The sequence below is a fragment of the Adiantum capillus-veneris genome, chromosome 19 (genome assembly GCF_014529385.1).
Source record: "Adiantum capillus-veneris isolate H3 chromosome 19, ASM1452938v2, whole genome shotgun sequence".
Lineage (NCBI taxonomy): Eukaryota > Viridiplantae > Streptophyta > Polypodiopsida > Polypodiales > Pteridaceae > Adiantum > Adiantum capillus-veneris.
In genome coordinates this window covers 36,858,626-37,002,804 of record NC_140949.1, presented here as the reverse complement: position 1 = coordinate 37,002,804, position 144,179 = coordinate 36,858,626, and the positions used below count along the sequence as shown (strand labels likewise).

Genomic DNA, 144,179 nt, shown 5'->3' with positions numbered 1-144,179 from the left:
ATATATATCATTCTGATTGGAAGGCCACCACCCCTTCTGATCCAAGTAACCTAATACCATTTACAAGCCCAAAGATATTTTGTACCTATATCTCATCCATAGAACACCATAAACTTTTTGCAAGATTGTCCTGCTCTTTCTTAATGTAGCAAAAGAAATTAAACAACTCTTTTAGATCAATCAAGTGTACACGGTATCCCACTTACCGCCTCTATGCAAAAGGCCATCAGGCAAACCATAGTAGCCTAAACTTCATCATTAGACACGACCCTAAGACGAACCATATATGTCTTTTGTTTGGTTTAGGTTTCAAGCTTAGCTAAGCATATCAAGCCAAAACAAATCACCTAGACTAGATTGAATAAGAGGTATCAAAATCTCAAAACACAGAGATTGTATCAACAAGCGTATTGTCGCCAGGCCTAATTTGAAAAAAACCATAAAAACCTGTAGTATGACCGAAACCCTAGTGAGCAGTACAATAACCCAAAGGCGGCATCATCATTATGCTAGTAGCACATCCCGGTATCAGATGCAACAACAACCACCCATAGCAAGAGAATGACACATACAATACGCAAATTCCCCCACTCAAAAAACCCAAAGTACATGTGACTGACACCTTTTGGGCAGAGAGTATCCAATGATGCCTATACTAGTTTAATCTTGAAAACAGCAATGGTCTAACCCACCGACTCTTCCCTTACCAACTCAGGCAGCATGGTTTTTAAACCAAGAAAAATTCTTTGTCGTAACCAGTTACCATACTGAGCCAATATCTGTAAAAAAATGGCCTATTTCAGAGTTTTTAAGATTGTAATTTTGCAGGAGCCTCAAAAGACAACCACAAGTGTTTTAACCCTTTTACATATTCAAGCCCATTACTTGGCGTACATCACAGATTAAAAATTTGTCTAATACAGTAAAAAGCTAGGGAGAACCAAAATAACGTGAGTTGAACAGGCTGGTCTCTTGCACATGGCAAATAAAACACCATACCAAACAACCCAACCACAATCACAATTTCAAAGGTAATAGAAAGGTTCCTGCAAACCAAGGTATATTACATCCACCATATAAAACAAGACAGTGCAGCATAATTAAAAAACAGAGCCCAACTCAATGTATTCATCATATCACCGCCCAAGTGAGAGCAGGTCCTATGCTTGAAATAAAAAATGAGAAGTTTTTGGTAAGTCTGCACTCAGTAGCACTAGCAAGGAGAATCCCTTCCACGTTCAATCATCAACATGTCAAAATCCCGAGGCTTATGATACAAGTGGCATTTGCCATGGTAACCTCAGTGGGAAAGAGAAGTAGCCATATACCCAGTCAGTGCGCATGCATAGCAGAGAGAGCTTCTCGAGAGCAAGACAAGGAGTGGGACGTGAAGTGTGCACACATGCCAGTAGGTAATCATTTATGTGCCACATAAATGAGCTAGGCGCCCCATTTGGGGGAAAAAAAATTACTTGTAGACTTTACCAAACGAGGCTAAGCGCCCAGTGAAGGGACCATCATATGGGGATTTAGAGTTTAAGCTCTTCTAGTGAAGGGGTTTTATCCAACTAAGATTAAGCAGATTCCCTTTAAGGGGAAAATTATAGTTTTAGTCAGAAGGGTCCTAGATTGCTATGCATACGGAGTAATTGCCCATTCAGGGTCTTTTTTTGGTGGAAAAAATCCTTGATTTTGTCAAGCAGTGAGACTTAGTTCTAAGCTGATTGTGGTATAGTTTAAAGCTTCAATTGTATCAGTACCAAAAAATATGTGTGTGTGTGTGTGTGTGTGTGTGTGTGTGTGTGTGTGTGTGTGTGTGTGTGTGTGAGAGAGAGAGAGAGAGAGAGAGAGAGAGAGAGAGAGAGAGAGAGAGAGAGAATGGTGGTAGATCCTTATGGGCTTGAATTTTCCCATAGGGAGAGAAAGATTGATGGAAGGACACAAAGAGGGTAATTGAGGGGTTGTGCGCCCAAAGCATCTTATTGTAATGATACTGATACATCCATATGCAAGAACAAACCCCTCTAAGGTGTACCCAAAGCTCTGATGTGGGATACTTACCTTCTCAGTGGGAAAAAAACTTTTACCAAGCCAGTGAGCCAATTATCACGGATTTCAACAGAATAGCTTTAAGTCAAAGCGGTATTACTTACCAGCCAGAACATTTAAGTACAACCTTGCCAGAACGTCTTTGTTTAAGTGCATCCTTATTTAGGCGCTAACCTAGCTGAGGGGTTTAGCCAAAAAATCCTTTAGTTAGTGCCATTAATTGTTAGAGTAAAGCAACTATAAAGTGGTTTTTATTAGAGAACGCAGCAAGCCTATGCCCCCCCATATTTTAAGCAGTGTTTCCAATCATTGTCTTATAGCTGAAATCAGTAATCACCGGGTTAGACCCATCCTTTTTTATATATTTTTGCCGTACAGTCTGCATAAAAACACATGGTCCAGCCAGGTGGTAATACCCCAATAAGCAAATGACCAGTTTTCTCAGCGCAGCCAAAAAATCATTAAGTTAGGACCAAAGAGTCAATCATTAACCATATGATGCTATGCATAGCTAGTAAAAAATGAGGCTATAGCAGTTTACCAATACCCTTTAGTGGTGTTACCAATGCCATCCCACACCATGGCTTTTTACCAATCAACCAACTCATAGCCTGCTCTGCCAAGCCAAGTCAAACCACCCATATAAAGAGCAATACCAAGTATGTAGCAGTTATGTCCCCCATTTTAAGTTGTTACCAAGCAATGTCATGTGATTAAAACCAGTACTCACAGGGTTAGACCTTCCCCCTTTTAAAAAAAATTATATCGTATAGCCTACAAAAAATACATACTGCATGTTCCAGCCGGGTGGTACTACCCCACTATCAAGTAGATAAACAGTTTTCTTAGTGCGGTCAAAAAAACCAGTAAGTTAAGCTCATAAAATCAATTTATTAACTATATAATGCCAAGCATAGCCAGTACAAAGCGGGGCTATAACATTCTAGCAATACTTCTTTAGTGGTGTTACCAAAGCAATGCCATCACACACCATGGTTTCAACTCATAGCATGCTTTGTCAAGCCGAGTTAAACCATCCATACATAGACCAGTACTATAACAATTATCTCAAAAAAGTAACTGTAATGCAATCAGTGAGACCAAAATGTGGTAACCAATTTGTGTCGCAGCAGTTGCAAGCTCCATTGAAGGTGCTGTAAAAAAATTTATAACCACTCCTCACACTTTATGCAAATAGAACTCACACAAAGCTAAGTGAGGGGCAGAGTGCGCCCTCACCTCTTAAATAGAGGAAGGAGGGAAGCCGCCATCCTTGAGTAGGTGTAGCATGTAGGTGGTACTGAGTGGAGCGAGCCCCTCCTGGGGATTTGATCAAGCACGGCCGCCTGTGCCATGGTTTTGTTTATGGAAGAGACCACCATAGAGCCTTCACGATAGAGTTATAGAGAGGGTAGTAAACCACTTATTATGCAAGCTAAGGGTTTTTAAAAGAAAATCATTATACTTATAAGGACAATATCCCACGGTGGATATTGATAGGATGAACTAGGTAGCTAGTTCAATAGACTTGTTATTTGTGCTATAGAATTACAAAGGTAAGTACCACTCTGTGTGTGTGTGTGTGTGTGTGTGTGTGTGTGTGTGTGTGTGAGAGAGAGAGAGAGAGAGAGAGAGAGAGAGAGAGAGAGAGAGAGAGAGAGAGAGGGAGGGGGGGGGGGGGGGGGGGGGGGGGGGGGGAGGGAGAAGAAGAAGAGAATTTTTATTGATGAGAATAGACATTAGAGATCTACTTAACAAATCTTGATCTCAAGATCTAATATGTGTGTGTGTGTGTGTGTGTGTGTGTGTGTGTGTGTGTGTGAGAGAGAGAGAGAGAGAGAGAGAGAGAGAGAGAGAGAGAGAGAGAGAGAGAGAGAGAGAGAGAGAGAGAGAGAGAGAGAGAGAGAGAGAGAGAGAGAGAGAGAGAAACAGATTTCATCTTCTTGGAGCGATCCACTCTCTCCACTTGTGTACATACGAACACTTATCCACACCTACAAATGTGTGTGTGTGTGTGTGTGTGACCCAATGGCCATGATTTTCTTGGCCGTAGCAACATGCGCGTCAGACACTAGTACCTATAAAAATATTTATCAAGTGTCAATTTGTCAATGAGGTGATGTGATAGCATTACAACCCTGCCTCAATATTTGGCACAACTTCTACCTAGATAAGTGTTTGGGAAAAGTGTGCCTTAGCGTAGCCTTGAGCCAGTTTTAAAATCAAAACAGTGAAAAGAAGGGGAAAAATAGAAAATCAAAACAGCCGGTTGTTGAAGGGAGGGGGGGAATGAAAAAAATCAAAACAGTCAGTTGAAGGGAGGGAGAAAAGGAGAAAATCCGCTTGGAAAATTAAAAAAATTAAAGTTAAATTGTAAAAAATGCCGGTTAGATTGAAAATTTTCCTCTTTCAATCTACCATAAAGGGAATTTCGTATGTTTGTGAAATTGATTTTTCTCAAATACTTGGAGTGGGAGTCACTGAGTGAGGCTAGGTTACCCCTCATAGGAGAGGGAATAATTTGTAGGAAAAGAAAGAAACATCTTTTGACCTGAATATTCTCACATGTACACATCAAAAGAGAGGGTAATTGTTCCCTTTTGGAGTGCAATTTGTGGGTGAAGGGAGAGTTACCTCAACAATGATTACACCGCTCATGTCGACACCCCTTATGTGCTTCACATGGGAGTAAGAGCCTAGTAGCGTGATCCTTGTCACAAGCTATCTAGCCCAGTCACCCGATTGATGGGATATACCATCATTAGATTGAGATCGCACCTCAATAGCCTAAAGTAAAGGTTGAAAAGTGGAGGATGTTATGCCAACACAATGGCTGCTCTCTATAATGGAGGATCTTGTTGTTTCCAAAGCAATCATGTGATTCACAAGAGAATCGCAACCAATAAGTTCACCTTTTGAGGCGATTCAATTGACATGATGCAATGTTCTCTCTCTAGCTTTACCAGATGGTAACCAATGTAAGGTATGGGCTTTGTCCTAGAGTCACTAGAGTGTGAGTGGAATTATCCATGTGTAAAGGTGTATGTAGAGCTACTTAATGCTCCTTTCATAAGTAAATAATCATTCCAAGTTTGCATTACATGTCTCTTGTCTATGGTGAGCTTGTGATGGGTTAGGAAACTACTCAAGATAGTGTTTATGAGTCCAAGTTAATCTATCTTGGAACCTAATTTTTTTGGACACCAATCTAGCCTACACACACTCACTTATGTGTACAATGTTTGTCTATCACCCACCTTAGCTAGCACGATCCCATTTCCATCAAGTGGTATTAAAGTTAAGGTGTTCTAGCTAGGTTTGTTGTTATGTATTTGTGTGTAAGTGATTAGCATCCCCATTAGTGATAAGTACTTCTTAATCATCATTACGGTCCATTGGAATTTTCCATAACTAGTTGCATCTCTCACTAATTAAGCCATAATCTAGCTATGTGTGGGCATGTCCTTGGCACACCCAAGAGGCACCTACCCTCTACGGCTAGGTAGGCTTGATTAGGGAGAGGATTAGTATCCATTTTTGTGTTTGCATTAAGAATATTTTGTGTCAATTTTTTACTAGTTTCCCTCTTCAATTAATTTCATCAACCTCATCCCATATTTGCATCACTCATATCCTCTCGAAGTGCTCCTTGCAAGCTCTGCATAGAGCCTTCAAGCAATCCATTCCGAGCCCGGGAACCCCCTCATCTCCACCCTCAAATCTTAACTAAAATTAGATGTGTCCAAGCATTGTGTGTGTGTGTGTGTGTAGCCCTACAAAATCTGAGTTTATATTACTATTTTTAGACGGTGGCTAGCATTTGAAAATAGGTCGTTGACCTTTTGGGTGTGTGGAGGGCTCAATTCTTGTTTTTTAGAGGGTGAACAATGGGTAGACTTGAGGCAGTTGACTTTAATGGGCTTCATAAAACCTGGCGGGTCCGCTGGGGGCTCTCCATGTGCATCGCTCATTGGTGGATGCCAAGTTTGGTGGTAAACTTCATTTGCGTGTTGGGTCCAATGAGGTGTCGCAAACTGAATTGCCTTTTTTTCTTGCTTTCGATCGCCAGCCTACCGGCCGATGCCTGCTGTTGGTCGTCAGCAGCCCACCGACTGCTTTTGGTAAAAGAACTACAGGCTGATTGACCAATTAGCCTTGCAAGGGAGGCATCATGTGCCAGTCCTACTGCCCACCTTCCAAAAAATCAAGGCCCCTCCTTAGCAGGCATTCCTGCCATCTGCTGCCCTTGTCTATTCAACCCTCAAAGGGACCAGTCCCATGGGAACACACAAGTAGCAGAGCCAGTAGCCCAAAATTCTATGCTAAAGTATTCCCACCAGCGGAGAACCACAAGGGCTCTCAAGCCCTCCATACGAGGAGTGAAAGCACTTCAAACACAGATATCTTCCTCCAACTTCAATTCTCTCAAGATTCAAGAAACCTCAAAGGGGAGCTACATTGAGCACATCAAGGGCATCAAAGAAGAATTTCAAGCATTCAAAAGGCAAACTTCAAAGGTGACTTCAAACTTCAAAGGCTTCCCCAAGGAACCAAAGACTGTGAAGAGAGGCTTCACTCCGGTGAAGAGGGGCTTCACAAAAGGATCTCTCTCTCTCTCTCTCTCTCTCTCTCTCTCTCTCTCTCTCTCTCTCTCTCTCTCTCTCTCTCTCTCTCTCTCTCTCTCTCTCTCTTGCCATTAACTCTAAAATTTTGTGAAGAGGGCTTCACAAAAGGAATTCCTCTTAAGAAGAGGGGCTTCACAAAAGGATTTCTCTCTCTCTCTATCTCTCTCTCTCTCTCTCTCTCTCTCTCTTTCTCTCTCTCTCTCTCTCTCTCTCTCTCTCTCTCTCTCTCTCCAGCAATTAACTCTATTTTTTTTGCAGCCAAGCACCATTTGCAATGTATGTCATAATTTACATTTATAGAGATGATTTTCTAGTTGCGCTCATGTATGGAGTTCCAAACATTGGCCTTGGAGAGTCTCCAAGTGCAAAGATCTCTACAAGCACCATTTGCAATGTATGTCATAATCTACAGTTATAAAGATGATTTTCTAGTTGTGCTCATGTATGGAGTTCCAGACACTGGCCATGGAGAGTCTCCAAGTACAAATACTGCTCCAAGGCACCATAAAGAAATTCAAAATTTCACTTTGAGGGGTGGGAAATAGGCAGCAATAGCATTTGCATCCACGTTAGTAGTTTTTGCATCGGTGTTTTTTTTGCATTATCTTGTTTTCAGTAAAGCTCAAGACATAGCTATGGCAACACCAACATCATTGGCACCAATGAGGTGTGGCTAGAAGACTCCAAGAATGGAATGAAGAAAAGGGGGGAGGACATGCATGTTTCAAGAATCAAAGGTGAAGATTGTAGCCTCTCTACTTCAAAGGGAGGAGTTTCATTATCATCCTGTGTGGATACCTATGTCATTCTTTGTGAATATGTATTAACATCCTGTGTGGATCTATCATCCTTTCTGAAAATGTATTGACATCTTTTGTGGATACCATGTGTCATCCTTAGTGGATATATAATCTTCAGTGTATTGTCCTAGTCCAAACCCCGAGGGGAGGATTGTAAGGTATGGGCTTTGTCCTAGAGTCACTAGATTGTGAGTGAAATTATCCCACATGTAAAGGTGTGAGTTTGTAGAGATACTCAAAGCTCCTTTCAGGAATAAACAATCATTCCAAGATACATTACATGTCTCTTGTCTATGATGAGCTTGTGATGGGTTGGCAAACTACTCAAGATCTTGTTTATGAGTCCAAGTTAGTCTATCTTGGAACCTAATTCACTTGAGTAACAAACTAGCCTACACACACTCACTTGTGAGCACAATGTTTGTATATCACCCACCTTAGCTAGCACGATCCCATTCCTATCAACCAGCTCAATAGTAGGATGGCAGAGGCATGTGACTAGGCTCTAAGGCTAACACAAAGCTAGTGTGACTATTGATGGGACATGTCGCACACTTTCACATGAGAAAGTGAGGAGACCAAGGGGTAAAATATGAAAATACAAGTTCTTGGAAAGGGGGTAACTCAAAACAGCTACCCCCTACATGCAGGAGCCCCGTAAGCAGTTATTAACAAACAGCCTAGACATGTTTTAGTCATTAAATGTGAGCTTGATTGCTTCCAAGTATGTGCCATCAGTAATCAAATCTATATCAAGGGTTCTAAGAGTGATGACACTGCTATTGGTTGGGGTTGCACCACATCTTATAAGGCTATGGAGGAACACCCAACCTTGTGGATTCCCTCATCTATTCACAGACTCTCTATTAGCATCACCATAAAGCAACATCAAGAGTGCACTTAGGCAGCCCTTAAATTTTGTTAGTAATGTATATTTTGATTTCTCTATATGTTGTTTTGTAAGTGGCTGCTAGCCTTCTAGCTCTCGATGTCCTATTGTACAAAAAGATACATGTGGCTATACATGTACACCCACTAAGACACTTACGAAGGTAAGATCACACACCTAAACTACTGAGTACTACAAGCAAGAGAGTGAAGGAACCCGTTCTTGCTCGGACTCTCCATGCTACCCCCCTTCACTTGGTTGTCTCCCTAAGGAGCTTTACCACCTTTGAACCTCCTAAATGCTATGTATGGGGCACAACAATGTAACTAGTGTATATAAGAGTATACTTGATAGTGTGTATACTTTCTAAATGCATGTATGGGGTACTACAATGTAGCTAGTGTGTATATGAGTATACTTGATAGTGTTTGAGGGTGATTTTGTCCAAGGTGGACATTGAGTAGAGGTTGCATGTGCAACTTGGACACTATGCTACTTGTGTCAGCTCATGGTGCTCGGGCAATGATGGCAAGCTACTCTAGCACTATGCTACTAAAGATAGCAGTAATGATGTTGAGGGGTCTCAATGCTTGTATATGTATGATAGCCAAGTGTAGGGTTATGAAACAATCGGGATCATCAATTTTTACTTATCCTTACAACATCGAAGTGTAGCACAAGATTGGGGTTGGGTGCTATCGATACAAAAGAAATCAACTTGAGTGTTTTGTGCATGAAGAAAGAAATTGCAACAAAAAAATTGGCACTAATTGTGATTTAATCCTTTGAAGTTTAAGTGGTCACTAAGTTGTCATGTCTATCTCATGATTATCTAGTTTTAAAAGCCTTTGTTTCTCATGTCATTGGTGTGTACACACCACTGTCAGGTAGCCAAAGCCTGCCTTCTATAATATAGAGCCTAAAATGGGAGAGAAAGACCGCCTCAATAGTGGTCACAAAGAAAGGACCTGGTCGCATGGCTTTGCTATCTAGCTTGTTGCCCGATCACCAGTCACCAATCTTCTCTCTCTAAATGTCAAATTGTAGGTAATAAAGAGCTTTGAAAACTATATTTCCTTGCCTTTTTTCCTAACAACAGAGGCAAGAACCAACCCCAATAGCCGCTGACTTTTTGTGCCTGTGCCCTACGTTTGCTAGAGACTGCTTGAAATCATTAACCAAATCTTGGCATGATTAACTCGACTGCCGGTTTTCTTGATCGAGTGAGAGCGTTGGATAGCCAAAAAGCAGTCACAAGGTGACCGTGCCCAAATAATTCACCCAACATCTCTACTAATGACATCCGCCCACTTTTCTACTTTTAGATGCCCCTCCACTATGACTAATATATGTTATAGCAACGTGCCCCCCCCCGCGGCTACTATCCCACCACCACACTTTATTTTACACACTGTTTCAACTTTCTTGCAAAGGACACTGGCAGAGTTAGGAGAAACTGCCATGTGGCTGTGGAAGGGAGCCGGAATCCCTTCCCCCATTATATATAGTGTAGATAAATAAGTTTAGGAGCAGGAACTATGTGAGAGTAAATATTGTATAAGAAATGAGTTCTATTTTTCCTTCCTTGTCTAGAAATTGAAATGAAAAGAGAAAATGCAAGCTTAAATAGTGAGTGACAAAAACATCCTCATTCACGACGTTGGCAAGTGGTTGTGGATATTTAATACACCATTGGCTGCTCACTTACGAGGACTTCATCTTTGTCATTGCTGCTAAGCAACAATTTTAGAGTATGAGTCTCTTCTTTCTAGGCTTTCACAACATCCAACAAAGCATTGATAAACTATATCAACCAATTAGAGTTATCATTTGGACCAACACAACTAATTTAACTTGGAGATACTCATCAAGAGTGCTTTTACGAAAAAGAAAGCCACTCTTTTCTATGTCCATTTCAACAACCAATACAAAAGCTATAGACTTATGTCTTGTCACATTTATTGCATAGAAGTAGGATGCCAAGGATAATTATGTGGACTAATGGAAAATAACATTCCCAAATGTGTATATGTCATCAAGGCTTGTGTTACAAGAAAGAAAGAGATAAGTATTCTTTCAATCTTCTACCAGTCTAGAGGAATTCACTATTCAACACCCCCTATATAACGTCCATATATGAAGTAATTAAAAAAAACCCTTTCTTAACATGTTTGAATGAATGAAAAGACCCCTTATTTTAGTTTTTTTTTTCAAAATAGAATATAAGAACCCTTTATTTTAATATATCTCTATTAAATTTTCTTTTTTTTTTTGCATTTGAAAACCCCTCTTGCTGAACTTAGGTGGTACATTAACATGATTACATAGTGCACCCCCACCACCCCACACTCCCGATCTACCAATATGCCCATTTTCATATGGTCTCACCCTTGTGTTGTGTATAAAGATAGCCATCAAACATATCTTTGCAGAAGAAACCTCTATTCTCTCACTCCAACAAACTATGAAATTATCTACAATAGCATTGAAATGTAACCATCTTTAATACTTTAGCCTACCAAGCAAGAGCATCAAACTTGTTTTCAATATTTGTATGTAGATTGTCTTTGGTTCCCTTCATGTGAGTGCTCTTTGCTATAGCTAAATCGCATACAAGATGATTTATTATTAGCATGCATGTAACTGCAAGTGTTGACTAGTATACAAGTCACTACTAACTAGCAAATATGTGGATGCTACCTTACATACAAGAAAATGCTAATTAGCATATAAGGCCATGCTATTTATCATACATGTAAGTACTAACTAGCATAAAGTGACTTCTGACATGGAGTCGGATGATTATGAGCATACACATGAGTGTAAATTATAACTACTATACAATTGTATGTTGATTAGTATATAAGTCACTTCTAGCTAGCATAAAGTTTGCTAACTAACATGAAAATGTATGCTATTTAGCATATCTATTAATGCTAATTAACATGCATTTCAAAATTTTAGCATACAAGTTACTTTTTACATGATTATTAGCATTTATTGAATAATAGTCTATAAGAGTATGCTTATTAGTATACAAAAGTTTTTTTCCTATCGTAATAATGTACATGCATGCTAATAGCATATTGTCCATGTTGATAAAGTACATGTGATTACTAATTAGCATACAAGTGGCTATTAACATACATTACTAGCATACATGTAAGTGTCCGTGATAACTAGTATATAGTTGTATGTTAATTAGCATGCAAGTCATTGCTAAATATCATACATGTGTATCCTAACTAACATGTAATTATATGATAATTAGCATAAATGTACATGCTAATTAACATACATGTCACTTACAAGTTGCAATTACTAGCATACACGTACTTGTGCTAACTAGCATACATGGGAGCACTAACTAACATATATACACATTTGAATTATTATATAGGGTAGCATACATGCGTTGCCCTCCAATACAAAGTACATGAGAAATTCAGATCCAAAACATATGGTTCTCAACAAAAAGCAACTAGCAAGTTACAAAAACACTAGCAAGTTACAAAAACTATGGATGCTCTTGTGCACTTCATTAAACATATGCTTGTAACTTAGCTAGCCACACCAAAAATTACAGACACCCTTTTTAGATGTCGATTCATAGATAGTAACAAAAATCCTAAACAGTTTAATTGATTGTGCACTTAAGTAATCATGTAATATATAGTAAGTTTTGAGTCAAAGTTACACAGTGTTCCAAGGTGGTATCTAGAGAGGCCTTGGAACTAGACGGTCAAAATGTCACAAAAGATTATAGGAAATTTGAAGGACATCCACTTGATAGCATAGTCTAATGCCCAATAGTTGCAAAAGAAATCTCCTCCATGCTCTCTTCATCTTTGTGTACACATCAGGTTCTCCATAGAATACTGCAAACGATAATATACAACAACCCGTTCCAAATCCAATTTATGACCTTATTAGTTATGAATCCTGCAAACTCAGTCTTGGCATAGTCATAAGCTTTGTAAAAATCAAGCAACAATGGTGTGGGTTGTTATTAAAGCTTGTATAGGCAAAATCATCACCTATCTAAGTGCTCGAAGCATTATACTAACAATTGCAAGCCCAAAAATCAAAGAGTCATTGGTATAAAATTGGCCTCAAGCTACAATCCAATACTTACAAGAATAAAAGAACCCTTCATAGGTGTTCTCAAAGGCTATCACACCCTACTTCATAGGGGATTGTTGGACAAGAAAAAGGTGAATCCAGAGAATTCTAAGGTAGGCTACACCAATAGGAAACTGAGAAGTAAAGCTAATCAATGAGATGGCAAAGAAATGTAAGTTAACTTGTGACTAAATTAGGCTAACAAATGAGTGAAATTGGATACAAATGAAAGTGGTGAATGCCTAAGAGTGAGTGCACACCTAGTGCTAATAATTTAGGAGTTTGTAGGTCAGAATATGGGAGTGAGCACAATAAAGATTTTCTTATACTTGTAGTGCCCTTTCATTTCTTGGCAGAAGTTGAACCACCAAAGTACTAATGGCTATTATTCTTTGCAAGTTGGCCTCTAAGATGGACCAATGGGGAGTCATCTCATACATCATAATCATCTGGGTTATAATCTTGCCTTTTAAAGGCACCCAAGGCCTCAAATTTAACTTTGTTTGCATTAAGTAGAGGATCCTTTGGTTGTTGCTTTGCTTCTTGAATTCCTTTGTCCCCCTTTGGTTCCTCCTCTCCTTCCTCTTATACCTTTTCCTCCTCTACAACATCAATATTTAGCTCTTGCACCCTCTTCTCCAATCCATCTCTAGTCACATCCATCCTCTCTCTTGTAGGATTTAGATTTGCAATATCTATGGAAAAATCGTGGTCCTTTCCCCTATTGTCTCATGAGTCCCTCCCTAAACTCATGGACCCTTTTGCACTCCACCTTCCCACATGAAAAAATTGGCTTCTCCTTGATGAACTGCGTGTTGTATGCACCATAACAAAAGGCAAGCAAAGTGGAAAACATTAGAACATCATGCTTGCAATAAAAATGGCATGGTCTTGCTGGCTATAGGAACCATTAGGTAGCATGCATTATTAACTACTACAATGTCATGGTATTGCTGGCATATGGGCATTGTTAGGTAGCACTATTATCTTAACTAGCATATAGACATTCTTAACTAGCACAATGAAAATATTAGCTAGCATGTATTCATTGGTACCTAGTTAATGGCAATGTTAGCTAGCATGTAAGCATAATGGAAGTCTAACTAGTTAAGCTATGGTATCTAGTGTAATGGCAATGTTAGCTAGCATATTTAGCATGGTTTCTATGCTAACAAAAGCACAATGACACTGCTAACTATGATAGTGAAAGTTTTGATTTTCTTATGAGGCACTATTAAGTAGCACAATGTCACTAATTACCTAGCATAATAACAATGCTAACTAAAAATAATGGCAGTGTTAGTAGCATCATTGCAATTGTTTGAAGCATAAAGGCAGTGATATGTAGCATAGGTGCTCTAGTAACAAGAAAAGTGGCCGTGTAACCAAGATAGTGGAAGTCCAATCTAAATGAACTCTCTTTCTTTTTCCTATCCACCAAGTCCTTATCCTCTCCTCTCTCTCAGCTTCTCACTCTCCATAGCCATGTCGATTTGGGAGTCTGTGCGCTTGCGCTTCCCTGCTCTACATGAGGCTCCACATGGCTGCAAATCCATGCAATCGCGTCCACACTCCTACTTGGCCTCACTTCTCCTTTCCTTATCCATCATCGCTACATTGGCTATCACCATGGATTTTCCTCCCTTGAGTTGCGGGCACATCGGACTATCCTTTTCTTCTTGTATCAACGTAGTAGCCACTAAGGGGCCTTGACTTGTATGCACACCACTCAAGGGCCTTGACTTGCTAGCACACATTAATCATGTGAAATCTAGCATGGGCACCAAGCTGAGCATGTTGCCAAAACCATCTATCGTGACTCTAGGAAGCCCTCTTCCAAGGTGAAAGTTTGTTGCCACTAGAACTTGCTCCTCTTCTCATGGGAAGCTTCTAGTCTGATATCAATCCCGTGCACCTTAATCTCAGACCAACTTTGTTTCCTGGTACTGCAAATTGAAGATTTGGCCGCTGATCTTGCTTCAAGCTCACTATGACCATGACACAACCCTCCCTCTCTCTTTTTGTGTTAGACGCACATGCAGTCCACTACTAAGGTCAACTTCATAGTTGCACTCCCAATTATGTAGGCGAAAGGGGGAAACTTTTGTTCATGAAATGATTTGCATGACTACTAGCATGGCTAAGATTGTGGCCACTGGCTTGTTGCTATGTGTGGCTTGAAAATTGAACGTTTCTAGCCGCAAGCATAGCCACACATATAACTGTGAATCCTTCCAACCTTTTTTAATTTTCCATGTGTGGCTATATGTGCGGAAATTTACCATGCATATAGCTACAAATTGTACTCTTGGATTTTGCAGCAAGTATAACCGCACATATAATTGCTCAGTTTGCAATGCCTGTAACCACGTGGATGGTTTTCTAAAAAACTAGAGAGCTACCTCTACGAGAAGAACTCCTAAAAGCAACTCTCTGCCAAAGAAACCAATCGCTTAGGTTTTTCTTGTGTATGCATACCAACATACGTGCACATCCTTGAAACAAGCATGTCAATACAATTGGATAGATAAATTTAGGAGTTCTAATATACTTTTAAAAGAAAACACAATGTTCATATGTACATAAATATCGTAGAAAAAACATGACATAAATATCGTATTTGCGGTTGAACAAAAAAAGAGAAATGGATAAAAATATTTAGCATCCATCTCAAATCTTCCCCTTGAGTTGCAAAACATTCTGCACCCTCTTCATCCCCACTTCTTGTGTCTTCTTCACCCTCCTCTTGAACCGAAACAAGTTTTAATTAACATAAAGTCATTCAAACTCTTCTTCATCATTTTTTGTGTTATGTTCCATCGCCCTTTTCTACTCTTCTTGGCTCATATTTCCGTTTTCCAAGAAGCACTTCCAAGTCTAGAACTCGTTATGTTGATGCACACCTCTGTATGATGGATATCAATACTCCCTCCTATGAGTATGTTTAAAGCTTTTAGACCTTCCAACCAAGTATGGTTGGAGCTACACAAATTTCACAAGCCTCCTATAGTAAGTGGCCTTTATGAATTTTCATAGTAATAATTTAAAGCAATTTTGCCAGGATCCTTACTTATGAAAAAGCTATTGCCAAATGGTAATTTAATTCCCAAGTCAAGATAGCATGATAGGAAGCTTACCACATCACTTGGATTGGATTATGATTGCATTCATGCATCTATAAATGGTTGCATCCTGTTTTGTGGTGAACATGTGGATGTCTCACATTTTCCCAAGCATCGAGAATCGTGCTACAAAAAGGACGCAATTGGAAAGGAAGTACCACAAAAGGTATTGATGCATTTTTTTGTGTCGTACCATGCATACAAAACATGTTTCAAAGCAAGGAGATTTATACGCTCATGTCATGGCACCACACACACCGATCATTAGGTGGGAAGGTGAGAATTTCGACAGACTCATCTAGCATGGCAGCGCATAGAAGACATGTGGCCCGTCTTCAAGGTAGACTCCAAGAACTTACATCTCGAGCTTGGCACAGATGGTGTCCATCTCTTTGGCATGAGATCTACCTCATGGAGGAGCACATGGCTAGTGGTGTGGTCAACTAAATATCCCACCATGGATGGAAATTAAAAAGGGGTTTGTGTTGCACTTCTCTTCTAATCCTTGAACCCCACAAAGTGAAAAACGTGGATGTGAGTACCTCAAGCCTCTAATAGAGGAACTCAAAATGCCATGGCATGGGATCCAAATACATGACGTGTTTGCATCAATTGGGAGATTGGATGCACATATTTATGGGATTTTGACGTGGATTGAGCGTGAGTATCCAAGATATTCAAAATGTGTTGGTGGGTTTTCTCATTTGTATGGAACATATTTCCCTAATTTATCCCTTCAAGCTTTCATTTTTTTTGCCTATCAAATTTGTTATTTCTATCATTGTACATTGCACACTTGAAAACATCTAGTTACCATGCATGTCCAAAGTGTGGCCCCTCACTTGTGCGAAATGACATGGAGCACTTCAAGAATAGGGTGTACAAAAACCATCATTGCTTTCTACCCCCATCATTGCTTTCTACCCCCATCATACCCTCATTGCAAACCATCCTCAATTAGTGCCCCCACACTCAAGGAGGGTGGGGGATTGGGAAGCATACTAGCATGCTGTTGACACCCATCCACCCCTAGGGATGAAAAGGTACTCCATTTTTTTTGGCTCCCCTATTGGGCACACCTCAAGATTAGTTATCTTTTTAGGTCTCATGCACATCTTCAAAAATGTCACGCAAAATATTTGGGATCATTTGGTTAAGAAGAGGGATGTAAGAATGTCAAAGAGGACTTGTAGACCATTGGTAGAAACCCTTCTACAAGGCAAGGGCAGGGAAAAAGAGGCTATTTGGTATTGCTAAAAGCACCTTGAATATTGAAAGCGAAAAATGACAAATTGGTGAAGGGAGAGATTTCATCATTTCAGACCCCAACCTATTACATGCAATCTTTGAAGGGTGCTTTCAATCGAACAAAGAAGAGAGGGTTCTACAAATTGTATGGCCTTAAAATGCACGATTGGCACAAAATGATGCATTTAAAAGTGAAGCACAATTTTATGGATGTTGTGTATCATTTCACACCCCAACAGGTTACATGCGGTCTTTGAAGGGTGTTGTCACTCGAACAAAGAAGAGAGGCTCCTACCAATTGTATGGCATGATTGGCACAAAATGGTGCATGTAAATATGAAGCATGGTTTTATGGATGTTGTACATTGTCAAAGGTTGCAAAACATGGTACTCTCAGGTTGGACAAAGTGCTTTTTTGGCGCACATGTTCCAACAACCATGCATACAAGCATCACAAAAGCAAGCCAAAGGTATAGTTTTTGACCTGGTAGAATTGCAAGGGCTATAACCACATACAATGTGCATATGTCTAGAGTTTGGGATAGGCTCACAATTTTTTAACCTCCTTAAGGACCTCTCCTTCTTTCACCTCCCAAAAAATATGTGCAATGATTCTTTGTTTTGCCACCATTTGTGCCCCTCTGATAGATTATCTATGCAATAAATAACCACACTGCTGGAAACCTTTAAGATAGCACCATCCGCATTTAACTCTTTATGCATGAGTGTTCTCTTCACCACAACTCATGCCTCTTCATGTTCTTCTTTTCCATGTTACAAAATAGATAGCATGCATGCCTTTGATATAAAACTAGACCCAATGTGATTGATTGTTATGCCTTGTTCATTCAGCCATTCAAAGTGTAAAATAAAGCAATGTCGCACAACAAGTTATTACGGACTCTATCATCTGAAATGGAGAATTGGATAGCTTTGATGATGTTGCCCGTCTTCCTAATACATTGTTACAAAATAGAATGGCATGCATTCCTTCATCTATGGTTCAACAATGTCATACCATACCCAATGTGATTGATTTTTATGCCTTGTTCATTCAGCCATTCAAAGTGAAACATAAAGCAATGCCACACAACAAGTTATTATGGACTCTATCGTCTGAGTTGAAGAATTGGATAGTTTTGATGATGTTGCCCGCCTTCCTAATATAAGTTATGTGAACAAGTATGGTTACTTGTGTTGAATTCTAATGAATAAACTAGATTTCATTCTACTCTTTGAAGGAATAGTTCTCTAAGAAGTTAACCATAGAAACAACCACAACATCAAAGGAGCTCTAGTTGCATTCTTTTAATTGTTGTGATTCCCAATGGGCAACATGATTGTGAGTAATGAACATGTTGAGCTTGGATTTTAACAGGGTAAGAAACTCCCAATTTTGCATTTTCTTGTTTAGAAGATCTTGCCTCTTTCTCTTGTTTTTTTCGTCATGATAAACCCTCTCTTTCTTGTCTCTAGAGGATGCAAACGAGATTTTGGACACCACAATTTTGGCATTGCCCCATCAAGCACTTTCTATTATGGAAGGGTTCCTCCTATTTCTTTAGACAGACTCTTGACTCCCACAATTGAGAGATGCCAATGAAAGTGTGTCCTACAGATGAACATGTACTGCAGGAACTAGCTCTAGCACACATCGAACAAATGCATCAATATTCACATCCATGGAGCCCATAATTATGGGGATTTATGTGATTGAGTCCATCTTTCAAGATATACCTTTGCATATGACACTCACAACAAAATGTAAATCTATCCTTCAATTGACAAAAAAAGACATCAAATACTCATAAGCATGCAATTGAATTTTTCACTGGATAGACTTTGAATCTCCAAAAGAACTCAACCTTTAGATAATCAACTCAATGCACAACATGATCCAAGCACCGCATATGCATAAAGATATGCTTACATTTACATATACATGCTACACTGCATGGGTAATATGCTAACAACATGAAATATATGCTAGTCAGCACTTATGATTTGGCCCTTAGAGTATAGTGTATGGTTCTTAACTGGGAGAGTGTGCTTCTTAGCGTTGCCTAGATGCTAGTTAGCATGGCATAGCATGGCTCATGTCCTAGTTAACACAACCCATATATGCTAGTTATAATGGAGTAGTGTATGCTATTGAGCATGTAATAAATGTTAATAAGCATGGACCATAAGGTATTTAGCATGGAGTGTATGTTGCTAAAAAAACTAGAATAAATCCCACTAAGCATTATGGAGTGCATGCTACTAGTACCCCGAGGGATTCACTCTATATACAAAATGGGACACCACTTGACGACCGGACAACTTTGATAAACCCCCTATATATGACTCTTATTAGAGAAGATGGCCCCCCTTTCTACGCTTATACGATAATCAATGCAAAAAACTATTATACCCCTATCTTAGATTCAAAATTTAAGTTTCACATGATCTAACTGAGTAAAACTAGTGAAAGAGAAGCATAGTGATTGGCAACGTACAAAAGAACCACTTTTGTTGATAACTAGATGTACTCTCAATGTGTCTTAATTTGACTTTTAAACTATGTACCCGTTCAACGTGCACTCTAGCTACTCGTCCAATTTGGACCCATCTAAACTACTCAAAAAAACATGGTTATAAAATGGTGTAGGTTCCCCGTGTAAATTTGCATCTATACAAGCTCTTTATAGCTTTCATCCCTCAACAAATGAACTATAATTACACAAAAAAGTGATTGATACAATACAATGTTAGTTCTTGTATGTATCTTTGTAGCTATTGACTCACAAGTTTGAGGGAAGACTCTTTTCGGAAGCTATGATTTTGAAACACAAAAACTTCCTCTCATTTTCCCCTTTTCTCACTTCCCCCGAGGTGTCCACTATGGATAAGTCATACATATCACATGCGTTAGAGGCCTGTTTTATAAAACCCTATGTAACCTCCTATTGTCTCAAATGAAAAAAATTGCTTACATAGAAAAATCCTCACTATTTATGTTACCATATGCCAACTTCAAAAAAAAATCAAAATCATTCATGTTAACCATCATCAACTCTTTACTCACTTTCCAGTCCTACAAAGGATAAGTTATCCTGAAAAAGCTTGATAAGTCACAATTATTCCATCGAATATAAGTACAAGACAACATTCCAAAAAGGTACTCATGAAGAACTTTTATGCTCTCATGAAGGTACCACATATGGCACATGCGAATGCGAATCAGACATGGAAAAGTGACTATGAAAAAAGACAAGAAACCGCATGTAACTTCAAACCACATTCAATCTCTAAGTTTGAAATAGAAGAGCTTTGTAATACATAAACTAGAAATCTGTTGGAAAAATTGTAAAACTAAGATAAAATAATTCCAAGAAAACTTGGAATATCTTTGAAAGACTAGAGCATGTATATGCATAATTCATGATGATGTCCTATTCACCAAACACTTACTATAAGAGAGTCAAGAAAGTTATCACAATTATGTGCTCCTATACATAATACAATTGGGCACATCTTATCCAAGAAGCCCAAAATAATACAAATTTATGCACAAATAAGCAACCTCATATGAAGCTCTGCCAACTGTATTTCTATCCTTGCTCTGCAAAAGCAAAGTAGACTGAGCCATAATATAATGAAGCCTAGCCCTGCAATTGCGTCATAAATGTAGATTCAGCAATGATGAAGCCTAGAAATAATGAAAAGCATTACAAAAGAATTAAACCAGTAGGCCGTTATAAAAGCTTCTCCAACAAATATTGACTAGCAATCTCATCACAAATTCTGTTACCCATGTCTATGTCTTGCTAAATGCCACAACCCTTCAAGGTGCAAGCATAGGTAACCGCACTTGGATGAGAGGCCCTCACTTTGCATCTAAAAATAGCCACACCGTGTGTTGGGCATGGTCATATTTTTCAATTAGTGCACTCCAAGACACAACTTACCAGACATACTTGCATGATGCCATAGGCCTTGATTGCATTAAAAAGGCATCCAATTCACATCGACTGAGAAGAGCCCAAAGCTTCTTGGCCACAGCCATGTTGGACATATCCAGCAATCAACACGCTCCTAGAGAAAACATGAAGCTCATGTACAACTTTTTTTTGCCTTTGTGAGGGAAGCACATTTGGCATGCCTACATACCAATGAGCTCCCATATCCCTAGGGATGTGTCATTCTCAAGTGAGCCCCTATTGCACATATCAATGTGTATCCCACCAACTGACTATTCCTCTGCATAGTGGCTTTTTAGCGCATCCATAAAAGCAAATTCAACTCCTTATCATGCTCTTCTTATCCATTCACGACTTGATCTATCTTCTTTCCGTAATGTAGCAAGGGATGTGCAGCCACCCTGTGTGACGCCAAAACAAGTGAACGCTTACATCACAAAAAGAGAGAATGCAAATTGTGTGTGTGAGCATGTGGTCTCATGATTTGGTGTCGGTCAATCGCATGCAAAAGGATATGAACAAAAGACTAAGCTTATTGAGTGCATACTAGATTCACACACATTGAATGAAACTAAATGTAATAAAACTGAGCTCGCCAAAAGAGACGACCAACACTATAACTAGAAAAAGATTGATAATGGAGATGGTTAATTTGATTGACAGATGAAGCAATTAATACAGACATGAATCATGTGGTAAAATTCACCAATAAGTTTTCGACTAGTGGTGTTGTCATGCCACCGTGCATTGATGCCAAAGAGGCCCATGCAAAGAAGGAAAAAAATTTGTTGCTAAGTAGATGCACAAGATGAACTTGATGTTCCTTGCAATAATCTACCAAGCTCAAATGGCGAGAGAGCAAGAGGAGATTCAACTTCTTGCAGCAAGATTAGCTCAATTAACCATGAGTACAGAACTCTACTGCCAAATCAGACATAGGGTAAGGCATCTTTACATGCGGACTTTGTGCAGACAAGCAACATTCAATGCTCATTCTCATAGGAAAGTGCTGACACTTGGGGCTACACATACAACAAAGAGACGTCATGAGCTTTGCAAATCCACCAAGAAATAAGAAAACATAGAAAACCATCAGGCATGTAGATCTGGCTTGCTCAAGTTTTTGAGAGTAAAGATGCTCGAGGAGGAGGGAGATGATTGAGAGATGGCCAACTCGCTAAGAATGAGCCAATACCCAAGGCTGCACATACAACATAGGGCTAGCATAATCTTTGAAAATCCTCTAAGAAGAAGAAAACACAAAAAACGATTAGAAATACATACCCAACTCGCTCAACAACAATGAGTTTTTGAGATGTAAGAAGCTCGCAAGGGCAAAACCGAGAAGAACAGTAGATGGTCACAGGGGAGGGAGAGGGTTGAGAGTCATCGAAGCTTGAGGAAACCGTTTACTTAATGCAGCTTCATGAGGGAAAAGTTGGCATGCCTGTATCATTTGATTAAGCATTCATTAAGCATCATGATTAGCAAGCACACAATTCAAGCAAGTCCGAGATGCACTAGGAGACAAGCAAGGAGCTCTTGATCCTAGAAGAATCGACACTTCTATGTGGAGAATAGCTATAGAGAGGCATGGACACACATAGAAGGTGCTAAGAGAATATAGCCTGCCTCAAGGGTGTACTGACTGAGTGAAAGGGGCTATGAGCTAAACAGGTTCAAGGTGGTTGGTGAGAGGAGTGCAGGATAAACCACTACGCGTTGTAATCTATCCTCCCCTCATAGAGAGGAAGAGGGTAGTGTGCGCCCATCGCCGAATCAAACCATGTCGTCTCTCACCAGCTGACCGTGAGGGACTTGCTACTGCACTCCACTGACTACGAAGAGTGTGAATCAGATCTATCCAAGTGGAAAAGAGGATCTCCACTGCTGTGAAAGGGGTGGCGCGCAGACCATAGTAGCATCTGGTGTGCCACACATTCCGAAGTGCAATACTAACAATGGTGGAGAAAATCCCGTCTCTGGGTCCGATATCTGCATCTCGCGCCAAGGGTCGCATCATACTCATGCTACCTCTCATGTAGCCAGATGGTGTCAGCATGTAAACAGGGTCCGAGTCACAACTCAAAAAGAAATAATGAGGCCCTGGTGTTGGATGTAGCCAGGAAATTGAACCCCAGGTGAGAACCATACTGAACTCCTTCATGGCTCAAGAGAAGACTAACTGCTCTCCATATCTCCACAGAGGCAGGGCCTGACCACAAGCAGTGACTAATCCTCTCTGGCTGCTATTAACATCTCTTGCACAATGGGTCATGGCCCATACTATTGGACCACACACCTATTGCAAGCCCCGAGTGGGCTATCACCCAAAGAAAATAGCAGATCCGATAGGCGATCAAAAGCACTGCCGCAAGAATAAGTGGTCTAAACCAGCATGTATCCACATCCTCAGGCGAGTGCATTGTGCTGACTGTTTGTCTATCAGAGAAACACGGGTGCTGCGCATAGTATAAGCAAAAAAAGAAAGATCGGCTCTGCCTACATCGTGATGGGGCCAATACCACTCGCCAGAATCCCAGTAGACCTGGGCAAGTGGTCTACCCTCCCATAGCCATAATCTCCGTAGGTGAGCCTCCTCCTCCTTATGCATGTCATGGAAGGCCTTGTCTCTCTCCCCCTCCTTTTTATGCATGTCATGGAAGGCCTTGTCTCTCTCGGTCCACTCATCATAGGCCACCTCTGGTGAAATGTTGTGCATGCGAGCAAGAGAGGAGAAGAAGAAGAGAAAGGAATTTCTAACATCATGGGAAGGCAAGGGTTAAGTATGAACAACCTTAAAGGGTCTCTATGTCATCCCCCAAAGTCCCCCTGCGTGGGAATTTTTGCCGCCTAAAGTAATTTGGTATGAGCTCATCAAAGGGTGTGCATTGTGCACATGAAGCAATTGTTGTGAACAATTTTTTTGATGTGGAACGTAGGGTAAAGAAACCGGGTAGACATGCCCAATTGGGCAAGAAATTGCAAGTAATTTCTTGGTTTGTTTGGCGCTCGAAGGAATTCGGCCGAAAGCCCTGTGCAAGCTCTACTTGTAGCAAAAATGCCATCCCGAGCACCTGTCGGACGATAAAGATCGAGCAAGTTTTTGTATTTGCGTGTAAAAAAAAATGCATGCTAGTGGGAAAACTACCAAGGGGGAGTTTAGGATCAAATGCGGCAACAAGTCTTGAACAGGCAATCGAACGATGAGGATGTTATCCCTAGCTACTATAACCACGGAGTTATGCGCTCTAGGTTGTCTCACAATGGGAGCACTTTAGTTATAATTTTTGGGGGAGGGACGGGTCCTAAGAAGGGGCATGTCTTTTTATTGGTACTCTTACCCTACACACCTTCGGCAGCATCAAATGCGTAAAAGTAGGATTTAGCACATAGTTGGAGGCAAAAATAGTATCCTTTGCTAACAAGAGATTGAGTGTGCGATTTGTGAAGATCCTGTAGCATTTTGCTCTATTAATCTCACTCATCGAAGTAGCAAGCAAAGTTATCACTCTCTATTCTTTCAAACGACTGGCATCTATTTTTGCAATAAACTCCTCCAAAATTTAGTTGGTTTCCTTCAAGGCATCCCTCCAAATTGGTTGGAAATTTTGAATTTCTGTCCCTAAGTAATACATCCACATCATTGACGGTGATGTCTAGGTGATGGACCGAGATCTAATAATGATGGTGTTAGGTACATTGTTTGCATGGTGCGCTAGTGGCCACATGGTGAACATCGCTAGGAGAGAAACTCACCTCCTCTTACCACTTTGGACACGTGCTTTGAGAGCACCCTCTGAAAATCCTTTGCCTAAGGCAACCTCTTTTCCAGCCGATTCAACTTGACACATTGTTGGAGTGAATGATCTTGTAGGAAATGTTGTTCCATGACACCATCATAGCCATGCCCACCTTCACAAGCAAGAGAGCTCTGTAGTTCATTGTGCACAACATCGAAGGGCTTGCTCGCATTCAATGTAAATAAGTTGGTACCCAACCTAGGCGCGATGTCAAAGAGGTTGCCCTCATTAGGAGGGAGAATGTGGAGATGGAGGCCTGTACCTCGCTCATCGCAAACCTGAGCAATGATGCTATCTTTGGCGATGGCATGAATGTTGTGGCCATGATGGCGATGAAGAGTGAGGGCATGGTGCTCATGGCCTCCATCAAAGGAAGTGGAAGGCCACTTCATAAAGAGGGTGATGTGCAGGAGGGAGGGAGAAAGAGGCACATTTAGATGCAAAAGAGGGGAAGCTAAGATGGTTCTACAAGAAGGATAGGAGGTGTAGGTCATCATAAAAGGTAGATTAAGTAGATGCATTAGTAATGGAGGTGCAATGGTAGGGCAACAACAAAGCGTATTAACAAACTAACTCCAAAAACATCTCTTTCATGCCAAATTCTATATTTCAAGCTTTTGTATGCCATCAAATATCATATATATAGTAGGTAAAGTAATGCATCACTATTAGCTAGGTGAGCATAAACAAATGTATTCGTGCTTCTTGATGTTTTGGATTTTAAAAACCCCTTCAATAAATTTACCTCTATTGATTATTTATGCCCCTAATGCATAATAATTTATGTAAGACTTTAGCAAATTTAATATCCTATTGTTGAATGCACGTGTTATCTTACATATTCCATAGTGGACACCCGGGGTTCTCCCCCCCCCAACAATAAATATGATATCCCCCTCTCTTATTTTTAATCTATGGATATAAATTATTGGGGGCCAACCCCTAACTTATACGCTTATGTAACCTGTAAAAATACTCCACTCCCTTGGACTTACGTGGTGTGGTAAGTTTTCCATGGTGAATCCCCGGGCTAAGCACAAAAGACATTCTAATAATATCATATGCTTGATAGCTACTACCATGAATGGTATGATACCTAGAACAAATGATATGCTATTTTGTTTGGCCAGTAGGATATTTATCATGATTTCAAGCATCCATCAAATACACTATGCTTCTAAGCACTTGCCGAGCTACTTCACATGCTCATGCATATTAGTTTACCATTCAAAAATGTTATGTATGCTACTTAGAGTGATAGAGTTTCTAATGAGAATCTATGAAGTGTTATAATTTAAAGATATGTTAGATAGCAGAGATATTTGCAAGCATTAATGACAACAAGAAGTCGGCATGTATTGTACATGATCAATAGCAAGAAATTTGCTTATAGCATAAATGGTATACTTGTTGCTCGTCAGGTAGATGGATAGGTGTTTGAAGTAGCTTTTTGTGTCAAATATATTCCTATAAGTATCGTTCTTATTGAAAGAGACATATGGCTCAGATTCCCAAATGAGTAAAATCGTTCCTTCAATTTCTCCAATATAGTACTACCATGTTATTGTATCCAACATTCTACCAGTAGCAAAAGATCCTCTTCACTGCTTGCCAATGCCTAGATTATGCATAAATCTACTGACTTGTGAGATTGCAAATTGAATATCTAGGCCTTGTAATGTAGACATAAATGAGACAACCAATAGCTATCTAGTACATGATAACATCTATAGGATATCCAACATCATGTAGATGTAACTTCACTGCAATTGGCTTTTACAATCATCAAGTCCAAATTTGTTGAGCAAAATTTGTGCGTGTTTTGTCTGACATAACGCAATACCTTCATCACATTGCTTAAACTGAATGTTGAAATAATGATTCAAAATCCCCAAATTTGATGCCTAAAATGTTGCATTCAAATCAGCCTAAATTTTAGCAATATATGTCTCATTTGAACTACTGTGAGTAGTGAATCGTCCACATACACACCAACATCATTCCCATATTTTACATACATGGTGCTCCCAGTTGGACTATTTCATAATCCACGTGTAGTCAAATGATTATCCATCTTCTCATACCAAGCACGAGGAGATTTCTTTAAACCATATAATGCTTTATTACATCTATACACTTTCTTTCCTTGTCCCTTCTTAATAAAACCAAGAGGATGTATTACATATCCTTCCTCATATAAGTCACCACTCAAGAAAGCAGTCTTATCGATGATGTACATCCCATCCAAAGTAAGGTGCCAATGCACCAATGAAATAAACAGTAGTCATATGAAAAGAAGGAGCAAAATTTTATTCATAATCAATGTCACTTTTCTCACCATAACCTTTTGCAACAAGCCTTGCCTTGTAGCAATCAATACCAGGATCCGACTTACTTCTTAGCTTAAAAAATTGTACCAATGGCCTTCTTCCTAGGAGACAATTCACATCAAGACCAAGCATCGTTCTTCACAAGTGCATCATATTCATCCTGCATAGGAGCCATGAAATTTTTTGAATTTTGTGCTTCACCAAACATAAGAGGTTCCTCCTCGTCACACATACTTGAAATAGCAACAAGAACTTAGAGGCATTATGAGAACTCGAACAAGAACGACTAGACAAAGGTTCATCTATATTACTACTATCACGCAAAGTCTGCACCATCCATTTTGGCATACCTCTAGAATCCTCATTTCTAGCCCTGTTCATAATTACATTTGCGTAAAAAAACAGGCTGATTTGTGACATCACTTGAAACTTGTGTAGGCTAAAGATTTTGTTCATTTTGACTTACCTTTGTATTCCCACCATTGAAAAGAGGCAACAAGGTATCAAAAATTTCATGTGATCTTACACCTCTCTCTTTAGTACATGAAAACAAGGGCTCAAATGTATCTTCCACAATAACAGCATCTCAAGAAGTCAAGATATGTTCAAATGACATAACATATAACCCGTGTTGCTCAGCACTCTAACCAACAACGATGCATTTGATAGCCTTATCATCTAGTTTCTTGCATTGTTGTGGCACTAGAAAATAATCCAAGCAACCAAAAACACGCAAGTAACAATAGATGGATTCTGGCAATGCCATGCCTCATATGGAGTCTTAACTACAAAGCTTTAGTGGGACACCTGTTAAGTATGTAGGCAACATACAACCAAAAAGCATGTGGAAAAGCTTGGTTTTATACCATATATCATGCCATCTCCATAAGTGACCCATTTTTCCTCTCAGCAGCACGATTTTGTTGAGGTGTATAAGGAACTGTACGTTGGTGTTTTATCCCATGACCAACCAAACTACATCAAATTCTTTTGAAATATACTCCTCTGTCTCCTCCCCCCTTTCGATCAAAATGGAGGGTGCCCATAGTACAACCACATACATTTTTAGTCAACATCAAAAGTTGTTTGAAGCAAATAAGCACTTCAAGCTTAGCTTTAAGTAGATTTACCAATGCATGTCGTGAGCAATCATGAATGAAAGTACAAATGAAAACCAACAGAAGGAGTGTGCATTGGGCCACAAACATATCTATAAACAAGCTGCAACTTGCGAGTAGGCCGCACTGAACCATCTTTTCAAAACTTAAATGTTGTATTTTTCCCAAAATACATCCTTCACAAATATGCTTAGATAGTGCCTCCAAACGGACAATGAGGCAACCATATTAGATTTCTACAAATGCATCAAACCGAAAAAATCAAATGTCCAAAACATATATACCATAGTTTAGCAATTGAAAGAACTTTAAAATTTGTAACTGCATTGGCAAAGTTTTCCACACACTTGTCATAAGAGTTGAATTTGTATAGCCCACGAGACAAAATTATGTGAAGCCATACTAGTATCACTTGAATTAAGATCGCAAACAGTGCATTTGCCATCCACAAAATTTACAACAAGACCATGTCCTGCTAATGCAAAAATAGACAGCAGATTCTTCTTCATACCATGCAAAAATTTGTACACGAGAAAGTGTGAAGAAATTGTCCATTGCACAATCTTTCCCAACTCCTTGAATTTAATAAGAGACATTCTTGGCACACGTGAGAGTAGTCCCATTTAATAAGCAAGACACGATGAGATTTAATGTGTTTTATAGTACCACTATCAAAATACCACTTGTAAACATACAACCTCAATCATGCATACATCAATGAAAAAAGGATCATACTGACACTCTACACTACAAGCCCATTCTTCATCAACAATAAAATTTGTAGTTTTTACAATGGCTACATTTCAAGAAGATTGACTTTCTTTCTTAGGTGTCACTTTAGACCTTTAGCTTTTAGGACATTTCTTTATTAGATGATCAGTAGCTCCGCAATAGCTGTAATGTAACTTTTTCTTTTGTCTTCAAAAGATCTACCCGATGAATTGCTATTATGGGAAGCAGTTTTCACATATGAATTGCTACCTAAAGAAGGAACATTGAAAGTAGCAACATTGTTATTGCTTGCTCTTCTCTGTCCATCAACAAAAGCGTGATCAATAGCTCATTTCTTAGCCCTAGTTTTTCTTGACATAAACTCTTGTAACAACAAAGTGAACAACGCATTAAACCTAACAGCATTAACATTGCCCTATGCAACAAGCCCCAAAGTAGAAGTAAAAGTCTGATGTAAATCTGGTAATACAAGTTTTAAGCTTTTTAGAGCCTTCACAAGTTTACAAACTAGAGAACTATCCAAGTTAACCCCCAAGTAGTGTGGACCTTTCGATATAGTCAAGAAGCTAGGTGAAGTCACCTACAAGTTATAGTAACTTGCTAAACAACGTGTCTATCGATTGTTCGTGTGAGTTTCTTGAGTAAATGGATCCGCACAGCACACAATATTCTTGGCACAAGCATGTTGGTAAATTCTATTAAACCTATAGTTCAACCATATGTTGAAACATATTCTAGATTATTTTGAGTAGTGTGCACAACATCCCTAAACAAAACGTGTACTAACCAAACCACCAACTTGAAGGCTACACCCACAAACACATTAGTGTTCTCAGGAAGATTCTGACTTTTGATTTTAAGGATGAAAACTCTTCTACAAGAGCACGGTAGTGTCGGGAAATGGATGGGAGAGGACACCCTAAGGGAGGCCGGCAAGCAAGGGGCTCTATATATCAAGATTCTCTATGCAAGATTGTTGGTCTTTAGCCTATAGGTTTCTAGGACAATGGTTCAAGGGAGCCAAAGGTTTGGCTATGGAGCTTGTCTAGGTTGAGCATCTCATTTTTCCTACAAAGGCTTCAATGCTAACGTGTATTCTTCATAATAACATCAATAAACAAAGTTTCAAAACTTTTTGCATTTTCAAAAGACGATAGCTCTTCCTCATTCCACATACTTGAAACAAGAAAAGCATTGTAATATAAAGTATGATATGTATGAATCAAGATACTCCAATTTATCATCATATTAGCCAATTGGCATATTTACAACCTCCTTGTTTTTGTCCTCTCCTCATCAAGTAAATCAACTACACCAAGATAACAAATAATTTGAAAACCTGCATAGATTGATATTTTGGCCTCGTTATGCCCTACATATGATGGTCTATCACCAAAAAAAGAGGTAATAAATTGTTGTATATATCCCATGAGTGCACATCCATCTCATTAATTTATGAAATCGTTGGTTTCATAGCATCTCACAGCAATTACATTTAGATAGCCAAACTAATCTCCGTTTGCAGATGATACGACCTATAAGCCGTACTTTCAAACTTAGCACCAATAGAAGATACATTGGTAGGAATTTTTTGGGACATTTCTTTGTTATAATCCACATGCCCTATACAAATAAGTTTTTTTATCTGAGATAGCTTAAAAAGGTTTTACATAACTCTTGCTCAATTGTGTCCCATGCATGAACTTAGACATATGCAAGAGGTAGTAGGTTGGTTGGTCCCCTAGTGTCCGATCATGTCATGTATTGTGATTCAAAAGAAAAAGATAATTAAGCTACGTAAGTCTAGTAGCCTTGGGACTTTCAACTATTCATTTCCCCATTTTATTCCTTAACGCAAATGAGCTCAACTTTTTTCCACTTTTAAACGTCCATAGATATGCAGAATTTATGATGTTCAGAATGAGATAAGTGGTGCAATCATTCTACATAGCATTAAAGACCCAGTAGAGTAAGTTGGCACTACACCTATTTTTTGCTTCCATGTTATACAATGGTTTGAATTTTTCATCCTTTTGCAGACCTACAATTGTTTCCCTCATTTTGACAACACAACTAGAATAAGATGGCACTACATATTAAGTAGTGCTTGATATCTAGAAGAAGATTCATGTGAATTGCTTTAATTGCACAAATGCATCCTTTGTGGTATATTTTCTAATTAAATAATGTTCTTCTCTATGTGCAAATTATGTGAGAAAATAAAATGCCTTTGATAACTTGTCTTGCTCTTAGTCAATTTCCAAGTCTAGGAGATATTTCACTTTTAGGCCGTTATCGATATAGAATGCCACCTTCGTTGCTCACCTGATTTTGTGGGGCTTCACTTCTACGTATAAGTGGCGAACCTGATGGGTGAGAAAAATCATCCTTTCATGTTAGCATCTTCTACCTGTAGTTCACACTGTTTAAAACTAGGCACATAGTTGATATCTTAGTATGTAAATCAAACAAAGTTAAGAGAGCCTGCACATATCCTCTTTGACAGAAGATATTTGAATATCATACAGGTCTGGCATTTATGGCAACCGCTTCTTAATTGCGCACAATTGTCAAAAGCATCCGTCAGTCCCTATGATGCACAAGATCCCTTCCTTAGACAGGTTTTGTACTCTGCTTTGCTGATGTAGAATGTAGGGCAGCAGTCTCTCCTTCATTCGAGACACAGAGTCCAATCAAAACTCTCATGAAGGAATGAAATAGACTGTGTTCAAGTTAAAACATCAAACGCTGAAATTGGCCTTTGGCACTCAAGAAAATGTCCTGTCAAAAAGTGTGTTCAGCTGACTCAAAAATATGCTTCGCCGTCGTTAAGAAATTTTCAGTTATGATGGCTCGCCATCCTTATTAATTTCAGCCTTTTTGCTACAAATTTGGATTGCGTAGGCTTGTCTATGGCTGTTATCAAGTGCGAAGCAGCTGCGAAATTTTCGAGCGGCATTAAGGACAGCATATCAAAGTCATGTTGTAATTAGGGGAATGTGTGCAAAGATATAAATGAAAGGTGGGCAACGGGTAAGAAATTTGGGGTCAGTAGCATGCCCTTTGAAGATGGGCAAAATACTTGCTATCAGTGACACGTTCTTAGAAATTTGAATGGATGGATATAAGCCTTGTGGACATGCTCATTTTCTATGCACCTAACCAGGTGCCAGTTGCATTGCAAGCCTGATCATTTGATAAATTCATATTGGCCATTACAATCAGATTCAAATATTGATGCAGCCACTTTCTTTATAGACACTGCAGCTGCCAAAAGATCTGCTTCTGCATGGCCAACAGAAACTGCAAGCCTCAGAGCTGTAGGCAGCTTGCATTTATCCAGCACTGAACGTCGAGTCATTGATACCAGCACTGACTCCTTATTGAGTAGCTGCACAGTCAAAACTAATGTCAGGGCGGGGGCACCTTAAGAATTTGTTTACACACATGGACTGTGTTATGTATACAAATATATGCATCCATTATCCACAAGACCTTTACCTGCTCAAAGATCTTTTGCAAAACTCTGCTATCCTCCTTGAATGATCCAGTAGAAGATTTCAATTGCATAAAAATAAGAGGTGACATAGGATGGCTGTTAATTACAAGCCCAGGTATATCTGCTAAAGCTGCACGGCCACTTCACTACTTAGTAATGGTAAATGCAGTCTCCCACAAGCTACACAAATGCGACATCGCACAAGCCAACCGCAAGCGCCACATACAAACACAAATTTTCCCTGTTAAAAAAAGATTTCACCAAAATGTTATTTCTACCTTTCCTAAGAACCGTGACATTTTGCTGCAGTTTTGAAACAAGCCCTGCGTTTTCCTGCAAGATTGATATTGCAGTGATCGTAGCAGATGCAACATAAGGGGGTAGAGAAGCAGAGAAGCAGTAGCCTGCACTACTAAGACGCTGCAGAGCAACAAGCTTCTCAATAAGTACAAAACACTTTCTCTTCCTGTCTCATCAAAACATCAGCATGTTCATCTTGAATGACTCACCTGGTGATCGACAACTTTCGCACTACCAGTGCAAAAGCCACCGACTGATGCCAAGGCATGCCCCATAGCAGCTGTGATGATGTCCACTTTCTCTACCTGGAAGAAAAAAACAAATTTATGCAAAGAGAGATTAAAGTCAACTCTGACATGCTTACGCATAGGTACTTTCTAGGCCAAAACAGAACACGTACTGGAACTTTGAAATGTTCTGTGAGGCCCCGTCCCTTCTCTCCAAGGACCCCAATGGAGTTGCTCTCATCCAGTAATAGTCGAAACCGATACTTCTCCTTCAAGCGGACAAGGTCAAGCAATGGAGCCATTTGACCTGAATTCTGTCTCCACATGCAAAGCTCAGATTGGACAGAATGAAGCACACATTCCTTGAAGTAACTTCATGACGTAAGAAAGAAACCTGCTAACCTGATAAATTGCTTCAACAACAATAAAACGACGAACTAGAGCCTTCCGTTTTTGTTGATCTTCCTTGTGAACAGCTTCAAGAAGGGATTCCAATGATGACATATCATTATGTTTAAAAAGCCTTACTGTGCTCCGAGATAAAGACAACCCATTTTGAATACCCCAACTCACTCCTTCATCCCTGTAGGTGCATTCGTATGACAGGATAAGAGATAGACATACATAACAAAACAACCATTCTTCATGTTGATGGGTCACTTCACGAAGCTCACACGACAACTTCACTTTTCCAAATTTTGAAAGAGAAGCTAGAAGGTTCTTAAGATGGAACCTCCTACAAAAAAAGTTCAAAAGAGTGCAAATTTCAGAGTGCCTCAGCATATCCAAAGGCACGACCCCTCAAGGTTCTTGGCCATTGCAACTACTACTGCACTACAACCGGGAAGTGTCATACTGTTGACTAGAGAGGAAAGTCCTCCCTTAGCGCATCCGCAATCAAGCCAACACTTTATCTCAGTTCAATTTCTTTTTCAAACATATGGTTTATCAATATAAGATCTGAATCACACACGACTCATAATTGGCTTGTTACAGATGGATGGTATGGCATATCTTCACCACTGACTGGACTGCGTACAAATGCGGGCCAGATTGTGTGTGCACTCTGACTGCCAATGTGGCAAATTGTGTATGAACGCTATCTGCTAACATGGCAGATTCTGTTGGACTACTGATGACGTTGCACTGTACAAGAGTCTGCTTACAATGGCAGGTTTTACGCTGATGCTTTTACTAGCTGCATGCACAGTTTGCTATAAAAAAAAGCACGTTTTTGGAGCTTGCTTCCATGAATTCACTCAAGCCATAAAATTGGGAGCCATGTGCCTATTGTACTCAATTCTGAGAGTAATCTCTCCGAACAAAGAGAGCAAATGTGCGGACTTTGCTTGACATCATAGAAAAACATTGTGTAGTGTCTCTCGGTTTTTAATTGTCGTTCAAGTCTTTATTTACCACCTGCGTCGAAGTGCCAGTCAATTTCAAGGGTATTATAGCCAGGACCAGGAAGAGTGTAAAGAGGGGGGCGGAAGTCACTCTCGAAGAGGAAGTAAAGGAGGAAGCGGGTGCACATCACACAGGAGAGAAGCATGCTTCTACAGACTTGGATAGTCACAAAAAAAGAAAAGCAGAGGTTGACAATCTTTTGGACAACTTCTAAGAGTCCTCAAAGGGTCCCAGAATGGAAGGATCTGAAGGCACCTTTTGCTTCTCAGCTTAAAGCTACACTTGAGAGACCAGTGAAGGATTCTACAGCAAATAAAGCCGCAAGTCACCATAAAGATTCGCATCAGATCAGGATAAATCCTCATATTTCCATGGGTTCATGGGTGGTGTACCTACCTGTACAAATGGCTATGATGCTCGGGGAGTGGCTGTACTAAAGTAGCCTCCTCTAGAAACAATCCGTGTTGTTTGTTGTTTGCCTTTTGCACATGAAAAGAAAACATGATGAAGCTTGCAACAAACCTTGGGCAAGCCAATATCCATATCCTCAAAACAAGTTGAAGAAGATATATACCTAGATGAATCCAGGATAAACCCAGATTCATCTACGCTTGATGAATCCAAGATAAGACCTTAAGGGTCTTGACACTGCCTATGTTGTGTGGAAAAAGCTCAAAGCCACTTATGAAAACAAGACGTCGGGTAGATTAGGTGCACTTGATACGTAAATTGATGTGCATGCAATTGGATATTGCAAAATCTGCAGCTGAGCACATTGGTGCTTTTACAGGTATTCTTTTCCAACTGCAGGATTTTGGTTTGCCCCCTTTTGATGATAACTTAAAGGTCCTTCTCTTACTTAAGGCCTAGCCTGATTCTAGGGAAGCCTTGGTGGTCTCGTTGTCTAATAACCCAAACCTTACCTTTGATGGAGTAAGGGTTCTATCCTCAATGAGGAAATTAGAAGAAAGGCAAGTGGTGAGGCTAATGCCTCGGCTCACATGGTTAGAGGCAAGACAGATGATAGGAATGCTAATGATGGTCAAAGGACGGGAGCAAGAGCAAAGGAAAGCAATCTGATGTCACTTGTAACCAATGTGGTTGGAAAGGCCACATTGTAGGTACTGAAGTGTAACAAACTTGGACACTCCAGGTCAAGAATCTACCGCGACAGCACCAAAAAACCACTTCAACACAGTTCACATTTCACAATTTATTCGACACTGGCCCGACAGAGTTCCATGCCTAGAGATATTGGCCCCAAAGACTGGCGCCCCTTTCGGTATTTCTTTTTGTATTAATCTGAGTTCAAAGTACAAGAGTGCCGGCAGGCGCTCACACTCAGACTCTGCATCCAGATGCTCTGAGTTGTGAGTGGCCTACCCACTTATTTAAAGAGTACAAGGGATGCCAAAAGCAGAGCCCCAAAAGCTTCTTTTAAAAGCTGAAAACTTAAAAGCTTTCATAAATAAAGCAAAAGGAATCTCTCCCTCTCAAGCTCTTATGCTTTAATAAGATAAAGCTGCCTTCAAAAAGCATGAGTCTCTTTGTCTCTCTCATGCTGTTTTGCGTAGCAAAAAGCAAGGCCCAAAACTGCCCACGCAATTTCTCCTTTTCTTTTCCGCATGCTGCTGCCACGTCATCAGCCATCCGGAATCTGCGTGGCAAATCACGGAGGCGCCCGTACAGCCTGCCACGTCAGCCCTTAGGGTTTACTGCTGCCACGTCAGGCCTGCTGGATTGCCACGTCAGCATACCGGTCTGCTACCCATTGGATGGGGTGTGTCTAGGGCTTGCCACTCACTCATTTGTGACATACCCCCCTCTTGAAAGCATTGTAATCACCCTCGATTACGCCTACAAAACAGACAAGAGCGATAAACTATCTTAGCAGACACTGACTGTTAGTACCGCTGCACTAGGAACACACAACTAGCACATGTACCAATCGACAGTCACATCACAAGACATCACTAGACATCACAGGACATCACCTGACATTCAACATTCATTCGGATCTTAGACTATGATTTATCGGCAATCGAGTTAGCAATCGCATCTAGATCCACTCAAGACCTCACAAATGGCCGATTGACTAACCCCTATTGCAACCATGTCTATTCGAGATCATTCAGACCAAAATGCAACAGTCATTTCGTCTATCAATTCCTGCACTTAAAAACAAGTCAAGAACAAATCAGTTTCATATTCAGGAATTCCATTTCATAAAGTCATACAACGAGAAACTGTCACCTCTCAGTATCCCTGAAGCTCAAAGAGACATCAATGACTCTAGTATTCTAAAAAATTCGAGGCATCTGTTGACAAAGGAGTGGAGTAACTCCCCTCTTGTGCATCCCAGTGCACCAGATCTGCGGCCAAGCTAAATTCTGGGTTCCATTTGGAATAGACTATGCTAAACCAAAAGCTTTAAGGTAAAGGTTCACAATCTGAGGAGTATCTGCTAGGTCCTCCTTCTCCATCCACTTCGCATCCAATGCAGGATAGTTCTTGGACTTAACCAAGAACCGCCTTCTTACTTTACCCTTATTCTTTGTGTCCTTATGTGCCAAAATCTGTTCAGGAACAAGGATCTCCTCGTTTTCTCCACTTCGGGTTGCTTATCAGGCTCCCCATCTTCAGACACATCACCTTTGAAAGGTTTCAAGAGACTCACATGAAATGCATTGTGAATCCTCTAAGTGTCGAGCAGTTTTACTCGGAAGGAGACATCATTGATCTTTTCAGAGATCTGGAAAGGTCCGTAGTATTGCATACTAAGCTTTGGAAAAAGCCTCTTCTTTCCCTTTTTCTTTCTCAGGCATGCCTTCTCAAAACATAAGAGCACCCAATCATCCTCCTTCAATTTCAAATCGCGACGATGGCGATCCCCTGCCTTTTTCTGTCTTTCCTAAGATTTTTGCAAAGCCTCACGGACCTCAGCAAAAGCCGTGTCTAAGTCGCGCGTATACTCATCATCTTCAAAAATCTTATCCTTCCTGCTTAGGAAGGGTGGAACGTTTGCAGTACCTTCAACAATCTCAAATGGCCCCTTCCCCGTCGAAGAGTTAACGTGTTGTTGTAGGCAAATTCCACCAAAGGTAGATACTTTTCCCATTGAGTCTTCTGATCCGAGATATAAGACTTCGATAAATCTAATACCACTGAATTCGCAATCTCAGATTGCCCGTCAGTCTGCGGGTGGAAAGATGACGAGAACTGCAACGGCGTGCCAATGGTCTCCCAAATTGCCTTCCAAAACAAACTCGTAAATCTGGGGTCCCTGTCGGAGATAATCGTTTCAGGCAAGCCATGTAATCTGAAAATCTGGGCCACAAACAGTCTCGCTAAGTGATCCGGCTTGACTGTTTTCTTCACTGGAATGAAATGAACATGCTTGCTGAATCTGTAACTAACAATCAAGATACCATCGTGACCACTCTGTGTTCTTGGGAGATAAAAAATGAAATCCATTGCAATACTTTCCCAGGGGCGGGTGGGTATGGACAAAGGCTGTAACAATCCCTGTGCTTTATGCTTGTCAAACTTGACCTCTAGCACACCAAGCACCTGCGCAGAAAATCGTCCACATCCTTCTTGAGTCTCGGCCAAAAGAAATATCTCTCTACCCCTTTCATGGTGGTAGAAAAACCGCGGTGACCCGTAAAAGGCGGATAGCGGCATTTAGTCATAACCTTTTCCCTCAACGGCTGTGTAACGCACAACATGGTTTTCCTCATCAAGTAGCCATTCCGAATGGAATATCCCACTACTGTCTGCCCATCCGGTATCCGTGTGAAAACGTCTGCAAAATCTGGATTTGTGGCATACTGGTCAATCATATCCACGAAGCTCCTATGATGTATTGCGGAAATAGCAAGAACCAACGGCTCCCGAGACAAAGCATCTGCCACCAAATTCTTTTGTCCCTGAACATGGACAATTTGGAAGTGAAACTCTGACAAATCAACTCTTCAAATCAATCCTGCTAAGACACGAGGATCCCTATAATCTGTCGAGTATATCATCGATCCTAGAAATCGGAAATCTGTTCTTGATGGTGATTTTGTTGAGAGCTCTATAATCGATGCACATTCTCTAAGATCCGTCTTTCTTCAAAACCAACAACACTGGAGAGCAATACGGTACATAATCTCTTCGTTTTGGGCTCGACTCACACGGTAAGGTGGCCGGTTTGGTGGTGTGCTTCCAGGTATCAGATCAATGGTATGATCTTCAGGACGAGCGGGTGGTAACTCGCCTCGCAGGCCCTCTGAGAAGCAATCGGCATGAGAGTGGAGAAAATCTTGGCATTCTTTATCAAGTTGAGACATATTTGTCCTATGCTCATCGCTCAACTCTTCCATAAAGATCGAGTAAACAAACAGACTGGATTTCATTAACTTTGAAATGGCCGAAGCCGATACAATAGCGACAAACTCGCCCTTAAGTTTAATGTCAAGTACAATGGTTCTGCCCTTCTGTGTGGTCAATGTCGCTTTCCTCGCCCGATAGCCGACCACGGCGTTATTCTTGTAGTACCAGGGAATTCCCAAGAGAACATCACGACCTTCAAAAGGCATTATGTAAAAGTCCTCATGACCGATACCCCTGACAATGCAACCGAAGTTTGCCAATGACAGGTGGAATGGCTACGTCCTTGCCGGGTGCCGCTAGAACTGCCTCCGCAAGTGCTCCCATCCGATCGGGAGTGATCTCGAGCCGCGCCGCCAATTCCGGTGAAACGAAGTTGGCCTTGGCTCCTCCATCGAAGAAGATCACGGCTTCTTGGTCTTTCACTTTGCCCCAAGCTTGGCAAAGTTCTGTACTCTCGTCCATCGTGCTGGGATCGGTATCCACACAATATGGAACATTTCTTCCACATTCCTCAACTGCTCTCGATCTCTAAGGCCTTTCGTCGTCCTTGTCGTTCTGTTCTTTCTGTGCCTTTTTAGGGCACTTCGCGGAGATATGTCCAAACTCCCCGCATCCAAAGCACTTTCCTTCCCTGATGTAGCGAGCCCGCTACTGAGGAGTAAGCTTGGCTCGTGCGTCTCTCTTTTCTGGGTTGCTCTTTCTCTTTCTACTTTCATTTGTCGCTCTCATCTGTGCAGTAGGTCAAACTGCCAGAGTGAATGGCAAAACCCTATTTCACATGACTCATCAACTCCTGAATAGAAGTTCACTTCTATTCCAAGCAGTGATCTCGGATCTCTATGGGAAGACCCAAGGTAAACCGCTCAATCTGTTCCTTGAACGAGATCACCTTAAATGAAGAGGCGGGTAGAAAAGACCTCCCGAATCTCTCGCAATAAGCATCCACTGTGTCCTTCTTGGTCATCCGAAGATGGTCCCAAGCAGTTCGTATATCACGTTCATACTCTCAAGTCAGCCAACAAAAAATAAAAAGCCTCTTAAAGTTCAGTCATTTAACCGGCGCAGTCTTCCTTAATACAATGTGGACCACCAAGTTCGAGCATTCCCCTTAAAGTAAGAGCCAGCTCTTCGAATCTTAGAGTGCTCTGAGTAATGCCCTCCCACGAAAGCGATGTCAAACTGCTGTACAAAAGACAAAGCCTTCGAAGCATCTCTATAACCAGAAAAAGTGTCTAATTTAATTGACTGTCCACCTTCCTTAAACTCTCGCACTTTCTTGCTTTTGTCTTCCAGAAAGTCATATGATGGTCGGCTTTGCAAAAATTCTTCTTCTTTGCATAAAAGTTGCTGTCGTTAGAGTCTGAACTGTCTATAAACGAGTCCTCTGTAGAACTGTCACTCACGAAGCAAAATTTAGACTTTTTCTTACCCTTTCCGAAGCGTTGCTTTTTGCTTCTCTTTTTGCCTTTTCGGTCTTCTTCGCTCGAGTCAGATGAGCTAGAAGAATTGTCAGAAGAAGAAGAAGAAGAAGAAGTAGAAGAAATAGGTACTCCTTCAAATCGAACACGCAATCTGGAACCGGTCCTATTTTCATCTTGCCTTTTCTTCCCACGTTCTTCAGCTGTTCTCGATCTCTAAGGCCTTTCGTCGTCCTTGTTGTTCTGTTCTTTCTGTGCCTTTTTAGGGCACTTTGCAGAGATATGTCCAAACTCCCTACATCCAAAGCACTTCCCTTCCCTAACGTAGCGAGCCCGCTCCTGAGAAGTAAGCTTGGGTCGTGCGTCTTTCTTTCCCGGGTTGCTCTTTCTCTTTCTACTTTCATTTGTCGAAGTCTGTTCGGCTCTCTGCGTCATGATCTCATCTCTGCGGTAGGTCAAACTGCCAGAGTGAATGGAAAAACCCCGTTTCGCATGACTCATCAACTCCTGAATGGAAGTTGACTTCTATTCCAAGCAGTGATCTCGGGGAAGACCCAAGGTAAACCGGCTCAATCTGTTCCTTGAACGAGATCATCTTAAATGAAGAGGCGGGTAGAAAAGAGCTCCAGAATCTCTCGCAATAAGCGTCCACTGTGTCCTTGGTCATCCGAAGATGGTTCCAAGCAGTTCGTATATCACGTTCATACTCTCGAGTCAGCCAAGAAAAAATAAAAGGCCTCTTAAATTTCAGTCATTTAATCGGCCCAGTCTTGCTTAATAGAAGTGTGGACCACCAAGTTCGAGCATTCCCCTTAAAGTAAGAGGCAACTCTTCGAATCTTAGAGTGCTCCAAGTAACGCCCTCCCGCGAAAGCGATGTCAAACTGCTCTACAAAAGACAACGCCTTCGAAGCATTTCTATAACCAGAAAAAGTGTCTAATTTAATTGATTGTCCACCTTCTTTAAACTCTCGCACTTTCTTGCCTTTGTCGTCCAGAAAGTCATACTGGTTGGCTTTGTAAAAATTCTTCTTCTTTGCATAAAAGTTGTTGTTGTCAGAGTCTGAACTGTCTGTAGACGAGTCCTCTGTAGAACTGTCACTCACGAGGCAAGATTTAGACTTCTTTGCCTTTTTCTTGCCCTTTCCGAAGCGTTGCTTTTTGCTTCGCTTTTTGCCTTTTCGGTCTTCTTCGCTCGAGTCAGATGAGCTAGAAGAACTGTCAGAAGAAGAAGAAGAAGAACTGGGTACTCCTTCAAATCGAACACGCTTCTTCTGTTTCTTTGCCTCTTCAAATGTCGACTGACAACCCAAATAGCCCGGGAAGTTAGTGCCTTTCTTCTGCTTTTTACCGTGCTTTTCGGCTTTGTTTTGCACAACAAAAAGCTTAGCAATTCGTGCATCAACCACCTCTTCTAATTCCTTCTCTGTATACTTCTTGTGAGCAGGAGGTTTTTTGAAAGTGGGTTTTGGGGGTGGTGTTGTGGTTTTCTGCCACTGCGCGTGCACCTCCTCCAAAGAAGTCTGCCATTTTTGGATCCTTGGCAAAATTAAGCATCACCTTTGTTGCGTCGTCCATTAATCGTTGACGCTCCATCTCTCGACGCTTCGCCTGAGTAGGCCGAGGCGAGCCATACTCCTTGCCGAAATCTTCGTTGTGATCCCTTCCCGCATCTCCGGATGCAAAGGGAGTCGATTGATCTTTGCCTAAAGCCATAGGTGCCGCGGGGGGGAAAAAAAAAATTGGGATCGGAGTTCCAGTAGAAGAGAAATCGGCCGTGCTCTGAGACCACTATAACAGACTTGGACACTCCAAGTCAAGAATCCACCACAAGAGCACTAGATAACCACTTCGAAACAATTCACAGTTCACAATTTATTCGACACTAGCCCGGCGGAGTTCCATGCCTAGAGATATTGGCCCCAAAGACTGGAGCCTCTTTCGGTTTTTTTTTTTGTATTAATCTGAGTTCAAAGTACAAAAGTGCGAGCAGGCACTCACACTCAGACTCTGCGTCCAGATGCTCTGAGTTGTGAGTGGCCTACCCACTTATTTAAAGAGTAGAAGGGATGCCAAAAGCAGAGTCCCAAAAGCTTCTTTTAAAAGCTGAAAACTTGAAAGCTTTCATAAATAAAGCAAAAGGAATCTCTCCCTCTCAAGCTCTTATGCTTTAATAAAATAAAGCAGCCTTCAAAAAGCAAGAGTCTCTCTCTCTCTCTCTCTCTCTCTCTCTCTCTCTCTCTCTCTCTCTCTCTCTCTCTCTCTCTCTCTCTCTCTCTCTCTCTGTGCTGCCCTCGCACGCCCTGCTAATGCCTGCACGCTCTGCTGCAATCGCGCGCCCTGCTGCTGCCTGCGCGCTGGTACATGCAGCCCCCTCAACACCGCTCTGCCGCCTCGCACCCCCTACCCTTGCGCACCCGCACCCCCAACCCTTGCGCACCCGCACCCCGCTCCCCCTCTCTATCGCGATAGGCCCCCCGCCCCCCCTCTCTCTATCGCGCTGCCCCACTCCTCTAAAACCTTTACCTTTTTACATTTTTTTTCACATCTTAACTCTATCGCCCCCTTTTTAACTCTATCGCCTATCGCCCCCCCCCCCCCCCCCCCTTCCCTCTTTAGTGTTGCTTCTCTCTCTCTCTCTCTCTCTCTCTCTCTCTCTCTCTCTCTCTCTCTCTCTCTCTCTCTCTCTCTCTCTCTCTCTCTCTCTCTCTCTCTCTCTCTACATTGGCTACCAGCACACCATGGCCACATGAATGACACTGTGAACCTGCGAATTTCCAGAAGCGGCCTCTCTGTCAGGTCCTCACCTACACGCACCATGGGACCCAAACCAATACAGCAAACAACCCCCCCGAAACCGGACATCATGGAAGGGAATACGCCACCATGCTCATTACGAGACATATGGGGACTCATCTCCTCGATGCACACCACCATCATGAAGAAAAGTGATGAAATCAAAGACCTAGCTCTAAAAAACCAAGAATTGGAACACAAGCTCCAAATGCAAGACCTACGAGTCCGCCACCAAGAGGAGAAGATGCAGGAGCTCCAGGGTGCTCTTGATAAGCACACAACTACAATGCAAGATACACTAGCCACACATGATGAAAAGATTGCGCAAATGAATGTATCTGAAAATGTGGGCTCTTGGAAAGATGCACTGACAAACACACCAATGCCTCAGACTTCCTCAATGAACAGAGACATGTATGCTAATGAGGATGACAAAGAATACACCGAACAAGAGAAAAGAAAAATGAACATCGTGATACGGGGTATCCCCGAATCCGACAACGAGAAGGTCATTACCTTGAACACAGACATCACGGAAATGATCTCCTTTAACTTCGGAATGCACGATGTGGTGGTATATGGTGCACATCGAGTAGGCAAGAAGAAACCAGAAGCAAATAGGGCAATCGTATGCACACTTCTGGATGCCCGCAAGAGGGCTATTATCCTCGAAAACGCCCGCATGTACTTAAAGGATAGCGCACTATACATTAGTGAAGATAGAACGCCGAACCAACAAAAGACCAGACGTGAAGCATACGAAGCTCGCATGAACAAAAAAACAGCCCAAGCGGACACGAAAGGGGAAGCAAAAGAGGAAACAAAATGACAATGCGAGACCCATGGGTTCACGGAATTACACATAACAAGTTGGAATTGCAGAGGCTTCCCGTGGCATAAAGGAGAAGGATTAACGGAAGTCCTACCACAAGCCGACATTCTCTTTTTATTGGAAACATGGGAACACGATGCATGTAGAATACCACACATTGAAGGATATGTCACACACTCCCTACGGATGCCATGTACAAAAATGAGGGGACAAGGAGGAGTCGCAGTGATATACCAAGAGGAACTCAGAAAAATGATCACAATTTGCAAGACAGATGCCCATAACCGGTATATATGGATCAAGTTTGACACAAAACCTAAACCTATGTTCATTGCCGGGTGCTACATCCCCCATAGAGAGTCACCATTCTATGGTGCCTTCAATGTAGAGAAGAAATACCCTTTCGAGGATCTGTATGCCGATATCCATGCCTATGCACAAGAAGGGATGATTATGCTTATTGGGGACATGAATGCTCGCATAGCACATGCGCAAATGCAAATGGTGGATCTCATGACACCTCCAATGCTTGAACATAATGAGATACTAGATCCCACATGGGAGAGATGTTCGAAAGATCTCATTACAAACCCGCAAGGTATTGCATTGCTCAGTATGATGACATCCTTACAACTAATCGCCGTCAATGGAACAAGTAAGTTTGAAAAATCGGGAGAATGCACATGCTACATGGCCAACAAAGGCATGAGTGTTATTGATTATGTATTGATTGCATATGAGGCATCCCATACTGTAAGTAATTTTACAATTGGGAAGAGGTCACCCAATTCGGACCACACCCCAATCCATGTAAGGCTACAAGTTCCCACTCAAAAAGCACAAAAACAGCCCCATGCCCGATCATGGACATACAAAATGCAAGTGGACAAGAAAAGAATGTATGAAGAACATCTAAACAATGCACTTCCTCATGTACCCATACCATCACACATCGCACAAACATGGCCAATTTTCAAACAAGCTCTCTGTGACGCCGTGGAACAGACAATGGGAAAAACGCATCGGCGAGGAAATCATGTTAAAGGGCTACCGCATAACCCATGGTTTGATGAAGAGTGCAAGTATGTCAAAAAACAATTGCGGGCCCTGTCAATGACGAACACGGAATGGGAAACTCTATCAAAAGACTACACAAATCTCAAGAGGCGGAAAAGAAGAAACTCTGAGCTACGCACGGAGACACAAGCCATAGCCAACTTCAAGAAAAATCCCAAAAAAGAATGGCTGAAAATAAAAGGACGGAGACATGACATTATGGGGGACATAAGCTCAGATGACATGTACATGTATGTGGAACAACTATGTGCGCATAATAATGCGGAAGAAATGCCACACATGCAAACCGATCTCCATGCCCAAGACCACTTTGATCCCGAAACGGTTAAAAAGGCATACAGAAACTTGCAAATGGGAAGCTCCGGACATACTACACTTGAACTCAGAAATGCTTAAATGGTCAGGTATGAGAGCCAGAGAGTGGATACATAGAATGCTAAACCAAGCCATTGTTCAAGGGCTACCCGAGGATTAGCAAAAGAACTGGATCAAAGCACTTTACAAAAAAGGGGATGTAAATCAACCTACCAACTACCGTACCATTAAGGTTGGATCTTGCATGGCAAAGCTTTTGGGAAGCATCTTAGAACAAAGCATAAGCACATGGGCAGAGACAAATGGAAAACGAGCAAAAGAACAAGCGGGTTTTCGACCAAAACATAGCACCATTGATCACCTTGTTTCACTCAAGGTAATAATGGAAGAGAGTCGGCTAAAGGGAAAAACATTATACTGTTGCTTTGTAGATTTCACCAAAGCCTTTGACACGGTCCCGAGAATGGGTATATGGAAAAGGATGGAATGCATAAAAGTACCCATGCATCTCAGGAGTGCGGTAGCACGTCTCTATGACAGAGTCATATGTCAACTAAAAACACACGAAGGGCTGTCCAAAGCTTTCTCGAGCAACATCGGGGTCAAACAAGGATGCCCTCTCTCCCCTACTCTTTTTGGATTGTGCATTGATCAAATAGAAAACTTCCTCCCTCAACTAGAAGGAGATGAACCAGCCATCGGGATGTTTACACTTCTCATGCTCATCTATGCAGACGATGTGGCTCTTTTCGCCCATGACATTACAGCTCTACAGAAATTGGTCGATGCGTTACATGCTTTTTGTAAAAATGTGGGTCTATCAATCAATGTAGACAAAACAAAGTTCATGATTGTAAAGACTCGTAAGATGGATACCCACGCCCCCCTCATGTATCAAGGGAAACAAATTGAGAAAGTCGACAGTTTCAAGTACTTGGGGATTGACATCCCGTGCAACTATGCTTGGGGACAATGCGCACATAATAGAATTGACATCGGCCATGCCAAGTACTATCAATTTGGAAAAAAGTTCACACAAAGGAGCATAAAAAGATGGGAGATAAAAACGACCATTTTTGAGACATGCGTAGTGGAAGCCATCCTCTACGGAGTGGAAATATGGGGAGCAAGCATTTCAGCCCACACATGGAATGAAATTGAAAAAATTCAGACAAAATTTCTATGTCGACACATGGGGGTCAAAAAGACGACACCATACTCCGTGCTACTCTTGGAGACAGGGAAGAGACCACTAGAAATGAAAGCATTGCAAAAATGTACACATATATCATGAAGGTCAAAGCGATGCCTACTACTCGAATCCCCCGCATTGCATGGGAAACGGGATGTGCGCCGCAAAAGACAAAAAAAAAAAGCAAATTTCTGTCATCGAGCCTCATACAGGACATTAAGAAATGGTTCGCTAAATGGAATGTAGAGGCATATATGGACATGCTTATTGAGGAGGGCAAGGAGGGAGAACACATGCTGAATTTTGAAATTGCATTACTAAATAACCTCCACACCAGGTGGAAGACAACACAACACCGCTCGAAATTTGAATACTATTGCAAGCATGTCAACACATAGTATTGGGAAGGCTATAGCACAAACCCAATGGAAGCTCAGGCCCACATACGAACACCCATGCCCCACATGGCATGAAGAGCCATCTCTTTGATGCGCACAAGGTCACATATGCTCAAAATAGAAACAGAGGGCTGGCTGAAAATTGATGCTTCTAAACGGATATGCACATCATGTACAATGCAAGCTCCCGAAGATGAAGCACATGTGACATTGGAATGCCTAGAATACGCTCACATCCGGGCTAACTTTCAGCCACTTCTAAGCGGTTGCTCTACCTTTGCGGACCTATTATCCAAGACAGATCCCTCCCCTACAGCTCTCGGCACATACCTCACCCGCATACTTGAGCATCAAAAGACACTCATAGGAACACAAAAAGAGAATAACACACACACACACACCACACCATACACCCCCGTGAGGGGAGACTATGTATCACTTTGAGGTCCCATGGGTCATTTCTGGCCCCCCGCGGACGTTAATACCAAATCAAATCAAATCAAATCTCATGTTGTTTTGCGTAGCAAAAAAGCAAGGCCCAAAACTGCCCAAGCAATTTTTGCTTTTCTTTTCCGCATGATGTTGCCACGTCATCAGCCATCCGAAATCTACGCTGCAAATCACGGAGGCATCCGTACAGCCTACCAGGTCAGCCCTTAGGGTTTCCTGCTGCCACGTCAGCCCTGCTCGATTGCCATGTCAGCCCTGCTGGGTAATTCCCGCCAGCATACCGGTCTACTAGCCACTGGATGGGGTGTGTCTATGGCTTGCCAAGTCACTGATTTGTGACATTAAAAAAGAGCAAGAATGGAAAAAGAATGCAAGGGACAAGAAGAAAAAGGATGACAAGGCAAATGTATTTGATAGTTCTAGGAACAAGGAGAACGTCAATGTAACCTCCAATGTCGTGATTGAGGAACTTTCTGACATAGATGATATTTTGTGTGCCACTTTGTCGCCTATTGGACGCCCATGTTTATCATGCACAGGACATGCAGATCACCAAGGGTGATGTCATTGACGCGTTATTGTCTGTGAATGATGGCTTATCCCAATCCTAGATATTGGACTCAAGTGCCTCTTTTCATGTGACTCCATCTCGGAAGTGTTTTGCCACTTTTTATGCAGACAGTTATGGCAAAGCTTATCTTGGAAATAATCATGCTTGCATGATTGATGGAAAAGACACTATTCGTTTGGCCCTTAATAATGGGCAAGAACTTGTTTTGCATGATGTCAGATATGTTCTTGGCAGCAAGAAGAGTTTGCTCTCTGTTGGAGAGCTAAATATGCATGGTAATAACACCATTTTCACTGGTGGTACTTGGAAGCTTATAGAAGGTGCTATGCAAATTGTTCAAGGCACAAAGAAGGGGACACTTTACTTCTTGCATTGCAAAGCCTTGCCAGGCACGTTTGTTGCTATAGCAAAGATTGAGTCTCACTTAGAGCTTTAGCACAATAGATTAGGCCATATGAATTAGAAAGGACTTGATGTTTTTTCCTCTCCTGTTGATACTAAGGGCTTAAAGCTTGATTTTTGTAATGAATGCCAATATGGAAAACAAGTGAGAAATTCTTATTACTCTGGTGTCTCTCACAAATTTGATCATCTTGATCTGGTACATTCTGATGTGTTTAGCATGCCTGTCAAAGAGTATAGGTGGTGTTGCGTATTTGGTTTCTTTTGTTGATGATTTCTCTCAAAAAATATTAGTTTATTTTCTCATGAATAAAAGTGACATGTTTGCTTCTTTGAAGATTTTTCATGCATTTGTGACTAACCAAACAGGTAGGAAGCTGAAATACTTGCGTAAAGACAATGGGGGTGAGTTCACATATGCTCATTTTGTTAAGTTTTGCCAAGAAAATGGTATCAAGAGGAAGCTAACAGCTCCTTATAGTCCATCGTCTAATTTTCAATTGATTCGACACGGCCGGCCGGAGTTCTGTGCCTAGAAATATTGGCCCCAAAGACTAGCGCCCCTTTCGGTATTTCTTTTTGGATTAAATTTCAACTCAAAGTACATGGGAGTGGGAGGGTTTCACTCTCAGACTTTGCGTCCAGATACTCTGAGAAGTGGGCGCCCAAACCACACTTATAAACGTTTACAAGGGATGCCAAAAGCAGAGCCCCAGAAGCTGAAAATCAAAAGCTCTTCCCAAAAATAAAGCATGTCTTCTCACAAGCCATTGCTAGATAAAAATAAAGCAATAAAGCTCTCTCTTTCTCTTGCGTGGAATAAAGAAGTAGCCAAAAGCTGTCGTACAGCTGCCGCAAAACGCGGTATTCTGTACAGCCATCCCACATCGGCCCTAACAGCATGAAAACCGGAAATCTTGCCACGTCAGCATTCCAACCAGCCCTAGCAGATGTGTGTACCATGGGCACACCAGTTTGTGACATACCCCCCTCTTGAAAGCATTGTGATCGCCCTCGATTACGCCTGCAAAATAGACAGAGGCCATAAACTGTCTTAGAAGACACTGATTGTTAGTACCGACACACTAGGAACACACATCTAGCACATGTACCAATCGACAACCACATCACAGGACATCACACGACATCACAGGACATCACATGACAATTCACATTCATAATTCATTCGGATCTCAGACCATGATTTATCGGCAACATATTTAGCAATCGCATCTAGATCCACTCGAGACCTCACAGATGCACGAATGACTAATTCTTATTGCAACCATGTCTATCGAGATCGTTCAGACCGAAATGCTGCAATCATTTCGTCTATCAGTTCGTGCACTCAAACAAGTCAAGTACAAATCGGTATCATATTATCGGGAATTCCAAATCTTAAAGTCATTACAGCAGAATATTGTCAACCCACACTATCCTTGAAACCCAATAGGGACATCAGTGACTTTAATATAAAAAATCGGAGCAATCTGTTGACAAAGGAGCGAAGTCACGAGTGACTCCCCTCCTGTGCAAGCCCGAGGCACCAAATTTCGCCGAAGCTGAGTTCGGGGTTCCATTTAGAATAGATTATGCTAATGCAAATGCTTCAAGGTAAAGATTCACAATCTGATGAGTATCCGCTAGGTCCTCCTCCTCCATCCACTTTGCATCCAATGCAGGATATTCTTGAATTTAACCAAGAACCACCTTATCGCTTTATCCTTAATCTTTTTGTCTTTATGTGAAAATATATGTTCTGGAACAAGGATCTCCTCGTTTTCTTCCACTTCCGATTGCTCATCAAGCTTCCCATGTTCGGGTACATCGCCTTTAAAAAGCTTCAAGAGACTCACATGAAAAGCATTGTGAATTCTCCAAGTGTCGGGCAGCTTCAGTCTAAAGGAGACATCATTTATCTTTTCGGAAATCTGGAAAGGTCCGTAGTATCGCATACTAAGCTTTGGAAAAAGTCTCTCCTTTCCCTTTTTCTTTCTAAAGCGTGCCTTCTCAAAACGTAAGAGCACCAAATCGTTCTCCTTCAATTTCAAATCGCGACAATGGCGATCTGCGACCTTTTCTTGTCTTTCTTAAGATTTCTGCAAAGCCTCGCGGACCTTGGCAAAAGCCATGTCCAAGTCACGCGTGTACTCGTCAGCTTCAAAAATCTTACCTTTCATGCTTCGGAAGGGTGGAACCTTCGTAGCACCTTCAATAATCTCAAATGGCGCCTTTCCCGTCGAAGAGTGTATCGTGTTATTGTAGGCAAATTCCACCAAAGGTAAATACTTTTCCCATTGAGCCTTCTGATCCAAGATGTAAGACTTCAATAAATCTAGTACCACTAATTGCTCGTCAGTCTGCGGGTGGAACGATGACGAGAACTGCAACTGCGTGTCAATCTTCTCCCAAATAGCCTTCCAAAACAAACTCGTGAATCTAGGGTCCCTGTAGGAGACAATCGTCTCAGGCATGCCATGTAATCTAGAGTCTGGGTTACAAACAGTCTCGCTAAGTGATTTGGCTTGACTGTTTTCATCACTGGAATGAAATGATCTTGCTTGCTAAATCTATCAATAACAGTCCAGATACCATCGTGACCACTCGGTGTTCTCGCGAGATCAAAAAAGAAATCCATTGCATTACTTTCCCAAGGGCGGATGAGAATGGGTAAAGGCTGTAACAATCCCTATGCTTTATGCCTGTCAATCTTGACCTTCTCGCATACCAAGCAACTACGTACAAAATTGTCCACGTTCGTCTTGAGTCTCGGCCAATAGAAGCATCTCTCCAAACCTTTCAAGGTGGTATCAATGCCGCGGTGACCCGTAAATGGTGGACAGTGGCATTTGATTAGAACCTTTTCCACCAACGGCTGTGTAATGCACAACATCGTTTTCTTCATCAAGTAGCCCGCTACTACATCCCCATTCTATATTCGACTGTATACATCTAAAAAATTTGTATCTGTGGCATACTGATCGACCATGTCCTCGAAGCTTCTATGGTGTCTCGCGGGAAATAGCCAGAACCAACGGCTTTCGGGACAAAGCATCTACCACCAAGTTCTTCTGCCCCTGCACATGGACAATCTGGAAATGAATCTGTGACAAGATGTTTGCCCACCGCATTTGCTTTTCCGAAAGTTGTTTCTCTGACAAGAAGTAGCGTAAACTCTGATGGTCAACGAAGTCCGTGAAATCGGCTCCGAGTAGGTAATGTCACCACTGAGTAAGAGCATGGATAACTACCAAAAGCTCTCTCTCATATATCTGTGTTGTCAATTCAGGCCTTGAAAACGATCGGCTTTTGTAGGCAATGACATGGCCTTCTTGCATTAAGACCGCACCCAGACTACGACCGCAAGCATCACAATATGCTTCGAATGACTTCTGCAAATCCGGCAAAGTCAAAACTGGTCCAATAGTCAATTTCTCTTTTAAAGTCTGAAAGGCAATCACTTCTGTGGGTCCCCACGAGAAAGGGACTCCTTTCTGTGTCAACATATGCAAAGGAGAAGCAACCTCTGCAAACTTTCTAATGAACCGCCGGTAGTAAGAACATAAGCCCAAGAAGCTTCTAACTTCATGGACATTCTTCAAATCGGGCCAATCACGTATAGTCTCAATCTTGGCAGGGTCCATCTGCACTCCTGCTGCTGCTGAGACGATGTGTCCCAAGAAGTGTATATGTAATAAGAAAAAGTCACTCTTCTTTGCATTGATCACCAACTTGTGATCCGGTAATGCCTGAAAGACCTGTATCAGATGATGTCTATGTTCTGGCTCATCGTTGGAGAAGACAATAATGTCATCAAAGAAAGTGTCAAGAAAAGATCTGTAATCTTTCAAAATAATGTCCATCGTTCGGTTAAAAGTCGTTGGAGCATTGGTAAGGCCAAAAGGTATCACCAAAAATTCATGTAAACCGAAGGTCGTCCGAAAAGCTATCTTGTAGACATCTCCCGGCGTGATTCAGATCTGACAATATCCGCTCTTCCAACGGATCCTGCTGAAACAAGAGGATCCCTGTAGTCTATCAAGAATACCATCGATCCCAGGAATCGGAAATCTGTTCTTGATAATGATTTTGGTGAGAGCTCTATATTCCATGCACATTCTCCAAGATCCGTCTTTCTTCAAAACCAACAACACCGAAGAGCAGTAGGGTGAAGTACTTGGCTGGATAAAACCCTTTTTCCAAGAGGTCTTTCACTTGGTTCATAATCGCTTCATTCTGGGCTCGGCTCACACGGTAAGGTGGCCGGTTCGGTGGTGTGCTTCAAGTATCTGATCAATAGTATGATCCTCAAGACGAGCTGGTGGCAACTCGCCTGGCATGCCCTCAGAGAAACAATCAACATGTGAGGAGAAAATCTTGGCGTTCTTTTCGAGGTCAAACCATATTTGACCTTCAATCATTATTCAGCTCTCTCCATAAAATTAAATAAAGAAGGTGAATTTTATCAAATACAATCTTTGTACCCTTCATTTGTTAAAGTCGCTTTCTCAGCCCGATAGTCAAGCACGGTGGTGTTCTTGTGGTACCAAGGGATTTCGAGGAGGACGTCACAACCTCCCAAGGGAATTACGTAGAAGTCCTCGTGCCCTAAACACCCCTGACATTGCAAACGAAGTTTGCCAATGATCGGTGTAATGGCAACATCCTGTCCGGGTGTCGCTATAACTACCTCCGCCTGTGGCCTCAGCCTGTCGAGCGTAATTCCAAATCGAGCCGCCAATTCAAGTGAAAAGAAGTTGGCCTTGGCTCCTCCATCAAAGAAATTGAGGGCTTCCTGATCTTTCACTTTTCCCTAAGAGCGCCAAAGTTTTGTACTTTCGTTCATCTGATTCGGTTCGGGCTCCACGCAATGTGGTACCAGTTTTGCTTTCATCTGCCTTTTCTGCCACGTTCCTCTGTTGCTCTAGAACTCTCTGGCATGTCTTCAATTTGTTCTTGTTGTGCCTTTTTGGGGCACTTTGAGGAGATGTGTCCAAATTCCCCGCAACCAAACACTTCCCCTCTTTGAGATAGATAGCCCTTTCTCTAAGAGTCTGTCGGGGACGTGCATCTTTCTTTTCTTTTCTTGGAACTCTTGCTCTTTCTACTTTCATTATTAGAAGTTTGTTGGGTTCTCTGAGTCAAGATCTCATCAGTGGGGTAAGTCAGATTGCCATGGCAAAACCCCATTTCGCATGACCCATCAATTTTGGAATAGAATTTGACTTTTGTTCAAAGCAGTAGTCTCGGATCTCTGTAGGAAGTCCGCATCAAAACTGCTCAATCTGTTCTTTAAACGAGATCTTCTTAAATGAAGAAGCTGGTAGAAAAGAGCTCCAAAATCTCTCGCAATCAACGTCCATAGAATCTCCCTTGGTCATCCGAAGATGATTCCAAGCAGTTCGTATGTCTTGTTCGTACTCCCGAGTCGGCCAAGAAGAAATAGAAATCCTTTTCAAGTTCAACCATTTAACCGGAGCTTCCTTTCTCAGCAGAAGAGTGGACCACCATGTTCGAGTATCTCGAAACCCAGAAAAGGATTCAAATCGACTGTCCACCTTCTTTTAATTCTTTTACTTTCTTGCTTTTATCTTCAAGGAAGTCATATTGGTTGGCTTTATGAAAAATGTTTCTTCTTTGCATAAAACATGTGATCGTCGGAGTCCGAACTGTCTGAGGATGACTCCTCTGTAGAACTGTCAAAAATTGGGCGAAATCTAATTTGCTTTTTTCTTGCCATTTCCGAAGCTTTGCTTTTTGCTTCGCTTGTCCATGTCTTTTGGCGAGTACAGGTTCTGCTTTTTTATACTCATCTGTCTTTTTGGCTTTCCTCCCTACCTGAGAGGAGAAGCAATGGCCACACCCCATCTCGAGTAAATCTTATCAGTCGGGTAATTCTTTAGGTGTTTCGCCAATCTCGGATCCTTGGAGTACTTAATGAATCTGTTCACACATATGCCAATCTGCAGTTGACATTTGTACTCCTTTCTGGCAAACTTGTCCCGAAAAAAATTTGCCCGAATCTTCATTCTTTTCTTCAGTACCCGCGCCGGATTTTCAACTTTTCTTTGCTTTCCCACTGAGAGGTGTCATCTCCGCCACATTCTTCACGAGAACCCATGTGTAATCTGGGATTCTTAATGGCTTTATGCTCTGTAAGACAGAGCGATAAGTACGAGAGCTCGCCCAATGCGCGATGTATGAAGGGTGGGAGTGGCTAATATGTTCGGGAACGGGACACGTAGATTCTTTCTCAAAAGCTATGTGCGCTACAAAAAGGATTGGATCCTCCGTAGAAGAAGAATCTTTCTACGCTTTGATACCACTGTAACAAACTTGGACACGATTCTACTGCGACACTACAGGAATTCACTTCTAAGCAGTTCACAGTTCACAATTGATTCGAAACGGCCCCACAGAGTTCCGTGCCTAGAGATATTGGCCCCAAAGACTGGCGCCCCTTTCGGTATTTCTTATTGTATTAATGTGCAACTCAAAGTACAGGGGAGTGGGAGGGTCACACTCTCAGACCATGCATCTAGATGTTCTGAGAAGTGGGAGCCCAAACCACACTTATAAAGGTTTACAAGGGATGCCAAAAGCAGAGCCCAAAAAGCTAAAAATCAAAAGCTCTTCCCAAAAAATAAAGCAAGTCTTCTCAATAGCCATTACTAGATAAAAATAAAGCAATAAAGCTCTCTCTTTCTCTCACGTACAATAAAGCAGTAGCCAAAAGCTGTCATCAGCGGTCGCAAAACGCAGGATTTCGTATAGCCATGCCACGTCAGACCTAGCAACGTGAAAACCGAAAATCCTGCCACGTCAACATTTCAGCCAGTCCTAGCAGGTGTGTGTGTGTACCATGGGCAGCCACGTCACCAGTTTGTGACAGTGTCTCATGACTATGGAGAGTGGTCCAAGGCCCTCTCTGAACAAGCAATGGAAGCGGCCTCGTATCTCGTAGTAGACGGGGCACTGGCATGTGTATGTAACTTTGTATCGGGCTCTATGTCACACCGGGGGCATGTCCTGGCCTTTGTTGGTACTCTGCTGTATCTCCCAATCCCGATCCGCAACTTGTGTGAAGATGTGCGCATCTGGCCAATAGCACACCGTATCCCATGAGACAAGTGGTTATCCATGTATCCAGGCCTCGTCAGAAAACCATCTAGCGTAAGCTGGAGAAGATGCTCTCTATAGAAAGCCATCTTCGTGCTCAACGCCTGTGCTGGCTGTATCCATGTCCTCCTGGTGTCTAACTGAGTCAGGTCCTGGCGAATGGCCCCGGTGATCTCTGACTGTCTAAGAGTCAAGAGGAGGGCGCATCCAGTGAGTACTGGGAGGGGGGCAATCTGTCTATACTAAACCCATGCGCCTAGAACCATGATGTCATCTCCCCATACCAACATGCTGTATCTCCCTACATGGATAACTTTCCAGAGGACTCAAGTGCAAGGCGGGCGTATCTGTCTCTGGCAAGTTCCCACATGCGGTGTATGAAGGAGACAGATATGGTGAGCGCCTCAACCACTAATGGGGGGGCAGCTAGCTCTGCTCGGATAATGGCACGTGGTACTGAAGCCTTGGCTCTAATGAGCCGCGAGATCATAGAGATAAGGGGCTTCTCCATGTCCCCCCACCCATCAGTGAGACCTATCCTCCCGTCATGATCTAGAGCCAGAGCTTCGTTTGAGGCTCCTGAAATTGAACCTATGAACACATCTCTCCAATTTACCCAATGCCGAATGTGCTCTAGTCAATCTAATCTCTGCTGCTCTCCTCATTGAAAATACTGGTCCACTAAAAACCACTCCAAGGTAAGTGTAAGCATCTGTATACTCCACCGTCTCCTGTAAATGCGATCCACTGTTGGGTGGTATTAAATACCATGACCTTGGTTTTCCCGAGGTTGACAGACAGACCAATTTCATGGGCAAACCTATGCACAGCATCCAAGTGACGTTGCATCCCCTCCGTAGAGTCCGAGTTCAACACAATATCATCAGCATATAACAATAGCAGAATCCATGTCCCTGCCAGCGGTGCACCTCTATCTCCATCCCTCTCAATGTAGTCAGAAACCTCATCCACATACATACCAAATAGAGTAGGAGAGAGCGGACAGCCTTGCTTCACCCCAATAGTGGAGTGAAGCGGTGTAGATAGATCCTCTGAGGTGCGTACATGCCCTACTATTGATCTGTACAATGCCATGATCCCCCAAATCAGCTATGTGGGTACTCCCATCTCCTGTAATCTGCGCATCAATATAGCTTTGGGTACTGTACAATGCCATGATCCCCCAAATGAGCTCTGTGGGTACTCCCATCTTCTGTAATCTACGCATCAATCTAGCTCTGGGTACTGTGTAAAATGCTTTACGGAAGTCCACAAAGCTACAATAGATCAGTCTCCCATGGGATCTACCCTCCTCCATGATGGCCCTGAGTGTCAAGATATGGTCAAGAGTAGAAAAACCTTTCGTGAACCATCCTTGCCAAGCTACACACACTCCCTCTCTCCCTGCCCATCTACTCAGCTGCTGCTCAAGAATGGATGCGTACAACCGTGCCAATGTGTGTCCAATCACGATAATTCCTAGGCTCCATAGGGTCTCCTGATTTGAAGATAGGTACAATCGTAGATAGGCTCCAAGTATCAAGCAAGCCCTCACACATGGCACGATTAAACATGACTGCTAGAAGCTCTGCTAGTAGATCTCTGGCATGCATAAAATGGTCAGCCACCAGGCCATCATGATCATATGCTCTCCCAATCCTCATCATGTCAATGGCCTTCTTCACCATCTCAATGGTGGAAAAAGCACATGTGTGTGGGCATGGATCAGGGGGTTCGGGAAGGGACGGTTGTCCAAAAACTGTGTACAAAGATGATGCGTATTGACCCCAAGTCTCTGTGGAGGTAATGGCAGAGGAGCAGACAGCTTATGGAAGAGCCGCCATGCCTCACGCAAGTCCTGACTCAAGAATAGCTCGTAGAGATCCTACTCTAGCCGAGCCAAAAATGCCCTTTTCTTCCGCCACACTAGGCGTCGAAAGTCAATCTGTCACTGTCTGTGAGTGATGTCTCCCAAAAGCACTTCCCTCTGAAGTCTAGCTCTAATCTGGCGACATTCCTCATCATACCAGCTGTTGTGAGGCATGCTCCGAGAACGACGTCTATGCTCAGCTTGGGTGTGTGGGTATGCCTCTACTGCTGCATCATGTAAAGTCTGTGTCAGTATAGTAGTAAGCTTCTCCAAAGGTCGCCCTGGCTCCTCAGTGCATCGGCGTCTGTAGATCTAGTCTGTATATACAGAATCCGTCTCCTGCGTGAAGGTGTAGCGAGTAGAGGCTGCTATACGTGGACTGTGTGCTACACTGAATTGGAAAGAGATGGTCAGACACAATAGCATGATCCATTGCCACCCCAACGGGTCTAGGCCCAACTATGAGATCCTAGATACTAGAGATGAGGCTTGGTTATGCCATGACATAATCCACTGTGTTGGCTCCATGTTTGTGTGGAAAGCATGTGAAACCTCCCGCATCGGGAAATCTCTGTAGGCCATTCAAGATGGCCAATCCATGTGCAGTCCCCATGTCTATCAAGTGCCGTCCATACTCAGTATGTTCCCCATCCTGTGATAGTCTGGGTAGGCCCGTCTCTGCAACATCCAGCTCTCTCAGGATCTCCTTTGAAGTATCATAAAATACTGTCTGATGATGGGGAGTCCTAGCATTGAAGTCTCTTAGAATGATAATGTCACCATCTCTAGAGAATTCACATATGTCATCATCCAAAATAGAGAAGGGGGACTTCCATTGGGTGGCGCATATACTGACGTACTCGAGGGAAAGTAGCCCATCTCTGCTCTTAATCTCAACCCACATGTACCTAGCTTGCTCATCCCTGTGAGCTATATGTATCAATGGTTGCAACTCCTCCCTGACTAACACTGCCACTCCTCCTGAACTCCGCCCTCTGTACTTTGATCGTGTCTCCTGCTGTCTACAGGCCGTTTCCCATCTGGATCCACTAATGTGAGGCATAGACTATCCAGGGGCCTGATGTGTCTCAGAGTAGAAGATGATGTCTCTCCCACTAAAACTCTCCTCAAAAGCACCCACATCAGGACACATAGATTCATTACAATTCCAGGTAGCAACTTTGAGTGTGGCCACATAGGTCTGCAATTTCTGAATTCTGCTGTTTCTGAAATCTGCTATTATCTGCTATTTTCTGAAAATCTGCAGTTTTTTAAAATCTACTCTGATCTGCTCTGAAAAATTTCTACGCAGAAAATCTGACTCCCTGCTGTATTTGAAAATCTGCAGTATTTGAAATTTGAAGTATTTGAAAACCTGCGGCGGGGGGGGGGGGGGATTGCAGGGCAGCGCGCGCGAGAGAGAGAAATGAAATGAAATGAAATGTTATATTAACGTCTTCAAAAGGCCAAAATGGCCTATGAGACCAAAAAAGTTACAATTGGTGAATCTGATACCATGTCTGAGTACGGAAATTACAAAGGTACAAAGAACTGACACAAAGACGCTAAGGAGAAAAGAAATGGGGAGGGGGGGGGGGGGGGGGGGGGGGGGGGGGTGTTTGTGGGTTCAGATGAAATTTCTCATTGGTCGCTGTCGGATCTCATCCACCTCCTCCATGGTCAGTACTCTGGTAGGGCGTCTTGCATGTCGAGCTAGAGTGATCTATATCTTTTGTTGCAGCCTTCGTCGGTAGTGGGAGACCCCCCGAGGTCGTGGACGTCTGGATCTGCCAAGTTTTGTGGCTAGATCAAGTAGTGTACCTCTAGTATGAGTAGGCTATGAGATTTGTTGTAATGACTGCTCCATTGGCTCTCCTGTGGGTGGCTGGTGTAAAGAAATATGTGATTCGTCTCTGAGAGACTCTTTCCTCTGATGTTCTCAGCAAGCTCTCCCTAAGTTTGCGCAGCTCTAGCAGGAACAATCTGAGACACCTCTGATCCTTGAATCTCATGGCTCTAGAAAAAGGTCCAAACCCTTCTCTGAACAGGCAGTGGAAGCGGCCGCGTATCTCATAGTATGCCGGGCAGTGACATGTGTAGTGCAGCTCTGTCTCTGGCTCTAAGTTGCATAGGTGACATATCCTAGCTCCTGCCGACACCCCTCGAAAACGGCCAGTCTCGATTTGGAGCTGATGTGAGGATGTGCGTATCTGTCCAATAGCGCATCTTATCCCATGAGACAAGTGTGTGTCCATGTACGCAGGCCTAGTCACAAAGCCGTCCTCCGTGAGTTGGAGAAGATGCTCTCTGTAGAAGGCCATCTTCGTGCCCAACTCCTGTGTCGGCTATATCCATGTGCTCCTGGTATTTAGCTGAATCAGATCCTCACGTATGAGTCTGGTGATCTCTTTTCGTGTGAGAGACAGCGAGGGTGCATCCAGAGAGTATTGAAGCGGAGGTTATCTATCCATCTTGAGACCATGCGACTGAAACCATGCTGTCATCTGTCCATACCAACATGTTGTATCGCCTTGTAGAGCTAGTTGTCGAGATGACTCCAAGGCAAGCCGAGCGTATTGTCCCTAGGGAGATCCCCATAGACCATGCATAAAAGAAACTGATCTCATCAACGCCTCCACCACGAGGGGGGGGGCGGCTAGCTCGGCTCGGATAATCTCATGTGGTACTGAGGCCTTAGCCCGAATCATCCGAGCGATCATAGAGACCAGAGGCCTCTCCATACATCTCCATCCATCTGTGTTGCCAGATCTCCCACGGTGGTCTACTGAGGGTCCCCATACCTGAACTCCATAGAGCATAGCTGGAGTCACTAGAGTGTCAGAAAGCCAAAGCTTTGTTCGCGGTTCCTGAAACTGAACCTGCGAACACATCCTCTCCAGTCCTCCCAAAGCTGCATATGCTCTCGTCAGTCCAATCTCTGATGCTCTCCTTAGTGAAAACACCGGTCCACCGAAGACTACCCCAAGGTAAGTATATGCATCTGTGTACTCCACAGTCTCCTGGCCACACATAAATGTGTGTGCCGACCTCCTAACCCACTGTGGTGTGGTGTTGAACACCATAACCTTGGTTTTCCCCAGATTGACAAACAATCCACTGTCACGAGCAAATGTATGCAGAGCATCCAAGTGATGCTGTATCCCCTCTGGTGAGTCAGAGATCATCACAAAATCATCAGCATGTAGTAATAGCGGAATCCATGTCCCTGCTAGTTGAGCCCCCCTGTCCCCCTAACGCTCTACATAGTCCGAAAACTCATCCACATACATCCCAAAAAGAGTTGGGGATAGGGGCATCCCTCCTTTACTCCAATATTGGAGAGGACCATGTCCGACATTCCCTCCGTGGTGAGTACCTGCCCCATCATTGTCCTGTATAGAGCCAGAATCCCCCACATTAGCTCTGTAGGCACACCCATGTCCTGTAATCTGCGTATGAGTCTGGCTCTCGGCACTGTGTCGAAAGCTTTGCGGAAATCCACAAAGCAACAATAGATCCTCTTGCCATGGTGTCTACCCTCCTCAATAATAGCTCTGAGTGTCAAAATTTGGTCAAGAGTGGAGAAACCTCTCCTGAAACCTGCTTGCCCTGGTGCTCTTATGGCCTCTCGCTCTGCCCATCTACTCAGCTCTTGTTCAAGAATGGATGCATACAGCCTAGCTAATGTGTGACCAACCATGATGGTGCGATAATTCCCGGGAATCATGGGATCTCCTGACTTAAAAATAGGCACAATCGTGGACATACTCCAAGTCTCAGGGAAGCCTTCAAACATGGCTCGATTACACATCATAGCCAGGAGCTCTCCGAGCATATCCTTGGCATGGATTAAGTGCTCTGCTACCAGACCATCATGATCATGTGTTCTCCTTCTCTTCATCCTGTCAATAGCTTTCCTTACCCTCTCAACAGTAAAGAAAGAACATGTCTCCGGGCATGTCTCTGGTGGGTCCGGTAGAGGTGGTTGTCCTCGTGCTGTGTAGAGAGATATGGCATATTCCCCCCATGTCTCGGTGGAGGTGACCGCTGGTGGTGGTGAATGTTCGTTGAATAGCCTCCATGCTTCACCCGAGTCCTGACTTATAAATAACTAATACAGATCTTGCTCTAGCTGGGATAAATAAGCCCTTTTCTTTCATCGCACTAAGCAGCGAAAGATAATCCGTGACTGTCTATGTGTGGTAATACCCATGAGCACTTCCCTCTGTAACTTGATCCTCATCTCTCTACACTCCTCATCATACCAACTTTTCTGGGGCATTTTTCCAGATCGTCTCCGTGTAGGCTGGTTGTGGGGGTATGCTTCGGATGTTGCATCATGGAGCGTCTCTGTCAGTATCTGAGTGAGTTCATCTAGTGGCCGTTTTGGCTCCTGGGTGCATAGCTTCCTGTATATCTCATCCATATACACAGAGTCCGTCTCCCTCATGAAGGTATACCGGATGTGTGTAGGGACCTCTCCTAATGGAGTTGTGCTGAACTGAAACGTCAGGGTGAAGGACAAGATAGCATGATCAACTGCTACTCCAACCGGCCTAATGCCCACCATGAAATCTTGAAAGAATGGAATGAGACCTGGCTAGGCCATAACATAATCCACTGTGCTGGCACCATGTCGGTGTGGAAAGCAAGTAAAACCTCCAGCTGTCGAAAATCTTTGTAGGCCATTTAAGATGGCCAATCTATGTGCAGTTCCCATATCTATCAAGTATCTGCCATATTCCGTGTATTCCTCATCTTGTGATAATCTGGAGAGACCCATCTCTGTATCGTCCAGCTCCCTAAGCATTTCCTCGGAAGTATCATAAAATATTGTCTGGTGGTGGGCAATCCTAGCATTGAAATCCCCTAGTATGATAATGTCACCATCCTTAGAAAACTCCCATATGTTATTATCCAAAATAGCAAAGGGAGATTGTCCCCTAGGTGATGCATATACTGACCGACTAGGAGGAAAGTAACAGATAGCAATGTAGAGGTATCAGCCAGTCTCTACCCTGAGCCTCACCCACATGTACCTAGCACGCTCATCCCTGCGCGCTATATATATCAATGGCTGCAACTCCCCCCTAAATAAAACTGCCACTCCCCCTGAGCCTCGTCCTCGATGCTCCGATCTGGCCTCTTGTCTGCAAGCTGTCTCCCATCTATATCCGCTCACCTGTGGCATGGATTGCCCAGGGGCTTGATGCGTCTCCGAGTAGAAGATGATGTCTCCCCCTGTGAATCTATCCTCAAAGGCCCCTACATCAAGACGAAGTGAACCGTTACAATTCCAGGTTGCCATCTTTACTGTGGTCCCATGGGTCTCGCACCGTCATGCGGGACGTCGCTCCAATATCACCACCTTTCCATCTCTGTAAAAAGCAATCTTCCCCTTTTCCCTTGCTGCTCTAATTTCCGGCATTACTTCTTGCATATGAGCAATCTGCGAGAGGGTGACGTCATCTCCAAGAAAGATGCCAGTCTTCTTTAGAGTCGGTCTCTTCTTCAGGAAATCCTTCTTCGCTTCCATGGATGGGAAGCGAAGAATGAGTGCCCTTTCCTTCGAGGTTTGTCCGTTGCTTCCGCTTTTCTTTGTGCCCACTCTCCAGGCCCTCGTATGCGTCTGTTCGTTGACCCCCATCAGAGTCATGAGTTCTTTCACCTCTTCCTCCACATTATCTTAGTCTCTGAGGCCACATACCCTTACGTGTAAGGCCCGCACACGTCTCCTTTGCTCCTCTTCTAGTGTCAAGTTGATGATGGTTGGTGTGGGGGTGGGGGTTATTTCCTTGCCTTTCCCTTTCTTGACAATCTCGATCCATTTTTCGGCCTTTTCTGCTTTTGTTGGTTCTTTGTGATGACATCTACCCACGAGGTCGTCATTTCTTTTTGTTGCTCCCCACCTTCTTTGATGGCCCGCACTTGTTCTTTGATCGTGTTAAGCTCTTCAATTACTGAGGGTTGAAGCTCTCCCTCTACGAGGACATTCTGCGATCGCACCTCTGCAAGCTCTTTCTTGAGTAGTGCGATTTCCTCACCTTGCGCCTTCACGCAATCCTCGAGTGTCTTTATCGTGTTTTCCTAAGCTGCCACGCGCGCGTCGAGTATATTGATAGTACCTAGGAGGTGGCGGTTGATCCTGCTAATGGACTCGCTCAATTCTTCTTTGCATTTTTGGATGGCATCCTCCACCGGGTCATCTTTGCCACTCTGCTTCCTCATGGTCGGAAGGCCACCCCAGGGGAGGTAGAAAGTCTCCACGCGGCTAAGGGTTTTTTTTCTTTTCTCTCTCTCTCTACACGGCTAAGCCTCTCTCTCTCTCTCTACGCTTCTCACCTCTCTCTCTCTCTACGCTTTTCTGTTTCTCTCTCTCTACGAAAGTTTCCCCCCTTCTTTCTCTCTCTACGCTAGGTTGGGGAGTTGCGGAGAGAGCGAGGGAGTGGGGGCACGGGCAGGGGCAGCAAAGCACGGACAAGGGGCAACAAGGGAGCGCGAGGGCCAGGGCAGCAGGGAGCGCAAGGGACAGGGGCGAGCAAGAGAGTGCGAGGGTGCGGGAGTAGCAGGGGAGCGCGAGGGGAAGAGGCGGGAGCAGCGGGAAGCGCGACGGTGCAGGGCAACGTGGGCGAGCAGCGGGGAGCACGAGCGTGCGGGAGCAACAGGAGACAAATGAAATGAAATGAAATGAAATGTTATATTAACGTCTTCAAAAGGCCATAGCGACCTATGAGACCAAAAAGTTACAAGGTGGTGGATCTGATACATAGTCAGAGTAACAAAAAAACCTAACAACAGTACAAAACAAAGATATATACTATGGGATCATCGATTGGTCGATGTGAGCCAAGCAAAAAACTACGCAAACATGGGCAGCTTGTTGGGATAGCTGAATCACAAAAGATCTAGCATCGATCGTTGGCGAATCTCATCAATTTCCTCCATGGTTAGTAGTCTGACCGGGCGTCGTGCATGCCTGGCCAGCGTGCTCCGAATCTTTTGACGTAGCCTCCGTCGATGCTGTGTAGTCCTTCGCAGTCGTGGGCACCTGTATTTCCCCAATTCAATCGCTCAGTCGATCAGTGTGCCTCTGGTGTGAGACGAGGGGGAGCTCTGCTGTGGGAGTGGCTCTTGCGGCTGTCCCGTGTCTGCTTTGAAGAAGTCTGTGATCCGTCTTTGAGACTGGCTAGCCTCGCCATTCATCAGGATCTCTCTGTGTCTGCGCAGCTCGAGCAAGAACAAACCCAGGCATCTCTGATCTTCGTATCCCATAACTCTTGAGAGTGGTCCAAAACCCTCTCTGAACAAGCAATGGAAGCGGCCTCGTATCTCGTAGTAGACCGGGCAACGGCATGTATAATGCAGCTCTGTCTCAGGTTCCATGTCACACAAGGGGCATGTCCTGGCCTCTGCTGCTACTCCGCTGTATCTCCAATTTTCAATCCGTAGCTGGTGAGACGATGTGCGTAACTAGCCAATAGCACATCGTATCCCATGAGACAAGTGGGTATCCATGTATCTTGGTCTCGTCACAAAACCATCTTCCGTAAGTTGGAGAAGGTCGTCTCTGTAGAAAGCCATCTTGGTGCCCAATTTTTGTGTTGGTTGTATCCATGTCCTCCTGGTGTCTAGCTCGGTCAGGTCTTCGTGGATGAGCCTGGTGATCTCCGACTGTGTAAGAATGAGAGATGGTGCATCCAATGAGTACTCGAATGGTGGCAGCCTGTCTATGCTGAACCCATGCGCCTGAAACCATGATGTCATCTCCCCATACCAGCATGCTGTATCTCCTATTATGGCTAACTGTCCAGAGGACTCAAGTGCAATGCGAGCATATCTGTCTCTGGGAAGTTCCCATGTGCCGTTTATGAAGGAGACTGATCTGGTGAGCGCCTCCACCACTAGTGGGGAGGCCGCTAGCTCTGCTCAGATAATGGCCTGTGGTACTAATGCCTTGGCTCTAATGAGCCGCAAGATCATAGAGACGAGAGGTTTCTCCATGCTCCCCCATCCGTCTGTGCGACCCGGCCTCCCGTGGTGATCCAATGAAGGTCCCCATATCTCAGCCCCATACAGCACTGTTGAAGCCACCAAGGTGTCAAAGAGCCAGAGATTCGACCGGGGCTCCTGAAACTGAACCTGCGAACACATCCTCTCCAATCTACCCACTACTGCGTAGGCTCTAGTCAGTCTGGTCTCTGCTGCTCTTCTGAGTGAGAATGTAGGTCCGCTAAAAACCACTCCAGGGTAAGTGTAAGCGTCTGTGTACTCCACACTCTCCTGGCCTTATGTGAATGTAGGTGCTGACCTCCTGATCCACTGTGGGGGTGGTATTAAACACCATAACCTTGGTTTTACCAAGGTTGACAGACAAACCAATTTCGTGGGCAAACGTATGCAAAGCATCCAATTGACGTTGCATTCCCTTTGGGGATTCGGAGATCAACACAATATCATCAGCATATAACAAAAGTGGAATCCATGTCCCTGCCAGCTGTGCACCTTTATCCCCATCGCTGTCAATGTAGTCAGAAACTTCATCCACATACATACCGAAAAGAGCAGGAGAGAGCGGGCAGCCCTGCTTCACCCCAATAGTGGAGTGAACCGGTGTAGAAAGTCCCTCCAGGGTGCGTACATGCCCTACTACTGATCTGTACAATGCCATGATCCCCCAAATGAGCTCTGTGGGTAGTTCCATTTCCTGTAATCTGCGCATCAATCTAGCTCTGGGTACTGTGTCAAAAGCTTTGCGGAAGTCCACAAAGCTACAATAGATCCGTCTTCCATGAGATTTGCCTTCCTCGATGATGGCCTTGAGTGTCAAGATATGGTCAAGAGTAGAGAAGCCTCTTCTGAACCCTGCCTGCCCAGTTCCGCGCATTCCTTCCCTCTTTGCCCATATACTCAGCTGTTGCTCAAGAATGGATACAAACAACCGTGGCAGTGTGTGCCCAATCATAAATAGTGCGATAATTCCCAGGCTCCATGAGGTCTCCTGACTTGGAGATAGGTACGATCGTAGATAGGCTCCAAGTGTATGGAAGGCCCTCACACATGGCACGGTTAAACACAACTAATAGTAGGTCTTTGGCATGCACGAAATGCTCAGCGACTAAACCATCATGATCATATGCTCTCCCAGTCCTCATCCTGTAAATAGCTTTCTTCACCATCTCAGCGGTGAAAAAAGCACATGTGTGTGGGCATGGATCGGGGGGGTTGGGGAGAGGCAACTGTCCAAGTACTGTGTACAAAGATGATCCGTACTGACCCCAGGTCTCCGTGGAGGAAATAGCAAAGGGGGGGGGGGGACTGCTCATGAAAGAGCCGCCACGCCTCACGAGAGTCCTGACTCAAGAATAGCTGATATAGATCCTGCTCGAGTCGAGCCAAAAAAGCGCTCTTCTTCCACCGTACCAGGCGTCGGAAGTCAATCTGTGACTATCTGTGAGTGACATCCCACAAAAGCACCTCCCTCTGAAGTCTGGCTCTAGTGTGGCGGCACTCCTCATCGTACCAGCTGTTCTGAAGCATGCTTCCTGATCGGCGGCTCTGCTCAGGCTGGTGTGTGGGTATGCTTCTACTGCTGCCTCATGTAATGTCTGTGTCAGTATAGTAGTTAGCTCCTCAAGAGGTCACCCCGGGTCCTCAGTGCATAGGCGTCTGTAGATCCCGTCCATGTATACAGAATCCGTCTCCCGTGTGAATGTGTAGCGAGTAGGGGCTGCTACCCGTGGCCTGTGTGCTACACTCAACTGGAAAGAGATGGTCATCGACACCAGAGCATGATCTATTGCTACCCCGACCGGTCTGGGCCCAACTGTGAGATCCTAGATAATAGAGATGAGATTCGGTTGTGCCATGACATAGTCCACTGTGCTGGCTCCATGTAGGCCGTTCAAGATGGCCAATCCATGTGCAGTGCCCATGTCTATCAGGTGTCGCCCATACTCAGTATATTCCACATCGTGTGATAGTCTGGACAGGCCCGTCTCCACAACATCTAGCTCTCTTACCATCTCTAAAGTATCATAAAACACTGCCTGGTGATGGGCAGTCCTAGCATGGAAGTCCCCTAGGATGATAATGTCACCATCCCTAGAGAACTCCCATATGTTATCATCCACAATAGAGAAAGAGGACTGTCCTCTGGGTGATGCATAAACTAATGTACTCGGGGGAAAGTAGCAAATAGCTAGGTAGAGATATCTGCCTATCTCTGCTTTCAATCTCACCCACATGTACCTAGCCTGCTCATCCCTGCGGGCTATATGTATCAGTGGCTGCAGATTCTCTCTAAATAACACTGCCACTCCCCCCGAGCCCCGCCCTCTGTGCTCTGAGAGTGTCTCCTGTCTGTAAGCTGTCTCCCACCTGTATCCACTGATGTGAGGCATGGATTGCCCAAGGGCCTGGTGTGTCTCAAGAGTAAAAGATGGTCTCTTCCAGTAAAGCTATCCTCAAAAGCACCTACATCAAGACGCATAGATCCATTACAATTCCAGGCAGCCACTTTGAGTGTGGTCCCATAAGTATCGCACCGTCATGTGGAGCGTCGCTCTAGTATTACCACTTTTCCATCACGGTAAAAGGCAATGTTGCCTTTTCCCCTTGCCGCTCTAATCTCCGGCATTACTTCCTCCATGTGAGCGATCTACGAGAGGGTGAGATCATGAACCCCCATCAAGGCTATGAGTTCTTTTACTTCTTCGTCCACAATGCCTTTGTCTCTAAGACCGCAAATTCTCACATGTAAAGCGCGCACCCGTCTCCTTTGCTCCTCCTCTAGTGTCTGATTAATAATAGTGGGTGTGGACGTGGGCGTTATCTCCTTGCCTTTTCCTTTCTTGGCCGCCTTGATCCATTTCTCGGCTTCAACCTCCTTCTGTTGAGTTTTGGTAAGAACATCGACCCAAGAAGTCGACATTTCTTTGTGTTGCTCTTCTCCCTTTTTTATGGCCCGTACTTGCTCCTTGATTGTGTTGATTTCTTCGATTACTGAGGGTTGCAATTCGCCCTCTTCCAGTGTGTTTCTTGATCGTGCTTCAGCGAGATCTTTCTTGAGCAACACAATCTCTTCCTCTTGAATCGTCACTCGATCTTACAGCGTACTTATCTTGCTCTCTTGGATCAGGAAGCATCCTTCGAGCATGTTAATTGTGCCCAAGAGATTGCGGTTCATCTTGGTAATGATCTCCGTCATTTCCTTTTTGCACTTTTGAATGGCATCCTCTAGGGGGTCGGCTTTATCGGTCAGCTTCCTCATGCTTGATCGTCGTCCGCCAAGGAGTCACTAGACGTACGTGTGCACCCACACTAGCAACGGGCGCGATAGTTGGGCGAGTGGGGGAGCGTGGGGCAGTATGGCAAGGGAGGGGGAGCATGGGAGTGCCGACGAGCGAGAGAGAAATGAAATGAAATGAAATGAAATGTTATATTAACGTCTTCAAAAGGCCATAATGACCTATGAGACCCGAAAGTTACAAAGTGGTGGATCTGATACAAAGTCAGAGTAACAAAATAACCTAATAACCTACCAACAGTACAAAACAAAGATATATACTATGGGGTCCTACGTTGGTCGCTGTGAGCCAAGCAACAAACTAAGCAAAAAAAAAAAAATGGGCGGCTTGTTGGGATAGCTCAATCACAAGAGATCTATCATCGGCCGTTGGCGAATCTCATCAATTTCCTCCATGGTTAGTAGTCTGACCGGGCGTCGTGCATGCCTGGACAGCGTGCTCCGAATTTTCTATCGTAGCCTCCGTCGATGCTGTGTAGTTCTTCGCAGTCGCGGGCGCCTGGATTTCCCCAATTCAATCGCTCGGTCAATCAGTGTGCCTCTGGTGTGAGACGAGGGGGAGCTCTGCTGTGGGAGTGGCTCTTGCGGCTATCCCGTGTCTACTCTGAAAAAGCCTGTGATCCGTCTTTGAGACTGGCTAGCCGCTCCATTCATCAAGCTATCTGTGTGTCTCCGTAGCTCGAGCAAGAACAAACCCAGACATCTCTGATCTTCGTATCCCATGTCTCTTGAGAGTGGTCCAAAACCCTCTCTGAACAAGCAGTGGAATCGGCCTCGTATCTCGAAGTAGGCGGGGCAGCGGCATGTATAGTGTAGCTCTGTCTCAGGTTCCATGTTACACAAGGTGCATGTCCTGTCTTCTGCTCGTACTCCACTGTATCTCCCAGTTTCAATCCGCAACTGGTGAGAGGATCTGCGTAGCTGGCCAATAGCACATCGTATCCCATGAGACAAGTGGGAATCCATGTATTTGGGTCTCGTCAAAAAACCATCTTCCGTAAGTTGGAGAAGGTGGTCTCTGTAGAGAGCCATCTTCCTGCCCAATTCCTGTGTTGGTTGTATCCATGTCCTCGTGGTGTCTAGCTGGGTCAGGTCTTGGCCGATGAGCTTGGTGATCTCTAACTGTGTAAGAGTGTGAGATGGTGCATCCACTGCCTAATGGAATGGTGGCAGCTTGTCGATGCTGAACCCATGTGCCTGAAACCATGATGTCATCTCCCCATACCAGCATGTTGTATCTCCTTGTATGGATAACTGTCGAGATGATTCAAGTGCCATGCGAGCATATCTGTCTCTAGGACGTTCCCATGTGCGGCTTATGAAGGAGACTGATGTGGTGAGCGCCTCCACCACTAGTGGGGGTGCCGCTAGCTCTTTTCGGATAATGGCTCGCGGTACTGATGCCTTGGCTCTAATGAGCCGCGAGATCATAGAGATGAGAGGTTTCTTCATGTTCCCCCAACCGTAAAGTGAAGGTCCCCATATCTCGGTTCCATAAAGCAATGCTGAAGCCACCAAGGTGTCAGAGAGCCAGAGCTTCGTTCGGGGCTCCTGAAACTGAACCTAGGTGACAGACAAACCACTTTCGTGGGCAAACGTATGCAGAGCATCTAGTTGACGTTGCATTCCCTCTGGGGATTCGGAGATCAACACTATGTCATCAGCATATAACAAAAGTAGAATCCATGTCCCTGCCAACTAAGCCCCTTTATCTCCATCGGTGTCAATGTAGTCAGAAATCTCATCCACATACATACCGAATAGAGTAGGAGAGAGCGGGCAGCCCTGCTTCACGCCAATAGTGGAGTGAACCGGTGTAGAAAGTCCCTCCGGGGTGCGTACATGCCCTACTACTGATCTGTACAATGCCATGGTCCCCCAAATGAGTTCTGTGGGTACTCCCATTTCTTGTAGTCTGCGCATAAGTCTAGCTCTGGGTCCTGTGTCAAAAGCTTTGCGGAAGTCCACAAAGCTACAATAGATCCGTCTCCCATGAGATCTGCCTTCCAGGATGATGGCCCTGAGTGTCAAAATATGGTCAAGAGTAGAGAAGCCTCTCCACAATCCTGCCTGTCCAGGTTCACGTATTCCCTCCCTCTCTGCCCATCTACTCAGCTGTTGCTCAAGAATGGATGCATACAACCATGCCAGTGTGTGCCCAATCATAATAGTGCGATAATTCCCAGGCTCCATGGGGTCTCCTGATTTAATGATAGGTACGATCGTAGATAGGCTACAAGTGTCCGGTAGGCCCTCACACATGGCACGGTTAAACATGACTGCTAGAAGCTCTGCTAGTAGGTCTTTGGCATGCATGAAATGCTCAACGACTAGGCCGTCATGATAATATGCTCTCCCAAGTTCATCCTGTCAATAGCTTTCTTCACCATCTCAGCGGTGAAAAAGACACATGCGTGTGGGCATGGATCGGGGGGGTCGGGGAGGGGCAGCTGTCCAGATACTGTGTACAAAGATGATGCGTACTGACCCACGGTCTCTGCGGAGGAAATCGCAAGGGGAAGGGGGGGGGGGGACTGCTCATGAAAGAGCCGCCACGCCTCACGCGAGTCCTGACTCGAGAATAGCTGATATAGATCCTGCTCGAGTCGAGCCAAAAAAGCCCTCTTCTTCCGCCGCACCAGGCGTCGGAAGTCAATCTGTGACTGTCTGTGAGTGACGTCCCCCAACAGCACCTCCTTCTGAAGTCTGGCTCTAGTCTGGCGGCACTCCTCATCGTACCAGTTGTTCTGAGGCATGCTCCCTTATCGGCGGCTCTACTCAGGCTTGGTGTGTGGGTATGCTTCTGCTGCTGCCTCATGTAAGGTTTGTGTCAGTATAGTAGTTAGCTCCTCCAGAGGTCGCCCCGTGTCCTTAGTGCATAGGCGTCTCTAGATTCCGTCCATGTATACAGAATCCGTCTCCCGTGTGAATGTGTAGCGAGTGGGGGCTGCTACTCGTGGCATGTGTGCTACACTGAACTGGAAGGACATCCACCCAAGAAGTCGTCATTTCTTTGTGCTGCTCTTCTCCCTCTTGGATGGCCCGTACTTGCTCCTTGATCGTGTTGATTTCTTCGATTACTGAGGGTTCCAGTTCGCCCTCTTCCAATGTGTTTCTTGATCGTGCTTCGGTGAGATCTTTCTTGAGTGACGCGATCTCTTCCTCTTGGGTCGTCACTTGGTCTTCCAGCGTGCTTATCGTGACGAGTGGCGGAGCGCGAGGCGGTGTGGCCCGGTGCCCTCAATATGTTCAGCTGTGTGTGTGTGTGTGTGTGTGTGTGTGGGCGCGCGCGCGCTAGCCTCGAAATCAAAAGTGAAGGAGGGGGGGGGGGGGGGGGGGGGGGCGGAGGAGGAGGGGGTAGAAATAAAATGAAATGTTATACTAAAGTCCTCAAAAGTTCATAATGACCTATGGGGCCCGAAAGTTAAAAGGTGGTGGGGGTGGGGGCGGGGTCTCAAAAAAAAAAACCAAAAAAAAATTACTTCCTACGCGTAGCAGAAGGGGGGGATATCCTACGCGTTAAAACATTTGAGGGGGGGGGGGGGGGGGGGGGGGGGGGGGGGGGGTTTGAAACCCTACGCGTAGAGGAAGGGGGAGGGACATCCTACGCGTAGCAAAGCACGCGAGGCGGGGGGGGGGGGGGGGGGGGGGCAGGCCTGCAGAGCGGGGTGCAGCACACGAACAGGGCAGGGCCGCGGGGGGGCTAGGCGACGGGCGCGGTGGTGCAGCTCAGGCAGAGGCGGGGGGGTAGTGAGGCGGGCGTGTGGGTGCAGTGCAAGGGCGGGCGCGAGGGCCAGAGGCCGCGGGGGGGGGGGGGCCAGGGCGGCATCACAGTTCGGGCAATAGGGCACGCGCCCGAGCAGCGAGAGAGAGAGAGAGAGAGGGGGGGGGGGAGTGGAATCAAAAAGAAATAAAATGATATATTAACGTCTTCAAAAGGCCAAATTGACCTATGAGACCAAGCTGATACAACATAGTGAATCTGATACCATAGTGAATCCTACGCGTAAAAGAAAGGGGGGGGGGGGGGGGGGGGGGGACAACCTACGCGTAGAAGAAAGGGGGGGGACATCCTACGCGTAGAAGAAGGGGAGGGGGTGGGGGGGGGGGGGGGGGGGGGGGGGGGGGGGGGGAGAAACCTTGCGCGGGGCGCGGGGAGCGGCACGTGGCGGGGCTGCAGGCAGAGCGAGGGGGGGCGGGGTTACAGAGGCAGTGCGAGGGGAGGCGGCAGAGCAGGGGTAGAGAGAGCGGGAGCGGGAGGGCAGGGCAGCGAGCAGGGGCGGGGGGAGCCGGGCAGCGAGCACGAGCGGGAGCGGGAGGGCAGGGCAACCAGCAGGGCGAGGGGGGGGCGGGCACAGCAGCGCAGAGGCGGCAGCGCAACGAGCGGGAGAGAGAGAGAGAGAGAGAGAGAGAGAGAGAGAGAGAGAGAGAGAGAGAGAGAGAGAGAGAGAGAGAGAGAGAGAGATGAAATGAAATGAAATGTTATATTAACGTCAAAAGGCCATAATGACCTATGAGACCAGAAAGTTACAAAGTGGTGGATCTGATACAAAGTAAGAGTAACAAAAAAACCTAACAACAGTACAAAACAAAACAAAGATATATTCTATGGGATCTTGGATTGGTCAATGTGATCTCAGCAAAAAACTAAGCCAAAATGGGCGGCTTGTTGGGATAACTGAATCACAAAAGATCTAGCATCGATCGTTGGCGAATCTCATCAATTTCCTCCATGGTTAGTAGTTTGACCGGGCGTCGTGCATGCTTGGCCAGCGTGCTCCGAATCTTTTGTCGTAGCCTTCGTCGATGCTGTGTAGTCTTTCGCAGTCGTGGGCGCCTGGATTTCCCAAGTTCAATCGCTCGATCGATCAGTGTGCCTCTCGTGTGAGACGAGGGGGAGCTGTGCTATGGGAGTGGCTCTTGCGGCTGTCCCGTGTCTGCTCTGAAGAAGTGGGGGGGCCGCTAGCTCTGCTCGGATAATGGCCCGTGGTACTGATGCCTTGGCTCTAATGAGCCGCGACAGCATAGAGACGAGAGGTTTCTCCATATTCCCCCATCCGTCCGTGCGGCCCGGCCTCCCGTGGTGATCCAATGAAGGTCCCCATATCTCAGCCCCATAGAGCAATGCTGAAGCCACCAAGGTGTCAGAGAGCCAAAGATTCGTCCGCGGCTCCTGAAACTGGACCTGCGAGCACATCCTCTCCAATCTACCCAATGCTGCGTGGGCTCTAGTCAGTCTGGACTCTGCTGCTCTTCTGAGTGAGAATCTGGGTCCGTTAAAAACCACTCCAAGGTAAGTGTAAGCGTCTGTGTACTCCACAGTCTCCTCGCCATATGTGAATGTAGGTGCTGACCTCCTAATCCACTGTGGGGTGGTATTAAACACCATAACCTTGGTTTTACCAAGGTTGAAAGACAAACCACTTTCGTGGGCAAACGTATGCAAAGCATCCAATTGACGTTGCATTCCCTCTCGGGATACTGAGATCAACACAATATCGTCAGATATAACAAAAGTGGAATCCATGTCCCTGCCAGCTCTGCACCTTTATCCCCATCGCTGTCAATGTAGTCAGAAACCTCATCTACATACATACCGAAAAGAGTAGGAGAGAACGGGTAGCCCTACTTCACCCCAATAGTGGAGTGAAGCTGTAACCGGCCTGTTCAATCCAAAAAGGGCGGTAGACTTTACTTCAAACCTTGATTTAGCTTTCACCCATTATTAGTCGTCTATTATACCTGCGCTATAGTGACACAAGAGAGGGGAATGGGATACAGATGCTAGAATGCACTTGTATGAGAAGACCGACACCAGATTGGCCCCTAACTTAGGCGCCCCTTTCGGTATTTCTTTATTGTTCAAAAGAGGGAATAAACGCTGTGGATCCCTACAAGCTGCCCCGCACAAACTTGGCTGAATTTCAACTGTTCCGGCCCGATTTCAGCAGCATAACTGTACTAGGACCCTTCACAGTCAGTATTCCCATGCATTGAGTGACTTTCCCGACGCATACGGGCACTTTGCAAGACCTGGCGAGAATCTGCAGCACGCTGAATTCTCTGTTTACAGCCCTGAAAATGCACCAGATCACCTGTACAGCGGTCCCCTTGCGTCCCCGAACCTCCTGGGGGTATTAGGGTCCGTTTAGGGCCAAAAACCTAAACCTACAAAAATACACAGCAGGCTGTAATTTACTGTTTTGGGCTCCGTTTCGCATGCCGGTCGCATCTGTAACAAGTCGAGCTCCCGCACCTGTAGAGCTACTTGCCCTCTGAATCGGACAAGATTTCTGGCGTGAAACCTCTCCGAATTCACCTGTACCTGCGGGGGGATTAGCCGCTAGCTAATCCAGTACCTGTGCAAGAGGCTCTTGCCTCGGCAATCGCGCATGAACCCACAAAACTATACATTGGTCAAATGAAGAGCCCACTAGTGGGGCATAACATACTGCCAAAGGGGAGAGAGAGGGCAGTGCGTAGCGTGCAGGGCATCACTCCAGGCACCGCACTGTGCATAAGAGGGAAAGCAAGCACTCCATAGCTCTTAACCTGTGACAAAAACTGAAAATGAGCCTCTCCCCCTCCTAAATTCAGCGCCAACTCTTGTTGCATGAGGCAACTGCACCAGAAGGTGCCACTTGGCACATTTATAAGCATTTTCCCGTTTCGGGGTTGCCGCCTAAAAATCTCCCAACCGGTTGCCAAGTTGACTTCACGGCAGAGTAAGAAAATGTTCCCCTTGTCATTCCGGAGGTAATGACGCCAACACATTTTCAGGTCCCAAAATAGCAGTTCCCTAAATTTTAGGAGATGCTGCCATTGTATCTTTCTAGGTCATCCGACCCTCTTTGTACACTGTGGCCACACCCAGAATTGAAATGTAGCCTCTGTAGCAAAGGATTCCACTTTGGCTAGTCAATGACCCCACTTGGCTAACCATAGTCCTTGTCCAACCTTAGTGCTCTCTTGCCCTCAGGCCTGGACTCCCTCTGGACAGTTCCACACTAGCTATGCAATGCATGGCAGCTAGATTTCCCGAGGGGTGTTTCCAAAAAGTGAAAGTAAATAGATAATAAGGAAGAAATCAACAAAAAGGATAGATAATAGTCACACGTTGGTGACAGAAGCGGTGTAGAGAGTCCCTCCGGGGTGCTTACATACCCTACTAATGATTTGTACAATGCCATGATCCCCCAAATGAGCTGTGTGGGTACTCCCATTTCCTGTAATCTGCGCATCAATCTGGCTCTGGGTACTGTGTCAAAAGCTTTGCGGAAGTCCACAAAGCTACAATAGATCCGTCTCCCATGAGATCTCCCTTCCTCGATGATGGCCCTGAGTGTCAAGATATGGTCAAGAGTAGAGAACCCTCTCCTGAACCCTGCCTGCCCAGTTGCACGCATTCCTTCCATCTCTGCCCATCTACTCAGCTGCTGTTCAAGAATGGACGCATACAACCGTGCCAGAGTGTGCCCAATCATAATAGTGCGATAATTCCCAGGCTCCATGGGGTCTCCTGTCTTGAAGATGGGATAGGTTCCAAGTGTCCGGTAGGCCCTGACACAGGGCACGGTTAAACATAACTGCTAGAAGCTCTGCTAGTAGGTCTTTGGCATGCATGAAATGCTCAGCGACTAAACCATCATGATCATATGCTCTCCTGGTCCTCATCCTGTCAATAGCTTTCTTCACCATCTCAGCAGCGATGAAAAAAGCACATGTGTACAAAGCGGTCAGGGGGGTTGGGGAGGGGCGGCTGTCCAAGTACTGTGTACAAAGATGATGCGTACTGACCCCAGGTCTCTGTGGAGGATATAGCAAGGGGGGGATTGCTCATGAAAGAGCCGACACGCCTCACGCGAATCCTAACTCAAGAATAGTTGGTATAGGTCTTGTTCGAGTCGAGCCAAAAAAGCCCTCTTCTTCCGCTGCACCAGGCGTCGGAAGTCAATCTGTGACTGTCTGTGAGTGACGTCCCCCAAAAGCACCTCCCTCTAAAGTCTGGCTCTAGTCTAGCGGCACTCCTCATCGTACCAGCTGTTCTGAGGCATGCTCCCTGATCGGCGGCTCTGCTCAGGCTGGGTGTGTGGGTATGCCTCTGCTGCTGCCTCATGTAATGTCTGTGTCGGTATATTAGTTAGCTCCTCCAGGGGTCGCCCTGGGTCCTCAGTGCATAGGCGTTTGTAGATCCCGTCCATGTATACAGAATCCTTCTCCCGTGTGAATGTGTAGCGAGTAGGGGCTGCTACCAGTGGCCTGTGTACTACACTGAATTGGAAAGAGATGGTCATTGACACCGGAGCATGATCTACTGCTACCCTGACCGGTCTGGGCCCAACTGTGAGATCCTGGATACTAGAGATGAGATTCGGTTGTGCCATGACATACTCCACCGTGCTAGCTCCATGTCTGTGTGGGAAGCATGTAAAACCTCCCGCAGCAGGAAATCTTTGTAGGCCGTTCAAGATGGCCAATCCATGTGCAGTGCCCATGTCTATCAGGTGTCGCCCATACTCAATATATTCCACATCGTGTGATAGTCCGGACAGGCCCGTCTCCACAACATCTAGCTCTCTTAGCATCTCCTCTGAAGTATCATAAAACACTGCCTGGTGATGGGCAGTCCTAGCATTGAAGTCCCCTAGGATGATAATGTCACCATCCCTAGAGAACTCCCATATGTCATCATCCAAAATAGAGAAAGGGGACTGTCCTCTGGGTGCTGCATAAACTGATGTACTCGGGGGAAAGTAGCAAATAGCTAGATAGAGGTATCTGCCTGTCTCTGGTTTCAGTCTCACCCACATGTACCTAGCCTGCTCGTCCCTGCGGGCTATGTGTATCAGTGGCTGCAGATCCTCTCTAAATAACACTGCTACTCCCCCCGAGCCCCGCCCTCTGTGCTCTAAGCGTGTCTCCTGTCTGTAGGCTGTCTCCCACCTGTATCCACTGATGTGAGGCATGGATTGCCCAGGGGCCTGGTGTGTCTCAGAGTAAAAGATGATGTCTCTTCCAGTAAAGCTATCCTCAAAAGTTCCCACATCAAGACGCATAGATCCATTGCAGTTCCAGGCAGCTACTTTGAGTGTGGTCCCATAAGTCTCGCACCGTCATGTGGAGCGTCGCTCTAGTATTACCACTTAGAGAGAGAGAGAGAGAGAGAGAGAGAGAGAGAGAGAGAGAGAGAGAGAGAGAGAGAGAGAGAGAGAGAGAAATGAAATGAAATGTTATATTAACGTCTTCAAAAGGCCAAAATGACCTATGAGACCAAAAAGTTACAATTGGTGAATTTGATATCATGTCTTGAGTACGAAATTAAAAAGAACTAAACATTAGAACACTAAGGAGGAAGGAAATAAATCTGAAGCTATATTACAAAGGTCTAACCTCCAATCTTCTTGAAATCAAGCAGTAAACTTTCCACAACTTACGCCAAGATTAGATCTCCTCGTTTGCAGAAGGCAGGAATTGTACTTGCTGCTGTAGCTAAACCATATGAATACAGTATGCAGTCTGGGGTACCCATAAATTCTGAAATCTTCAGCTCGCAATCCAGATGGACGTCTGTAAAAACACAAAAGTAAGATTTCCAGTGTTTTAGAAATTTGTGGGTTGAATTATGAGTTCCATACCAATGGTTCCATAAAACCCACGAGGACCACAAGCTCCAACGCCATACCTCTCTAATGTTGTGGTACATGCATCCTACAATTGAGAACCCAATGACACACTTAAGAGCATAATTAGTCCTTCAAACCTCTTTCAAAAATGTATACATACTATTCTGCTGCGACCAAATTGCTCAAGGGCTGCTTGCCAGTTTTACTGGCACAATCCATTTAATATTGTGCGAGCGAGCATCGTGCTTATTGAATCAAAGAATACATGACTTATTCACAACACAGAAGCTGCAAAAATTTTCTTGGAATTTCACCGGGAAAATTTATATTGTACCACTATTCTTTTGTCTCCCATCAGTCCCAGATAATTAGCAGAAGTCAGATTGATAACCTCCTCCCCATTCACAATTGCACGTGGCCCTGCTGCACTGAAACACAGGAAAGAGGTAACCAGTATATCCACACATACACTACAACCTCTACACCCTTCAACAATATACTTGCTTTGCAAGGTAAGGTCAGATAAATGCATTTGCTAAAAACTGTAGTCAGCAAAAGTCTGAAACCCAAATTTTCAAGGGAAAAAAACGTACAGCCAAGTATTTGAGTTGTCTTTTTTGTACACTATCACAAGCTGATGAGACAAATTCACGGCCAATGTAATTGGCAAAAACATTAAGCCACTGTTGTAGCTCCTCCTACATGCTAAACAAGTCAAGGTATGCAGCATTCCTTATTCCTTTTGTACCTTCCCCTAATGCTGATCAAGCCCAGGTATGTCAAAATACAAAAAGAAGAAAAGTATACAAGTATTAACGCGAGAGACAGGGATAAGAAGCTCACCATTCCTCGTCTCTAAATATGCAACAGACACTAGAGTACCTGTGGCAGGACTAATCCCTAGTCTTCAGTTTAGTGTCTAATCTCTAGTTCCTAGTCTCAATTCACTAGAGTAGTTTACCTGGACCAGTGGGCCAACTTGCTCAACCAATGGACCTCGACCTGTGGACCTACTCATTACTACTGGACGGACGCTGACACGAGAGATGGACGAGGCCATCAACATGCTCTCGAGGCTACCTGGCATACACCCACCAGTCTCATTAGTCTACCTCATCCCTTGAGATATTTTTCTCCTGTATAACTTGGCCAAGAATCTTTGGGACATCTTCATATCATACGAGATCACTATACATGTGTCACAAACGAGAGCACATGAATAATCAATAAGCTGAAAAATAAATAAAATCCATCCTTTATTTAAAAAGGTTTTAGGCCCCTCGGCTGGGTTCCATAAGTTGGGCAGCTAGGTTTTTAATCCTAACCCCTTCGGGCCCCTTCATAGGAATCTGCAAGTTGGTAAAACAACTTCTGCCTCTTTTGCTAGGGTTTAGGCCATGCCACGCCATCACTTTGTGACACGGTCAATGCTCAAAAATATCTTCACAATATTGTGGGCCATTCCAAATTGTCACAAAGATTAGTGGTGTCTACTAAAAACTGGATCCACCCTTCGACATTGTTGTTCACCCCATGTTCCACATTAGCCGCTTGAAGGAGTGATTGGGACAGGAAGCAGGTTGTCCCTTTGGAGGAAATCCGAAGTTTGAGAGAAGCCACTCCACTCAGACCCGAATTGGTTCTTGATCAAAGGGTCAAAAAGTCTCCCAAGACTTCCTATCCCAAGTATTTGATCAAGTGGAAGCATCGATCTAAGTCGAGTGCTACTTGGGATTAAGTACAATTGTTGAAGATTCATTTCTTCAGTTTTATAACCAAGGATATTGTTGAGGGGGAAAGTGTTAACGTCCCCAGACACTAGAATGAGAGCCTAAGCTAAGTGTGAACATGGCCCTATGAGTTAAGAAATCCTATAAATAGGACCTTAGGCTCATTTGTGAGCTATCTTGTGTGATCACCACACTTGGACTCTAGGCCCTCGGGAACTCTACCCGCACACCCATATTGGTGTGGGCTTGGTGGTATGGGACACCAGCCCTTGTGGTAGAGGCTAGCCCGATGGCTGCAGGTTCCCAGGCTCGGCGATGAGCCCGTAATGGGTCTATGGCTAGGAGCTCAGCCTGATGTCCGCTCTCTACCCTCATTAATGTCTTGCGTCATGTCATGTGTGCAGGATGGATCCGGCGAGGGACTAACAGTAATCCCTTGTCGGGTTCACAGGAATAGCATAGGCAAACAGAAATAATGCACACCATCCAACCATATGACTGAACCATTGCATGCTGTGAAGAGCAGGGCAAGGAGATCCAGATTCACAGGCATCCTCCCTAGCCGAGCACAAATAGCCCATGTCATATCATGGAGCATCATCTAGAGCACCAAATCCTCAACATGTCTCCTACCCTGTGAATGGGACGCGGTAAGAGAGCATGAGTCACTCAAAGCCTTGCGGCTCCCCAACAATAAAACCATAGGGACCACAACGGTGCAAGAGATATAACCACACATGAACAACGCGAGGCCATCGCCACGCATCCCTACTTTGTGAACGCCAAAAGGGCAGGCTGCACTTCATAAAAGCGTGGGAGACAGTCACCAAAGCAGGGTAAGGATGAGTATGGCAGGAACAACGGAAGAGTTGGTGTCCATAAAGGAGGAAGTTCCACTCGCAAGGAGGCAAAAACGAGGTGATGCAAGTGGAGTGGATGAAGAGGCAAGCACTATAATTGATGGAATGTCTACGTCCATGGCAAAGGAGGGAAACCTAGATCCCAAGGACTCTCGATACGCTTCGGAGGGGATGCTGGGCAAGGTGCTTGAGGTTGTGAAGTAGCCATCTAGGAAGACAGGCTCAGTGGAATAGCTCCCACAAGCTTATGCTCACCCCTATTGCTCACGCTTCACCTCAGGCTTCAGTTGTCGAACTCCAAGAATCTCCCAGCTCCTCCCAGATAGGGCACCCTCAGTACTCCAGCCAGCGGAATTCTAGACCTGCTAGAGCATAGCCACAGTAGTAATAGGCCAGAGACTCCATCACTGTGTGACTACTAAACTACCCGCAAGTCTTTCCCTTTGCCTAATTTGTTGAATTTGTTGCAGTATATACTTCAATTGTTACAGCTAGTGGCAGGCTCACCAATACAGTGAGCGGACTTGTGGGAGCAACCTGTAGCCCAGCTACATTGCTTAGTCTATTGAATTCTCTATCTGGGATATGCAGCAGGCACAGGAGTCCATGTGGTAGGGACTAGTATTGGTCTCTAGATTACTCTATACTAGTCTAGACTCTATAGTCTCTAGTCCCTACTCTCGACTCAGCAGGACCTTAACTAGTGGAACTTAACCATTGGGCCAACTCAATGGACTCGCGGTCCGACTCGTTGACGACTGGACTGCCAAGAGTTGGATGAGAGGCCAACTGGGCCTAAAGAATACCTAGCATACCACCCACCACAATCAACTTAATCTACCTCATCCTTGAGATTTTTTTTCTTGCATATATTGGCCATGATCATCATTCGTCCTTGTCTGGTCGAGAGTCTTGTCATTTGCAGTCTCCAGTTTAGCATCCAGTGCTTACACAATCTCACTGCACACCTCCATGTTCTGTTGAGCCTCCCCACATATCCTCGTTTGCTCTTGGTCTGGAGCTGATAGTGCTACCAGCCAGACGCTTGTAGCAGATACATTGTGAGTCTATGGGTTCAGCTTAGCATTGAGACTATAGCCTGGTGTCTATTTTTGTTTCTTATTTCGGGTTCGGCATAGTTGTCCGGTGACTTGAGTCTATTGCTATTGGTTTCTATTCCTTGGTCATAGTCTCGTGGTACTGTCTAGCTGTGTCTAGTGTTGTATGGTTACAGTGGTTTTTGTGCATACTGCACAGTTGTCACAGAGGCACCCATGCTAGAGAGCACAGAGCACTTCATGCTTTTTCTGCTTGGAGTCTAACTGGAAATATAGTGGCTGTGACTGATCTGTTTTTCTGCTCTGATGATACATTAGATGCCCAAACAAAAGGCGAATCTCATATGTGTTAAACTCCCTAAAATGTTAAGTACGTGCAAAGCACAAGTGTATGCTAGCAAAGACATTCCAAAATGTGATTATAGTCAAATATGATAGAAAGTAGCATTTGAGGTCATACCTTTCAAGAAGAGGAGCTTCCATTTCCATCTCTGCAGAAACTGGAGGGTGAAGAGGTTCAGGAGACCATTCGTCACACAATTGGTCAATTTCCTAACACAACGATGACTATCTTATTAAAAGTGTTCAAGCATGAATGCAGAACATCAGCAGTATTTTCACATGTTAAAATTTCTGAAGTAAAAGATCCTCCCTCTACATTAATCTAGCACCCCCAAAAAAAACAACACAAACAAGAATGAACTGTCAAAATTCCTACGTCTAAACAAAAGTAAGAGCTTTTAGTACTGAGCACGACAGGGTCACGAAGAACCACATGAAAGCTTGGCAGGTAAAAACAACATGGACTTACTTGTGTTGTCAAAGGGCGCTTTTCTGGCTGGTAGCTTTTCTGGAGCAGCAAATATACGATTACAACCACAAGCAATGCTTCCACAAACACATGTCCTACAAGCGCAAGCAATATTTCTCCATGAGATCAAAACTACACCTGCCTAGCAGCAAATATACGATTACAACCACAAGCAATGCTTCCACAAATACATGCCCTACAAGCACTTTTCTGGCTGGTAGCTGTTCTGGAGCAGCAAATATACAATTACAACCACAAGCAATGCTTCCACAAACATATGCCCTACAAGCGCAAGCAATATTTCTCCATGAGATCAAAACTACACCTGCCTGGCAGCAAATATATGATTACAGCCACAAGCAATGCTTCCACAAACACATGCCCTACAAGCGCTTTTCTGGCTGGTAGCTTTTCTGGAGCAGCAAGTAAATGATTACACAAGCAATGCTTCCACAAACACATGGCCTTCAAGTGCAAGTAATATTTCTCCATGAGATCAAAACTACACCTGCCTAGCAAACTTGCAGGAAAAAAAAAACAGAACAAAACATCCAGGCAACAATCTTCCAGAATCATTGATAATGCTTATGGCTTGCATAAGTTTCACATATTAAATACAAACAGAAAACCCCTTTGTAGATATCTTTTAGCCTGAAATTGAGCACTCACTAAGTCAACCCAATCAAGGCAATTGCCTAACTTGGAATACAACAGTACACATGATCGTGAGCCAGTTCAAAGCACGTCAGCTCTTTCCCCCTTCTGGCCCTCAGCCCTCTGTCACAACCTTCATCCCGCATTTGGAAATAGCTTTTCACTTCTTGTGCAGCAGATCTCGTTCACCTGTTCTAAATTCTAATGTAACTTAGCCCTTCTGCTGCACTCACTTATCTTCATCTTGCATGGAAGGGTTCTTCATGTTTGTTGATCTGTAAGTTTCCAAAAGCCAAACAATGGTTGGGTGCCAAAAGGCTCCCCCTTATTTTGGTTGGATGGTCTAAATGGAGAGATTTATCTCGATTTAAAGCCTTGAACAGCCTTCAGGGTGAAAAATCTAATATAGATATGGGAGCAGCTTCTGATAACAATTATGGTGTCCTTTTCAGATTTACGGGTTTAAATACAAGGGGGAAAAACACAACAGTGTGTGACTTGACATCACGCTTTGCAAGCATTTCTTAAAATAAAACCACTCAAAGAAAAAAAGAGTTTCTTTGCATCAGGAAGATGTGAAATGAAACAATTTTATCATTTTGCGCAATTTGTGTGTACTTGTTGATCGTCCTCAACTCTCGCAATCAAGCCTTGTTAGAGGAACAATGAGCCATGTGCCATATGGTTTTGAGGCGACTTTAAACTTGTGCCAAACTACTGCTAGCTAAAGAAATGGTAAAAATATGTGATCGGCGGTTGCCAGCCACAAGTCTAAGGTTGATCAGATCTTGCAACTGTGTTCATCGGAAGGAAATAAAAATAAGCAAGACAGGTCATAACAAACAAAAAGCAAGGTAGAAAATAAGGTACAAAAACATATTTCTTCCTTTCAAGGAAAGCATGATCTAGGATAGAAGCAATGCCATGAAAAGATGCACAAAAAAGCCTGACATACATACCATTCTTCAGAGACTTCAAAACCAAAGCTTCAAAAGTATCCCCAACAGCAACCATTATGGTCTTTGCTTTCTTTTCTTGCACAGACTCTGGCTGCTGACGAGGAGATAACTTGCCGTTCTGAACCAACATTTCATCATGAGATAGCTGAACTTCACATGCACTGAGAAAAGTAAATTCTCACCAGATAGTCCTCAAGCCATGACCTGATTTCTTCAGTTTTAGCATCCTCAAGTACATGCACAGCTTCATCTTTGCCTTGAATCAAGATAGAGGGAAGCTTCGACTTTGTCAAGCCAAAATGCTGCAAGGAGAGCCCTCAATGTTGGAAGTGTACAGAAACAGAGTATCATACTTCACAATGTAAACAAGACAGGAGGTATGAAAAGCACAAAGTATTAACAATATAAATCACATGACATATGAAACAAAAAGCAAAAGACAAAGGCAATGATAACGGATTTGTAAATATTATATCAGAAATGCATGGAAGAAAAGTACAAAGAATTGCCTCAATTGCTTTTTGTCCATTCTCAGAATCTGCAATCATAAACTTCAAGCCCTTGCCCTTATATTCTGAAGCTAACTCGGTGAAAAACGCTTTTATCTTTGCTGTGCCCCCGTCATTGGAGCTAACAAACAAAAACACCTGTTTGATCAGCAAAAAACTATCAAACGTCACTTTAACCTGATATTGGTTTAAGACACAACACAAGGAACTAGCCCAGAATGGTAATGGTAGAGGCATGAATCAGCTGAAAACAGAAATATTCCAAGTATTGCACCTTCGAGATTCTAGAATTTGCAAATATTTTGGAAAGATATCTCAATTGCGATGGATCTTTGTTGAAGAACACTACGGATGGAATACTCACTTCACCCAAAAATTCTCTTACAGCTTCCAGAGAGAACTCCTGTCATAACAATAACTGATGTTTAATGTAAAAAGTGATTGGTGGGACTAAATATGTGACGCAGCTCGCTTCAAACAAAAGACTGACCTTGAAGTCGTTAAATTCTTCATCAAATTTCTTTAAAACACGAATCATTGGCCCCTTCAGGACTGCATCTTTAGAGGGAATAAAATTAGGATCTAGGGTATGCTTAAACTGGTAATCTGAGCGCAATTCACTGGCAGTGGTCATGAAATCAGCAAACTCCTTGGAATCATACGTTGAAAATACTCCCACCTACAAGACAATAGTTGCTAGTTGAAGAATGAACATCAAAAATTATCTTCTCCCGAAGTCATGAAAAAATACAAACCACAACAACATCTGCTTCATTCCTTAACATTTCACCCTGCTTAAGGGACACAATCTCCTCCGATGGTGGGCCTGCTTCTTTCATCAGGTATGAAACAATACCGTCTGCTTCTCTTGGGCCCTTGTAGTCACGAACAGCACCTCTCTTGCCTTCAAAAATTTTCAGAGTTGGAAAACCACGGATCCCATACTTTCTTGCCAAGACTTTATTCCTCTGTTCCTCAGCATCAACCTTTGCCAGTAATATAGGAGGCTCGTGGCCCTTGAGGATAGCTGCCGCTTTCTCATACTGAAACAGAAGATGCAAACCATGAGCTATACACAGCACTACTACAATCATCACTTGCAAGAATATGCAAATGCAAACCCAAAACATTGTGAACATACCTCTGGAGCAAGTTTCTTGCAGAAACCACACCTATATCATCAAAAAGGTTTAATTCAGCAGGCACACCCTGAAAGAAACTTATATATTTCCAAATCACAGCAGGCACAATTAAAGCCCACAAGCAGTAGCCCATTCTCATATTCGGATGTAGGCAAGATGGTTAATTAATTAAATATGCTCAGGAATTTAGTTGGAAGACGCAAAGTCCACAAATATAGTCAGATTCAATCTATGCCCAGAGCAAAGGTGATTATTGATGGTAATTTTCAAACAACACAGATGCTTGGACTGCAGTGTTTTCAAAAGGACAGAAAGCCAAAGGTATTATATTCAAACTTATATTCCTAAATAACCTCTGCACATAATCAAAAGGCATCATCTTAGAATATCTAAGTTATTACAAAAGTAGACAACAGGGCATGGAGAATACCATGAGGCGTAGAATTCGACTACAACAAAAGAATGTGTGCCGATGGTTTCACTGAAATTGGTGGCATCCAAGACGACAACGTGGCCCTCATCAAGCAATGTTTCTATGGAACAGACCAAACAGGATGGTACAGCCAGAAGAAACAGCAAATAACAATCTGCAAGATGTGACAGTGCCTGCATCATGGCAAACATGTAATCTTCAATCACACTATCAAATTTTAATATGAAAAATCCAAAGAGAATTAAGCATATAATAGCCAATATGCATTCAAGCACAAGGTTTTGAGTTCAAGATTACAAGGGTAGATCAAGTTGGTCTCTTGGTATCATTTCCCACAACACTAAAAACTCTCTCTCTCTCTCTCTCTCTCTCTCTCTCTCTCTCTCTCTCTCTCTCTCTCTCTCTCTCTCTCTCTCTCTCTCTCTCTCTCCAGCACTTGAATCCTCTCGACAGCTAGCCATACAAGGAGATACAACATGCTGGTATGGGGAGATGACATCATGGTTTCAGGCACATGGGTTCAGCATAGACAGGCTGCCACCTTTCCAGTACTCATTGGAGGCACCATCTCTCATTCTTACACAGTCAGAGATCACCAAGCTCATCCGCCAAGACCTGACCCAGCTAGACACCAGGACGACATGGATACAACCAGCACAGGAATTGGGCACGAAGATGGCTTTCTACAGAGACCACCTCCTCCAACTTACGGAAGATGGTTTTGTGGCGAGACCCAAATACATGGATACCCACTTGTCTCATGGGATACGATGTGCTATTGGCCAGTTACACACATCTTCTCACCAGTTGCGGATTGAGACTGGGAGATACAGCGGAGTACCAGCAGAGGACAGGACATGCCCCTTGTGTAACATGGAACCTAAGACAGAGCTACACTATACATGCTACTGCCCCGTCTACTACAAGATACGAGGCCGCTTCCATTGCTTGTTCAGAGAGGGTTTTGGACCACTCTCAAGAGTCATGGGATACGAAGATCAGAGATGCCTGGGTTTGTTCTTGCTCGAGCTGCGCAGACACGGAGATAGCCTGATGAATGGCGAGGCTAGCCAGTCTCAAAGACGGATCACAGACTTCTTCAGAGCAGACACGGGACAGCCGCAAGAGCCACTCCCACAGCAGAACTCCCCCCCGTCTCACACCAGAGGCACACTGATTGACCGAGCAATTGAATTGGGGAAATCCAAGCGCCCGCGACTGCGAAGAACTACACAGCATCAACGAAGGCTACGACAGAAAATTCGGAGCACGCTGGCCAGGCATACAAGACGCCCGGTCAGACTACTAACCATGGAGGAAATTGATGAGATTTGCCAACGACCGATGCTAGATCTCTTGTGATTCAGCTATCCCAACAAGCCGCCCATTATTCTGCTTAGTTTTTTGCCTGGCTCACATCGACCAACTTAGGACCCCATAGTATATATCTTTGTTTTGTACTGTTGTTAGGTTATTTTATTACTCTGACTTTGTATCAGATCCACCACTTTGTAACTTTCAGGTCTCATAGGTCATTGTGGCCTTTTGAAGACGTTAATATAACATTTCATTTCATTTCATCTCTCTCTCTCTCTCTCTCTCTCTCTCTCTCTCTCTCTCTCTCTCTCTCTCTCTCTCTCTCTCTCTCTCTCTCTCTCTCTCTCTCTCTCTCTCTCTCTCTCTCTCTCAAGAGCCCAAGAGCCCCGTAGGGATCCACATACTGCGAGACTTGGTTGCCCTCACTCGCCAAAACCTTGATCACCCCGGCGGGTTTTCGAGAGAAATTGCCATACCCAACTTGGGCGTCGGCTCGTAGGTGGAGTCCCAATCCGGCGACAATTAGAGTCTCCCTCACTCTTCTTGCCCATTGATGAAGCAACCCATGTACCAGTATCATCGAGTCATTCAATTTTAGCACATAGTTTATAAACTTTTTGCTACTAAGGAGAATTTCGGCCTTTCCCCCTTCCTTAGGCGTAGGGGGGATCTGATTTATCTCCGATTCATCCAATCGGTCCGTTAGGTTAGCAACCTAGCGTTCAATGCTCTTTGATACTGTGGTATTGCCTCACCAAGGAAAGCTGCTACAAGGTGGTGCCCTGCAACTGCTCCCCTTGAATGCAGATGCTGGTTAACCCAATGGGTCAACCTGACTCCGCGAGCCTCCCCACCAAGGAGGATAGTGGTAAATTCCCCGTCACTAAGAGCGACACCCGCCGAGATCTGCTGTTGGAGCGGCAATAATTGCCTAATTCCTATGGCCACGAGGCGTTGGAGCGGCAATAATTGCTTTTGGTCGTGTGCCTCCATGATCTTTGCTCCGTAGGTAATCACTGGGTAGACGCAAGCTTTGAAAATGCTCAGCCTCGTCCATAGAGGGAGAAGCGAGAGGTGAGGACGTGCTTGGCCGCAAAGAGGCATCCCCGCCCCTTTGTCGTCCTATCTTGGATAATGGTCTCCAAGCTGAATTCGGAATCCACGATGATCCCCAGGTACCTATAATTTTCAGTCACCTCAACGTGTTCTCCGTCTAAAGTGAACGAACCATTCTTCTTGAGGTCCTGCAGGTCCCCGAAGAAGACTGTGGCTTGGCACTTGCTTATACCGAACTTCATGCCCCAAGTTTGAGCCCAAACCGATAGTCGATCAAGTGCAGTCTGGAGCTCAGTCGGGGAGTCCGCCAATAGGACCACGTCGTCGGTGACGAGTAAACCTTGTATTTTCTGCTTTAATCCGGGTATGTCCACTCCGAAGTCTGCTGCCTCATTTAAGCCATCATTGATGAAGATGTTAAAGAGGGTGGGTGACCCGGGACACCCTTGTCGGCCCCTCTTTCGATTTTTATGGGCTCAGAGAGACAGTCACCAACTCTGATGCAGACCTGAGAGTGGCTGTAGAGGGCCTTAATGCGCAAGGCTTTCCCTCCCACCCCGGCGGCCTCAAGTTTGTAGAACAAGGCTTCGTGCGGGACCGAGTCATATGCCTTCCGGAAATCGACGAATACCGCGAAAGTCGGTTTTGCCGTCATTTTTTCGTCGTAGGACAATTTCCTTTAGGCACGCAACTTCTCCAATGCACTCCTCACGGAATCGGAAGCCCGCTTGGCCCTTCAAGAAGAAGCCACGCTCTTCTAGAGTCCTAGCGATGCGCGTCACTAAAATAGTAGTCACGAGCTTAAGTGCTACCGTGGGGTCACCCTTCTTCGGGATAGAGATGAGCACCGAGGCAGCATGCTCAATAGGGACCTCCCCTGTGTCAAAGATTGATTGGATAACTCTGAGGTATACTCTTCCCATGAGTGTTCTAGGCACACCCCGATCCTTACGGGCGCCCTTGTCCCTCACTAGGAGCTTGAACACTTCCGGCGGGATACCATCCACTCCCGCCGCCTTGTGATGCTTCAGTCCTTGGCAAGCCTTACGGACTTCCGACCACGTGAAAGGGTCATTCACCTCCGTCATTCTCAGCCACATCCTGACAGGCTTGCCTTGCCAGGCCTTCGGGTCCAGGCTCGTGCCGGACTAGTCCGAGAAGATTTTAGTGTAATGCCCTCGCCAAATTTCCAAGGTTTCCTCCTCACCCGCCTGCAAGACCCCGTCACTATCCAGTAAGGGCTGCACAGTCTGGCTCTCAGGGCCTTTTCCCAACATTCGTTGGTTCAGGCTCCACCACTTCTTGTGCTCTCTTCGCCTAAGGTTGTGCTCTTAGGCCGAAATTAAAAGGTTGTCCCTCTATGGCAGTAATCTTCCGTCCAGCAAGTGATATTCTTGTACAGCCCTTGCTCAGCTTGTAACCAGAGTCTACAACTGTTCCTGCATTTTCCCCAGAAACACTCTCTCTCTCTCTCTCTCTCTCTCTCTCTCTCTCTCTCTCTCTCTCTCTCTCTCTCTCTCTCTCTCTCTCATTAGTCATCCCTCTGTATTGCAGAAGCACTCTCTCTCTTTCTCTCCCCCTACCCCCACCCGCTCTGCAGGCTCGCTGCCTCTGCTCGCGCACCCCCCGCGCCTGCTGACTGCCCCTGCTCCCGCTGCAGGCTCGCTGCCTTTGCTCGAGCGCTCTGCACCCTTCGTCCGCTGCCTCTGCACACACGCTCCTGCACACTACTCTCATCGGAAGCTCCCGCACTGCCATGCCCTTCGCGCGCTGCTGTGCCCGCCTGCAGCCTCGCCGGATCCCCCCCCCCTTTCTTCTACGCGTAGCATGTCTCCGCCTCTACTACGCGTAGCGTGTCCCCCTTTTTTCTCTTTTAAGCGTAGGATGACCTTCTACGCGTAGAAAGTCTTTTTTTTTTTCTTCTTCTTTTTTTTTTTTGGTCAACCCCGCCCCCGCCCGGCCCCCGCCCCTCTATACCATACCTTATCACCCCCCCCCCCCCCCCCCGGGGCCCTGCCGCTATTGTGGGTGCACACGCACACCTAGTGACCCCCTTGCGCACGACCCCCCCACTCGCTCAGTTGCCGCGTCCGCTGCTAGGGTGGGTGCACACGTCATCTAACTCCCTTGCAGACGGCGATCAAGCATGAGGAAGATGAACAATAAAGCCGACCCCCTGGAGGATGCCACTCAAAAATGCAAAGAGGAAATGACGGAGACCGTTACCAAGTTGAACCGCAATCTCTAGGGCACAATAAAGATACTCGAAGAACGCGTGTTGATCCAAGAGAGAAGGATAAGCACGTTGGAAGACCGAGTGAAGACCCAAGAGGAAGAGATCGCGTCACTCAAGAAAGATCTCGCCGAAGCACGATCAAGAAACACATTGGAAGAGGGCAAACTGCAACCCTCAGTGATGGAAGAAATCAACACGATCAAGGAACAAGTACGGGCCATCAAAGAGGGAGAAGAGCAGCACAAAGAAATGATGACTTCTTGGGTGGATGTTCTTACCAAAACTCAACAGAACACGAACGAAGCCGAGAAATGGATCAAGGTGGCCAAGAAAGGAAAAGGCAAGGAGATAACGCCCACGTCCACACCCAACAACATCATTAATCAGACAGTAGAGGAGGAGCACAACAGAAGGGTGCGCGCTTTACATGTCCGGTCTTAAAGACAAAGGCAATGTGGACGAAGAAGTAAAAGAACTCACAGCCCTGATGGGGATTCTTGAGCCGACGCACACAAGGGCATAGAGAGTGGCCGACATAAAGAAAAATGGAAGCAGTGGAGAAACCTCAAAAGAAAGAGCACTCATCCTCCGTTTTCCCTCCATGGAAGCAAAGAAGTCATTCTTGAAGAAAAGACCAACTCTCACAGAGACTGGCATCTTTCTCGAGGATGATCTCACCCTCTCGCAGATCGCTCATATGCAGGAAGTAATGCGGGAGATCAGAGCGGCAAGGGGGAAAGGCAAGATCGCTTTTTACCAAGACGGGAAAGTGGTGATACTAGAGCGACGCTCCACATGACGGTGCGAGACTTATGGGACCACACTCAAAGTAGCTGCCTGGAACTGCAATGGATCTATGCGTCTTGATGTGGGTGCTTTTTAGGATAGCTTTACTGGAAGAGACATCATCTTTTACTCTGAGACACACCAAGCCCCTGGGCAATCCATGCCTCAATTCAGCGGATACAGGTGGGAGACAGCCTATAGACAAGAGACACGCTCAGAGCACAGAGGGCGGGGCTCGGGAGGAGTGGCAGTGTTATTTAGAGAGGATCTACAGCCACTGTTACATATAGCCCGCAGGGACGGGCAGGCTAGGTACATGTGGGTGAGACTCAAAGCAGAGACAAGCAAATACCTCTATGTAGCTATTTGCTACTTTCCCCCGAGTACATCAGTTTATGCATCACCCAGAGGACAGTCCCCTTTCTCTATTTTAGATGATGACATATGGGAGTTCTCTCGGGACGGTGACATTATCATCCTAGGGGACTTCAATGCTAGGACTGCCCATCACCAGGCAGTGTTTTATGATACTTCAGAGGAGATGCTAAGAGAACTAGATGTTGAAGAGACGGGCCTTTCCAGAATATCACACGATATGGAATATACTGAGTATGGGCGACACCTGATAGACATGGGCACTGCACATGGATTGGCCATCTTGAACGGCCTACAGAGATTTCCTGCAGCGGGAGGATTTACATGCTTCCCACACAGACATGGAGCTAGCACAGTGGACTATGTCATGGCACAACCGAATCTCATCTCCAGTATCCAGGATCTCAGAGTTGCGCCCAGACCGGTCGGGGTGGCAGTAGATCATGCTCTGGTGTCGATGACCATCTCCTTCCAGTTCAGTGTAGCACACAGGGCACGAGTAGTAGCCCCTACTCGCTACACATTCACACCAGGGACTACTAACCATGGAGGAAATTGATGAGATTCGCCAACGACCGATGCTAGATCTCTTGTGATTCAGCCATCCCAACAAGCCGCCCAAAATTTCTCCGCTTAGTTTTATGCTTGGCTCACATCGACCAACCTAGGACCCCATAGTAGATATCTTTGTTTTGTACTGAGTTAGGCTATTTTGTTACTCTGACTTTGTATCAGATCCACCACTTTGTAACTTTCGGGTCTCATAGGTCATTATGGCCTTTTGAAGACGTTAATATAACATTTCGTTTCATTTCATTTCATTTCATCTCTCTCTCTCTCTCTCTCTCTCTCTCTCTCTCTCTCTCTCTCTCTCTCTCTCTCTCTCTCTCTCTCTCTCTCTCTCTCTAGCTACTTAGTCCACACCTAGCAGTTTAGGATTCCCTAGTATTTTATTTTGTCATTTTGTCATCTTGTTACTCTGACTTTGTATCAGATCCACCACATTGTAACTTTCTGGTCTCATAGGTCACTTTGGCCATTTGAAGACGTTAATATAACATTTCATTTCATTTCCTCTCTCTCTCTCTCTCTCTCTCTCTCTCTCTCTCTCTCTCTCTCTCTCTCTCTCTCTCTCTCTCTCTCTCTCTCTCTCTCTCTCTGTGTGTGTGTGTGTGCTGCTGCTCCCGCTGCCTTGCCCCTCCGCCTCTGCCCTGCCCCCCCGCCTCTGCCCCTGGCGGCCCCGCTGCACCCTCGCGCCCGCCCTGCGCTGCACCTGCGCGCACGCTGGTTCCCACCCCCCTCTGCCCTGCCCTGCTCGCGCGCTGCATCCCCATGGCGCCCTGCTGTGCACCCGCTCATACGCTTTCTCCCCCCCCCCCCCCCCCCCCCCGCGCCCGCTGCACGCTGCCCTAGCCCCCCAACTACTACGCGTAGTATGTCTCCCCCCCCCCAACTACTACGCGTAGTATGTCTCCCCCCCCTCTCCTACGCGTAGTATGTCTCTCCCCCCCCTCCTACCCCCCCCCCCCCCCCCCCCCCCCCCCTTTTTTCTTTCACACGTAGGACGTCCATCCTCTACCCGCCCCCCTTCATCCCACCATTTCTACCATACTTCCCCCCCCCCCCCCCCCCCCCTCTCTCTCTCTCTCTCTCTCTCTCTCTCTCTCTCTCTCTCTCTCTCTCTCTCTCTCTCTCTCCAATCTGTAACTACCGCTATCTCCCCCGGGCCGTACCGCCTCATATTCCACCACTCGCCGAGACCGCCGCTAGTGTGGGTGCACACGTGCATCTAGCGACTCCCTTGCGGACGACTCCCCCACACGCCCAACTGCCACGCCCACTGCTAGGGTGGGTGCACATGTACATCTAATCCCCCCCCCCCCCCCCCCCCCCCCCTGGCGGACGGCGATCAAGCATGAGGAGGACGAATGATAGAGCCGACCCCCTAGAGGATGCCATTCAAAAATGCAAAGACGAAATGACGGACACCATTACCAAGATGAATCGCAATCTCTGGGGCACAAAAAACATACTCGAAGGACGTGTGCTGATCCAAGAGAGCAAGATAAGTACGCTAGAAGACCGAGTGACGACCCAAGAGGAAGAGATCGCGTCACTCAAGAAAGAACTCAGCGAAGCCCGATCAAGAAACACACTGGAAGAGGGCGAACTGCAACCCTCAGTAATCGACGAAATCAACATGATCAAGGAACAAGTACGGGCCATCAAAGAGGGAGAAGAACAGCACAAACAAATGACGACTTCTTGGGTGGATGTTCTTACCAAAACCCAACAGAAGGCGGACGAAGCCGAGAAATGGATCAAAGTCGCCAACAAAGGAAAAGACAAGGAGATAACGCCCCCGTCCACACCCAACAACATCATTAACCAGACACTAGAGGAGGAGCAGAGGAGAAGGGTGCGCGCTTTACATGTGAGAATATGCGGTCTTAAAGACAAAGGCAATGTGGACGAAGAAGTAAAAAAACTCACAGCCTTGATGGGGATTCATGAGCCGACACGCACAAGGGCATGGAGAGTGGGCAACATAAAGAAAAATGGAAGCAGTGGAGAAACCTCCGTTTTCCCTCCATGGAAGCAAAGAAGTCATTCTTGAAGAAAAGACCAACTCTTAAAGAGACTGGCATCTTTCTCGGGGACGATCTCACCCTCTCGCAGATCGCTCATATGCAGGAAGTAATGCTGGAGATTAGAGCGGCAAGGGCAAAAGGCAAGATCGCTTTTTACCAAGACCGAAAAGTGTTAATACTTCAGCGACGCTCCACATGACGGTGCGAGACTTATGGCACCAAACTCAACGTAGCTGCCTGGAACTGCAATGGATCTATGCGTCTTGATGTGGGTGCTTTTTAGGCTAGCTTTACTAGAAGAGACATCATCTTCTACTCTGAGACACATATAGCCCGCAAGGACGAGCAGGCTAGGTACATGTGGGTGAGACTGAAAGCAGAGACAGGCAGATACCTATATCTACCTATTTGTTACTTTCCCCCAAGCACATCAGTTTATGCACCACCAAGAGGACAGTCCCCTTTCTCTATTTTGGATGATGACATATGGGAGTTCTCTAGGGACGGTGACATTATCATCCTCGGGGACTTCAGTGCTAGGACTACCCATCACCAGGCAGTGTTTTATGATACTTCAGAGGAGATGCTAAGAGAGATAGATGTGGTAGAGACGGGCCTGTCCAAACTATCACACGATGTGGAATATATTGAGTATGGGCGACACCTGATAGACATGGGCACTGCACATGGATTGGCCATCTTGAACGGCCTACAGAGATTTCCTGCTTCGGGAGGTTTTACATGCTTCCCACACAGGCATGGAGCCAGCACGGTGGACTATGTCATGGCACAGCCGAATCTCATCTCTAGTATCCAGGATCTCACAGTTGGGCCCAGACCGGTCGGGGTAGCAATAGATCATGCTCTGGTGTCGATGACCATCCCTTTCCAGTTGAGTGTAGCACACAGGCCACGGGTAGCAGCCCCTACTCGCTACACATTCACAAGGGAGACGGACTCTGTATACATGGAAAGAATCTACAGACGCCTGTGCACTGAGGACTGGGGGCGACCTCTGGAGGAGCTAACTACTATACTGACACACACATTACACGAGGCAGCAGCAGAAGCATACCCACACACACAGCCTAAGTAGAGCCGCCGATATGGGAGCATGCCTCAGAACAGCTGGTACGATGAGGAGTGCCACCAGACTAGAGCCAGACTTCACAGGGAGGTGCTATTGGGGGACGTCACTCACAGACAATCACAGATGGACTTCCGACGCCTGGTGCAGCGGAAGAAGAGGGCTCTTTTGGCTCAACTCGAGTAGGATCTATATCAGCTATTCTTGAGTCAAGACTCGCGTGAGGCGTGGCGGCTCTTATATGAGCAGTCCCCCCCCTGCTATTTCCTCCATAGAGACCTCGGGTCAGTACGCATCATCTTTGTACATAGTACCTGGACAGTCGCCCCTCCCCAACCCCCCCGACCCATACCCACACACGTGTCTTTTTCACCGCTAAGATGGTGAAGAAAGCTATTGATAGGATGAGGACTGGGAGAGCATATGATCATGAGGGCCTAGTAGCTGAGCATTTCATGCATGCCAAAGACCTACTAGCAGAGCTTCTAGCAGTTAAGTTTAACCGTACCATGTGTGAGGGCCTACCGGACACTTGGAGCCTATCTACGATCGTACCTATCTTCAAATCAGGAGACCCCATGGAGCCTGGGAATTATCGCACTATTATGACTCGGCACACACTGGCACAGTTGTATGCATCCATTCTTGAGCAACAGCTGAGTAGATAGGCAGAGAGGGAAGGAATACGTGCAACTGGGCAGGCACGATTCAGGAGAGGCTTCTCTACTCTTGACCATATCCTAACACTCAGGGCCATCATCGAGGAAGGCAGATCTCATGGGAGACGGATCTATTGTACCTTTGTGGACTTCCACAAAGCTTTCGACACGGTACCCAGAGTTAGACTGATGCACAGATTACAGGAAATGGGAGTACCCACAGAACTCATTTGGGGGATCATGGCATTGTACAGATCAGTAGTAGGGCATGTACAGACCCCGGAGGGACTTTCTACACCGGTTCACTCCACTATTGGGGTGAAGCAGGGCTGCCCGCTCTCTCCCACTCTTTTCGGTATGTATGTGGATGAGATTTCTGACTACATTGACAGCGATGGGGATAAAGGTGCTCAGTTGGCAGGGACATGGATTCCACTTTTGTGATATACTGATGACATAGTGTTGATCCTCGAATCCCAAGAGGGAATGCAACATCAACTGGATGCTTTGCATACGTTTGCCCACGAACGTGGTTTGTCTGTCTACCTGCGTAAAACCAAGGTTATGGTGTTTAATACCACCCCACAGTGGATCAGGAGGTCAGCATCTCCATTCACATACGCCAAGGAGACAGTGGAGTACACAGACGCTTACACTTACCTTGGAGTGGTTTTTAGCGGACCTACATTCTCACTCAGAAGAGCAACAGAGACCAGACTTACTAGAGCCCACGCAGCATTGGGTAGATTCGAGAGGATGTGTTCAGAGGTTCAGTTTCAGGAGCCCCGGACGAATCTCTGGCTCTCTGACACCAAGGTGGCTTGAGTATTGCTCTATGGAACCGAGATATGGGAACCTTCATTGGATGACCATGGGAGGCCGGGTCGCTCAGACGGATGGGGGAACATGGAGAAACCTCTCGTCTCTATGATCTCGCGGCTCATTAGAGCCAAGGCATCAGTACACACGGGCCATTATCCGAGCAGAGCTAGCGGCCCCCCCACTTGTGGTGGAGGCGCTCACCAGATCAGTCTCCTTCATAAACCGCACATGGGAACTTCCTAGAGACAGATATGCTCACATGGCACTGGAATCCTCTCGACGGTTAGCCATACAAGGAGATACAACATGCTGGTATGGGGAGATGACATCATGGTTTCAGGCACATGGGTTCAGCATAGACAGGCTGCCACCTTTCCAGTACTCATTGGAGGCACCATCTCTCACTCTTACACAGTCAGAGATCACCAAGCTCATCCGCCAAGACCTGACCCAGCTAGACACCAGGACGACATGGATACAACCAGCACAGGAATTGGGCACGAAGATGCCTTTCTACAGAGACCACCTCCTCCAACTTACGGAAGATGGTTTTGTGGCGAGACCCAAATACATGGATACCCACTTGTTTCATGGGATACGATGTGCTATTGGCCAGTTACGCACATCTTCTCACCAGTTGCGGATTGAGACTCGGAGATACAGCGGAGTACCAGCAGAGGACAGGACATGCCCCTTGTGTAACATGGAACCTGAGACAGAGCTACACTATACATGTCGCTGCCCCGTCTACTACGAGATACGAGGCCGCTTCCATTGCTTGTTCAGAGAATGTTTTGGACCACTCTCAAGAGTCATGGGATACGAAGATCAGAGATGTCTGGGTTTGTTCTTGCTCGAGCTCCGCAAACACAGAGATAGCCTGATGAATGGCGAGGCTAGCCAGTCTCAAAGACGGATCACAGACTTCTTCAGAGCAGACACGGGACAGCCGCAAGAGCCACTCCCACAGCAGAACTCCCCCCCGTCTCACACCAGAGGCACACTGATTGACCGAGCGATTGAACTGGGGAAATCCAAGCGCCCGCGACTGCGAAGAACTACACAGCATCGACGGAGGCTACGGCAAAAAATTCGGAGCACGCTGGCTAGGCATACACGACGCCCGGTCAGACTACCAACCATGGAGGAAATTGATGAGATTCACCAAGGACCGATGCTAGATCTCTTGTGATTCAGCTATCCCAACAAGCCGCCCATTTTTTGCTTAGTTTTTTGCTTGGTTCACATCGATGAACTTAGGACCCCATAGTATATATCTTTGTTTTGTACTGTTGTTAGGTTATTTTGTTACTCTGACTTTGTATCAGATCCACCACTTTGTAACTTTCCGGTCTCATAGGTCATTATGGCCTTTTGAAGACGTTAATATAACATTTCATTTTATTTCTGTGTGTGTGTGTGTGTGTGTGTGTGTGCAGCCAGCACAGTAGCTGGGCACGAAGATGGCTTTCTACAAAGAGCATCTCCTCAAGCTTACGGAGGATGGTTTTGTGACGATGCCTAGATACATGCACACCCACTTGTCTCATGGGATAAGATGTGCTATTGGCCAGATACGCACATCTTCACACCAGGTGCGGATCGAGACTGGGAGATACAGCGGAGTACCAACAGACGCCATGCCCCCTGTGTGACATCGAGCCTGACACAGAGTTGCACTACACATACCACTGCCCCGTCTACTACGAGATACGAGGCCGCTTCCATTGCTTGTTCAGAGAGGGCTTTGGACCATTCTCTATAGTCATGCGGTACGAGGATCAGAGATGCCTCGGTTTGTTTTTTGCTCGAGCTGCGCAGACACAGAGAGAGCCTGATGAGAGGAGAAGCTAGCTAGTCTCAAAGATAGATCACAGACTTCTTTAGAGCTGCCACTGGACATGCGGAGGAGTTACTACCACAGCAGAGCTCGTCGCCTCACACCAAAGGCACACTGATTGACCGAGCGACTGAGCTGGGGAGATCCAGACGCCCACGACTGCGGAGAACTACACAGCATCGACGGAGGTTGCATCAGAGGATTCAGATCACTTTGGCTCGACATGCACGACGCCCAATCAGACTACTAAACATGGAGGAGATTGATGAGATCCGCCAGTGACCGATGCTAGATGTCTTGTGATCTAGCTATCCCAGCTAGTTGCTTAGCTGCTTAGTTCACACCTAGCAGTTTAGGATTCCATAGTATTTTATTTTGCCATTTTGTCATCTTGTTACTCTGACTTTGTATCAGATCCACCACATTGTAACTTTCTGGTCTCATAAGTCACTTTGGCCTATTGAAGACGTTAATATAACATTTCATTTCTGCCTCCCCCCCTCCTGCTCCTGCCTCCCCCTCGTGCTGCCCCCCTGCTCCCGCTCCGACTGGTACCCCCGCCTCCCCACGCGCTCTCACGCTCTCCCCCCCCCCCCCCCCCTCTCCCCTGTAGCCCACCCCCCCCTCGCGCTCCCTTGCAACCCCAGCCACCCCCCGCCCCCCCCCTTCTTCGCGCTCCCCCTGCAACCCCAACCCTAAACGCTCCAACCCCCCCTCCCCCTACTGGCTCGAGCGTAGAGAGAGTGAGGAGGGATCTTAGGCATAGAGAGAGAGAGAGAGAGAGAGAGAGAGAGGGCCGGTACGTAGAGTGGGAAAAGTAGCGTAGAGAGAGAGAGAGAGAGAGAGAGAGAGAGAGAGAGAGAGATGAAATGTTATATTAACGTCTTCAAAAGGCCAAAGTGACCTATGAGACCAAAAAGTTACAAAATGATACAAAGTCAGAGTAACAAAATAACAACGTAACAAAACAAAAATGTATAATATGGGATCCTCGACTGGTCGATGTGAACTAAGCAAAATGGGTGGCTTGCTGGGATATAGCGCGCAAGGATGAACAGGCTAGGTACATGTGGGTGAGGCTCAAGGCATAGACGGACAGATACTTCTACATTGCTATTTGTTACTTTCCTCATAGTACATCAGTATATGCATCACCTAGAGGACAGTCCCCCTTTGCTATTTTGGATAATGACATGACATTATCATACTAGGGGACTTCAATGCTAGGACTATTCATCACAACACAATATTTTATGATACTTCCAAGGAGATGCTTAGGGAGCTGGATGTTACAGAGATGGGCCTATCCAGACTATCACAACAAGATGATGAGTACACTAAGTATGGCAGATACTTGATAGATATGGGAATTGCACATAGATTGGCCATTTGAAATGGCCTACAAAGATTCTCAACAGCTGGAGGTTTTACTTGCTTTCCACACCGACATGGTGCTAGTACAGTGGATTATGTAATGGCCCAGCCAGGTCTCATTCCATTCTTTCAGGACTTCATGGTGAGCACTAGGCCAATTGGAGTGGCAGTTGATCATGCTAATCCCGTCTTCCACCGTGACATTTCAGTTCAGCACAGCTCCATTAGGAGAGGTCCCCACGCATACCCGGTATACCTTCATGAGGGAGACGAATTCTGTGTATATGGATGAGATATACAGACAGCTATGCACTCAAGAGCCGGGACCGCCACTAGCTGAATTGTAAGGTGCAGCGGAAGTGAATGTTGAACTTTGCTCAAGATGAGTGCTCCGAACTGTGCTCAAGGTTCCTTTCACTTACGGAAGGGAGAGCCTTCCGTTCCTTTAGTGAGAGAGTGCAATGGACACAAACAAAGTGGTGAACACTATGAATGAAGGTGCTGAGACTGACAGATAGAGAGAGAAGAATACGACACCCGAACGTTGTCAAACCCTCCTCCGAAGGCCCCACTCTCTATGGCAAGAGCAGTCTACTATTGATTGCACAAATCTCTACAACGCTTGGATTTGCCGACGATGACGATGACGACGAGACGGGCTGAAATCTGAAAACGCAAAGGGCTGAAATCTGCAAATCTTGTATCTACTGAATCCTGACTCTATGTCGGTGACGCTGGCGATGACGATGATGCAACGACGATGCGCTGAAAACGCAGATGCTGAAATCTGCGTTTTCCAGGCTGAATCTGCAAACTTTGATGAATCTCACCGTGCGGCGAGGATCTGCTGCGGGAAGGTGAGATCTGCGAGGTTCGGGGGTTCTACTGCGGAGTCTTGATGCTGAAAACTGAAAACGCTGATGCTATTCGGGGACTTGTCGTGATGAATTTGCAAAACGCTGATTTGCCATGCTGATGCAAAAACGCTAGAGCTGAATATTGCTTCTTGCTGTGGAATCTGCTAACGCTGGGGGATCTACTAACTATTGTGGTCGCCGGGGCTGATCTTTTGTGCAAAAACGCCAAGGCTGGTCTATGGTGCAAAAACGCAAGTGTTGATGCTGTGTTGCAAAAACGCTAGGCCTTGCTGGGGGGAGTCTTGCTCAGAAGTTGCCTGTTGAGCAAGGTGCTCCTGTTGCCTCTTCTGCCAAAAAGTGCTAGCGCTAGGTTTCTATTTATACAACTTAGCAAAATTGCCCTACCTACTTTCCAACAAAAGTCACTTAAAATAATAAGTGAAAAATGTCAAAAACAGGGAAAATAGGTCTATGCACTATAAAAATGCTCCTGATGGAATTTGATGGGAATCTGATGATCATGCTGTGTGCAACCAGAGGATATGCATCTATTCCAAGTGTCTGGACATGCATGGTCTACGAACAAACTCACAAAAGTGCCAAAACACTTCCTATTCTAGACTGTGAAGTAGCTTGTCCACGGACACACAGGGTTGGATGTGTCACGTGACATGAACTCACTCAGATATTGACAGAGACGCTCCATGATGCAGCATCAGAGGCATACCCCCACAGTCAACCTACACGGAGACTGTTTGGAAGCATGCCCCAGAACAGTTGTTATGATGAGGAATATAGAGAGACGAGGATCAAATTACAGAGGGAAGTGCTCATGGGTATTACCACACATAGACAGTCACAGATTATCTTTCACCGCCTAGTGCGACGAAAGAAAAGGGCTTATCTATCTCAGCTAGAGCGGGATCTGTATCAGTTATTTATGAGTCAAGACTCAGGCGAAGCATGGAGGCTATTCCACGAGCATTCACCACCACCAGCGGTCACCTCCACGGAGACGTGGGGGGAATATGCCACATCCCTCTACACAGCATGAAGGGAACCACCTTTGCCGGACCCACTAGAGACATGTACTTTCTTTACTGCCGAGAGGGTAAGGAAAGACATTGACGCGATGAAGACAAGGAGAGCAGATGATCATGATGGTCTGGTAGTAGAGCAAATTCATCCATGCTAGAGACATGCTTGCAATGCTTCTTGCTATGATGTTTAATCGAGCCATGTATGAAGGCTTTCCGAAGACTTAAGAGTATGTCTACAATTGTGCCTATTTTCAAGTGAGGAGATCCCATGATGCTCGGGAATTATCGCACCATCATGGTTGGTCACACATTGGCTAGGCTGTATGCATCCGTTCTTGAATAGGAGTTGAGTAATTGGGCAAAGCGAGAGGGCATACGAGCACCAGGGCAAGGGAGGGTAGACACCATGGCAAGAGGATCTACTGTAGCTTTGTGGATTTCCGCAAAGCCTTTGACACAGTGCCGAGAGCCAGACTTATACGCAGACTACAAGACATCGGTGTGCCTATACAGCTGATATGGGGTATTCTGGCTTTATACAGGACAGGGATGGGGCGGGTACGCACTAGTGAGGGAATGTTTGACATGGTCCACTCCACTATTGGAGGGAAGCAGGGATGCCCCCTATCTCCGACTCTTTTTGGGATGTATGTAGACGAGTTTTCAGACTATGTAGAGCATCAGGGAGACAGAAGGGCTAAGCTAGCACGGACATGGATTCCGTTGTTACTATATGCTGATGATATTGTGTTGATTCTGACTCTCCACAAGGGATGCAGCGTCATTTAGATGCTTTGAATACATTTGCCCATGACAGTGGATTGTCTGTCAACCTTGGGAAAACCAAGGTTATGGTGTTCAACACCACACCACAATGGGTAAGGAGGTCAACACCCACATTTACGTATGGCCGGGAGACTGTGGAGTACAAATGCATATACCTATCTTGGGGTAGTTTTCGGTGGACCGGTGTTTTCATTGAGGAGAGCATCAAAGACTAGACTGACGAGAGCATATGCAGCCTTGCAAGAATGTGTTCGCAGGTTCAATTTCAGGAACCGCGAACAAAGCTATGGCTTTTGGACACTCTAGTGACCTCAGCTATGCTCTACGGAGTTCAGTAAGGGGACCCTCAGTAGACCATCATGGAAGATCTAGCAACACATATAGATGAAGATGTATGGAGAGGCCTCTGGTCTCTATGATCGCTCCGATGATTCGGGCTAAGGCCTCAATGCCGCATGAGATTATCCGAGCCGAGCTAGCCGCCCCCCCCGGCCCTCGTGGTTGAGGCATTGACTAGATCAGTATCCTTTAAGCAGTTTATGGGATCTCCCGAAGGACAGATATGCTCGGCTTGCCCTGGAGTCATCTCGACAACTAGCGCTACAAGGAGATACAGCATGTTGGTATGGACAGATGACAGGATGGTTTCAGTCACATGGTTTCAGCATGGATGGATTGCTTCCGTTTCAATACTCCCTAGATGCACCCTCCCTGTCTCTCACACTGACAGAGATCACCAGACTCATACGCCGGGATCTAGTTCAGCTAGATACCAAGAGCACATGGATACAGCCGACACGGGAGTTGGCAACGAAGATGGCCTTTTACAAAGAGAATCTTCTCCAACTCACGGAGGATGGTTTGATGACTAGGCCTGCATACATGGATTCGCACTTATCTCATGGGATACGATGCGCTATTGGGCAGATACGCACATCCTCACATCAGCTCCAGATCGAGATTGGCCGATTTCAAGGGGTGCCAGTCGAGGCAAGGATATGTCACCTATGTCACTTAGAACCAGAGACAGAGCTGCACTACACATGTCATTGCCCAGCGTACTATGAGATACATGGCCGCTTCCACTGTCTGTCCAAAGAGAGCTTTGGACCATTTTCTAGAGTCATGAGATACGAGGATCAAAGATGTCTCAGATTGTTCCTGGTAGAGATACGCAGACTCAAGGGGAGCTTGCTGGGGATATCAAGGGAGAGACAATCTCAGAGACGAATCACAGATTTCTTTACACAAGTCAAGGGAGAGGCAGAGGAGCAGTCACCACAACAGATCTCAGAGCCCACCCACACTAGAGGTACCTTGATTGACCGAGCCATGGAGCTAGGCAAATCCAGGGCTGTAGACTTTGGCTTTCACCCAAAACTTTACTTCAGACTTTAGGACACAGAGAAACTTTGCAAATAAAACCTGTGACGGGAATTAGCACTTCGAACACACACGGCTTGGAAGCTAGAGCACTACCAAGCAGACGCCGACAACCTGTTGGCCCCAAAAACTGGCGCCCCTTTTGGTATTTCTTTATTCTTATTGCGAATAGACGACCCGATCACTTTCACCTCTCTCTCACCAAGCTGTTCAAACCTGTCTATGGCTGTAATTGCACGTTTTTTACCCAATTTCACCAACATAACGGTGCAAAACCCTCTGTAGGTCAAAAGTACACGTCATGGACTAAAAGGATTCTAGGTACTAATCCTTAATTAAGTACTTAAACTCATGATTAAGACTTAAGAAAGTTGAACTGAACTCAGAAACAAGACTCAGAAGACTCTGTGTTTCATTGATTGAATGTGTGATACAAGGGCTCCTTATATAGGAGACGAAGAGAAACAAATAAAAAGACACGTCTCCTGGTGAAGAGACATGACTTTAGACGTAAAGACACCTTCTTTCGGTGAAGAGCTACAACCATTGGGTGAAGAGTCGCACCCGTAGAGCGAAGGGGTGTGACCAGTCGTCGAAGGAGTGTTGCTTTTGGCGAGAGGCATGTGTCTTGAGCAAAGGGTCGTGACCATCTAAGCGTAGGGGTTCTCCTTGGCATGGCACTTCACGTATCTGCAACTAGGAGTGTATGTAATACTGCAACATAGTCACAATCGTGACATTCCCTCCCTCTTTAAATAAAACCCAGGGTAGTCATGGCACTGTTATTGACCATGACTATTTTGCCAAACTGAAAACCGATCATATCCACAACTTGATAAGTGCCCTTGTCCAAGTCATTTGTAACTTCGAGCTTTATTCAATAAAAGATTGAATCTGTATCTGCTTCGAGTGAAATTATTGGTGAACTGACTTGAGTTTTCTGTTGAGTGATGACCACTGGTTGGAAATCTGTAAGGTATTCCATTGGTTTGTCTCGAACAGTAAAATCCTCCTGAAGGGATGTCGTAGACTGAGACAGAGTAGTGTTTGGAGGTATATCCATTTGTAAAGGTTTATCAATAGACCAAGTTGTGTCTGAAGATTCATTTGTAGCGACTAAAGTCGTGCTGGAAGAGTCTGCATCTGTTTTATCCTTTGCACCGTTTAAGGTAAGTATCTTCAAGTTTGAAGAATTATCATTCACCATAACAACTGGTACTTGCTCAAAGACAAAGATTGTATTCTTCAAGGGCGGTGACGAAGCGAATTTGCTTGCCTAGATCACGGCCAAAGAAGGGGCTATGTGCTTGTTGGTTGTCACATAAGAACTAGAATCTTCTGAATCTTCAGCTTTCTCAGCGGGTATTAAGGCTTCCAATTGAGAAGGGAGAGGTCGAGGGAGTTATTGCCTCTCAGACCTCTGAAGGATCCTCTTGCACAAGGAAAGGATTAATAAATCTTCAACTTTACCACCATCAGACAAGAAAGACTTAAATGTGGGGCATGGCTTGCGAGGGGCAACTTGTCCAGCGTCGCGGCATTCACGACCGAGTACTCGACTAGGGTCGGATATATGTGCCACTAGGTAAACCCATCTTGGCATCGCTGATGATCCTTTGGAAGCTTCATGTTGCTACTTTTGTTGCTGATGATTCTGATAAGAAGTTGGTTGCTTAAAACTATAGCATTTCCAAGAATATTCATGCTGAGAATTGTGTTGCATGCTGGCTAAATTCTACGCAATTTCCTACGCAAGGTTTGAGAGAGAAAGCTTTTGATAATTATTTTATTTAAAGCCTCTTTTAAAAGTGGGCGGGCTTTGCTTTTAGCATCCCTTGAAAAACCTTTTAAATTGATAGGCAGGGCCCCCACTTCTCAGAGCATCTAGACGCAGAGTCTGAGAGTGAGACCCTCCCACTCCCTTGTACTTTCAGTTCAAAAAGAAATACCGAAAGGGGCACAAGTCTTTGGGGCCAATATCTCTAGGCACGGAACTCCGTCGGACCGTGTCAAATCAATTGTGAACTCTGAATTGTTTTGAAGTGAATTCCTATCGTGCCGCGGTAGAATCTTGACTTGGAGTGTCCAAGTCTGTTACAGTGGTGTCAGAGCCGGCCGATTTCTCCTCTACCGGGAAATCCGATCCTTTTTACGCAACACTTAAGGATTCAAGCATAGGACAGTCGACTTCCTCTGCATCCGGAGATGTGGGAAGAGATCACGAACAAGATTCACGCGGAAGTACGGCCCGCCTCTGCCTACTCAGGCGGAGCTTGAACAGATGGAACATCGGAGATTGGTCGATGATGCGACAAAGCTGATGACGAATTTTGCCAAGGACCCTAAACTTGCAAAATTTTTCACCCAGACCTCCTTCGACGAACTGCACTCACAGTGGCGGCAAACCATGGAGGCACTCCTCAAACCGGCACACAAGAAACCTCCTACTCCAAGGATGTTTACAGAGCAAGACAAAAAGCAAAAGAGCACGACAAAAAGCAGAAGAAAGGGACAGACTTTCCGGATTATTTGGGTCGTCAATCTACTTTTGCCTTGGCAAGAAAGCAGAAGAAACGTGTGCGATTTGAAGGAGTACCCTGTTCTTCTTCTTCTTCTTCCCATAGTTTTCTCCTACCACTTGCTGCATTTTTGGAAGTGCCTTTTCTTGCTTATTGACAACCAGCGACATCACTAAAGGCTCGCTACAGCACAAGTTCAAGAGATTGACACATTAACTTCTATAGTAAGGCCTACCAAGCAAGACTAGTTCTCGTGATTTGCTGAAAAAAATACCATTATTCCGCTTTGATTGTGTCTAATGCCACCTCAAAAAGTGAGTTTTCTCATAGAGATAATATTGTTATTGTTTATTCGTCTTTACATTATAAATTTGATGCAATTTTAACTCTACAAACAAGGCTCCTCTGACTAGATATTTCTCATGAAGAAGTTGGACCCTCCGCTCAACCAAAAAGATTAACTGCTAAGAAAGAGGCGGAATTAAAAAAGCAAGTGGAAGAGGAGACAGAGACCATATGGAAAAAAGCCATGCATTGGGAAGAGCGGATACTACATTTCATCAATGTCAACCTCCTCACACCACCAAAGATCAATGAGGCATGGCATCAGCAATCTCTACCCTTTCCTCTCATCAAATTTGAAGTACTCTAAATCAAAGAGAGCTTACTCAAAGATTTTCAAGCTGACCCAACACTAGCACATCCCAAATGGCGGGAGATCTGGCTAAACCGACACCCCAAGTATCTAATCTTGTATACAAGTGTGCCAACTCATATCAAACGAGATCCTATGCAGTGCCCAATATCAAGAGTCAGAAGTTGGTAGCAACATTCTCTACTCCAACAAAAGCGGACTACTTGGCTCAACTACCCTAGGTTTCCACCGCCTTCAACCACCAACCCACAAAAGCGAAGAAGACAGAAAAGGGAAAAAGCAAAGCAAAAAGCAAAGCTTCGGAAAGGGCAAGAAAAAGGCAAAGAAGTCTAAATCTCGCCCAGCTTCTGACAGTTCTACAGAGGACTCATCTTCACACGGTTCAAACTCCGATGATCACAGATTCTATGCAAAGAAGAAGAATTTCTATAAAGCCAACCAGTATGACTTTCTGGAGGATAAAAGCAAGAAAGTTCGAGAGTTTAAAGAGGGTGGACACTCAATTAAATTTGACACGTTCTCTGGATTTTGAGATGCTTCGAAGGCTTTGGCTTTCATACAACAGTTTGACATAGCTTTCTCTCGACGACATTTCTCAGAGCACTCCAAGATTCGGAGGGCTACCTCTTACTTCAAGGAAAATGCTCAAACTTGTTGGTCCACGCTTCTATTGAACAAGACAGCGTCACTTAAATGGCTGATATTTAAAAGGCTTTTTATTTCTTCTTGGTTCACTCGGGAGTACAAACGCGACATACGAACTGCTTGGAACTATCTTCGGATGACCAAGAAAGTTTCATTCGACGCATATTGTGAGAGATTCTGGAGCTCTTTTCTCCCAGCTTCTTCATTTAAGAAGATCTCGTTCAAAGAACAGATTAAGCGGTTTACCTTGGGACTTCCTACAAAGATCCGAGATCACTGCTTAGAACAAAAGTCAGATTCCATCCAAGAACTGATGAGTCATGCGAAACGAGGTTTTTCCGTTCATTCAGGCAGTTTGACCTACCCCACAGATGAAATCATGACGCAAAGGACCGAACAGACTTCGAACAATGAAAGTAGAAAGAAGAAGAGCAACCCAGAAAAGAAAGAAAAGGATGCATGACCCAAGCTCACTCAACGAAAGAGAGCTCTCTACATCATAGAGGGAAAGTGCTTTGGATGCGGGGAAGCTGGGCATATCTCCGCAAAGTGCCCTAAAAAGGCACCGAAAGAATAGAACGACAAAGATGAAGATAGGCCTGAGGGTTCGAAAGCAGCTGAGGAACCTGGACGAAAAGGCAAGATGAAAGCAGGATTGGTTCCGATTGCATAAGTACTAACCCAAGCACGATTGACGAGACTAACAAACTCTGCCGAGCTTGGGACAAAGTGGAAGACCAAGAAGCCCTGATTTTCTTTGATGGAGGAGCCAAGGCCAACTTCATTTCACCTAAATTGGCGGCACGGCTCGAGATCACTCCTGATCGGATGAAACCACTAGCAGAGGCAGTTCTAGCGACACTCGGCAGGGATGCAGCCATTACACGTGTCATTGGCAAACTTCGGTTGCATTGTCAGGGGTATTTGGGGCATGAGGACGTCTACATAATGCCCTTGGAAGGTTGTGATGTCCTCTTGGGAATCCCCTGGTACCATAAGAACAACGCCGTGGTCAACTATCGGGCAAGAAAAGCAACTTTGACTACAAAGAAGGGTCAGACTATTGTACTTGATTTAAAACTTAAGGGCAAGTCTGTCCCTATTCTATCGGCTTCGGCCGTTTCAAAATTAATGAAATCCAGTCTGTTTGTTTACTCGATCTTTTTGAAAGAGTTGAATGATGAGAATAGGACAAATATGTCTGAACTTGATAAACAACGCCAAGATTTTCTTCACACTCATGCCAATTGCTCTTCAGAGGGCCTGCGAGGCGAGTTACCACCTGTTCCAAGCAGTTTGTATGTCGCGTTCATACTCTCGAGTCAGCCATGAAGAAATCAAAAGCCTTTTGAATTTCAGCCATTTAACTGGCGCTGTCTTGTTTAATAAAAGCGTGGACCACCAAGTTCGAGCATTCCCCTTAAAATAAGAGGCAGCTCTCTAAATCTTAGAGTGCTCTGAGTAACAACCTCCTGAGAAAGCTATATCAAACTGCTGTATAAAAGACAAAGCCTTCGAAGCATCTCTATAACCAGAAAACGTGTCAAATTTAATTGACTGTCCACCTTCATTAAACTCTTGAACTTTCTTGCTTTTATCTACCAGAAAGTCATACTAGTTGGCTTTATAAAAATTCTTCTTCTTTGCGTAAAAGCTGTTGTCATCAGAGTCCGAACTATCTGAAGACGAGCCTCTCTAGAACTGTCAACCACGGGGCGAGATTTAGGCCTTTTTGCCTTTTTCTTGCCCTTTTCGAAGCTGTGCTTATTGCTACGCTTTTTGCCTTTTCTGTCTTCTTCGCTCGAGTCAGATGAGGTAGAAGAACTGTCAGAAGAAGAAGAACTGGGTACTCCTTCAAATCGAACACGCTTCTTCTGCTTTCTTGCCGATTCAAATGTAGACAAAGGACCCAAATAAACTGGGAAGTCAGCACCTTTCTTCTGCTTTTTGTCGTGCTTTTTAGCTTTGTTCAACGCGTCAAAAAGGTGAGCAATTCATGCATCAACTACCTCTTCCAATTCTTGCTCTGTGTACATCTGGGAGTAGGAGGTTTCTTGAGAGGCGGTTTGAGGGGTGGCTCTGTGGTCTGCCGCCACTGTGTGTGCACCTCATCAAAAGAGGTCTTGCTCATATAATTTGCAAATTTTGGGTCATTCACAAAATTAAGCATCATCTTTGTTGCATCGCCGAGCAATCGTCAACGCTCCACCTCTTCGAGCTCCGCCTGAGTAGACCGAGGCGGGCCATACTCCTCGAGTGAATCTTCGTTGTGATCTCTTCCTGCATCTCTGGATGCAGAGAAAGTCGATCGATCTCTGCCTTAAGCCATAAGTGCCGCGGAAAAAAAAAGAGATCAGATTTCCCGTACAAGAGAAATCGGCCGAGCTCTAATACCACTGTAATTGACTTGCACACTCCAAACCATGAATCTACCGCGACACCAATCACTTCAAACAGTTCACAATTGATTCGACACTGGCCCAGCGGAGTTCCGTGCTTAGCGGTATTGGCCCCAAAGGCTGGCGCCCCTTTCGGTATTTCTTTTTGTATTAATCTGTGTTCAAAGTACAAGAGTGCACGCAAGCACTCACTTCAGACTCTACGTCCAGATGCTCTGAGTTGTGAGCCCTGCCCATATATTTAAAGATTACAAGGGATGTTAAAAGCAGAGCCCAAATGCTGAAAATCAAAAGCTATCCGAAAATAAAGCTCTTTCAATTTTCCTCTCACAAGCCCTGTTAAGGAAAAAAAAATAAAGCAAGGCTTAAAAGCTCTCTCTCTCTCCTCTTGCGAAGAAAAAGCAACAAAAGAATTCTCTCTCTTTCCAATTCGCGTAAATAAAGCAAGGCCAAAAAGCAGCGCTCAACCTTGCATAGGATTTTCCCAGCTTGTGCATAGAAAAACAGCCCGCAAAAAGCCTGCCGTCGTACGTACTTCTGCCACGTCAACAGCCCTGCACAGTCCCGCGATTTCCGCCACATTTCTCAGACTGTCCATACGCTGCAGCCTGCATTCCGGGCAGTACCCACAACGAGGAGGGTGTGTGTGTGTACCAGCTGCCACATCATCGACTTTGTGACAGAAAGCACACCATCGAACCGGCCACCTTACCGTGTGAGCCGAGCCCAGAACAAAGAAATTATGAACCAAGTAAAAGACCTCTTGGAAAAGGGTCTTGTCCAACCTAGTACTTCACCGTACTGCTCTCTAGTGTTATTGGTTTTGAAGAAAGACGGATCTTGTAGAATGTGCATCGATTATAGAGCTCTCAACAAAATCACCGTCAAGAACAGATTTCCGATTCCTAGGATCGATGATATTCTTGATCGACTACAGGGATCCTCGTGCTTTAGCAGGATCGACTTGAAGAGCGGATATCATCAAATCCGAATCGCGCCGAGAGATGTCTACAAGACAGCTTTTCGAATGACTTTTGGGTTATTTGAGTTTTTGGTGATGCCTTTTGGCCTAACCAATGCTCCAGCGACATTTAACCGAATGATGGACAGGATTTTTCGAGGCCACAGACTATTTGTTGGCACTTTCTTTGACGACATCATTGTTTTCTCCAAGGATGAGACAGAACATAGAGAACATCTGCTACAGATCTTTCAGCCATTACAAGATCACAAGTCGGTGATTAATGCGAAGAAAAATTAATTTTTCCTACCCGAGATACACTTTTTGGGACACATTGTCTCAGCAATAGGAGTGCAGATAGACCCGGCCAAGATAGAGACTATCCGTGATTGGCCCGATTTCAAGAATGTCCATGAAGCTTCTTGGGCTTGTGTTCGTACTACAGGCGGTTCATTACAAAGTTTGCAGAGCTTGCTTCGCCTTTGCATATTTTGACACAAAAAGGAGTCCCTTTGTCGTGGGGACCCACAGAGTTGACTGCCTTTCAGACATTGAAAGAGAAATTGACTACGGGACCAGTTTTGACTTTGTCGGATTTGCAGAAGTCATTCGAAGTATATTGTGATGCTCGCGGTAGTACTGTGGGTGCGGGTCTTAATGCAAGAAGGCCATTGCATTGCCTATTAAAGCCGATTGTTTTCAAGGCCACAATTGACAACACAGATATATGAGAAAGAGCTTTTGGCGGTTATCCATGCTCTTACTCAGTGGTGACATTACCTACTCGGAGCCGATTTCACGGTCTTCACACACAATCAGAGTTTACGCTCCTCCTTATCACAGAAGCAGCTTTCGGAAAAGCAAATGCAGTGGGCAAACATCTTGTCAATGTTTCATTTCTAGATTGTCCATGTGCAGGTACAGAAGAACTTGGTGGTAGATGCTTTGTCCCGGAAACCGTTGGTTCTGGCTATTTTCCACAATACACCATAGAAGCTTCGAGGACATGGTCGATCACTACGCCACAGATACAGATTTTTCAGATGTATTCAGTTGAATACAAAATGGGGAGGTAGTAGCGGGATACTCCATTCAGGATGGCTACTTGATGAAGAAAACGATGTTGTGCGTTACACAGCACTTGAGGGAAAAACCGAATGCCACTGTCCACCTTTTATGGGTCAACGCGGCATAGCTACCACCTTGAAAGGTGTGGAGAGATACTTCTTTTGGCCGAGACTCAAGACGGATGTGGACGATTTTGTACACAGTTGCTTGGTATGCCAGAAGGTCAAGTTTGACAAGCATAAAGCACAGGGATTGTTACAGCCTTTACCCATACCCACCCGCCCCTGGGAAAGTATTGCAATGGATTTCATTTTTTATGAACACAGAGTGGTCACGATGGTATCTGACAGTTATTGACAGATTTAGCAAGCAAGCTCATTTCATTCCAGTGATGAAAACAGTCAAGCCGGATCACTTAGCGAGACTGTTAGTGGCCAAAATCTTCAGATTGCATGGCATGCTTGAGAAAAATTGTCTCCGACAGGGACCCCAGATTCACGACTTCGTTGTGAAAGGCTATTTGGGATAACATTGGCACGCGGTTGCAGTTCTCGTCATCTTTCTACCCGCAGACTGACAAGCAATCAGAGATTGCTAATTCAGTCGTACTAGATTTATTGAAGTCTTACATCTCGGATTAGTAGTATTTACCTTTGGTGAAATTAGCCTACAATAACACGATACACTCTTCGACGGGGAACGAGCCATTTGAGATTATTGAAGATCCTACGAAGGTTCCACCCTTCCTAAGCACGAAAGATAAGATTTTTGAAGCCGATGAGTACACGCGTGACTTAGACACGGCTTTTGCCAAGGTCCACAAGGCTTTGCAGAAATCTCAAGAAAGACAGAAAAAGGCAGCAGATCGCCATCATCGTGATTTGAAATTGAAGGAGAATAATTGGGTGCTCTTACGTTTTGAGAAGGCATGACTGAGAAAGAAAAAGGGAAAGGAGAGGCTTTTTCCAAAGCTTAGTATGCGATACTACGGACCTTTCCAATTTTTCGAAATGATAAATGATGTCTCCTTCAGACTGAACCTGCCCAATACTTGGAGGATTCACAATGCTTTTCATGTGAGTCTCCTGAAGCCTTTCAAAGGCGATGTGTCTCAAGATGGGGAGCCTGATGAGCAACCCGAAGTGGAAGAAAACGAGGAGATTCTTGTTCAAGAACAGATATTGGCACATAAAGACAGAAAGATTAAGGGTAAAGTGATAAGGTGGTTCTTGGTTAAATTCAAGAACTACCCTGCATTGGATGCGAAGTGGATGGAGGAGGAGTACCTAGCAGATACTCCTCAGATTGTGAATCTTTACCTTGAAGCATTTGGATTAGCATAGTCTATTCTAAATGGAACCCCGAACTCAGCTTGGGCAGAATCTAGTGAAGCGGGTATGCACAAGAGGGGAGTCGCTCCACTCCTTTGTCAACAGATTGCCTCAATTTTTGATACTAAAATCATTGATGTCTCTTTGAGTTTCAGGGATATTGTGAGCTGACAGTATGTTGCTGTATGACTTTATGAACTGGAATTCTCGATAATATGATATTGATTTGTTCTTGACTTGTTTAAGTGCAGGAACTGATAGACGAAATAACTGTAGCCAATCTCGAACGATCTCGATAGACATGGTTGCAATAAGGATTAGTCAATCGGGCATCTGTGAGGTCGCGAGTGGATCTAGATGCGATTTCTAAATACGTTGCCGATAAATCATGGTCTGAGATCCGAATGAATTTTTTAATGTGATTTGTCATGTGATGTGCTGTGATGTCAAGTGATGTCCTGTGATGTCTAGTGATGTGATTGTCGATTGGTGCTAGATGTGTGTTCCTAGTGCGTCGGTACTAACAGTCAGTGTCTGCTAAGACAGTTCATGGCTTCTGTCTGTTTTGCAGGCGTAATCGAGGGCGCTGCTGCCTTGTACACACACACCTGCCTTGGAGAAACCTGCCCCGCAAAAATGATGACACATGGCAGCAGCGGACACCCCCGTAGATCGCGACGCAAATCTCGGAAGGCTGTACGAACAACCACGTGGTAGGCAACGTACGGAAAAAAAGCAGAGTACGGCAACTTTTTGGCTACGAAAATGCTGGCTAAATTCTACGCAATTTCCTATTGCTTTATTTGAAGCCTCTTTTAAAAGTGGGCAGCTTTTGGGGCTTTGCTTTTAGCATCCCTTGTAAGCTTATAAATTGGTGGGCAGGACCCCCACTTCTCAGAGCATCTGGACGCAGAGTTTGAGAGTGAGACCCTCCCACTCCCTTGTAGTTTGAGTTGCAGATTAATACAAAAAGAAATACCGAAAGGGGCGCAAGTCTTTGGGCCAATATCTCTAGGCACGGAACTCCACGGGGCCGTGTCGAATCAATTGTGAACTGTGAACTGCTTTGAAGTGAATTCCTGTCATGTCGCGGTAGAATCTTGACTTGGAGTGTCCAAGTCTGCTACACCCGCACACCCACATCTACATCTCTGTCCTGTATGTATAGAATTGGAACATAATAAATTTAAGTTACCTCATATTGTCGTATGGGTGTACTCCATCTTTCTTTTGCTTCCATGCAACTCCCGAAAGGGGGCAGAGGGTAGCGGCAAGGGTGAGAGGCTCACAACCTTCGGGTCCTGGGAAAAAAATTTGCTATGATACCACTGTAAGGATTCTAGGTACTCCTTAATTAAGTACTTAAACTCATGATTAAGACTTAAGAAACTTGAACTAAACTCAGAAACAAGACTCGGAAGACTATGTTTGATTGATTGAATGTGTGATACAAGGGCTTCTTATATAGGAGACGAAGAGACACAAATGAAAAGACACGTCTCCTGGTGAAGAGACATGACTTTAAAGGTAAAGACACATTCTTTCGGCGAAGAGTTGCAACCATTGGGCAGGCCAAGAGTCGCACCCGTAGAGGGAAGGGGTGTGACCAGTCGTCAAAGGAGTGTGGCTTTTAGCGAAGAGGCATGTCTCTTGAGCGAAGGGTCGTGACCATCCAAGCGTAGGGGTTCTCCTTCGCATGGCACTTCGCGTATCTGTAACTAGGAGTGTATGTAATACTCCAACATAGTCACAATCGTGACAAGGACACTTTCCCTTACGATTAGGAAGCTTTCAAGTGAGCTGCAGGTCAATTTCAACATGCTGTAATTCCCTGTTTTGACACTGTGAGGTGCCCAAAGCCTTGTTTAAGGCTAAGGCTCCATAGTCACAGGGGACGCCCATTTTTGGGCTTCCCATCCCCACTTTTCCGTCCCCACTTGCCGTCCCGCCCTCTTTCTACACTCAAATCCATTTGAGCCCCGTCCCCCGTCCGCACTCCTCGGGACGCGTCCCTTGTGACTAATGTTGTCTTGAGGCTCCCCTAGGCTTTCCCAAGGCTCCCCTAACGTTGTCCTGCAATTTAGGTGCAAAACCCTAAACCTGCAGAAAAACATAGCAGGCTGTAATTTTCTGTTTTGGATCGTTTTGGGCGAAGCGAACACATCTACGCGTGTCTCTGGTGCTCCCGCACACAATGGGATAGTTCCCCTTTGAAACGGACGAGTTTTCACACGAGAATACTCTCCGTTCTTGCAATCCTTCGCAATGGAACTGTGCATACCTATGGGGGATTAGCAATTAGCAAATCCGGTTCCTGTTCAGAAGGCTCTTGCCTTAGCAAACGCGCATTAAACTCCCAGGACTGTACATGGTCATTTGAGAAGCCCAACTAGTGGGGCATTACTATATGTGCTAAGGGCAGAGAGATGCGTGAGAGAAAATTGTCGCGCTACATAGAGTAAGAGAGAAGGCAAGCTTTCCATTAAAGTTGTGATCACCTGCACCCACTACTCACACACACAGTGTAGTCACTTGAAAAGCAAAAATCAGCCCCCTCTCTTTAAAGGGGCGCCCCCTCTCCATGCAGACTGGGAAAGTGCATCTGGAGCCGCCATGTGTCCACTTTGCCTCTTTTGAGTTAATTTCCTAGTACCCACCACATTATGAGTGTAGCGAGGGGCCTAAATGACTTTGAACTGAGCCGAGACATACTTTTACTTCTGACCAACTCATGGCGACAGGGCCTTCCCGTCTGCGGGTGAAACCCTCGGCCGTCGACCGTTTCACACTGGCCATACAATGTCCGACCATTTGCAACTTCAAAAAGAGGGTCCCAAAAATTAAATAAAAATCATCGGAAAGAAACCAACAACTAAGGTTAGCAATTGCCACGTCCGTGCCATTTCTACCACTGTCCTATTCTTCCACTCCACAACTCCATTCTCTAAAAGTGATCCAATATTCGCAAGCTCTCGTTTGATGCCACGGTCCTCCACACAAAACTGAATAAAAGCATGGAAGTGAACTCCCCTTCTTTGTCCGATCAAATAGTCTTCAACACTTTATTTATTTCCTTTCTCCACAAGAGTACACCAATTCTTGAAGAGGCCAAATGCCTCGTGCTTGTGTTGTAGAAAGTATACCCAAATAAAGCGGCTGAAATTATCCATCAATAACATGACATAAAGAGCCTTGCCGAGGAAAGGGGTCTACATAGGTCCATCCACAAAGGTTGGTGTGAACCAACTCCAAAACGACAATGGCTCGGCGTGTAGAAAGCCTCTAAATAGATTCCCGATGTTACTTCTCACGAATGCAAGTAATGCATTTCCCATGCTTACTCTCAACATCTGCTCACCAAAAGCAAGCCGAAGAGTATCATTGTTCAACTGACCAAACCTATAATACCAAAGATCACCTGTGGGTATCCGAGTTGCTAAAGAGAGAGCATGGAGCCTATAAAGTCCGTCCTTTACCGAGCCCCCTCTGACCTCCTTGCCGGATTGCCGATCCCTAATAGATACCACATCCTCTGTGAAGATCACCTCCATGCCAAGCTTGCACACCTCATGCACAGACATAAGATGAAAACCCATCTTTGGGGCATAAAGTACCTTGGAGGTAAGCATACCCCCTCCGCCGTCAGAAATGATCTCCATGGAACACTTGTTGTGAATAGGAATTTCATATTTGTCACCAATGAAGATAGTACCACAGTGTCGTCGCATGTTGGATAAACAATCCTTGGAAGGTGTCATGTGTCGTGAGGCACCACCATCCAGAATCCAATCACGATCATCTCAACCCACAAGAGTCAACTTGACCTCCGATGTCCCTGGAGAGTCCTTTGTGGGGAAAATCTTCGAATGAACAAAGGCCGGTGACAACACTACTGCCGCCGATGAAGTCGAAGCCTCTCCAAGCCGCTTCGGACACTTCCTCCAATAATGACTCTTCTCACCGCAATTGTTGCAATGCCGATCCGCCTTTAAGGCTTCACACTCGGTATCACTCTTCTTGTCTTTGGTGTTGTTGCTTTTCTTCTTACCCTTCTGCTTTTTGTTGTTGTTGGAAGAACCGGTCAAGGCTTCGGAGCCCGACTTCTTCCATGTATTGAACCACCCCTTCTGGTCAAATATCATTGGAACAATCTCGTCCCAAGAGATAGTATTCAGTCAGCCACTCGTAATCAAAGAAGAATAGAAGTTGGAATATCGAGGAGGCAATTGGGCCAAAAGTTGGATGGCCATGTCCTCTAAACTGATATGCTTTTCCATATAAAGTATCTCTTATTGAAGCTCCTGCATCTTGTTGATGTGATCTTGCATGGAAGAATGCTTCGCGTCCAAGGTCCTCAACTGCACCTCGAGGGCTATCCGCTTCATTGGAGAAACTTGATCATAAAGGGAAGAAAGCCGATCCCAAATCAGCTTTGCATCTTTCATCAATCGGATGTGGCTAATAACTGATGGTGTATTGGATAATGAAAGACTGAATCCGAGCATTGACACGCTCCCATAACTCCGCTCCCGCAAGGTCTGTTAGCTTTTAAAAATTTCTCGAGACAGAGCCTCCAAGCTCGTAAAAGTCAAAGAACTCCATCATGGTAGCTTTCCAAATGGCATAGTTGTCTCCATTCAATTGCCAATCCGAGGTAGGGAGGATAGGTATCTTGATTGGTTGATCACCTACGCCGGAGTAGAACTGGGCCCAATCTCCCCATTCCTCGTTGTGGTGGGTGCACCGCCGCCGGTCTTTTCCTCATGATGTGGTTCACCATCACGGGTTGAACTTGTTTCAGAATCATCATTCCTCTCCATGGTGTTGGAGAATTTTAGGTATGTGATAAGGCTCAGTCGAGGTAGAAGTTAAAATATGAAAATCTGCCCACTACAGCTGAAATCAGCCCCAAAAGAGTGGAAAACGCAAAAAAAAAAAAAAAAACAAAAACGGTCTCTTTTTGTCGCGAAAAATCAGCATCACAAACTCGCACAAATCACCGTTCCGATTCGAGAGCACGCCGTTCTGATACCATGTCAAAGGTGCATCGGAAAAGGGTGAATCAGTGATGAACTTGTCAGTGACTGCGAGCAAACCTCCTCTCAGGACTTTCCTGAAGTTCAAGTATCGCGAGACCCACGCAGCAGAGTGGGCCGACAAAGAGTTCTTCGCAGACTCCCAAGAGTTGTTGGCGGACATTGGACAATATGGAAGCCATACAACTCGGTACCAATACCTCACCTTGAAAAGGGGGGGATGTCACGTGCACATCTAACCCTATGTGCATGTGGACAAGCTGTACCTACTCCTAGGGTTTACGTAGCCTAGAAAGTGTTCTGACACCTTTGTGAGCCTGTACGCAGGACGTGCATATCCAAGCACCTACAGTAGTTGCATGCCCTCTGATTGCACAACCCATGATCACTAGCATCAGTACCCAGTACCTAGCATAAGCATTTTTACTGTAGGCACTCATTCTCCCAGACAGCGCGTGAAGCACCTGTTAGCAAGCATTTTATTGATAAGTGATTTTTCATTTACCCTCGTTGGAATGTAGGTAGGGCAAATGGCTAGAGGACCTATAAAAGAAATCCTTTGGGCACCAATACAAGGCAGAGGAGCAGTGAAGGAGCCTCTCAAGAACCAAGTAGTACCAAGTACCTGGGATCATCAGCACCATCAACGTTTTCCCCATGAGCATCAGCGTTTTTGGCTTCAGCGTTTTCAGCCAGCAGCAGCGCTTTGATTCCCTCGGCTTCCCGCCGCAGCACAATAGCAGATCAGCCTGACCCTCGTCGTGGTCAATCTTCCCGTAGCGACACGGACAGCGTTTTCAGCCTTCAGCCCTTAGATTAGCCAGCGTTTTTCAGTTTTCAGCCATCGTCGTTGTCGCCGATGACAGATCAGCCCATTAGCTTCGCCGCCTAGCATCCTTGGCGTTTTTGCATCAGCAATCAGCCCTTAGCCTCGAGGTTCAATACCATTTCCCGCATCAGACCCTCGCCAGAAATCAGCCCAACACCATCAGAGCAGCCAGCGTTTTCAGATTTGAGCCACCAGCGTCTTTGCATAGCGTCGTCGTCATCGTCACCGGCACAGGTGCAGATTCAACCCTAGCCCTAGCAATCTCATCATAAGAAGTACTGCTTATCATTTTGTGACACACCCCCCTCTTGAAAGAGTTGTAATCGCCCTCGATTACACCTGCAAATCAGACAAAGGCCATAAACCAATTCAGTAGACATTTATTGTAAGGTGCAACGAAAGTGAATGTTGGTAGTGCTCAGGATGAGTGCTCCGAACTGTGCTCAAGGGTTCCTTTTTACTTAAGGAAGGGAGAGCCTTCCATTCTTAGAGAGAGAATGCAAGTGCAATGATCACAATCAAAGTGAATGCTACTATGAATGAAAGTGTTGAGAGAGAGAGAGAGAGAGAGAGAGAGAAAAAAATACAACACCATGCAGTTCTCAAACCTCCCTCCAAGGACGCCCCTCTCTATGGCGAGAGAGGTCTATGCTATAGATTGCACAAATCTAGTACAATGGTCTAGATGTTGTGAACTTGATGATGACAATGTCAACGACAACGATGGAGACTATGACGATGACGACGATGGTGTCGTCGTCAAGTCCGAGATCTGCGACGAAGGTGTTGTCGTCAAGATAGGAATTGCGATGACGATGACGGATGACGATGACGATGTCGACGACAGAGATGGTGTCAATAACGACGGCCTCAAGACTAAAAACTGAAAACGTTAGATGCTCTGCTGGGGATCTGTTGTTGTGGCGGTACTGCGGCTTGAATCTGCAATTGCTTCGAATGACTAGGGCTGAAATGCAAATACGCAGGCTAATCTGGTTGAAATCCGAAACCGCCAGGCTGATCTCCTAAATTCTGAAAACGCTAGGCTGATCTGCTGAATTTTGAAAACACTAGTCTGATCTGGGTCTTGATGGGAAAATTGGTGAGGATCTGCAAACCGGGTGGGAGCGGGTTCTCGCGAGGCTAAGGGCTGAAAACTGAAAACGCTAGTGGTAGTGGCTGAAAACAATGATTGCTCGAGCCTGAAAACGCTGGGCTGATCTTTGAGAAAACGCTGGGACCTGTGGGTGCCAACCTCCTCTGCTGCGGGTGCCTGCCATACTGTGTCCTACTTCTTCTGCTTCTACTGAGTGCCCAATGGTTTTCTCTTATAGTTCTTTTAGCAAATTGCCCTACTTACTTTCTCAACAAAAGTCACTTATTAATAAATAAGTGAAAAATGTGTACTTTGGCAAAAAGGGTTCTATGCTCTAAAAAATGCTCATGATGGGTACTGAATGTCATGCTAATGATCCTGCTATGTGCAATCAAAGGGTATGCAACTATTCTAAGTGCCTGGATATGCACTGCTTGCGCACACGCTCACAACGGTGCCAAAACACTTCCTAGGCTAACCTGAACACTAGAACTGGGATAGCTTGTCCACATGCACATAAGGTTAGATGTGTAACAGACTTGGACACTCCAAGTCAAGAATCAACCGCGACAGCACCAAATAACCACTTCAAAACAATTCAAAGATCACAATAGATTTGCACTCGCCCGACCGAGTTCCGTGCCTAGAGATATTGGCCCCGAAGATTGGCGTCCCTTTCGGTATTAATCAGTTCAAAGTACAAGAGAGTGGATCGGGATTCACTCTTAGACTCTGCGTCCAGATGCTCTGAGAAGTGAAGCCCTCACCACGTATTTAAAGGTACAAGGGATGCCCAAAAGCAGAGCCCCAAAAACCTTTAAAATAAAAAGCATCAGTTCTCTCTCTTAGAGAGTCTTTTTTTTTTTTTTTAAGCAAGTTCTCTCTCTTTCTCATGGCATGGAGAAAAAGCAAGATTCGCGTCGCTCACCATAAAAAATATTTTATTTTTTTTTTTTAAAGCCTCCGTGATTTCCGAAAATAAGGGTTTTTGTTGTCCGCCACGTCATCACTTTGTGACATACCCCCCTCTTGAAAGCATTGTAATCGACCGCGATTACGCCTGCAAAACCGACAAAGCCATAAACCGTCTTAGCAGACACTGACTGTTAGTACCTACATACTAGGAACACACATCTAGCACATGTACAAAATCGACAGTCACATCACACGACATCACCAGACATCACAGGACATCACATGACATTCAACATTCATTCGGATCTTAGACCATGATTTATCGACAATGTAGCTAGCAATCACATCTAGGTCCAATCGGGACCTCATCGATGTCCGATTGACTAACCCCTATTGCAACCATGTCTATTCGAGATCAATCAGACCAAAATGCTACAGTCATTTCAGCTATCAGTTCCTGCACTCACAAGAAGTCAAGAACAAATCAGTATCATTATCAGGAATTCCATTTCATAAAGTCATCCAGCAGAATACTGTCAGCTCTCAGTATCCCTGAAGCTCAAAGAGACATCAATGACTTTAGTATCAAAATCAAGGCATCTGTTGACAAAGAAGTGGAGTAACTCCCCTCTTGTGCATCCCACTGCACCAGATCTTCGGCCAAGCTGAATTTCTGGGTTCCGTTTGGAGTAGACTATGCTAAACCAAAACATCGAGGTAAAGTTTCACAATCCGAGGAGTATCTGCTAGGTCCTCCTCCTCCATCCACTTCGCATCAAATGCAGGAAAGTTCTTGAACTTAACCAAGAACCGCCTTCGGACTTTACCTTTCTTCGTATCGTTATGTGCCAAAATCTGTTCAGGAACAAGGATCTCCTCGTTTTCTTCCACTTCGGGTTGCTCATCAGGCTCCCCATCATCAGGCACATCACCCTTAACAGGTTTCAAGAGACTCACATGCAATGCAGTGTGAATCCTCCAAGTATCTGGCAGTTTCAATTGGAAGGAGACATCATTTATCTTGTCAGTGATCTGGAAAGGTCCGTAGTATCACATACTAAGCTTTGGAAAAAGCTTCTCCTTTCCCTTTTTCTTTCATAGGCGTGCCTTCTCAAAACGTAAGAGCACCCAATCATCCTCCTTCAATATCAAGTGGCGACGATTGCGATCCGCTGCCTTTTTCTGTCGTTCTTGAGACTCCTGCAAAGTCTCGCGAACCTTTGCAAAAGCCGTATCCAAATCTCGCGAATATTCATCCGCTTCAAATATCTAATCTTTCGTGCTCAGGCAGGATGGAACCTTCGCAGCACTTTCAACAATCGCACATGGCGTCTTCCACGTCGAAGAGTGTATCGTGTTATTGTAGGCAAATTCCACCAAAGGTAAGTTCTTTTTCCATTGAATCTTCTGATCCGAGATACAAGACTTCAATAAATCTAAAATCACTGAATTGGCAATCTCAGATTGCCCGTCAGTCTGCAAGTGGAACGATAACGAGAACTGCAACCGCGTGCCAATGTTCTCCCAAATTGCCTTCCAAAACAAACTCATAAATCTAGGGTCTCTGTCGGAGACAATTGTCTCAGACGTGCCATGTAATCGGAAAATCATCGTGATCATTCTGTGTTCTTGGGAGATCAAAAAATGAAATCCATTTCAATATTTTCCCAGGGGCGGGTGGGTATGGGTAAAGACTGTAACAATCCCTGTGCCTTATGCCTATCAAACTTGACCTTATGGCATACCAAGCAACTGCGCACAAACTCTTCCACATCCTTCTTGAGTCTCCGCCAAAAGCAATATCTCTCTACCCCTTTCATGGTGGTAGCAATGCCATGGTGACCCGTAAAAGGTGGACAGTGGCATTCAGTCATAACCTTTTCCCTCAACGGTTGTGTAACGCACAACATAGTCTTTTTCATCAAGTAGCCTTCCCGAAGGAAGTATCCAGCTACTGTCTCCCCATCCCGTATCCGTGTGAAAATATCTGCAAAATCTGTATCTGTGGCATATTGATCGACCATATCCTCGAAGCTCCTATGATGTATCGCGGAAATAGCCAGAACCAACAGTTTCCGAGACAAAGCATCTGCCACCACATTCTTCTGTCCCTCACATGGACAATCAGGAAGTGGAACTGTGACAAGATGTTCACCCACCGCATCTGCTTTTCCGAAAGCTGCTTTTGTGACAAGAAGTAGCGCAAACTCTGATGGTCTGTAAAGACAGTAAAATCCGCTCCGAGTAGGTAATGCCGCCACTGAGTAAGAGCATGGATAACCGCCAAAAGCTCTTTCTCATAAATCTGTGTTGTCATCTCCAGCCTAGAGAACAAACAGCTCTAGTAAGCTATGACATGGCCTTCCTGCACTCATTTATCTTTTTAATGACAGGAAATAGACCATACATTCTGAAAGACAACTTAGGACATTTCTTCCCAACTTGCTTAAGACGTTGCTTCATGATTCTCAAATAGACCCAATCCCCTTCCTTGATAGTAACATCCTCACGATGCTTGTTAGTCTAACGTGAATAAGACTCCTAAGCCTTGCTTAACCGAAGCTTCACACTCTCAGTAATCTCATCTAATGACTAACTTTCAGCATTGGCATCAGGCAATTGACTGACCGAAACGAGTCACAAGAGACTGGAACGGACGGCCAAATGCTCCCTCATATGGAGCTCTACCAATGGCAAAGGAAAGAGTCATTCAAAATTGCTTGAACCAAAGGGAGATAGAGTCCCCTAATGAGACGGTTGATCATGCACATAAGACTTTAAAACATCAAAAGCCAACTGATAGTAAATTTCTATATGACTATCTGACTGTGGATGAAGATGAGAAATTTAACTTTGTGCCAAAATTTTCACAAAGAGCTCGCAAAAAAATTTCACGTGAACTCAACATCCCTATCTGAAACGATTGACATTGGCAAACCACAGAGGGGGTACCAATGCTTCATGAACAATAGTGCTACATCTTATGCAATGATTGCATAAACTAAATAATTCTTCGGCACTATTTAACTTCTGACTAGGAAATGCAACCGGACGGCCATGCTGTTGACCTATGGCGACATTGCTCACATCCGTCCATACCTCAAACGGGGTCGTCCCAAGAGGCAAGGATGAGACACGACGGTTCTATCACTGCAACCTTGAGAGTTGTGAAAGCCGCAACAGTTGCCTTGGGCAAAACAATGCGCTGTCAGCGAGTTTTTACCCCTTCCAAAACATCAGTCATGGGTTGTCACATACACATCCAACCCTATGTGTCCGTGGACAAGCTACAACACAACAAGGGTTCAGTCAGTCTAGATTAGAAGTGTTCTGGCACTTTTGTGAGTCTGTTCCCAGACCGTGCATGCCCAAATACTTAGTGTAGATGCATATTCTCTAGATGCACACAGCATGATCATAAGCATTCCCATCAGAATCCTTCAGGGGAATTTTCCTGTGAATTTAGCCTATTTTCCCTATTTTTGACATTTTTCACTTGTTATTTTTAAGTGACTTTTATTGGAAAGTAGGTAGTGAGTAAGTTTGTATATAAGCAAACCTAGGCTAGCACTAATTGGCAGAAGAGGTAGCAGGAGCACAAGCTCAACAGGCAACTTCTCAGCAAGAATCCCCTTGGTAGTGTTTTCTCCTCCAAGCAAAGAAGACTTCCCCTAGCGTTTTCCTCCGCAGATACTCATCGCCAAGAAGACCTCAGCACTAGCGTTTTGCATCACAGAACCATCGCCAGACCATCTCATCTCTAGCGTTTTCCAAAACCACAGATCGCCCCCATTCCCATGGCGTTTTTCAGCAGATAAGCACCAGCAGGTTTTCAGCTTTGAACCCCCTAAAGACCAGCAGATTTCAGCCGCTAAGACCAGCCCATATCAGCGTTTTTGGTGCCAGACAATTTCAACCATCGGCGTTTTTGGGACAGTAGCAAATCAGCCTCAGATTTCAGCCAGTAGCATTTTTGGACAGCAGTGCAAAAGCATCAGATTTCAGCCCTTAGATTGGTCTCGCATCCCCGTCGTCGTCATTGATCTAGCCTAGATTTGCATCAGTCACATGCATCCACTTTGTACCAGTTTGTGCAATCAATAGTAGACCGCTCTCGCCGACGAGAGTGAGGCCTTTGAAGGAGGGTTTTACAACGTCTCTGGTGTCGTATTTCTCTTCTCTCTCTATCTCTCAGTCTCATACACATGCATGCACAGTGTCCATTCACTTGTTTGTGATCATTGCACTCTCTCATTAAGAACCGAAGGCTCTCCCTTCCATAAGAACAAAAGGAACCTTGAGCACAGTTCGGAGCACTCGTCTTGAGCAAAGTTCAAACATTCATTCCGCTGCACCTTACATTGGTATTAGAGCTTTGGTAGTGTTCTGTATCACTCAAGGAAAGAACCACAAGAATCACAGATTTTTTTTTTCTTGTTGAGGTCGCACGAACCCAAGTTCGCTTGGGAGTGTCGATTCCTGATCGTGTTTTTGAAGAGTGACAGGAAACCCAAGAAAGAAGGGCTTGTCCAGCCTCCCCTTGTGCCTCTTTTCACTCATTGAGAGCGGACCGTGCACTTAGCGGCCGGCCAATCAACATGAGGTGGGGAAAAGCAAGCTTGGTGTGAGCGCAAGGCCGCCAAGGGGTGTGCCCGTAGAAAAGAGCAGAACTCGGGTGAAGAGAAGATCCTTCTCAAACACAGATTGCAAGCGAAAGAAAACCCTCAAGAACCTCAAGACCCTCAAGAACCCAAGAACCCAAGACCCTCATGAACCCAAGACCCTCAAGAACCCAAGTTCCTCGTGAACTTAAGAACCAAAGATCATAGCGCATGGTCATCACCCGAAGCGGAATGGATACTTTGCATACAGGTGATGAGCATGAGAGAGGCGACGAAGAATTTTCCCCACCGGGAGGTTTTTCCGACCCTCCCCCTTCCCCATCTACGTCAAGGATTGCACTAACTCTTATGGAGGCTTTCGACAAGATGGTGACGGACATGAAGTTAGAACGTGAAGCACGACAAGCAAAACGAGAAGCAGAAAGAGAGGCCTACGGAGAAGAAATGGCAGCCATAGATCGTGACTATGAAGACAGCATGGCAGCCATAGAGCGTAAGTACGACTTGGAAGAAAAAGAAAGTCGAGCCAAATTGGATCGCGAGAACAAAGAAAGAGAAGCACAATTGGATCGCGAGAACAAAGAAAGAGAAGCACAATTTGATCGCAAGAACAACGAAAGACAAGCCGAATATGACCGCGAGAACAAAGCAAAACAAGAGAAGAGCGACCAACACATGAAAGAGTTCTTGCGACTCTTTTCTATTGTGCAGGCGCAATTTGCACAAGATCAGGAAAAGGAGACTCTCTTAGTCTCTTCTTCTCCCAAGCATGACACACAGGATTTGCATGATGATTTGAATGATAATGATGAGCCTGATGATTTTAATGATAACGACAAGCATGATGACTTGCATGATCAAGATGTGATTTCTCACAAGCAAGATGAGTTGCATGAAGATGATGTGATTGTTCACAAGGATGATGTGTTAGTTGATACTTTCTCTAGTGAAGCTAACTCATTGCAGATGCGATCCGTCACGAAGAACCGATCTTGGCTCTCGAGCCTAGGTCCAAAGAACCCCCTCAGGAAGAACCAATCTTGGCTCTCGAGCCTAGGTCCAAAGACACCTTACAGGAAGTATTATGTGTTCGAATGATTCGTCAGCATGCATTGTTCGAGTGTTTCATTTGTGATCGTTTCCTGTATTTTAGTCTATCTTTATGTGATCCCTTTTCCTAGGCATGACATATTGTACGTTGAGCACGTTTCACTCATGAATGAGCACAAATGTATGCAGATTTTTCATGAAAATCTGAAAGGAATATATGTAAGGAAGTCACATTTCATGTCTCTTCCTTGGCACGAAACAGTGGTAGAAAGAGCACGTGAAACTATGAGCACCAAGCATGGGCATTTCCGTTGTGAATTGCCACAGTTGATTGATTTAGATCAACACGACAAGATTCGATCTCATTGTTTGCGTGTGTGTGGTGAACGGGTTAGCACTCCGTCTCTTTGTTCATCTACATTGCATGCATAGTGTTGCTAAATTGGACAGAAAAATAATTCTAAATGAATTATTGGAATTTAAGTGAGAGGGTTTTCTCGCTTGGAACACCAAGAAAAAATAATTCTAAATGAATTATTGGAATTTTAAGTGAGAGGGTTTTTCTCACTGGAGACATCCGAGTACAGAGTATTGCTAGTGCGTCATTCAAAGTAATGACGGGAGCACTGTGAACGGGAATATCTGTAAGGCCACCAGGAACGGGTACTTCTGATACACACATCGGATGGGTGACAGGGAGCACCAGGCAGAAGTATCTGACCATCCAGGAACGGACATCTCTGATGCGTCCTAGGATGGGTGACATAGAGCATCGTGAAGGGGATTGTACCGTAAGTTCGGTAGGAAAGGACTAGGTGATGGGTATTCCTGATGCGTCACAAGGTGGGTGAAGGGTGCATCGGAAAGGGGATATCCATAGTCGAGAGGAAATCCAAACTGGAAAAAGAGGAATACGCGTAAAGACGCAAGCACAAGAATAAAGATGGGTTCTGAGAAGCTTTTCTTAAAAAGCGGAATATTTTAACTAGTTTTCCGGGAAGAGCAGATGCTTTCCCGCGAGGAATCTATGTTTGCATTGCGTTTGTGCATGTGGTTGCATCCAAGGACGCCTGGGAAGTGTTGTGAAAAGCATTGTTTTAAACTTATAAGGTTTTATTGAGTTTTTGGGCAGGTTCAGATCAATTTTAAAATATGCCGGCCGCCCACTTAATAAGTGGGCAGCCACTTAGGAAATAAAGCAACAAAACCAGCCAGTGAATTCTCTCTCCCTATTCGGGTAGCGCAGCGCAGCAAAAAAAAAAAAAAAACGGTCGCGATCTCTACGCGAGCAGCTATTCGTGCCATGGCCAAGGAGCTATAAAAGCACCGCATGCCCTCACTGAAAGAGGAATTACCAATGTCAGCAAGAGAAGACTCTGCCGCCAGATAACGCAAGAGATCGCGAGACTACGAAGCATGGAAGTCGCTTTTCCCGCGCAAGAGCGACAGGTACCTATTGTGGATTCGCCATACGAATTGTTGTCGCGTGTTTGTGTGTGTGCTTGCAGGTACTTCATTGCGAAGGAGAAGCAAGAAGGCTTCGGCCTACGCTTGGGAGTTCCGAGAACGGAATTCGAAAATTGTCTGCGGAGTCTCGACTCCGAGTACAGACGGAAAAAGGATTGAGAGCTCGTCTCTCGGATTTCCCTTACGGGAAGGAACGACCATTGAGTCAAAGATTTAGAAAGGAGGGGTTTTCTCAGGTTCTTGTGCTTGTAAAAAGATTCTCCCTAATAAAGGATTCTCTTTAAGGGGGGGGGACAAGTCCATCTTCTGGTCCTCAGTACTGTGTCGATCTTCTCTCACTCTCTCTCTCTATCTATTTCTCTCTATATCCTTTGGCTTCAGTATGAAGTGATAAATTCTATTTATCCGAGTATATTTTATATTGTTATGCGCTCCCGTTTGTGACACAGTCTTTGAGGAAGACAAGATTTTTTCCACTCACTTTACATGGAATAGGTATGTTCATGGTTCTGTGTTTGAAATGGTTTCAGGAATTTTCAGCCATGGAGATTCTTGAAGAAGAAAGAAGTATGACTCTCGATGAAGTTGAAGCATCGAAAGAGCCTCAGAAGACTTTGTGTCGCTTTCGGCGCGGCCCAAAGAAGCAAGCGTTGCAAACCTTTATGAAGTTCAAGTACCGCACGACCCACACATCAGAGTAGGCCGGCGAAGAGTCCCTTCCAGATTCCAAATGCTATTGGCGATCTCCCTCGACGACATACAGTTCGGTACCGGTACCTCACTTTGAAAAGGAGGGGATGTCACGTGACACATCCAACCCTATGTGTCCGTGGACAAGCTACAGCACGACAAGGGTTCAGTCAGTCCAGTCAGTCTAGATTAGAAGTGTTCTGGCACTTTTGTGAGTCTGTTCGCAGACCATGCATGCCCAGATACTTAGTGTAGATGCATATCCTCTAGTTGCACACAGCATGATCATAAGCATTCCCATCAGAATCCATCAGGGAGAAATTTCCAATGAATTTAGCCTATTTTTGACATTTTTCACTTGTTATTTTTAAGTGACTTTTGTTGGAAAGTAGGTAGGGCAAATTGAGTAAGTTTGTATATAAGCAAACCTAGGCTAGCACTAATTGGTAGAAGAGGCAGCAGGAGCACAAGCTCAACAGGCAACTTCTCAGCAAGAACCCCCTTGGTGGTGTTTTCTCCTCCAAGCAAAGAAGACTTCCCCTAGCGTTTTCCTCAGCAAATACTCATCGCCAAGAAGACCTCAGCACTAGCGTTTTGCATCACAGAACCATCGCCAGACCATCTCATCTCTAGCGTTCTCCAGAACCACAGATCGCCCCCATTCCCATGGCGTTTTTCAGCACATAAGCACCAGCAGGTTTTCAGCTTTGAACCCCTAAAGACCAACAGATTTCAGCCGCAAAGACCAGCCCATATCAGTGTTTTTGGTGCCAGACAATTTCAGCCATCAGCGTTTTTGGGACAACAGCAACTCAGCCTCAGATTTCAGCCAGTAGCGTTTTTGGACAACAGTGCAAAAGCATCAGATTTCAGCCCTTAGATCGGTCTCGCCATCCCCGTCATCGTCATCGATCTAGCCTAGATTTGCATCAGTCACATGCATCCACTTTGTACCAGTTTGTGCAATCAATAGTGGACCGCTCTCGCCGACGAGAGTGGGGCCTTTGGAAGAGGGTTTTACGTCTCTAGTGTCGTATTTCTCTTCTCCCTCTATCTCTCAGTCTCATACACTTGCACGCATAGTGTCCATTCACTTGTTTGCGATCATTGCACTCTCTCATTAAGAACGGAAGGCTCTCCCTTCCATAAGAACAAAAAGAACCTTGAGCACAGTTCGGAGCACTCATCTTGAGCAAAGTTCAAACATTCATTCCACTGCACCTTACATGGGTGTGGCAATGCGTGCAAAATTCTCTATGTGCGAACTATATGCTTGACATAAACCAAGAAAAGAACGCACATCATATGCAATTTTGGGCAAATCCCAATTACGAACTTGTTCTACTTTTGCAGGATCAAGCTTTACACCTTCTGCAGAAATGATATAACCAAATAAGTAACTTCAGTGAGAAAAAATTCATACTTCTTAGCTGCAATGTACAATTGACACTCATCCAAAGGGGATTGCGTGCCAAAGACTGAGCCCTCTGCACTTATTTTAAAGGCCCTTGGCCTATGAAAGGCAGTTTATGACCAATTTATGCTTCCGCAATGCCTGGAAAATCCACAAGTGGTGTTTGTGTTCTGCTTCATTCTTGGAGAAGACAATAATGTCGTCAAAAGAAAGTGCCCACAAACGATCGGTAGTCTCTAAAAATCCTATCCATCATGCGGTTGAATGTAGCCGGAGCATTCGTATGGCAAAAAGGCATAAACTCAAAAGTCGTCCTGGAAGCTGTCTTGTAGGCGTCTCCAGGAGCAATTTGGATTGATAATAACCACCCTTCGAATCAATTTAGCTAAAGCAAGTAGAACCCTTAAGTCTGTCGAGTTTATCGTCGATTCTCGGAATAGGGAATCTATTCTCGAACATTATTTCTTCATTTTGGGCTCGGCTAACTCTGCAAGGTGACCCGTTTGGTGATGTACCACCGGGAATCAAATCAATCGTGTGATCTTCAGGACGTGAATGAGACAACTCGCCTTTCAGTTTTACGTCAAGTACAATCTCTTTGCCCTTCTCATTCTTCAAGATGTCCTTCCTTGCCCTATAATCGACCATGGCACTGTTCTTGGGGAGCCAAGGGATTCCTCGAAGGACGTCACACCCTTCCAAAGGCATGATGTAAAAGTTCTCGTGCCTTGATACCCTTGACAATGCAAACGTAGTTTACCAATGACAGGTGTAGTGGCAACATCCCGTCCAACTGCCTCTAGAACAGCCTCGGCCGATGGAGGGCCGGTGGTCCTATTTCCTCGGGTGTAGTTCCAAGTCAAGCCGCCAATTCGGTTGAAATGAAGTTGGCCTTGGCTTCTCCATCAAAGAAGATAAGGGCTTCCTAGTCTGACACTTTGCCCCATGCCTTGCAAAGTTCAGTACTTTCGTTTAATTGGTCAGGGTTGGCAATCCCCACAAAATCTCATACCAATCATGCTTTCCTCTTTCCTTTTCTTTTGCGCTCGATTGCTGCTCTGTAACTCTCTGGATTATCTTCTGGTAGTCCTCCCGTTCATCTTCTTTTCAAGAGTTCTATAGCTATTTCTGCAAGTACAAGTGCCGCTTTTTTTTTCGTTCTTTCAATTCGCCATCTCAAGTAAATCTCATCAATCAGGTAACTCTTCAAGTATTTCAAAAATCTCGGATCTTTGGAGTACTTGATCAATCTTTTCACACATGTATCGACCTACACTTGACGTTTGTACTCCGCTCTAACAAACTTTTCCGCCAAGAATTTGTCCAAATCTTCATTCTTTTCTTCAACTCCTGCGCAAGATTTCAACTTTTCTTTGCTTGCCCACTGAGAGGTGTTATCTCTATCAGATTCTCCGCAAACACCCATGTGTAATCTGGGGTTCTTTATGGCTTATGCCCTGGAGGACAGAGAGATGAAGAGGGGCGCCCGATGCGCGATGAAGTAAGGGTGAGAGTGGCTAATAAGTGCGGGGTCGAGCCACGAAGATTCTCTTAAAAAAAACAGCATGTGCTGCAAAAAGGATCGGGTCCTCCATAGAAGAAGAATCTTTCTAAGCTCTAAGACCATTGTAACAGGCTTGGATACTCCAAGCGAGAAATCAATAGCAACACGCGAACAAAAACTTCAAAATCACTGAACTTCAAGAGAGAGAGAGAGAGTCGACACGGCCCGACATAGTTCCATGCCCAGAGGTATTGGCCCCAAAGTCTGGCACCCCTTTCGGTATTTCTTTATCATTAATCATTGCAAAGTACAACTCCCGACAAACCTCTGCTCTCAAACTCTACGTCTAGATGCTCAACAGAGTGAGGCCCCAAGGGCTCTTATAAACAGTACATGGGATGCCCAAAAACAGAGCCCCAAGAGCAATCAGTTCAAAAGCACTTTCACCCAAAAGCTCTGGTCCCCAAAAGCTAGCGCTGGAAATTTCCCAAAGCAGCTAGCGTAAATTGCAGAAATCCGTACAGCCTGCCATTCTTCCGCATGGAGAAGCAAAGGAGAGTTCCTAGAGCTTGTACTTTGAGGAAGCAATATAAAGAAATATCGGAAGGGACGCCAAGGTCTAGGGCCAATGCCTTCTAGGAATAGAAGAACTCCACTTCGTGTCCCGCCTGGATTCTCTCTCTTTCAATTCAGTTGTTTTGAGTGCTAGAAGTCTATTCCAGCATGCTCTTTTCAGTTGGTACGTTGTGCCCTCCCGTTACGGTGGTATCGGAGCTTCAGGCGTGTGCTTTTCTGAAAGCATATCGGTCCATCAAGGACGGACAGAGCAAGATGGCGCTTCCAGATTCTACACAATTTTTTCAAGAGTGTAACAGACTTGGACACCCTAAGTCTGGAATCTTACACGACGCAAGCAAGATCACTCAAAATCACTTCACAAAACTTTATCACACTTTAATAGAGACGACACGGCCCGGCATAGTTACGTGCCCAAAGATATTGGCCCCTAGGTCTCGCGTCCCTTTCGGTATTTATTTTTATATTAATGCTTGAGCAAAGTACAAAGTCCGAGGATCCTCTCTACTCAGTTCTCTCCGACAAAACTAAGAGAAGAGTTGCCCTTGACACAAATTTATAGGCTCTAGGCCTTCAAAAAGTAATGCATAAAAAGCTTCAATTCTCAAAAGCATCTAGTCCACAAGCTAAAAGCTGACAACGCAAATCGCGGAAATCCGTACACTATGCCTCGTGAGCAGTCAGCGCGTTTTGCGGACGTTCGTACTCCCTGCCTAGTCAACACTTTCTACGCAATTGTCTTTTCTTGCATATTTTAATTGTCTTCTGTCCCTTCGGCCCCGTCGGAAAGAAACCATGAGTTGGAACAACTTATAACATCATTTTATATGCTTGTCCGTGTGGTCGTGCCACGTCATCTCTTTCTGACGTACCCCCCGTTGAAAGAATTGTAATCGCCCTCGATTAACCTGCGAAATTAGACACAAGCCACAAAATAGTTCAGTAGACACTGACTCTAGGTACCGATGCACTAGACAACACAAATCCAGCACTTGCACAAAGACGACAGTCAGTGAACATCCACATCACATTCAAATCAAATCACATAAAGTCGATCGAAATCCCGGACCATGATCTCTCGGCAACGTGTTTAGCAATTGCATCTAGATCCACACCGGATCTCACTGATGTCGGATTAACTAATTATTATTGATATCATCTCCATCTTATATAGAATCCCAAGACCGAAATGCTGCAATCATTTCGACTTTCAAACATGCAATCAAAATTATTTCGGGAATTCCCATGTTGAAGTACTTCTTTCATAAAGTCATACAGCAAAATACTACCAGCCTATCGGTATCCCTAAATTCCAAAAGAGAAATCACAGACTTTATTCCATCTAGGTAATCTGTGACAAAGGAGCAGAGTAGCTACCCTCTTGTGCAATCCCGTCTGCACCAAATTTAACCCTGCTGATCTGCATGATCTCTCAGAATAGTCGAAGCTAGACCGCAAGCCTCAAGGTAAAGTACCAGTATTTGAGGAGTATCTGCTAGGTCCTCTTCATCCATCCACTTCGCATCCACTGCCAGATAGTTCATGAATTTCACAATGAACCGTAGTATCACTTTTCTTTCCTTGTGAGCCAGTATCTGTTCAGGAACGAGTATCTCCTCGCTCTCTTCTACTTCAGGTTGCTCCTTGTTTATTGGCACCTCACCCTTGAAAGATTTGAAGAGACTCACATGAAAAGCATTGTGAATCTTCCAAGTATCTGGCAACTTCAGTCTAAAGGATACATCATTTATCTTCTCTTGAATCTGGAAGGGCCATAATATCGCATACTTAGCTTTGGAAAAAGCCGCACCTTTCCCTTTCTTTTTCTTAGGCGTGCCTTCTCAAATCGTATGAGCACCCAATCCTCTTCCTTCAATTGTCAATGTTTATCAACTGCCTTCTTATCCCGTGATTGAGACTTCTCAAGAGCCTCATGAACCTTGACCAAAGCGGTGTCCAAATCTCTCGTATACTGATCCGCTTCAAAAATCTTATCTTTGGTGCTTAGCAATGGAGGAACCTTCTTAGCACCCCCTCGATTACTTCAAATGGCGCCTTCCACGTCGATGAATGAACCGTGTTGTAGGCAAATTCCACCAAGGGCAAGTACTTTTCCCATTGAGTCTTCTGATCCGAAATGTAAGACATCAATAAATCCAAAACCACTCAATTGGCTATCTTAGATTGCCCGGTGGGTGGAACGAAGATGAGAATTGCAACCGCGTGCCAATGTTCTCCCAAATTGCCCTACTCTTCATATCAATTCTGCTAAAACAAGAGGACCCTTGAAATCTGTCAAGAATATCATCGACCCTTGGGATAGGGAATCTATTCTTGATGGTGATTTTATTGAGAGCTCTATAGTCAATGCGCATTCTCCAAGATCCATCTTTCTTTAGTACTAGCAACATCGGTGAATAGAAAGGTGAAGTGTTAGGTTGGATGAGACCCTTTTCAAGAAGTTCTTTTACCTAGTTCATTATTTCTTCATTTTGGGCTCGGCTAACTAAGGTGGTAGGTTGGGTGATGTACTACCGAGAATCAAATCAATCGTGTGATCCTTAAGACGAAAAGAAGGTAACTCGTCTAGTAGGCCTTTAGAGAAACAATCAGTCTGTGCATGTAGAAATTCTTATCGTTCCTTTTCTGAATCAGACATATTTGACCTTTGTTCATCATTTAGTTCTTTCAAGAAGATCGAGCAAACAAAAAGACTTGATTTCATTAATTTGGAAACGGTCGAAGCCGATACAAGTGGGACAATCTCTTGGTCCTTCTGATTCTTCAAAGTCGCTTTCCTGGCCCTATAATCAACCACGGCACTGTTCTTGTGGAACCAAGGGATTCCTAGGAGAACGTCACACCCTTCCAAAGGCATGATGTAAAAGTCTTCGTGCCCTAAACACCCTTGACAATGCAAACGCAGTTTGCCAATGACAGGTGTAATGGTAACATCCCGTCCCAGTGCCACTAGAACAGCCTACGCCTGTGGTCCTAGTTCCTCGGCCAATTCGGGTGAAATAAAGTTGGCCTTGTTTCCTTCGTCAAAGAATACGAGGGCTTCATGGTCTCGCACTTTGCCCCATGCACGGCAAAGTTCAATGCTTTCATCCATCTGATCCGAGTCAATCCCCACACAATCTAGTATTAGTCCTACTTTCGACTTTCCTTTCCTTCCGCATTCTTTGGCTGCTCTAGAACTCTATGGCCTATCTTCTGATTGTCCTCTACGTGCCTTTTTGGGGATTCCTAGGAGAACGTCACACCCTCCAAAGGCATGATGTAAAAGTCTTCGTGCCCTAAACACCCTTGACAATGCAAATGCAGTTTGCCAATGACAGGTATAATGGCAACATCCCATTTGGGTGCCACTAGAACACATGTGGTCCTAGTTCCTCGGGCGTAATTCCAAGTCGAGCAGCCAATTTGGGTGAAATAAAGTTGACCTTGGCTCCTTCGTCAAAGAATATAAGGGGGTCTCGCACTTTGCCCCATGCACGCAAAGTAATGCTTTCATCCATCTGATTTGAGTCAATCCCCACACAATCTAGTATTAGTCCTACTTTCGACTTTCCTTTCCTTCCGCATTCTTTGGCTGCTCTAGAACTCTTTGGCCTATCTTCTGATTGTCCTTTGGGTGCCTTTTTGGGGCATCGTGCTGAAATATGTCCTTGTCCCCCGCATTCAAAAAGCACTTTTAAGTACTCGGAATTTTGTTCCTCTATTAGTCGACGACGTGTATCTTTTTTTTTTGAAACTTCCCTTTTCTTCTATTACCATTATTCGAATTCTGTATGGTCCTAGTTGTCAAAGGTTGATCAATAGGATACGTAAGAGTACTCGAATGCATAGCATACCCGAAGGTTGCTTAGCATGTCCCATCAATTGTTGTATGGACTCCGACTTCTGCAGTAAGAAGTAATCTCGTAACTCTTTCAATAGACCACGGCAAAATCGCTCAATATGTTCCTTAAAAGTGATCTTTTTAAAAGAAGAGGCCGGTGAGAAGGTATCCCAAGGTCTTTGACAATAAGTATCCAATGTATCTTTCTTGATCATCCGAAAGTGATTTTGTCACAAATTGCTGACGTGTCAAGCCACTGTAGAACAGAGCAAACTTGCAAATCCCGGCCGAGGGGCCTAAACCCTAAGTGAAGAAGCAAAAGCAACAGAAGAAGTTTTACCAACTTGCAAAGTCTTGCAGAGTGGACTACTTTTAAAGAGAAGTTCCCGCCAACTTATGGGACCCCGTCTGATGGGGCCCAAGTAACCCAAAGACATTAAAATAAAGCAGTTGATGACGTGGCAACAGTACGAACGCTCCGCTAATTGCGCTAGCATGCTGATGTGGCAACCTGTACGTATTTCCGCGATCTGCGTTGCTGACGTGGCAGTTGTACGGATTTACGTAAATCACACTGATAGCTTTTGGGCATCTGCTTTTGGACTAGATGCTTTTGAGTTTGAAGGCTTTTCACGTAAACTGTCTTTCATAGGCCAAGGGCCTTTAAAATAAGTGCAGAGGGCTCAGCCTCTAGCACGCTTCAATGAGAAGGTCCAGAGCGCGAGTACCCGCAGTTTAAGTAATATAAAGAAATACTGAAAGGGGCGCCAAGGTTTGGGGCCAATACTCTCTGGGTTGGAATTCCGCCACTCCGTGTCGCGTGTGCTCCCTCTCTTTCAGTTCAGTTGTTATTGAAGTGCTAAAAGTTTGTTCAGTCTATTCTTTTGTAGGGATTGGGACCCAAAGATTCTTCAAATAAAATTCCAATACTCTCTAGTTTGCTCTGTCTGTTCTTTTGTAGGACCGGTATGCTTTAATGCTCTAATACCATTGTCACAAGACGGGCACCACGTGCCAATAGAAAAGAACAAACTAAACAGAATTTTAGCACCTCAATAACAACTGAACTGAAAGAGAGGGAGCACACGCGACATAGAGTGGCGAAATTCCACCCCAGAGAGTATTGGCCCCAAACCTTGGCGCCCCTTTCGGTATTTCTTTATATTACTTGAACTCAGTAAAATGCCGGTACTCGCGCTCTGCACCTTCTCATTGAAGCGTGCTAGAGACTAAGCCCTTTGCACTTATTTTAAAGGCCCTTGGCCTATGAAAAACAGTTTACATGAAAAGCCTTCAAACTCAAAAGCATCTAGTCCAAAAGCAGATGCCCAAAAGCTGTCAACGTGATTTACGAAAATCAGTACAACTACCACGTAAGCAACGCAAATCGTGGGAATCCGTACACGCTGCCACGTCAGCATGCCAGCGCAATTAGCGAAGCGTTCGTATTGCTCCCACGTCATCAACCGCTTTATTTTAATGTCTTTGGGTTACTTGGAACCCATCGGACGGGGTCCCATAAGTTGGCAGGAACGTCTCTTTAAAAATAGTCCACTCGGCAAGACTTTGCAAGTTGATAAAACTTCTTTTGTTGCTTTTGCATCTTCACTTAGGGTTTATGCCCCTCCGTCGAGATCTGCAAGTCGGCTCCATTCTTCAGTGGCTCGACTCATCAGCAATTTGTAACAGATTCCAATCGGTAGTCACTCATGGCTCGGGCTTTCCCGAGAGGAGTATTGAAGAGAAAATTGGTGCTTGTTAATGTCTGAATATCTTCTACTTAGGCTTTCCTAGGAGAAGTGTTCATGTTAGTTGTAGAACCTCTGAACGACGTGGACCAGTGGTTCAAGGAGCGTTTAGTTGTAAGCTGGAAACCTTTGTATGACGCGGATGGTGGTCTGGGGAGTGTTTACTTGTACTTGGAGCCTCAAAGCGACGCACGTCGCGGCCTGGGGAGCTTTTGGTTATAGCAATCCTCTATATCTCACGGTCCGAACCTTTTCAGGTTATTTGCGGGGGGAGTGATGAGGTAGTCATTGAACATCTTCATGGCTAAAACTGTTTATCCCCTGGGAGGAGTGTTCATTGTCACTGTTTGTTTTTATATCCTGTAACATGCATCTGTAAGCATCCGTGTTGCATTGTGATGTGTCAACCATTGAATATTCCTAATTGGGTGAGATTGCATGGGTATGTAACTTTAGTGCATCAAGACACCCCTTTAAACATCACCACAATCTCAGTGTGATGGCTAATTTTGCTACACCAGAATATCAAGAGCTCCGATATAAAATGAGGAAACTAAATGACCCTCGAATATTTTGTTCTAACTTGAGTTGTTTTGTAGATATAATCACAGATGCTTAGGCTTCTTTGAAGAGGGAGGGATGTCACAAATTACTCATGTGTCAACCAGTGAAGACAAGGGGGTTAGGACTCCCTGATCCTCAACCTACAGATACCGGCCGAGGGGCCTAGACCCTAGTGGAAGAAGAAGCAGTAGAAGAAAAGACCAACTTACTAAAGATGGCTGAGGAACCTAAAAGACAAAAGCAATTAGAATTTTTAATCCTACCCCAACCAACTTACACACCTCTTGCCGAGGGACGTAAACCCTAAAAATAAAGCAAGGTGCTTGCTTTTGGACTAGATGCTTTTAGAAGTAACGTTTTGCATATGAGATGCTTTTGGATACGCCAAGTGCCTTTAAATATGCTATGTGGGCTCTCTCTCTCTCTCTCTCTCTCTCTCTCTCTCTCTCTCTCTCTCTCTCTCTCTCTCTCGTGGAGAAGCAAAGCAAAGTTCCAGAGCTTGTACATTGTGGAAGCAATATAAAGAAATATTGAAAGGGGTTTGGGGTCATTGCCTTCTGGGAATGAAACTCTCCACTCCATGTCGCATGGATTCTCTCTTTCAGTTCTGTTGTTTTGAAGTGCTAGAAGTCTATTCCAGTCTGCTCTTTTAAATTGGCACGTGCTGCCCTCCCGTTACAGAAAACCAAGAATGCTATCATTACACATGTAATAAAGTAGGGTGTTTGTTTTGGTTGTGGCCAGACAAGCCACCACATTAAAAGTTAGCCTTCAAAGAAGCCAAGAAACCGCACGGACGCCCTTCGGGTCATATCCACGTGATCTTAGGTAGCTCTGATTTCATTCAAGTTGAAATGCATCATTTAGCGCACAGGTCATGTACTAATTGTACATTCAGCACCAAAGTGTTTGATAAGCACGATCTTCTCCGTTTTCCTAAAAAGATCAACGGTCAAGATGTGGCCATACTCCTTGATAATGGAAGCTCACACAATTTTGTGGATACAAAATTGGTACGAAACTTGCACAATGGAACAGTGATCATAAGTATCGCATGAAGATAGCTCGCCACTTTATAGATGGCATAGATATCTTGGTTTGTACTGGACACGTGAATGGTATGCCAAAAATAGAACCCTTCTGCCTTAGCATGTCTGGCAATCAAAATTTCGCTCTCGAAAAGCAATTTTGACAAGATACTTCATTTGCTCTCGAAAGCAACTAATAGAAATTCTCATACCACGGATGCAAAAAAATCAATCTATCTCCAAAAGTGAGAGACAAACTCTTGTGATAAAAAAACAACAATAAAAGTGCCTCTATCGCATAGGATGACGTCCTCTACCATGCGTTCGTCCAAAGCTGCTAGATTGCACTTGAGCCACTCCAGGATGTTGACCCAAGCGTAGGAGCATCCCATCAGATAACCGACAATGCCTCGGAGAGAACGACCCTCAATATGGTCACCAATCTTTAGTTGAATATCCTCCGATATTATGAAAGATGGCTCCATAGCACTAGATAGAAAGAACCCAAAGCAAAAAGCCTAAAACTGTTTTTACCCCAACCCCACTCACCTCTCAATCTAGCCATGAGAGGGAAAGTGTGTGTGTAAACGAGTGCTCTCTCTCTCTCTCTCTCTCTCTCTCTCTCTCTCTCTCTCTCTCTCTCTCTCTCCCCGGACATGCTCCCTCTCTATCTCATGTTACCTCACTCCAAAAAAAAAACTCGCAAACTCAAAAACAAGCTTACCTTCATTCTCTCGCCTGCTCTCTCCCTCTGGGTGAACAACAGCACGTCCTCTTTCCCGCTCTGGATCGCTCTGCAGCACCCGCTCTGCTTAAGTTTCTTTTTAACTTGGTAAGCCTAATGTGCTAGAAGCAGCCACTTGGCATGATCTATGCCGTTGCCCTTAATTGCAGTACTAAGAGCCTCAGCTTGCTTGCTTTTTGGGGTGGTGATGGATTGAAAGCTTTACGGGACGCTGAGATCACGAGACATGGTTCAGTAAACGATACCTGGCGTAGGTGGAAGCTCCTGAACCAGGAAAAGGCGCTGAGTGCAGAGGCAGTACGTTTCCTCTTCGCTTGTACAAAGAAAATTGGACGGGAAAGTTGGAAACCTTAAGACTAAAGAACATGGGGTCTAGGAACTCGACACACAAGATACTCGATCGTCGAATTTAACAAGTGAAAGAAAGGGTCACAACGGCTTTCAAAAACAATAAGAAACTGATAAAATTATTAGGTTGAATTAAATTCGTATCAATGTTTAGGAAAAGATTGCCTCAGCTTAGTCTTGAGCCAAACTAAGCTGATTGAAAATCGAGACTAGCTAGCTACAAACCATGGTAAACGAAAAAAAAATCGATGAAATATGTGAGAAAGTCGTCCAAAAATTTTGCAAATCTCAAAATTTTTGCTACTATTTTCGGTTTTCTTCTTTGCGAGGAGGAAACTCGACTAGCAGCCACTTAATAAAAGAGACTTTCTCGAACGTTAACACTGACTGAAATTAAGCTATAGAATACAAGAAATGTAAAGCCATGTGAAGTTGTGAAATGAAAAGAACTAATTAATATATATGTGTGTGTAGAATTTATTAGAATTATGCAAGGTGCAGCTTCACTTTAACATTCTAAAACTATATAATGCAAAAAAAAAACATATATGTGAAATTATGCAAAGTGAAGCTTCACTTTAGCATTCTAAAACAATAGAATGCAAGAAAAGTAAAGACATGTCATGATGTGAAATGAAAGGTAAGTCACCATCACGCACTCAAAACAATGAAAGTCTCCCTAACTTAGCACAACACTAAGGGTTTCTTTCAGAAAGCCAAAAAGACGTGTCTGAATTCACCTTTTTTGTCCTTGTTTATCCCATGCAAAGGATTACTTTATAGGGTTTTGTTTGGGCTTTGTGGACAACAAAACGCACGTGCCCAACTCATTGTGCTTCCACAGCCCAGGTTGTGGGTTCAAATCCAAGGGGGGGCGTTGATCGGTGCCTTTTTATTGGACGGACATCCTCTCGAGACTTGTACATGCACCTGCCCGTCATCGATCCCATGACGGGGTCTTCATTGAGGGCCCCGTCGTGTTCTTTAGTCTCATGGGGCCGTAATGAGCGGTATCGTATGTGAGAGATGGGACATGGAGTTGATGTCACAATCGGATGGTGGGTGCTTAGGCACCATCGGCAAGTTTCAAATCTTTACACTTTGATGTTCATCACTAGCGTGTATGTCACCATGAGCCTTTGCTAACATTGGGACAGACCCTGCAATCCAAGAGACGATATTTGGTATGTATATCAACCAAAGTAGTTGCATGCCTTCCTCGACCCAACAAGCTAGGTCTACAAAAGGAGCTCGAGCATGAGGCTAAATTGAAAGAAGAGGAACGACAAACAGTGGTGATGGTAGTAGACATGATAGCAGAAGCGAATGCTAGAGTCGGCACAAGGACATAAGGTGAACACAAAAAGGATGCATTGGGTAAGGAACCCACATTTCGCAAGCAGTCAAAATTATCAATAAAGGAGCAAAGACAAAGTTCTCAACGAGCTTTCTATCCAAAATGTAGTCTCTAGGACCATGGTGATTTCAAGATATGTCTAACACAACTGTGACAAGGACTAGAATATAAAATTACACGAGGAGAAATTCACATGGTTGTCACATGAGCTTGAATATCAAATTATCAAAGAGAAATTTAGACTCGTTATTTTGCTCTTGAATACCATATATATGTTGTAGGAAATCGATTCTGGGTGAGGGCACAACTTTTGTTTCTTATTAAAATTTGGAAAGACACTATGCCAATTCTTCAGTATACTTCTATATGGCACTCATGTAGATTGTGCACCATCTACTGTTTTGATATCTTTAAAGAATTTACTTAGTATGAAAAGTTTTTTTGTTTTTCGTTTTCTTTCATAGCTCATCAAAGGCGCAATTTTTCTCAAACAAACTCCAAGTGATAATTTATCTTGATGGACAGTTTACATGCGTGCTTTCCAAAAGAATGAGGTTTTGATTTTACAAATATATTTCACAAAATCTTCTATGTTTTCTTTGAATTATCTTTTTTGTTTAGAAAAAACGTAACAAATAACTTATACATAGTATCCTATTTACACGAGAAGCATAAGGGCAAATTTTGCTTCCTTGCTCTCTTAGATCATCCACGAGTCCATATGCTCATCGTTAAAAATTACTTAGACTCACAAATAACACAAGCTTATACACAAGTTTTCTCCTACCACTTGCTGCATTTTTGGAAGTGCCTTTTCTTGCTTATTGACAACCTGCAACATCACTACAAGTTCAAGCGATTGACACATTTAACTTCTATAGTAAGGCCTACCAAGCAAGACTAGTTCTCGTGATTTGCTGGAAAAAGAAAATACCATTATTCGGCTTTGATTGTGTCTAATGCCACCTCAAAAAGTGAGTTTTCTCATAAAGATAATATTGTTATTGTTTATTTGTCTTTACATTATAAATTTGATGAAAATTTAACTCTACAAACGAGGCAAAATCCTCCCCTAATTTACAATTTTACAATCAAGTGTTTCTAAGTTGGCTCCTCTACCCTAAAAAACCAAACAATCTTACAAATTTGGCATGCAAGGGTGTCCACCCGGTTGCCTTTACCACCTCTTGGGCAACTTGACCACTCAGGAATACGTCTTGAAGTGGTGTAGCATGGCTACAGTGTCAAAGGCACTGGACTGACAGTTAGTTGCAATTGGGTTGAGTCCACAATAGACTGACTTTTGCCTAGGCAGTGACCGTGGGCAGGCATACGAATGGTGGTCTAGTGGACGCGGGGCCAAACCACCACAACCACAATTTTGAGATAGTCTTAACTTGATTAGATATTTGTGAGCCGTTGGTGG

The 144,179-nt window shown here is 44.7% G+C and overlaps 1 protein-coding gene across 1 annotated transcript; it reads right to left on the bottom strand.

Annotated features, from left to right (window-relative positions):
• Nucleotides 1-31,488: 31,488 nt before the first annotated feature.
• On the bottom strand, nucleotides 31,489-141,444 carry LCB1 (long-chain base1). Its single transcript, XM_086490469.1, has 21 exons — nucleotides 141,294-141,444; nucleotides 141,028-141,097; nucleotides 86,131-86,306; nucleotides 85,700-85,730; nucleotides 85,314-85,601; nucleotides 85,049-85,237; nucleotides 84,833-84,961; nucleotides 84,559-84,696; nucleotides 84,232-84,351; nucleotides 84,050-84,167; nucleotides 82,437-82,531; nucleotides 82,086-82,177; nucleotides 78,312-78,405; nucleotides 77,990-78,062; nucleotides 77,789-77,921; nucleotides 33,229-33,409; nucleotides 33,000-33,140; nucleotides 32,809-32,904; nucleotides 32,578-32,719; nucleotides 32,302-32,429; nucleotides 31,489-32,191 (listed from the first exon to the last, which is right to left on the bottom strand). Exons 1-21 carry the CDS (start codon nucleotides 141,413-141,415, stop codon nucleotides 31,991-31,993), a joined length of 2,757 nt encoding a protein of 918 aa, XP_086346595.1. The 5' UTR covers nucleotides 141,416-141,444; the 3' UTR covers nucleotides 31,489-31,990.
• Nucleotides 141,445-144,179: the final 2,735 nt, after the last annotated feature.

Bases quoted from the DNA above. Each gene is read 5' to 3' on its own strand.
- LCB1 (XM_086490469.1), bottom strand. From the start codon at position 141,415: ATGTTCTTTAGTCTTAAGGTTTCCAACTTTCCCGTCCAATTTTCTTTG. The intron at 86,307-141,027 runs GTAAGCTTGTTT...GCCATGATGCAG, and splicing joins GAGCAGGCGAGAGAATGAAG to GCACTGTCACATCTTGCAGA. The intron at 32,430-32,577 runs GTAGAAATAACA...GTGGCCGTGCAG, and splicing joins TGTCACGGTTCTTAGGAAAG to CTTTAGCAGATATACCTGGG.